Source organism: Podarcis cretensis, assembly GCF_951804945.1.
Source record: "Podarcis cretensis genome assembly, chromosome: Z".
In the NCBI taxonomy this organism is placed as follows: Eukaryota; Metazoa; Chordata; class Lepidosauria; order Squamata; family Lacertidae; genus Podarcis; species Podarcis cretensis.
Genome location: NC_137184.1, coordinates 14,505,145 through 14,621,290, shown reverse-complemented (window position 1 = coordinate 14,621,290; position 116,146 = coordinate 14,505,145). Strand labels below are relative to the sequence as shown.

At 44.3% G+C, this 116,146-nt stretch overlaps 2 protein-coding genes and 2 long non-coding RNA genes across 12 annotated transcripts; 2 read left to right on the top strand and 2 right to left on the bottom strand.

Annotated features, from left to right (window-relative positions):
* Positions 1–1,428: 1,428 nt before the first annotated feature.
* AK8 (adenylate kinase 8) lies at positions 1,429–101,223 on the bottom strand. 5 transcript variants are annotated; one of them, XM_079961371.1, is made up of 14 exons: positions 98,761–98,923; positions 95,373–95,457; positions 80,342–80,391; positions 78,859–78,972; positions 69,255–69,323; positions 57,669–57,750; positions 55,916–55,987; positions 54,930–55,130; positions 53,646–53,777; positions 51,859–51,948; positions 30,769–30,910; positions 4,381–4,461; positions 2,987–3,265; positions 1,429–1,584 (listed from the first exon to the last, which is right to left on the bottom strand). In XM_079961371.1, exons 1-13 carry the CDS (start codon positions 98,842–98,844, stop codon positions 3,010–3,012), a joined length of 1,458 nt encoding a protein of 485 aa, XP_079817497.1. In that variant the 5' UTR covers positions 98,845–98,923; the 3' UTR covers positions 1,429–1,584; positions 2,987–3,009. The 5 variants fall into 5 exon arrangements, with proteins under 5 accessions (XP_079817497.1, XP_079817498.1, XP_079817499.1 ...); XM_079961372.1 differs by lacking the exons at positions 1,429–1,584; positions 98,761–98,923 and adding an exon at positions 100,972–101,223 and having other exon boundaries at positions 2,873–3,265; XM_079961373.1 differs by lacking the exons at positions 1,429–1,584; positions 98,761–98,923 and adding an exon at positions 101,001–101,223 and having other exon boundaries at positions 2,873–3,265.
* LOC307207562 lies at positions 37,906–39,409 on the top strand. Its single transcript, XR_013834722.1, has 3 exons — positions 37,906–38,028; positions 38,835–39,108; positions 39,198–39,409. It is a non-coding gene; the product is annotated as an uncharacterized lncRNA (long non-coding RNA).
* Positions 101,224–101,320: 97 nt separating the features above from the next.
* On the top strand, positions 101,321–115,684 carry SPACA9 (sperm acrosome associated 9). 5 transcript variants are annotated; one of them, XM_079961475.1, is made up of 4 exons: positions 101,321–101,449; positions 105,272–105,427; positions 110,752–110,954; positions 114,173–115,684. In XM_079961475.1, the coding sequence occupies exons 2-4, from the start codon at positions 105,284–105,286 to the stop codon at positions 114,564–114,566; spliced, it is 741 nt and encodes a 246-aa protein (XP_079817601.1). In that variant the 5' UTR covers positions 101,321–101,449; positions 105,272–105,283; the 3' UTR covers positions 114,567–115,684. The 5 variants fall into 5 exon arrangements, with proteins under 5 accessions (XP_079817601.1, XP_079817603.1, XP_079817604.1 ...); XM_079961477.1 differs by having other exon boundaries at positions 101,431–101,570; XM_079961478.1 differs by lacking the exon at positions 101,321–101,449 and adding an exon at positions 101,541–101,680.
* LOC307207554 lies at positions 104,284–108,682 on the bottom strand. Its single transcript, XR_013834714.1, has 3 exons — positions 107,908–108,682; positions 106,444–106,592; positions 104,284–105,267 (listed from the first exon to the last, which is right to left on the bottom strand). It is a non-coding gene; the product is annotated as an uncharacterized lncRNA (long non-coding RNA).
* Positions 115,685–116,146: the final 462 nt, after the last annotated feature.

The window sequence follows — 116,146 nt, the reverse complement described above, 5'->3', positions numbered from 1 at the left end:
AGGGCCTGGGGTTGGACAGGAGGCAGCTGCTGAGGTAAGCAGCCACGCATCCCACCGGTAAGGGGAAACCCGTCAGAAATACCCCAGGGTCGAGCCACTGCAGCCCTTTCACAGGTGCCTGCTGACGTCATGCTGCTGAGCTCCAGCAATCCAAAGGTTGCCCTTGGTCTGATGTCACAGCCAGAAGCAAGAGGTGAGCAGGGGCTAGTGGGCCACAGGGATTGCTAGGTGACACCCCCCACATCTACACCCGTTGGGCTGGGGAGGACAAGGAAAGAAGACCTTGACTACTGCTGATCTGGAGCCTGGCCTCCTTGCCAGAGATTGCAACCACGTCCACAGCAAAATGGCAAAGGGGGAGCCAGGTGGCAGTGGCTGGAGCTGCAGTCGAAAGCCCATGCACAGAGGCATGGCAATGGGCTGAAGCCAGAGTAACCAGCCTGGGAGGGTAAGAATGTAAAGCAGCATATTGAGCTTTGTCAGATCTGCTTCCTGTGAGGTTGGGGGCAAAGATGGTCCTTCAGGAAACATGAAGAGGACTTTGAGTCATTGAGGCCTGAGCTGGAAGCACATATAAGAAAGAGCCGGGGGCTATAATAGGAGGTAGGGAACCTCAGGCCCAGGGGTCAGATGTGGTCCTCCAGACCACACCCACTGTCCCCTTCACTGACCCTACTTCTCCCCCCTGAATGCTTTTGCCTGGCTGGGGTGTATCCTTGAATTCTACTAATGCTTCTTTCCTGCATGGATGGAGCACAGAGAGGGGTGTGTGTAGAAACTGGCCTACTGGACATAGTGTAAAATCCACATTTGCCTCTGACTCTGCCCACCACTAGCACATGGTGCTCAGCAAGTTGCCCTGAAGGGAGTGTGGCCCTCGGGCTGAAAAAGACAGCCAACCGTGGACTATAGAGAAAGATGGACCTATTGGGGGCCTTTTAGTGCAGACGCTGCCTGGGCCTGCATGGTTCAATTCATGCTCTCCATTCCTTTGGTCAGAAGCGATGTGGCAGTGTGTAGATAAATTCCTTAGGTCATTGGCTAAGGAGAGGCGACCTGCTGGAAAGAAAAGGGGACTTCTAGCTCAAACAGACAGTTCATGGGTTCTCTGGAGTCCCACTCAAACACCTGCTGACTCAGCAGGATCCTGGCCCCCTCCACCAAAGACGACGCCTGGTGTCACCAAAAGGGCACAACTGGAGTCCATCAGCCATCTGCTATGAGATGCACAGACCCTTCCCCCAAATATGTCTGGCTCTGAGACAGGATTATGGCCCCATTGTTTGTTTCCATTATTATTTATCATTTCCTTTATAAAAGGCTTTTATGTTCTGTTTTCCTCCTTCCCCCAACATTTCAATGGCACCTTTTAATTTTTTTTCTTCCAGCGCACGTCGGCCAACATCACACAATAAGGAGGCTGGAACGTAAGTTCAGAGAGCTTTTAATAGTCTGTTCTACAATCTTCTGACCCAAGAACACATCAGGCAAAATTTGGGAGGAATTAGATTTACAGCTTGCCTTGAACAATCATCCATATAGGAAAGGACAGGATGGGGTGGGGGAGAGGTTTTTCTTCTGTCGCTGAACCATGGGAATTAGCAGGACACAAAAATCCAAAAAAAGAAAAGAGAAAAATCCTGTTTGGTTGATAATCAAGAATGTTACCACCCCCTTAATTTCTCTTGGGAAAACAAAACATCAAATTTACAGGAGGAGGTGGGGGTTTCTAGTCCAACTGGATGCTCTCAGGTCTAACTCTCAACATACTAGCAGTCTGCCGCCGCCTATTTTAGGTCAGGTTTGAGGAACCTGCAGCATTCCAGATGTTATGCACCCAACTCCAACAACATCTGGAGGGTCACACGTCCCCCATTCCTGATCTAAGGAGCAGCATTCCCTAGTGCATGCAGAGAGGGGAGGAATGTCTCTATTTAGAAGAGGCATTCCATGTGAGAGACAATGCCTCTTCTTAGATCAAAGTGGGACTCCCAACTCCTATCAGCCTCAGCCAGCAGGGCAATGGTTGGGATGGAGAGCTACAGATTCCCCACCCTCTTGTAAGAAGCAGGGCTGTTTGCAGCAACACTTAAATCTAGATCAGGAAGGTGCCTTATCTCTAGCCCTGAGATTGGTGACCTGAGTAGGTGGAGCCAAAAGACCCTGCCAAAGGCAGGAGGAAGCACTCACAGTTCTGCTATATATACCAGGCCCAGGGGATCCTGAAAGTTTATGATACCCAAGTCAGTGGTGAGGAAACTGGCCCTCCAGATATTGTTTGACTCCAACTCCCATCAGCCCCACACCAGCAGCCTGACCAATCTGGAGGGCCCCAAGTTCCCCGCTCTTATTATAAGGAATCCATTGAGGGCTTTGTAGGCTGTGGGGAACTGGTGTTTCCTGGCCCCGTTGAGTGTCTGCAACCTCCTGGGTGGAGGGGGTGGGGTAGCTTAAAGCAAAGGTTAGTGCAGGATTGATGTAAAACATGTAATTAAAATTTTGAAATAAGGAACAGTTAAGGATGGTAATTATATATATATAATGCATGGGATATATACACATATATATCCCTTTTGTGGAGATATATATGCAGGGTGTGGGTGGGTGTAAAATGTAGGGGATACGCACACACACACACATATGGATATATATATCTATCCCCTTTTGTGGATCCATATATATATATATATATATATATGGATCCACAAAAGGGGATAGATAGATAGATAGATAGATAGACAGACAGACAGACAGACAGACAGACAGACAGATGGATATAGATATAAAGATAGATAGATATTTCCCCCCTGCATCTTCTTGTATATATATATGGATCCACAAAAGGGGGGAGGGAAGTCCAATGGGATATGTGTACTGTTTTGTTTTTCTTTTTAATTGTTGTTTGCAAAATTTGAAAATATTTTTAAAAATTATTTTTAAAAAGTAAAGGAAAACAACGTAAAACAAAGCCAAGCCAAGCACTTGCCTAATCATTTTCAAGAAGACACTTCAAGCCATTTGTAGTGGGAAGCCTAGGGTGGTGGGTCGGGGATTGACAATGTAGCTTTCGATGTACTCAAATACTGTCTGAGGGGCTTGGTCGCCATTGATGAAAATGGCATCTTCGAATACAGTCTCCAAGCCTTCGGCGATCCTCAAGTAAGCGTCCACTTTGAGTTTCACAGCCTCTTCCAAGTCCCTCGGATGTATCAGGAGGCGTTCACTGGCTTCCTTGGAGGCTGCCGGTTGGTACAGTGTGTGGTACCTGGAAATGGGGCAGAACAGTAAAAAGCTCAGAGACGAAGCCCTACCCTACCTTTTTAAGAGTATTCTGGTGACAGCAGGAATGGGGAACCTGTGGCCTTCCAGCCCCTGTAGCCACAACAGCCAATGGTCCAGGGATGAAGGGAGTTGAAGTACAACAACATCTGGAAGGCCACGGAGTCCATCACACCTGTTTTAATAAACAGCATTCCCTACTGCATGTAATACATGAAAGGATGCTTCTCTTTAGAAGAGCAGTCTCTCATTTGAGAGAGGAGAGTGCCTCTTCTTCGATCAGCAACTGTGTAGCCCTCCATATATTGTGGGACTCCCAACAGCTCCAGCCAGCATGGCCAATGGTCAGGGGATGCTGGGAGTTGGAGTCCAGCAACATCTGGAGAGTCACAGGTCCCCCAATGCTGACATAACAATATATAGCCATAATTCAGAAAAAATACTCTTTAAAAACACAGGAAAATTGTTGGCAAAAGTGCTCACAATTAAACCAACCAAAGCTGGGGAGGCTTGGCCTACAGTTTTCTGGCCCCTGAACAAAGATTTTTTTGTTTTTAAATGGCAAGTCTTGGATTCAAATTTACAGTCTAACCCCAAAGGTAAATTCCCTTTCTCTTGCTTGTCTGGATGGAGGACAGAGCAGTGTGTGTGAGCGTGTGATGAAACCAGCTTACTGTGTAAATGCGAAAACTGACACTGGTTGATCTGCCCACATTTGCCTCTGGCTCTTCCCATCACTGGCATGCAGCCCTTGCAAGGTTGTCTAGAAGGGAAGGCAGATTTTCAGCTTAAGAAGGGTGACCCACCCCTGGAGTAAATGCAAATGCAGACACGGTTACTGTCATTCCAATGGAAAATCATCTCGCCCTAGTGGCGAAGGCTGTGACTAGGTGCATATGCCTGCTCAGTCTGCTGTCCAGGTGAGGCTGTCTGTTGAGAAGGGTAACTCAGGGCTGTCTTTAAATTGCATTTGGACCAGACATCCCTTCAAAAAGTGAACTGTATTCTGCAAAACAAAAACAACCCCCCCCCCCCTAGATTTGGATAAATTTTCCAAAGCAGGGAAACTATCCCCAGCACACTTGCATTGGTGCTACTAACCTTTCTCCAGTGACTGGGTCAAGCATACGGTAACACAGGCGCTCCAGAATGGACTCAGGTGTGATGTGCAGGAAAAACACCCTATGAAGAGAGTGGAGAGGGGGAAATGTTCAGTTAATGCCACTAGCAATAGCACACTGACTGTTTTTTGAGAACAGCTGAATTCTTCCTATACGGTAGGCCCGCAACTTATTCCAGGGATCAAGCCTAACGCCAAAATCACGTATAGTCAAAACTCATTGGGTTCTGTGGCAGGTGGGACTGCCAAAGTCATTTGCACCCGTTTCTGCCCCCTTTTTGATTTTTAATAGGGTTTTGTTGTTGTTGTTGTTGTTTGCCATGCACACAAATTAAATGCACCCAAGTTGCGGGCTTGCTGTATCCTAAATAATAATGATCTTTGATTAACAATACAAGAAGCTGCCTCAGTCCAAAGCCAGGGTCTGTTCCCGTCACCTGCCTGTACTTGGTCCTCTAACCTGCAGAAGCCTTTTGGATGCTGCGGTCCCTCTCAATCAGCCTCCAAGTTAAGAGAGAGGATTTCTCTTCCATCAAAGGGACCCTTGTGGTGCTATCTGGCTGGAATGTTCCCAGCAGCACCAAAGTTCTGTGTCTAGGTGCCATTTTAATTTCCCACATTGCCCTCATTGGAGCATCATTAAAATGGTGGCCTTCAAGGCAAACTGGAGTGTCACAGCTTTGAAAAAGGTGAATTCCATGCTAAGGATCATTAGGAAAGGAACTGAAACTAAGAGTTAAACTGGGGAACTTGCTCCCACAGGAGGCAGTTATGGCCACCAACTTGGACGGCTTTAAAAGAGGATCAGGCAGGTTAATTGAGGAAAGGGCTATCAATGTCTACTAGCCACGATGGCTGTGTGCTACCTCCACTCTCAGAGGCAGTGATGTCTCTGAATGCCAGCTGCTGGAGATCACAAGTGCTTGCTGGCTTCCCATTCGGGCATCTGTTCAGCCCCTGTGAGAACAGGACGATGGACTAGATGGGATCATTGGCCTGATGCAAAAGGGCTGCTCTTATGTTGGGCTATTATCCTTCTTTAGGCATTACCAGTAAGCCCTCATGGAGCCCAGGTAGCTCAGTCCATTTGAACCTGGGGTTTCAAATGCAGGAGACCTCTCCACAGAGGATGTGCCAGAGTTCCTTCCTGTGCTGGCTCTTTCCCTAGATTTTGTTTCTGAGCATGTCTTAAAGTCTAATCTACACAGAGGGATGAGCTGGAAGAAATCTGGCCTGTATCATTGCCAGTTGAGGGAGATACGGTACACATTTCTAAATGCACCCCAATATTAAAAAACGCCCTGCCACACATAAATATTGTTTATTTATTTAAAATGAGCACAACGAAGGCCATGATTGAACTTTTGTCCTTGATCTCCTAGTTTTCTCTTTGCATGGTGTGTAAGCGAAAAAACTGAGAGGAGCATTTGAATCTGGAACTGCCCCACCCGCAGGCTGAAGAGGGGCAATCTGTTCCACCACTCATTCATCATGTATATCATTTTGACCCTTGGGAGAAAAGCACCAAGACTTACACTCCTGGGCTATCCCAACTGACTGTGTGTGCTCCTATTTTCAGATGCTCCCCTGAGCCCAAAGCCCCCCCCCCCCCCCCGTGTGTAGTAGGCCAGCACTTGAGGGAGATGACTATGTTAACCCTCTCTCACTTCTTTACTATACGAAGGGGAATTTTTTTATGCTCATTCATTACTACAGCCACCACTTTCCAACCCTGAAGTATGAAGTGCATCCCAGGATTTCTCATGCCTCAAACTTCATAATGCAGGAAATATCTTTACCGAAAGGATATTGGAAGAGGTAACTTGGAAGAGGGGGAAATCTCCTGTTTATTATTTAGCTTTCTGTCTTTCTCCTGTTCCCTAATCCACTCCAAATTCTTTGTAGAAATGAACTTTTATTTTATTCTGGGCGGTGGGGAATAGGATATTTTGCTGGCTTTCCTCAGAATGCAATTTCTCCCTGCGGCTGGCTTCAAGGCTATACTGCTTAGTTTTTATATTTCATTTCAATTCATTTGGGAGGGGTGCATGCACATGCCTCTCAGACCGGTTAGTGTAAGCTTTAGACATTCACCAAAGGGAACATTTTATCCTTACTGGGGAGAATCAGATCAGATGAAAGCCGGAGGGTTCTATCACCGTGGCATGCACGTAGCAAGATTATTTGGCTCCTTTGTAGAACTTAAAGTTATGAAAATCATCTCGCTGGCTCTTCAAATGTTTACAGATAATGACTTCCACTTGCATTGAGTTAAAAAAAACACACACAAAAAAAACACACACCTCAGCCCAGCATTAAAAATAAAAAAAGCAGAAGATCTCAATGATTCCAAAGACAGGAGGAGAATATAACAGTTTTCAACAGTCTTTTATCCTTTACACTCCAAACATTTTGTTTCTGCTTTGTTTCTGTTGCCCAACAACCGTCTAGAATTGTGATTGTCACAACGGGTAACTAGTGATAAAGTGTATTGAGATGAATATTCTAGCAGAAGGCAGGGAAAGGCACACGCGAGGGGGGGGGGCAACAATGTCTGCTTATACAGTCCTGATAATTGATACGGCTCCCCCTATTATTTTCCAAAATAAACAAAACAAAACAAAAAAAGAAGGAAAGGATTATAACCTGCCATATCAAGGAGCCTTGTCGCTACTCATAGTCACTAAGTTGAGAAAAAGAGAAATGTAGCAGGAAACTGAGAAGGAAAAGCCAAAGACCCACCCCTCGTAAGAAGCTGCCAGGAAGATGAACAGTGGAAGAGCCTTGTCGGAAATACACATTTTGTGTGTGGAGAAAGTGTGTCTTATTATTCAGTCTGGTGTCAGCAATAAAGACAAGCAGAGGGAAGGGGGGGGATGTTGTAGGGAGTCAGGTGGGTAATTCCTGACTCAGACGTGTTCATTGCCTAAATCAGCCATAGGGGAACGTTTGGCCTTCCGGGTTTTGCTGAACAACAGCTTCCATCAGCCCCAGGAAGCATGGCCAATGGCCTGAGATCATGGGCGCTGTAGTCTAGTAACTCCTGGAGGGTCAATGGAACAAGCAAGGGACAAGCCATCACCAAGCCCCTACTACAGGCTTCCTCAAACTCGGCGCTCCAGATGCTTTGAGACTACAATTCCCATCATCCCTGACCACTGGTCCTGCTAGCTAGGGATCATGGTAGTTGTAGGCCAAAAAGATCTGGAGGGCTGAGGTTGAGGAAGCCTGCCCTACTATATCCTGGCATCACCCAGCAGTTGAAGGAGGCCATTTAAATGTGTCTGTGGGAGAGGGGTTATTGGTTTGTTCACTTTTGTTTTCGTTTTATTATATGTTTCGGGCTTTCATTTTGTGTTTTTATGTTGTGAACTACCCTGTGATCTTTGGATGAGGCGCAGTATACAAATTTAATAAACAAACAAACAAACACATTCTGAAGAGGATTACAAGGCATCTTTCCATGCTGCCAGAACTGCACAGCCCATCCTATTTATTGGTCTCCAGGGATAATCAGTTTGGTTTCCTGAGCAGAAGATTCGGAGCTAGAGAACAGAGGATAGCTCCAGCCCCACTATTAGGAAGAGCAGCAGGTGCTTGCGGGGGGGGGGGGGGAGCATACGGATGTAAGCAGGCAGCAATTTCCATCCAGTCCTCCGTTCATCACAATCAGCACTGTTTCCATTCTGCTAGGGTTCAGCTTCCACTAAACCTACATTATTACTCCCACTGTCTGCTAAAAATTAATTACAAAGAGTTGTATCCAACTAAGTTTTGCTCTACCACTGAACTATAGCCCTTCCCCAATTGTTTTAGCTTTTATAGATTACATTAGTATTTTTACTGTTTAAAATTTTTGAACCAGCCCCAGCGGGCATGGTTAATAAGTGCCCTATAAATGCCCTCCCTCCAAAAAATGTATAGTGTTCTTTCTACGTGTGTAGAGCAGGTATCCGCATAGATATCAGGAGTGGATGCAATCAGACTGGGATGCTTAATGTTGATTTGGGCCCTGGGGTGGACAATGGAAATCTGTTGGATGTGGACCAGATGGAACGGGAACATTCTTGTGGGCACAAGTTGGAACTCCTGGGTGCTAAACTATGGAACTCATTTCAACAGGAAGTGAGTTGGTGACGGCCACCAACTTGGATGGCTTTAGAAGAGGACTGGACAAATTCATGGAGGAAGATAATGGCTACGAGTCATTCTGGCTAAACTGCCTCCAGTTGGAGGCAGTAATGCTTCTGAATACTAGGAGGGGAGATAGCTGTTATTCTTGGGTCCTGGGAGAACAGGATGTTGGACTAGATGGACCACTGGCCTCATCCAGCAAGGCTCTTCTCATGTTTTTAGTGGTGGTTGTTGCCCATTGGACCTTGTAGGGCAGAAGGCAGTGAGTGACCCTGCCAGTAGACAGAGACAGAGCCAATGACAGGTGAGGCTGGAAGCAATCAGAGGTGGGGCCAACTCATTCTAGTTCTGTCCCCATCCTACTCCCTGATGAGTTCTACAAGGGCAGCACTGAAACCATGGAGGAAGAAGCTGGCTGGCAGAGCCAACCCCTAAAGAGAAAAAGCAGGCAGGTGGGGTAGAGGGGCACAGGCAGGCTGTGGTTGGTGGGGCAGTGCCCCTATATGCCCTAATGGACCAGCCTCCTCTGATTAAAAGCTACTTTTAAACTTCTGCTTTTATTGTGAGACAGCAACTTTCAAAAATAGAAGGCCATTCATCTTGTTCTCAATTTGCTAAAATAGCCTATACATCTTCCCCTTGGTAAGCAGGGACCAGCTGCCTGCTTTCCATTCTGCATGCTCTGCACTGGGGGGCGGGGGCCACTGGCTGATCCTTGCTTAAAATGGGAGCATAACTGATAATGCCACAACTTCCCCCAGCTGTGCCTAAACCTGAGAAGGAGAGGGAGAGAGATTACTGCTGTTAACTATTCAATTGCCAAATGTTCCAGGCCTGCCTTGCCATGGCCCCAGAACAATATATATCCACAGAGAGGAAAGAGGTGGTGAAATCCAGTCTTCCTTCTTAGCCGTGTAAGGCTGTCATCTAGGGCAGGTGCAGGGAATCTTTGGTGTTCCAGATGTTGCTAGACTACAATCCCCATCAGCCTTAGCCAGGAAGGCCTGGGATGATGACAACAGTTCAGGAATATCTGGAGGGCCAAGGGCTTCCTCCCCCTTGATCTACGGTGACACTGCAGAGTGAATAGCTTAAGAGGTTCCCACAGACACACTTCCTGCTCTGCCTTGCCCCTTCTGCTTCTAATTAGGAAGGAAGGATTTGATGCAGTTCACGTTCAAATCCACACTTTGTGATACAATACATAAACTGTAACACAGCCCTCCTTCAAAATTCACACCTCCAAATTTTGCAATGCAGTCCTCTCTAGCCAAGTGATGTATACAAAAATGCAAGGAGAATCTGCTTCAGCTTTTAAACTAACCACAGTTCTCAATGGGAACTTGGTAACTGTGGTTACAGCCAAACTACAGTTTAGTGTTACAAGGCTCTCCTCTTTGCTGAGTCTGATGACTGGCAAACTGAAGAAGGGGGAAAGAGCCTATTCAGAACATCACAGTCTGCCCAACTGATTCACAGCTTTTTGTACTTCAAAGCGGAAAAACTGACATGGCCTTCATGCAGGAGAAGTCTCTCTCTCATCTTACCAAATCCTGAACATATACAACTTTGTTCTGATAATATTATATAGGGGATCAATCAGCTTCAGGGCAAACATGTCCAGTCTAATCCTCCTCCCCACCCCGTTCCGGTCACCAAATCTGCTAGGAATCAGGAATATCTGGTTGTAGCCAATGAGCAAACCCACTGAAATTACCAGATCTAAGTTAACCATATCCACTAATTTGATAAGTCTGCTCTGCATAAAGCACTGAATACAACCCATCATCCACTGAGGGGGTGTTATATAAGCATACGGGGGGAGGGGAAGCACAGGCAATGCAAACATTTTAAAGGCTTTTCAAGATGTCCATAAAGTTTCTATAGAGAAATTGCTCATAATGCCCCACTTTTAAAAAAAGAAAGAGGCTAGGAACTGGTGGTATCAGCAACTGCTCCTGAAATGACATCACATCTCTTCATGCAAACACACACACACACACACCACCTCTCTCATTTTTATTCTCTGCCTCCTCCTCCCTCTCGTTTGTTATTCCATCATTGTCAGATTCCCCCCAGAGTTTGCTCCAATGGCACTTCACAGATCAGGAATAAAGATGGCAGCAGCAGGGAGCTCCTTCGGTGGACAACTGAGCTGGCCCCATTTCCCCTAATTGTGAGCTTAATCGCAGCTCGTCTCGGCAAGGAGGGAGCTTCTGTGGCTTGGAAGGGAGCAGAGAAGACAGAGCCTTTTGCTGTTGGAGCCACAGGCATAATCAGGATCCCGTACAATGCCGGGAAAGAACTTTTGTGATGCTGCAAATGATTCTGAACACATACAGGGAAGGGATGTACCTCATCTCAATATCTCCAGGTAGAGCTGGGAGACTCCTTGCCTAAAACCCTGGAGAGCTGCTTCCAGTAAGTGTAGACAGCACTGAGATAGAAGGACCAAATCTCTGGCTCACTATGGCAGCTTCTTATGTTCCCCTTGGGCTGCCCAGCAGACTTTCTACTCTGCAGTTGGGGCTGCTACTGAATTGTCAGCTGGCTTGCTTGCTTCCCTACCTGCCTGGCTCTCGGTTGGCAGCCCCAACAGACGCCTTCCAAGCCTACCATGCTGTCTGAAGAGGCCTGACTGCTTAAGTTTGGTCAAGGACAAATATGATGACATCACACAAGGGCCAGTAGACAACCTCTCATTGCTACAGCCATAAGGTGAGAGAAAAGCAGGTCAAGACAACCGAACAGCATCAGAACGCAGATGTTTGTTTTGGCTACATCACCTGTGCCAATTTTCTACATTAACATCAAAATAAGATGATAATTGGCACAGCTGAAATGCAAGCTGAGAAGTCCCAGGTTCAGGTGTCATCTCGGCCACAACCTCATCCACTGGCCTTGGTAAGCCACTGCTTTGGCCCATCACTTTCCTGGGCCATCAGCCATGCTTAGTGAGAGCTGATGTGAGTTGTAATTCAGCAGCATTCAGATAGCAACGCCCCCCCCCTGCTTTAAATACCTGAAAAATGCTATTTAAATTGCCAAGTATTAGCATAAAGAAATAGCGTGTTTTAACACTGTCTGTGTCCACAAAGCAAAGTTAATCCCTTTGGCCAAACGATAGTGGCAGAAACTTTTCCAGGGGCAAGATCTATGCCCTTGAATAGTCTTAATTTTTTGAAGAAGAAAAGGAAACACATTGCAAATGCAAAAGAGGGAGGGGGGGAGGAAAAGAGCCGATGATGTGTCACTTTACACACGTGTCAAGAGTAACCAATTTCCTAATAGGGAATAAATTTCCCCCATTTAAATACTGTCAAACAGAACCTCTCCAGCCTAATAGGGTTCGCTTCTGGGGAAAACGCAAAATAAATCGGATTAAATATTTATATTTCATAGTATTAATTAAGAGGCAGGAGGGAGGGAAAGAGTGGGGAGGAAAGCAGTCCATCAAGAGAACCCCAATATGTTCAGCGCGTCCCCAGGAAGCCAGAGAAAAGGAAATTTCACAATCAAGTGTGTAAGTGTTCCAAAAAAGGGTGCTGAATATTTTATGAATATTTGTCATAAGACAGAAATAATAACCACCGTGCAGAGCTATTAGAATTAATATTTATGCTGCCCACCATGAAATATTCATGGGGACAGAGAAACGGGGGGGGGGGGGAGACGGGCGCCCGTTAAGACAAGAAATAATTTACATTGGGTTCGGTTTACCCGCCGGCTTGATGTTTAAAGACGGGTTGACAAGGCTCCGTATGAATCCGTCAGTCACTTCCAGCCAGTGGGTGGGGTGAAGAAGGGAGGGATGGCAGAAGCAAAAGTGGGGAGTGGTGCCAGGGGGAGAAAGGGTCCAGGCTGCTGACAGCTCACAGATTGAGTTTCTGACAGCCCTTTAAAAAAAAAGGGAAAAAAGACCCTAAACGGCCCCCCCCTTCTTCCATTGCCGGAGGCGGTCGGTATTTTGCCACACCGTACATCGGGCGCTCTCCCCTTCCATCTGCTGAAATTAACGAATTAATGAGTGCGATCCATTTTACAGTGGGGCCCCAGGAATGTTTACTGGTGATTAAATTATAATGCAGGAGGAGCTGTATAATTCATGAACCAATTAAAGGAAGTGTTAGTTGATTTGATGGGAAGCGCAAATACAAAAAGCATTTAACTAATAGGGAACCGCGGGCCGCCCACCCGCCTCAGCTCTCTCGGATTACGCGGCTAATTGCTCTGCTTTATAGGGCTGTCACAGATAGCCATGCATATTTCATTGTTCTCAAAGACTTCAATTGTTTGCATGCGTGTCTCTACTGTAAGATGCAGAAGCCCGGCCAAATTTCGGTGTAGTTAAGGCACTCCCCCGCTTCAAAGGCCAAAGTGGAGGATGTGGGGGTGAACCAGGTAGAGAGGAGCGGGTGCCCGATGCTTGGGGGGGGGGGGAGAGAAACTTAAGGCCACCGAATTGAATGTCACTCAGCAATTACGTGATTAAAAAAGTGTGGCGTACACACACAGCCATCTTTTCCGTTGTGGCCTTTTCTAGATGCTTGTTTGCAAGGCTCTCTCTCCAAATTTATTACTGTGTTTGCTAAATGCTCCCATTTCCTCCACCCCTTTTTAAAAAAATAAATAACAGAGATTGGGCGGCGAGGGGCACGGGGAAAGGTATGAAAAACTGGGGATTCAAATCACTCCAGAAAGCACAGCCTTCTGTGGCTTACACTGATGGCCACCAACTTAGATGGGTTTGAAAGAGGATTAGCCAAATACTTGGAGGAGGAGAGGGCTATCGGGGGCTATTAGTCACAATGGCTGTGCTCTGCCCCTGCAGTTGGGGGCAGCATTTCTTCTGAATACCTGTTGTTGCAAACAACAGAAGGGGAGACTGTTCTTGTGCTTGAATCCTGCTTGTGGGTTTCCCACAGGTATCTGGTTGGCCACTGTGAGAACAGGATACTGGACTAGATGGTCCACTGGCCTGAACCAGCAGTCTCTTCTTAGGTTCTTTGGGCTCCTGGCCAAAATGACCAGCCAGATTGGGTGGTGAGTACTAGCTGCCCATTGAGGCAGAGGCCTAATGCCCCACTTGTACAGTAATAATTGTACTGGCCTTGAAACCTGGAAAGCGTTGGAAATTAGGTAAATAAATATTAAATAGATTATCCCCTGGCATCTTAGATTGGGAGAAACAATACAATGTGATAATCATTTCATATTTTAAATTAACAGCATTCTTTGGGGGTTTAAGACTGAGACTAGGAAGAGGGTAAGGCTATTGATGGCTACTGCTCATTCTAACTATACACTGCCTCTGGTCCTGCTTGGCTGCTATGAGAACAGGCTACAGGAGTAGGTGGCCTGATCCAGCAGGCCCTTCTTATCTTTTCATGTCTGATGTCTTGGGCCAATGCTTGAGCTAATAGCTCTGCAAAGTGGACATGCAGTGGACTGGCAAAGGAATTGCTATATTGGCTGGTTTAGGAGGCATGTTTCTCACTCACGCCTCTTTGTACTGACAGGGCACTTGGCAAAACGAGTCTGCCATCTTGGCTCAAGCTGACCAGCCACAGCCCCTAGAAGCTTAAGAGAATGAAAAGAATGTCGCTTTTCACACAAAATGTTGTGGTGTGAAAAACAGCCAAGAAGATTTGAGCTGAATGATAAAATGATGAGTGGAATTTTAGTACTGCTCTCCTGAGAGGCAATGACGAGATGCATCAGGAGTTTATGCTCTCGGAAGAAACCTATGCATTTCTTCTATAACTTCTGGATTTTGCTCTCCTCTAATAGAGCTGGCCCCAATGCCTGCTGGTTTGAATTTAAAGCAAAAACTACTTGATATTTTTGTGGGGTAGGAATTTCTCTGGGGGCAGGGGCAATAGGTTGTGCAAAGAGTCCTTCTTTTGATGACACTGGAAAGTACCACCATTTTCTCCTGACGTGCTATTTAGTGATACTCCAATTTCAGTGGGGGGGGAGGTACAGTTGGAGGGTCTGACTTCCATCTGGGATGCAGACCTAGATGTTTAGTCTCTGCTCCTTGTTCTAGCCTTCTCACTCCTCTAGAAGGTACTGTTAGCATATCCACTGAGCAATCTGGTTTGGTGCTGCTGTTGCTAAATGCCAGATCAATCCATAATAAGACCATGCTTATCCATAACTTGATCATGGATGAACAGGCTGATTTAGTCTGCATTAGTGTGACTTAGATCAGTGTTTCCCAACCTTGTGCCTCCAGCTGTTTTTGGACTACAATTCCCATAATCCCTTGCCACTGGTCTTGCTAGTCAGGGATGATGGGAGTTGTTGTTCAAAAACAGCTGAAGGCACAAGGTTGGGAAACACTGACTTAGATAAGTGAACTGGGTTGTCTTGCTTTATGCAGCTGTGTCCACCTGGGTACTCAGTACAGCACTAGGCTAGGCTAGAATTGGGGGGGGGGACTTGGAGGGAGGTGTGCTATTGTCCATCAAAGCACTACCCCCTTGACCAGAAAGCATCTTGATCTTGGGACACGGTTGGAGGATCTGCACTTGGAAGCCAAGCCATAGAGAGAGATTGGGGATGCTGCTGGTTTACTGACCATCCTGTTGCCCAGAAGCATCCCTGAGAATCCCTGGCCAAAGTGGCCTCTAGGGTATTGTTGGAGGACCCCAGGATGATAGTCCCGGGTGACTCCAATATCCATGTGGAGGCTACCACTGGGTAAGCTCGGGACTTCATGCCCTCCATGACAACCAGGGGTCTCTCTCAAATGGTTCAGCACATCAGGCACTGCACACTCTTGATATAGTCTTTGCCCCTGTACAAAGGGGTATAGGATGTTAGTCAGCCAAAGGCCTGGTTGAAAAGGAATGTTTGCACCTGACACCTAAAGGTATATTATGAAGGCTCTATCTGATTCTCCCTGGGGAGAGCAATCCACAAATGGGAAACCGCTGCAGAAAAGGCCCGTTCTCGTGTTGCCACTCTCTGGATTTCTCTTGGAGGAAGCACACCAAGAAGGGCTTCAGATGATGAACACAGGGCCCAAGTTGGTTCATGTGGGGAGAGGTGGTTCTTGTGGTCCTGAACCATTTAAGGCTTTATAGGTCAAAACCAGCACTTTGAATTGGGGATGGAAACTAATCAACCACTGCAGTCAGACCTATAAGTTACCAGAGCATAGGCAACACTAGTTAGGCTACTCCTGTCCAGATAGGGGGAAGCTGGGCCACCAGATGACATATTGAGGATGCAATGGAGGCAGCAAAGTATGCCTCTTTTACTGCCTTCATTGCCACTAGGTAGGCTCGATGATGAGCTCTCACCAGTGTTCACTTGCATTTGATCAGATCTTTCCTCCATTCACATTCGAGTCTGATCCATTTGGATGATCCATTCAGATGTTCCAGAGGTCAGCTAGGGATTTGACAGGAGTGTCAGTCATATCAGCCAGAAAATCTCCCAAAGCGATCTGGAAATCCATTGGATCCATCAGCCTCCAAGGACGGGCCATCCATTCTGCAGAGAGGGAAAGGTGCTGAAAGCCTAAATGTCAACAGGAAGTGATCTGACCTTGACAAGCTGAGAAAACAAGGTCCAGAGTGTGGCCTGGCACAGTTTTGGGCCACTGACATGTTGGGATAGTCCCATGCTTATCTTCGCAGCCATGAAGTCCTGAGGCACCCTAGAGCCAGTCACCTCAGTATGGATGTTGACGATCACCCAGAACCAACAGTCTGGGAGGCCTCAACACCACCTCTGAGACCAGCTCTGTCAGCTCAGACAGGGAGACAGCTGAGCAGCAAGGCAGGTGGTAAAGCAGCAGAATCCCTAATCTGTCCATGTTTCCCAATACCAGGAACATACACTCTAGTTCCCTCTAACTGGACAGAGATCCTGGAAAGAGAGATGAAATCAGCAAGTCCCCCTTCCCACCCTTCAAATCTGCTCTGCTGCTGTACTGAGTGCCAGGTGGTGGGCACAGCTGGCTCCACCCTGCTCACCTACCCAGGCCTCAGTGATGCAGAACAGATTGGCCTCCTCATTCACAATCAGATCATGGATGAGGGAGGTCTTACTCCAAGCCCACCTGGCATTCAACAACAGCAGCCACAGAGCCAAGTGCTGGCTGATAAGATAAACCCAATTCCCCAGATTGGAGGAGGGGGTAAAAGGTAAAGGTACCCCTTCCCGTACGGGCCAGTCTTGACAGACTCTGGGGTTGTGCGCCCATCTCACTCAAGAGGCCAGGGGCCAGTGCTGTCCGGAGACACTTCCGGGTCACGTGGCCAGCGTGACATCGCTGCTCTGGCGAGCCAGAGCCGCACACGGAAACGCCGTTTACCTTCCCGCTAGTAAGCGGTCCCTATTTATCTACTTGCACCCGGAGGTGCTTTCGAACTGCTAGGTTGGCAGGCGCTGGGACCGAGCAGCGGGAGCGCACCCCGCCGCAGGGATTCGAACCGCCGACCTTTCGATCGGCAAGCCCTAGGCGCTGAGGCTTTTAACCCACAGCGCCACCTGCGTCCCAGAGGAGGGGGTAGAACATGGCAAAGTCACTGGCTGCCTGTGCTGTGTGTCCCTTACCCAGCCTGCTCAAACCCCCGCCCCATATTATACCTCCCCCTGCTCTGAACCACAGTGACTGGGACGGAGGAGCTGCTCTCCCCAGCTCCTCTCTTCCCATGCACATCCCACAAAAAATAATAATTTAAAAACATACAAGATAGAAACGGTTAAAAACAATTTAAAACAATTTAGACAACTGGGGCAATAATAACAAAATCGAAACCAGCTAAACAATACCCTAACCCAAATGTCCTGATTGCTGACAATCTTAGTCTCCCTTTGGAACGGTGCAATATAGAACAGCACAATGAAGCAGGAGGCTGACATTATCATTCCTGGGCATCTCCCCCCATTCCACATTTGCAAAAAATCAATATTTTAGTGTGACAGAGCCTACACTTTGGAACTCCTGCCTATTGTGTCTCTGCTGTACCTTTTTTAGCACCTGCTAAAAACATTTATGTTTAGACAAGTCTACCCAGGTTTGGGTTTTTTTTACAATCAAGTGGTATATACATTTCATTAAGTAAAATAAAATACATATCCCTACTCCCACCCCTCTTCGTATATCAAATGAACCATCCCATCCCATCAGGGTGCAGGATGCAACCTAACATGTGGCATGAATATGTCACTGGACAGCAGTTAAAGCTTCCTATCAATTGGATTCGACTTTGTGATGACATAACTGAGAGCATGTGAGAGCCCCTGACAGCGGCAATTTAAACAGCTGCAAGCGTGCGTGCATGTGTGCATTTATCCAAGGAGAGCCAAAAAAATTATATATATATATATATATAACATTGCAAGAGAACAAATAAATAAATAAGACACTGTTCTAGAGAGATTGCACTCTTCGTAAATACTCGAAACTCTCTGCAAATGCTGAAAACCATGCACATGTATTATCTCTGTAGTTCTTCAAAGACCTTTCATATAAAATATCTCCTATTTGCTTGTAATATTTCCATTTCCTTCTGGACTGTGGACATACCAAGCATCTGCAGCATGTGACTTCCTCCAAAGAATCCTGGGATCTGTAGTCTGTTAAGAGTACTGGGAACTGTAGCTCTATGTGTGGGGTAAACTACAGTTCCCAGGATTCCTTGGGAGAAGTAGTGTGCTTTTTAGTTGTACTTTACATGTATGCCATGTATACAGCTCAAACATTTCTGAATGGCTGTGTTTTCAAATGAGCTCATTTGGCATTCAAATGACAAAACTGGACCAAGTTGTCTCTCTTTGCCCATTGAACAGGGGCATTATCAAGAGACCCTCCAAGAGGTTACTAGAGGTTTATCCCCCCCCCTTTTGAGATGAATTTTTCATCTTGAAAGGTCAAACTTCCAGCTCCTTTGATTCCAGCTAGCTGCATTTCTCTGCTCTCAGCTTCATGGTTCCCAAGACACAATCAAGATGGGGAGGAAGCAAGGCATTTTGGCGACCAAGTCAGAAAATCCAAATGGCACTTAAATAATTTACAGAATTATCAGGGGGCACCACCAGACGGCTGGAACTAACATCACTGAAATGACCAGGGGCTTCTTTCAAAAGAATTGCAGTGCTCCTGAACAGGTCTCATTCACTTCGGTGGATGTGTGTGTGTGTGCAGGAGATGGTATCCACTGGGTTTTCCACTGAATGGTATCAAGGGGTGTAAGAAAGCATTGGTTTCTATTCTTCCTTGTATTCGTCACCTGCAGCCCTGTTTCCATTCTGATGCAGAAAGCCACATCAACTGTCTGTCTGCTCTGGTGAGATTACATAATTTATGCAATTAATTGTGTAAACTTCACTGCTATTACTTTATCTCACCCTATTGATTTAAATGCAAAAGAAACACAAGGAAAATGGGGTGTGTAATTAACATTGATATCCCACCTTTCCCCCAAGGAACTCAAGGTGGAGTACACAGTTCTTCCCCTCCTTTATTCCTCAAAACAACCCTGTGAGATTAGCCTAAGAGACTGTAACTGGCCCAAGATCACCTTGTGCACCTTGTGTGTTGAGCTGGGGATTTGAACACTGGTCTCCCAGGTTCTAGCCCAATGCTCTAACCACTGAACCACACTGGCTCTCATTGTAGCTAGCAGCCACTGATAGTGAATTTGTCTGATCCCCTTTTGAAGCCGCCTAAATTGGTGGCCATCGACACCTCTTGCAGGTGCAAATTTTGTCATTTAGTTGTGTGAAGAAGTGCTTATAGTGGAAGAGAGAAGGAGAAGGAGAAGGAGAAGGAGAGAGCAAGAGGGGGAGAAAATACTGATTTTCCCACTGGTCCATTAGCCTACTTTACTGTTCTGGTTTGGCAGTATCTGTTCTATTGCATCTCTCTAGCCGCTGTCTCTCACCGGACCCTCCCACACAGTCAACCTCACTGGCTGCTTGCCGACGATGGACTGTGAGGAGTGTTATTTCCACCCAAACACATCCAATATGTCTCATTTCTGAACTGAAACCTTTTTGTCTTTTCATCGCCATCTTTCAGGACGCTCCTCTAGTGCCAAAGGGTTGCACTTCTGGTAACAGTTGCTTGTGTATTGTGCAGGCTTGGGACACTCAGGAGAAAAAGAGGCTCGTCATCCTGGTGCAGTCTCTAGTGCAGTACAAGATGTGAAGCTAGGAGGCTTTGATGGAACTTGGGGTTTGCCAACTGTCCTTGGTTTGGGGAAGAAAGCCAGAAAAACTGTCCAAGAAGAAGCTTTTTTTGGTGCCAGGCACGTGTCTTGCAATCTTTATATGGCTGAGTGAAGACTGAAACCTGTTTGCTGGGTCAGCACTTGGGGGTGGGGCAGATCTCCATCCCAATTTGGGCAGGGATCTGGGTCATCATCATCAGCCCCTCATAGGGATAGGAGCCTTAGAATGGGAGTGAGGTTACGTGCCAGTGGTGGGTAAAAGTGAGTAGAGCAATTCATGTGAATTTTACCTTTTTACAGAAAGCTACATTCCAAGCATGAAAACATCCAAGCTTCTCCTTCTTCATCTTTCATCCAGGAAAGTGAGAGGTATTGCTCACATGCTGTGTGGCCTGGGGAGAGTCGCAGGGACTCCTAGAGGGCTGTATTTAGTTCCCAGGCCTGAGGTTCCTTATGCCAAGAATATTTCAGCCCCTCTCTACCCCCCAAGACTGCATGGCCAGAAGCCTTTAATACAGTGCTGGGGGAGGAATGTCTGAGAATTGCATCAGAAACAGAAATGGGAGTGAAAATTCCTACAATTTGCACATTCATACAAGGTCAGGAACAGAAATCAGGCAAGTGAGTATGAGTGGTATTGGCTATTTGTTTTTAGTCTGCAAATGATAGGTAGACAATCATGCTGCTTACTGTATTGTTTTTGACGTTTCCTTTCCATTGAAATACATGGAAGTTCATTATGTAACTCGTTAAGTTACAACCACAGCGTGCATTGGGGACAAATAACATCAGTTAAAGTGGAGGCTAAAGTAGAGCAGAACAAAAACAGCACTGGTTGGTGCAAAGTCAAGATAGGATGGTAAATGCTGTCTCCTTACATCGCTATGTACATATGCACGATGGCCAATTCACGCTCCTCATCATTGTACATGCCTAATTACATCTCTAGATAAAAAGGCCCTCGGTGGAGATACACCATACATTTAAAGTACACCCTCTCTACTCAAGAATCCCAGGAAGTGTAGTTTACCTCCCATGGAGCTACAATTCCCAACACTCTTAGCAAACTACAGTTCCCAGAAGTAAGGGGTGCTTTAAGTGTAAAGCGTGTTTGCAGCCTTTATTTTGCAAAACATCATTAACAATACCTAATTCAAGTCTGGTCAGATTTTAATTTTCATGGGTCATTGAATTGCCCAGATCAAAAACCAAGAGCAAAAGTTATCTGAAAGCTAACATCCCTCCATTTTGATGGGTCCAAACACAGGCAGTACAGCGGCATTAGGAAAAAGCTCTGCAACTCATTGCCTTGGTTGTATATATATTAAAAAACAAACAACCTTTTTCTCAATCCTCCTATCACTACAGCAACATATATATAACCCATCAAGATTAGTACCCTGAGACTCCCACTCATCTGATTTCCTCTGATCTGCTTATTACTCAACAACTAAATGTTTCACAAAGCCATTTCCCAGAGAAATATTTATGGCTCCCCAATGTTTATTGAACCCTCCATCATGATCAAGGTTTTATGAGCACTCTGTACACAACTCTGAATTAAAAAACATAATTCTTGCTCCATCAAACCTCAGCTTGATGTGGCATTTCTCTCCCTTTATACAAGTCAGCTTCAGAACCCCTTACAGGAGAATTTGTTCGTAGACAAGGAATATTTCTCAGCCAGAGATGGTGGCTGTGAGGCGCTCTAGTAGCATAAACACAATGCGATACAGCGAGAGCCAAGCCTGAAATTGATTTTCTTGGAGGATAAGGTTATTGATGGCTACTGTGCTCTGCCTCCACAGCTGGAGGGAGGAATGCTTCTGAGAACCAGCTACCCAAAACTCCAGGAGGGGAAAAAGCTCTTCTGCTCAGGTGCTGCTTGAGGGTTTCCCACAGGCGTCTGGTTGGACACTGTGAGAATAGGATACTGTTTGACAGTCTATTGGTCTGATCCAGAAGGGTTCTTCTTATCTTATGATTTTTCTGCTTCTGGTACAGAGGTTAAAGCAGCCTTCATCAACATGGAGCCCTCCGGATGTTTTGGACTAGAACTCTCATCAGCCCCAGCTAAATGGTTGGCTACAGCCCAACTATTATTATTATAGCCTTGTAACTGAAATATAAAAGTTGGGTTCTGGTAGTTGGTCACCCCTCCTCCTCTTTGCTATGTCCTCCAAGGGGCAACACTGAGACTAAGGAGAAGGAGGAAGCTGCTGGGCAGTGCCACCCCCTGGGCTGGTTGTAAGAAGGCAAGCAAGTGGGGTCCAGCTGAGTGCAGACTGAGGTTAGTGGGGCAGTGCCCCCCCCACTCCAGTGTGCAAGCCTCCACTGCTGGAGCTGGACTGCAAAATAATGTTGGTGGTGGTGTGTGTGTACTGTAGTGTGTGTGTGTATCTTCCTATATACATAAAAGTGTAAGGCTGTTGTCATTATGTGGTTTGCATAGCCATGAACAATAGGCAGGCAGGTGAGGAAACAGCATGGGTGGCAGGTGGTCCAAGCAAGAACCCCTCTTTTAACTGTCCCCCCATTAAACTTTCTGAAGTGCCTCCCGCACCTTTTGAAAGGGGTTGGGACAAATTGTGAGGGAGTAGGGGAAGTGTAAAGGGAGGGGGTTGGCAAGGTGTAAAGGGAGGAGGGGTTGGGAAGGGGTGGAGGAAGGGAGTGGAAAAAAGCTCGGAAGGTAAGTGGGGTTGGAAGTGGAGTGAACAGAGGTGGCAGCCCCATGGGCAGGGGAGAGAAGTGGGGGAGAGGGAGAGAACGTGTGGGTAAAACGTTGCTCTTTCCTGGCTCATTCTTAGGGATTTCAGAGATCCCTGTATCCAAGTCCTATTGCTCTTGCAACATCTGTGATGACTATATTGCTTGTGGCACAGTGTCTCGCTCTCCCCCCTCCCCCCCTCTATCTGACCCCCACTATAGATCTCAACGGTTGTTTTACCTTGTCAATGTTTTGTCTATATTTGCTTTAACCCAGATGCCCCCGCTTTGCTGGCAGCTGTGGGACTTGGTCCCCTCTCTCCTATCAACAATAATTAGGCCTTGTAAGACTAATGGAAGAAATCGTGTCTAATTACCTTGCTGAAGACCCAATTATACTATTAACATTCACAGGCTAGAAGCTAATGATGAGGAGAGCCTTTCATTTGCATAGCATTAAGTTAATTGAGCTGGAAGCTATAGGGCAAAGAGTAGTGGGGGGGGGCAGGGAGTGATGCTGGCAAGGTAGAATTACAGAATGGATAAGGATGTCCAGACCGGGACAATTAATCTGACAGTTTTATTAATTAACGGCTATCTGACTACCTAGAAGGAATAGCATTTGGCAGCCTTTGTGTGTGTGGGCGGGGGGGACAGCTCACCTCCTTCTTCCTACCCAATGTTAAGAGCCTGCCCTACTGCTGATTATGTATTATGGTGCAATTTGTGGATAGTAACAGCGCTGTCTCTTTGAAAAAGACTAGTCTGCAAACTTTGAAGCATACAGGGAACAGCCATGGAGGCAGAAGCTCCCAGGTTCACTCCTCAGCATCTCCTATTCAGAATCATGAGAACTGAAGTCTTATTTTATTTTCAGATTAAAGATTAAAGACTCAAAGATATAGCACATGTTCTGAATGCAGAAGGTCTCAGCTTCAATCCCCAACTGACCTGCTGTCAGCAAGTGTATTGAGTTTGACAGCGCAAGGGCCTAACTCTGCATAAGACAGTTTCCTATGTTCCTAATTTTACAACACTTGCATACAGCCAGAGAAAGGATTCCTAGTTCACAACTCGAGTAGCTGCCTTATCCAGGCAAAGTCCCATCTGTTCTAAAAGAACTTCCCCAAGTTAAGGTTCCCACTTAGCCAACAGAATCTGGCTTTCTGCTTTTATTCCCAAAGTTCCTGGGAGCTGGCCAGGTTCAAAGGTAATTTACATTTTTGAGGTAGCTGCTTCAAAAGTTAATTGCCCCACAGCTCTCAAAAGGCAGATAGCAAACCTAGTAACAGACTTCCTTAAACTAAGTTTTAACCCTTCAAGAAGCAAGAACGACCTTTCCACATTTACTCAGAATAATAATATTCATCAGTTCCCCTCCCCGCCCTCCAGCACAAGCACAAACAGTGGAAATAAATAGTCAAATGTCAACAGCTTAGAAATAACAGGACAGCTTCATTTCCCTCTCATATATTTCTTTTTCCTCTCTCATTTACAATGTGCCGCTGTCCTACAACGTGTGAAAAAGACCCTGACCTTCCCAGTCTGAGTTTTAAACCCCCAAAGGATGCTGTTAATTTAAAATATGAAATTATTATCACATTATATTGTTTCTCTCAATCTAAGGTGCCAGGGAATAATATATTTAATATTTCTTTACCCAATTTCCAATGCTTTCCAGGTTTCAATTTCCACATCCTGCAAGGCCGGTAAAAGTGTTGTACAAGTGGGGCATTAGGCCTCTGCCTCAATGGGCAGCTGGCCCTCACCACCCAATCTGGCTGATCATTTTGGCTGGCAGCCCAGAGCACATAAGAAGAGACTGATAGATCAGGTCATTGGTCCTTCTAGTTTAGCATCCTGTTCTCACAGCAGCCAACCAGATGCCTGTGGGAAACCCACAAGCAGGATTGGAGCACAAGAGCACCCCCCTCCTGTGGATTCCAACAACAGGTACTCAGAAGCAATGCTGCCTCAAACTGCAGCAGCAGAGACGAGCCATCATGGCTAATAGCCCTTGATAGCCCTCCTTTCCTCCTCTTCTTCCTCCTCCTCTTCCTCCTCCATGAACTTGTCTAATCCTATTTTAAAGCAATCTAGGTTGTTGACCATCACTGCCTCCTGCAGGAGGGAGTTCCACAGTTTGCACTGCATGAATAAGTCCCTCCTTTTTTCTGCCCTGAACATTCAACTTCCCTGGATATCCACAAGTTCTAGTGTTACAAGGGAAAGAAAAACTGTTATCCACCTACTTTCTCCAGGCCATGCTGGTTATAAAATTCTATTGTGTCACTTCTTACGTTTTATCTAAACTAAAAACTCCTAAACACTGCAACTTTCACAGGGGGTCACTTGATCCTCTCGATCATTTTCGTTGTCCTTTTCTGAACCGCAATATTGGATAATGCTCTGACCTTCAGAAGCAGCTTTCTTGGGGCTCAAGGGGCTGTAATGGGAAGCCCCCTGCCCTCCCCATAAACACTCGGTGCCTGTCCAGGAGGAACACTACAAATAGTCCTTTGGATCTTAGCCTTTCACATTATTGCTAAAGATGAAAACAGAGTTGTAAATTGCAAGGCAACCACGGGGTCCATGTCCCAGTCACTGAATTGTCCTGGGCTTGCTTGATGATTACTGTAGCAGTGGCAGCAGAAACACCTCCTGCCAGAACCTCCCTATGCTGCTACTGATTTGGTGGGCAGAAAACATCAGCTCTCAGGCATGATGAGCAAAAAGATCCAACAACTGAGAATAATCCTGGCAGCTAGTTTTGGAGAGTGTCTAGTCCCCCACTGTCACTCCAGCAAGACCAGCAGAAGATCTGGGGAGATGATTTGATCCACTGTGCCCTCCCGCCCCCAAGAAAACCACCATTTCCCCTGAGAGTTTGAAAAACTGGGCATCTTTTGACTTCTGGGGAGAAGGAATGGCAGATGACTGTCTCTCTGTTAGCTCTCTGCCGACAGAAGATAATTATGTGGTGGTTGATGACAGTCAGACAGATGGTCTGACTATTATAAACCACTCTAGAGATAAGAGTGATCCAGGTAGATAGAACCTCAAACGCTTTGATCAAGGTCATTTTTTGGAGTCTGCACCTGGGAGCTTGGATGGGGGCTAGAACGAGCTGGCAAGCTGAGGAGTCAACATCATGCCCAAATGCCACGTAACAAGCCTTTGTGGGTATGAAGACCCACATCCTCTCTTTCTTAAATAAAAGAAAAACTGTAAAGTGGAGAGATTTCTTTGATATTGGTGAAAAATTACAATCAGAAAACATTTCTTCTTGTTTCATTTCTTTCTTTTTCAGTAGTAGACAAGAGAGGGAGCCCTTTCTGTGGCTATTCTCATATTGTGGGATTCTCTCCCAAAAGAGGTCAGTCAGACTGGCTCCCTCTTTGCTTTCCTTCTGCTGGCAGGCAAAGATCTACCTGTTGAGACCAGCCTTTGGAAGAAACTAAGGTGCAGGTGATGCTGATCACTGGATTTGAATGGCTGGCTCTAAATGTATTCACATGTATTTTAACTATTGTTATTAACTACGGTAGTTTCTTTTTATTACTTTGTATTTTATAAGGTTGTTTTTTAAATATTGGATGCAGCCTTGAATCCCATCTGGAGAGAAAGGCAGGATAATTAATAATAATAATAATAATAATAATAATAATAATGGAAGATTATGGAATGCCTTCCCTAATGAGGTGTGCATGTGTCCATTATTAGTAACTTTTCAGGAAGAATGTGAAAACATTCCCATTTAGCTAGGGATTGAGTGGCTGAAGAATACTGGTCCTGGAAACCATGAGGTCATAGGATGGAAGAACGTTTTTAACTGAAATTGCTTTTACAATGTTTTTTTAAAAAACGCCAACTGCTTTTAGATGCTTTTGATTGCAACTGTTTTTAGAATGTTTAAATCTGTTTTATAATTTATTTCATTTTCATCTTTAAAAATTGTATCTCCATTAACTGCCCTACAATCCTTGAGGAGGAAGGTCAGGTTACAAACTCAGTAAATTATAAAATTAATGATTTCTCATCTTCTTTTCTTCATTGTGGTGCCATTTTGCAAAGCAAGCGTACAGCATGGGATAAGAGCCCAGTGTTTTAAATTTATTCAAGTGTTGATTAATCCAGCCATCAAAAATAATCTCTCTCTCTCTCTTTCTCTTTCTCTTTCACATACACACGAGCACTTTTGACTCTGGACTCCAAAAACTTCCCTCATTAACTTGTTGGGATCTTAATTAAGTCACGTACCTTCATCTCTCCACTTTTTTTTATTATTTCGATTGGCCACGGAAAGCAGCAGGTAAATGTTAAGAGGAGGAAAGAACAGAAGATTTGAAGTTAGGTGATCTTTAACCAAAATCTTTCTTCCAACTGAAACGGGAGCATCCGCAGAATACATATTCAGCTATAAGTATTCCTGCCCACGTCTGGCAAACTCACGGATAATGGCACCATGTGAAGGTCACTGGGGTTCTATTAGCTCAATTAATAGAGGAGTAAGATAGGGCTAATACCTAGCTCTTCAAACGGCTAAAGAATAGAGCTGGTAGTAATAGAGTTATTAACCTCTCTCAGCCATTGAATTTTGCTGCTGGTTCAAACTCCATCTCCTAGTTCAGGCCTCCATTAATAGGCTGTTTATTATCCCTAATCCAACCTGAAAATCAGATGCTGGAAGATGAAGGCCTAAATAATGACCAAAAGAAAAAATGCAGGGAGAATCATCCAAATTCCCACTCTTCCCTCACCACTTAAAATTTGTTCTTAAAATTTAAAACACTCATCCTATATCTGGTTTTGGGAAAGTGGAACATATTACCAACAAAGCAGAAATGCTGGGGGTTAGGGGAGTGATCCAATTAGAGAGACCCACCAGAATTGGAATTGGGCCTGGAGCCTTTTGCCAGCCCATTTGGGCACTTGCTGAGTGCCCCCAAGAGCTTGGAAGGGTCCCTCACTGGCTGCACTGCCATTCTCCACTGGTCCCTCTCATGCTTTTTAGTGGCAGTGCCGCTTTTCTATATGAGCCAAATTCATCTCCTATCCAAGCATAGGTGCCATCAGCCCCCTCAATATTTGTAGCAGGGGACGAAGCCCCAGCAATGTTGAGGGGATGGACGAGGCCTCCTTCCAATGATGTGCGCCTCATCCTGACAATGCATGTGCTGCGTGGCATGCCCTGCCGCCATCACCCCCTACCTACGAATGTGGCTCAGACTGCCCCAAACTGATGCCACCACCTGCCCACCCAGCACCTTCCCTCTGCTGGCTCTCTGCCACCATCACAGCAACTAGACCAAGGTCTCCACTGCCACTTTGAAGCGTCCACTGAAGCCAGCTCCAGCTGCAGACATGCTTCCAAAAACCAGGTCACACTTCCAGAAGTATGTCTGCAGCTGCACACATTACCTGGCCAGAGTACTGAACTTTGGAAATTTTGAGAAGTGTGAATCCCGAAGGATAGCTCTGTATCGGTTCAAGTTTCATTTTGGGAAGTGAGAATTTGGTAAGACCGCCTTTAAATGCAAACTGAATCATATTCCTCCTCCAGTACCATTCAGTGGAATAGTACTTCCTTATAGGGATGCTCCATTTTGTTATTATGCTTGATAGACTGGTCCTCTAGGTGTCTATATAATCGTTGTTATAAACCCTTGGGGCAGGAGGCCATCACCAGGTATTGCAGTGAATTCCATAATTTAAAAATTACATTGCTGTGTGAAGAAGTACTTCCCTGATTGTCTGTCAGTACAGCCAACTCCTGTTTTGCGCATGTTCAAAAACGGGTGACAATATATGCGCGAGCTGTTTTCGGACCAGAAGGAGGATGTGAGAAGGGCATAACAGGGCATAACGGGGGCAAGGGAGGGCTTATGCATGCTCCATCGAGGTGCAAAATGACCTGGAATGTAACCCTCGTGCAAAATGTGGGTTGCCTGCATGTCCTTTGTGAGCCTGCCGCTGTTCATCTTGCTTTGGGGGCCAACGCTGATTTAAACAAAATTTAATACCTTCTCTGTTGGCAGTGTGAAATACATTATTTCCTTCTTTGCTTAAAGGGCAGATCTCAGGGTGCTGTTCTTGAGGTTGCAAGAGATCTCTCTTTTTTATTATTACATATTAAGGAACTTTATAGTCCAATTTGCTCCTTGTAGTTTGGGGGGTGGGGGTGTTCCTCCCCACCCTCTCAAATAACTTGATTTTTCATTCTTCCCTGCCATCAATTACTGAGTTTCTTTCCTCTACTCTTCCATAAGACGGGAGAGCCAAGAGACTGATACTGCTCAAAGGTATATAATTCAGTATTATTTGCACCAGGTTTATGAGATGGAAGTCAGATAAAACATCGTAGTTGAACACTAAACCATTTATTACTTCTAAGAAACAGACTCACAAGTTTATGTTCCAACAATAATTCTGCCTTTTGATCAACCAGAGAGGTCTACTCGGAGTTCCCAGCACAGAGTAACGGACCTTTCCACCAATAACTTTGTTTACTGATGTGACGGGGTTTTAATAATAAAACTTGATATATATGTAAATTTATTTTAATCTAATTTCATCAACCTGAGCCCACCTAAAAATGAGGAGGCAGAAGGGGAGATGCAATTGGTTCAGGCTGTGATTTATACCTTTCCACTTCCATTCCCAGATTGATTTCCAAGCACTAATTCTATCTAGGTTTCCCGCAGCCCCTCCCCTGCTGAATTCACACTCCATTGCAGACAGTGTGTTTTATAACCTGTGCCAGAAGCAACTGATTTACAGCCCAGCTTCCACCAGGCCGCTAGCTGTGCTTCCACCGATTGTTTCTCTCTCGCCCAGTGCTTGTCAACAGCTTTGCGTGTGTATGTGGAAGGCATCAGTCTCAGAATCAAATCAGTTTCTCCGTCACCTAATAAAACACATACACCCCTCCCATCATACTCAGTTAGGAATTTCCACACTCATTCAGAAGTGCAGGGACCTTTTGTGGGAGTCGTAGCCACACCCCTTTCTAAGATTATACAACCTTCTGAGATGATGCAATAATCTTATAACTGCACAACAATAATTGCAGATGCATTGCAACAACAAATGCAGGTTTCCATGTGCTGCTTTTCAGCCAGATCTGCTATTTTCTGCGAACGTACATAGCCAAATGATTTGGTGTGCTCAGCTTATTTTCTACCAGAGTGGCTTAAGATCTGTTTCCCTTGAAGTTCTAGTCTATGTAACAGAACTTGCACTCCATTCTCTGGAAACTTAAGCCCTTTGTATTTTCAGTACTCTTAAATGCTTAGTTTTGGAGCTCACAGTGGCTAATGGGGTGGCTCTAGGATGCTAGAGGCAGGCATCATGCTCTGGAAATAGTAACAGGCCTTTGAAATCCCTGCCCCCACTGACCCCACAGCATTACACCACTGCATTCACATCAATAATCCCTACCTGTGGCAAAAGGTGCCCCCTACAACTAGAGGCACATCCAGACTGCTGTAATTTAAGGGTCTAGATGTCCCATTTCTGCACATGCAAGGCTTATTCTCCTGAGGCTTCACAGGTCTATACACGAATGACAGCTTGGAGAATGGCCTGGGTGCCTTTTTCAGTCTACACTCCTTCATGGGCAAGCTCCCAGGGGCCACATGTCAGTGGTTGGTGGGGCCACAGGTGAAAGCAGACAGATGAACAGTTGCCGCTCATACATCCTGTACCATGGTTGACATTCCAGCCAATCAGAATCCAGAGGTTTCCACCCCACCAGCACCACCCCACATCTCCATTCTCCACACAGGTAAGCGAGAGCTATGGTCACAGTTCAGAGACAGAGCAATGCTGGGGAGGAGCATGGCCTGTGGAGGGCCATGGCTTATGGAGGGTTGTCATGGGCAGGGAAGAAGTGTGGGGATAACAGAGGGTATTCACATAGAGATTTGGGGGCAGGGCAGGAGGGAAGATTCAGGACAAGAAGTAGTGATGGTCAACAACCTAGGTGTATTTAGAAGAGGATTGGACCATGGAGGAGACAGCTAATGATGGCTACGCTCTGCCTCCACTGTCAGAGGCATTATGTCTCTGAATACCAGCTGCTGGAAACCACAGGACAGGTTGCATGTGTGCTCAGGTCCTGCTTACAGGTTCCCTACAGGCATCTGGTTGGCCACTGTAAGAAACAGGATGGTGGACTAGATGGGTCACTGGCCTGAACCAGCAGGCTCTTCTTATGTTCTTATGGGAGCACAAATACCCACCACTGCCTCAGGGCAGGCTGTGAAGGAAAGATCACTGCTCTGCCTCTGAGTTACTCACACACAGAAGGTCCCTGAAGAAAAGTTTCTTTGTTACCTGTTTGGATTAATATTTGCACGCTGCATCAGCTTTGCCTGGTCCTCATCCCGAGGGAATCCATGGAGCACCCAGCCTCGGATGTGGCAGTCCAGCCTGTTCAAACGCTCTGACAGCATCTTTACAACAATGTTGTCTGCAACTGGATGGAAAGATTTGGGGAGAACATGCTGGAAATTGACATCATGGAAATGAAAGCACAGGAGAGTTAATTAAGGGTCCTAGCTAAGCACCTTATGTTGATAAAAGAGAAGCTGAATTAGGTGGGATCCTTCCCCGGACCGATGAAAGCAAAGAAGAGACCAATGTTCTAACTAAAGCCCTTGCTTTGGAGTTACTAGAATTTGCTTGAGCCTTACCTGGCTAGATATCAGAGGAGGTAATGAATTTATACACAAGCTAAGTGAGCTACAGTTTAGGGGCTTGAATTGTGAGAAGCCTATAAACACAAATAAATGGCTAAATATCAAGTTTTATATACAGTGGTACCTCGGGTTAAGTACTTAATTTGTTCTGGAGGTCCGTACTTAAGCTGAAACTGTTCTTAACCTGAAGCACCACTTTAGCTAATGGGGCCTCCTGCTGCTGCCGCACTGCTGCCACACGATTTCTGTTCTCATCCTGAAGCAAAGTTCTTAACCTGAAGCACTATTTCTGGGTTAGCGGAGTCTGTAACCTGAAGCGTATGTAACCTGAAGCATATGTAACCCAAGGTACGACTGTAGCTGGTTAAAAAATAAAGGAAATGGGAAAACAGACCCTAAAGCAGTCATTAGTGTTCTGATATTACAAAAATATTCTTAGTGGTTATATTCTTGTCATACTGTGTTTATAAACCTGTGCAGAAATACCTGTACCAAATTTTCATCAGGCCAGGTGTCCATAATGTGTCAAACCATACTAGTGCCAGGTGAGGGCTGGGTCAGTCCTCAACATATCTTAATCTGTCCCTGACCAGAGCCTGGAAATAGCTTGCTATTTTGGAATCATCATCATCATCAGTGGAGCAAACTGCCAGGCTAGCATTTATTTTTTATCCCCACACTGTACAAGGGGACAAGGAACTGAACCCAGAAGACTAGGCTTGCGTTGGTGACTGGAATGAGATCTGAACTTTCCTGGGGTGAGAGTCAAACCCGGGGGGAAAACTCACACTCTTGGACACAATGCTTCACCAGCACTCAGGATCATGTGATAAGATGGCAGGTGACTAGATGCTTTTTAATGATAGTCTCCTTACTTGTGGAAACAAGGTCTCCTTTTAGCATTAAGGTCCTGCTTGAAGGCTTCCCATCAGTCAATAGAATTCATTTTCTTATGTTAGTTTCACTAATATACATATTTGTTCATGCACACATTCCCCAAATATATTCATTTTCGTGCACATTACTTGGTCAGAGAATTGTAAAAATTCAGAGAAGTGTACGTTTTGAAGAACAGTCGTGTTTTGGAAAGTGCAGATTCATAGGTGCAATTTAAATGTGAACCAAATCAAATTTCTTCTTCCCACCCACTCTCCCCCTTGCCCTGCCGTCCACAAAATAAATAAATACTAGCCTAGCTTAAAACGCTGTTATAAGGCTTGCTAAAGAAATGAGATAGTACCCCAAATAAAACAGAAACATAAAAACCCCAGAATCCACTTTCAGAGGGGAACAAATCTTTTGAGAATTTGGAGAACTGCACTACTTAGAACAGCTGCATTAAAGAAAACATCTTAGCAGGTTTTCAAAAGGCCAGGATGAAGAAGAGATGAAATCTACATCACTTCTATTTCCCTGTGATTAAAACAAATGAGGAGGCAGTAATGTATGGTAGATCTTCTCACATGGGGCTTCCTTGAGGTTGTCGGGAAAATTGGCTAGTCTCTGTAATTGCCATTAGGGTAAGACTAAAAAGCTAGCCCTAGATCTCTCAGCCTCAAGTGTACCACTAGCTAGCAAAGTTGAGTTCACAATCCTTCTGATGAAGTCATCAATCCGCCTGCTTTAAGGGGATTATGATGCATGAGAATTTCAAACCATCAGTTCTCTTTCATCCTAAATGTGTGCGAGTCTTCAGCCTCTGTCTTGGAGCTAGAGGGGTTGTGTGTGTAAGGGAATCTCTACAGACAGAGGTTTTTGGTCTTTGGAGACGTCCAAAGGTAGATTTCTAGTGGAAAGGGCCCAATGGCTGGCAATGTTTGGTTAAAAAAATAAAAAGAGAGTATTCATCAGGGGTGATCTTAAAGGAGTTTGTGCACAGGAGATGAGCCAAACTGAAGAATAGGATCCTGGCTTGTAGGAATCCCCAAAATGCTTGATTCTTACCATGCAAAGAAGCTGCCCAATCAGCTCACTTGTGGTGAAAGCAAGCCAATTGGGATTGGCTGCAGCTCCCAGGGAGCATGAAGCCAGCACCTGTAGTGCAGCCAATCCCAGCAGGCTTGCTCTCCCCACCAATCAGCTGATTGGCAGTGACTGTAAACCTTCCGACTAGATGTCATGTCTCCACCTGCCCCTCACCTGATGCCACATATGATGTCACGTGTGGGGCAGGTGGGCATGGGTTTTGGGAAAATGGCCTCGGCCACACTGGGATCTCTGCAAGTCCTAATGAGGCCTGCAGTCTGGAGATTCCCTACTCCTGGGTTATTGGACTAGGACCCAGAAGACCAGGGTTCAAATTCCCCACTCAGCTATGAAGTCACTTCCTCTAACCTACCCAACAGGGTTGTTGTGCGGATAAAATAGGGAGGGAACAGAAGCATGTATGCCATACTTTGAGCTCCCTGAAGGAAAGGTGGAATATAAATCAATGTAGTAACAACAATAATTTCTGAAGAATACCACTTAAGCTCTTGCCAAATTCTCTTTACTCTATAAGCCAGCTACCTAGATCTATTATCTCTGTATGCTCCTTCTATTAATTAACTAATCAATTCCTTTCTCTTTTTCTTCCTCAAACAGAGCACCTAGTGGCTAATAATAAGGATGAAATAGGACGCTAAAAAAGAAAGTTAAAATAGAACCCACTGTAAACAAGAAGCATAAAATACTTGGATAAACAAATAGGGCTACCTGTCAAGTTGCGAATGCCCTGCAGAAATGGGAGGGATCTCAGCTGTGTGACCTGAACAAATATAAAGTGGCAACAAAATTGGCCAGAAAAAAACCAACCTCCCAGAGCAGCTTGTTTTGTCCTGGTGCCCTCCAGATGTTCAAGACTATGTAAGATCAGAAAGAAGAGCCTGGCTGCTGGATCAGGTCCCACAGGCCCACATAGTCCAGCATTCATTTCTCACAGCAGCCAAGCAAGTGCCCATTATGGGAAGTCGAAAGGTAGAACCTGAGCACAACAGTGTTCTCCCTTCTTGGGATTGCCAGCATCTGAGAGGCATACTGCTTCCAGCAATTGAGGGAGATCATACTAGTCATTGTAGCCAGTAGCCACTGATAGCTTAATCCTCCATTAATTTGTCTAATCCACTTAAAAAGTCATCCACATTGGTGGTCATCACTACATCTTGAAAATGGATGGGGGGGGGATATTAATCCCCACAATAAACCTGTGAGGTAGGTTAGGCTGAGAGGTAGTAACTGGCCCAAGGTCAGCCAATGGGTTTCATGGCTGAGTGGCATATTTGAACCCTAGTCTCCTCTGGGTCCCTGTCTGTTGCTTTAACCATTACACCCCACTGGATTTACCCTAATATATTTTCCTGCATAAGAAGGAGAAAGCAAAGAAGCAACCTGACATTTCTTGACCTACACTCTAAACCCATAAATCCTTGATAATCCAAGAACCATACAACAATGTTTTTGGGATGCAAAAGTTCTAAAATTCACATGCATTCATATGTGAAGCTTTCCTAACCCAATATCTTTGCCTCCTTTAGAAAAAAAAATGAAAAGGTTTCTGACATATATTGACCTACACTCTAAACCTATAAATCCTTAATATCCAAGAGACACATAACTACGTTCTTGGGGTGGAGGTCCAGGGAGCTCTCCATTCTAAGCAGGTGAAAGTTAGAAGCTTCTTTGATAGTGCTGTCCACTTACCCTTTTCCCTCCTCTTAGATATTTTCTCCCTCCTTCCCCCATTAGGTCTAAAGCCTTCCAACATTAATTCAGATGCCTGAGGGTTGATCTCAGGGTTTGACAGTTAACATCTTGCCCTGAATACCAGCTACCGCCAACGGCTACTTTCCCTGGATCGGCCTGTCATCCCTAAATTCAGCAAAGTGTGAGAGCAGAATACCTTATTATTCCACAAAGGTCAAATTGGTTTAATATTATTTGAGTCCTCCAGGGAAATCCCCAGTTTTCCTGCTGACCATGAAGTTCGCAGGAGTTATTTCTTTTTGTTAACAAATGGTTTCAGGAAGGGATAGTCTATTGGTTACAGTATGTGGCCAGCCAAGAGCGACAAAACTAGACAAGACCTGGGTTCCGACCTTTGCTGAAGCAACACCTGTTACCCCTGGGAGCTATCCTAGGTCCTGAATAACCTGGTTCTGACCTGTTGCATAGAAATCTTTCTGCTACCAGGTAAGCATGATGGTGATGTTGCAAGTTCCTAGATACCAGTTGCTGGAAACCTCAGGAAGGGAGAGTGCTTTTGCACTTGGGTCCTGCTTGGGGGCTTCCCCTTGGGGCATTTGGTTGGTCACTGTGAGAACAGGATGCTGGACTAGATGGGCCATTGGCCTGATCCAGAAAGCTATTCATAGGTTTTTAGATAACTGCTGCTGTCTTCCAAGTCTAGCACCCTCAGACTTTGCCCAGCACCCTGTAAACACTTGGCCTAATCTAAAGTAGGCACAGCATGGGAGCAGACAATTGGATACCTCTCCATTGCTGCACCACATGAGATTCAGCTTTTGGAATAATGATACAGACGCTCACTAAGCAAAACTTATTAACAGCCTGAATATCACATTTGGCAGAAGCTATTACTGGCTAGTGGTCCACAAACTGGTGAGTGTGCAATTTCCCATTGGCTCTCATGACCCAGACTCTGGTGGCCATTCAGGAGTATGCTCATTCTAAGGCTCTCTGCTAGAGGAAGCATAAGCCCAGCCCTCTTGGATCAGTCCAAGTATATCTGATTAGGACTGGGAGAGAGACCCCTGTCTGAAACCCAGGACAGCTACTGCCAGTCAGGATAGACAATACTGAGCATATGGATCCATGGCTTGACTCAGTATAAGGCAGCTTCCAATGTTCCCAGTGAGCTTCCTAAGCTCAGGTCTCCATTTCAACCATTCAATCCATTTCAACACAATGGGGATCTTCAGAGAAAAGGCTTATAGGGTCTTCTTAGGGAGGCCAGCCTCATACTTGCAGAAGCCTTGAGGCAGACCACTGGTCTTCCTAATTTTATAACCCTAATGTGCAACAGGAGACTGAGTTACTCTTTCTGTCTATCTTTCTCTCTTTTCTCTCTTCCTCCATTGCCCTCCTCTTAAAAATAAATAAATGAACATATATATATATATATATATATATATGCCAGTGGTGATGTTGCTTGTGCAATGCAGGGCTCATTTATGGGCCCTGACACACCAGTGGATATCAAATGGCCAAACTCTGTTCTTGTTATGAGTCTTTGGGCTGGAACATTCCATGGAAGCCAACGATCTGGGAAGATTGGCTCAGGAGGATATGCAGTGTCACGCCCCAACAGCTTCTTGCAGCAGAGCCAGAATCAGACAAGGCCTCCTCAGAGAAGGAAGATCCCATTGCTGGTTCTTAGCACATAAGGGGCTCAAAGAGGAGACAGTGGAAACTGAAAACCCCTCTGAACTTACTATCCAGGAAGATGCCCCACTCAGGGATGTGACAAATCCAGGGAATCCAACGTGCTAACTGGTGTGTCCCCTTCCAGCTGTAGAAACTGTAACGTCACTGCCAGGAGCAAAAATGGTGGCACAGCACCAATTTAATGGTAGCATGAGGCCATCCTTCTAGTCCTGCTTCAGAGGAAGCCAGAATGAAACCTACTCTTGAGTACAGCTGTTGTGATGCACCAGGAAAGAATGAGGCACCAGGGGCAGCTATAAAGCCTCCTGGTTGGTGCCTAGCCATTGCAACACATCAATTAGCTTAGCTGCCTATCGTTGGACAGTTGGGCCAATCTCCATTCTTGTGGTTAGGAGGAAAATCTAAGTCAGGGGAGGTCAACATGGCATAGACTACTACTCCCATATAGTCCCTGACCATTAGCCATGCTGGTTGGAGCCAACGGGAGTTGAGATCCATGTGGGCACCACAATTTAAGCCACACAGCTGTGGTGGTGGGAACAGGCAGTTATAGTCAGTTTGGGAGCTAGGGCTGAAAAATAGAGTTGCATGGCACATCTGTCCACAGATAGATGAATAGGGGCCCTCTTGGCTTTCCAGAATGTGCATGAGATCACCACGGAAGTGTGTGTGTGTGTGTGTGTGTGAGAGAGAGAGAGAGAGAGAGAGATGGAAAATTTACTGAAGTTATTAGACCTTGACTTCCAGGGGAGGAACATGGTGGACTGAACATCTTCTGTCAGCAGGCTGCAAAGGAGACAACTCCTAGGGGCCAGTGGGGCATTCCCATTCATATGGTGTATGGACTGTGTCATGTGATCAGTTATGTGGGAAGGGGCTTGCCTGGGCCCCAACAATATTTTGTTCACGTTGGCACATCTGGCAGGTTTCCAACAGAAATAACTACATGGTGATTAATGATACCCATGACATAAATCTTGGCTATCAAATTCACTCTACAGAAAAGTGTGAACAGGGAAATAACCTCTGACACTCTGAAAAAGCCATTTTCTAAACTGAGAGACTGAGAAGCTGTCAGCTCCTGGGAACCCAGATGGGGGTGAGTGACTTAAAGCGCAGGAATAAACATTGTACCCAAAAGCCATGTAGCAGCCCTGAAGGGCATAGGGTCTGCAGAAGCCTCCATTTCTCTAATTATCTTTGAGAAGTTTATAATTTACCACTGAGGACTCAGCTACATTCATAAAGATAAAATGCTTTATATGTTTTATAACACTGTGACACCACATGACGCTATGGAGTCCCATCTTTTGCCAACAAGATTTCCCTGCATGAAGTTTACAACAGGTTTAACTGAATCACCTTTTTGGTGTGTCTAGATCCTGCCTGAGAGAGGTTTCTCTGTCTGCCAGTTGAAATTTACAACTGTTGTATGAGCTACTTTCTGGCATTAAGAAAAATTTATCATTAAAGGGCTGAAGCCAGAACAAAAAGCATGCTCCGTTTGAACCAAGTAAGTTTTAAACGATCAAGGGAGTTTTGAATGCTAATAATTTTTATTTTCTTTAAATCTGTTTTCTCAGTGAAAGTGTTGCCTTGAAATCAAAACTAATGTTGCTACTTCTTTTTTCCTTTGTAGAAATGTGGTTTGATAGCAGATAATGTTACATAGATCTTAAGGTGGATTGAAGACAGGAGACTGTGAAGATCTTAAAGTGGAGACTGAATTGTTAATATCAAGAACATTCAGTATGGCAGATAAATTGTTGGACATTCCATTGGCTGTTGGTGTCGTTCAGCAATTGTTTGATGAGTAAATAAGAGTGATTAGAGCTGAGATTGATGAAATGGTGAATGAAAGCAGACCAGAGAACTAGGTCCGAATTAAGAAACGCATAATAAGTAAAGAACTATGGAATAATTAATATACTGTATAATCACAGCAGAAAGAATCTTGTATGGACTAAGACAGAAAAGACTTATTATTGTTTAATATGTTGAAGTTACTGGAGATAAAGTTGATATCTTTGATTAGAGAAAAATTATTACTGACATTTATTATTAATAATTAGAGAACCCCTTTTGAACTTTTTGTGGAAAAAACCAAAATGAATTAATCTATTTGGATTGGAAGATTGGGAAAATATTGTCTAACAGAAAGTAGATCAGTTGGGTGTCATTCTAGAGTGAATATTTTGAATAATTTATTTTTATGTAACTGATGGAAAATTAGAAGTCCTTTTTATTTTTGTTCTTCTCTTTTTTCCTCTTTTTAAGTTTTCCTTTGGTGTTTTCTTTTCTCTGTTTGTTTTTATTTAGATTAGCTTCTTTTACCCTACTGTATTATGAAAAAGCTTTAACTGACCAAACTGCAGGTTGGAATGGGCCCTTCTTCCTTTAGGCCAATTGAATAAAGTTGTGTCAAATTGAGACCATACTATTTCAAAAGACCAAGGAGACAACCACCTATGTGATGGATAAACAATCTAAAACTATGTTGATGCAAGAAGCAAAAAACAGAGAACAATAGAGAAAACTTGAAGAGGCATATATCTAAAGATGGATGTGAGATGCTTCAAAAGGAAGAAGAAAAGTATGTGTGAAACTAATGCCATTGCATCTCTTCCTTACAAGGGAAATTGTGAGCAATTTTTTAAAAAGTTGAACCTTATTTTAAACCAGGTTATTGAGGAGCCCGCAATAGAGTTGCTTTGGGGATGGAGGGCAGTTGTGATCCAGCGATCCATCATCGCCATTTCCATTCCAAGAGACCATCTGGTCAGGAAGGGTCTGTTTTTGCATTCAGGCAAGAGCAGCTCACAGACCCAAGTCCGGATCATCCTTGCGCCTGAAATAATCTCTTGGTGAAGCATTCCTTTCCTCTTCCTCCTCAGCTTCTAAGTGTGGGGATTTTATCTTGCATGAATAAAGATGATAAACTTGCACCTCTTTTAGTCTGCAAGGTTTTTCTTCTCTCCCCTCCCCCACTTCCTGCCCCCGTGTCCAGCTGCCTTTTATTCTCCACTTTCTGTCTCTTCACGTGTGGGTGTTTCTTTTTTCTTGTCTGAAGATTTTTCTAGATTCCCACTTTGAAGATGACATCTAAGGCTGCATCTGGTCTAAAGTCTGCATTATGAGAATTCATGTAAACTCCAGTTTCCATTAGAAATTGAGGTCCAGGCCCTTCAAAGTGTGGCTAACATAATAAGTACAGGAGGCATCTAAGACAATCATTATTTCCTTAACACCACCGCTGTTTTTACAGCTTTTGAGTCCTGCCGATGGAGGCTCTGGTTATGTAGCTTGCTAGTTTGCCTATGATGTACTAATAAACAGAACAGTGGTGATCAGAGGCAAACCTCTTGGCGAAGTGAGTTTGTTTATTAAGCAGCGCCACCTGCGGGTGATACATGGTTGCTGCAACATGGAGCCGTGCTCGCCAAAGGAAGAAAGGTGCATTTTTTGGTTGCAAAGCTGAATTTTACAGAATAGAATAGATGCCTCTACCCAAGACAGGGTGTGAGGGGATAGAGAGAGTGTGTGTGTTGAGTAGACAACAGTTACAGCTGCTACATCAGAGCTATGGCTACCCAGCATTGCAGCACGTAGTTAAACTAAGGCACTTGCTCTTTCAGGAGGCAGTAATGGCCACGAACTTTAAGAGAGGATTGGACAAATTCATGGAGAAGGTTATCAGTGTTGACTAGCCACAATGTCAATACAAGCAGAGGCACTGATGCTTCTTGAAACCAGTTGCTGGAAACCGCACAGGGAGAGAGTGTTCTTGCTTGCTGGTTTCTCCCTGGCTGGGCACTGTGAGGCAGGATGCTGGTATGTTCTTAAGTATGTTTTTAAATATCAGCTTCAGTGCTGAGCCGGCCTTAATCTGGGAAAGGTGGGACCCAGGTGGGCCACAGGCTCCCTGCCCCGACATTAACTGATAAAATATTGCAGTGGGTGGTAGTGTGTCCATTTGTTGCCCTATTCAGGGTTACTGCTGAGACTGCTCTCGGCTAGTGGCCTTCATAGGTAATGTTCTGATGGGGGAAGAGAGGGGCAATGAGTATTTCCCACCATGTAAAGACACACTTGGGCCTTCCCTACAAGGGGCCCTTCTGGCCTGAACACCCTTTATTCACACAATCCCACCCAATGAGAGCCAGTGTGGTATGGTGGTTACAGTGCTAAACTAGGACCTGAGAGACCAGGGTTCAAATCCCTGCCTTGGGTCAATCACTCATTCTCAGCCTAACCTACCTCACATGGGTGTTGTGAGGATAAAATGGGTAAGAGAACTATGTAAGCCACCTTAAGCTTCTTGGAGGAAAGATGGGATAGAAATTAAATACAAAATAAAATAAAATAATTGTCACAAGAGCATTTGGTTCATAGTAACAACTCTTAGCATTCAGACCAGTTGTTCCCCTAAGTGGACAGTACCGCTTTGCTTGTAGGGCTGTGGGATTACATAGGTAAAGGTAAAGGGAGCCCTGACCTTAGGTCCAGTCGTGGCCGACTCTAGGGTTGCAGCGCTCATCTCACTTTATTGGCCAAGGGAGCCAGCGTACAGCTTCCAGGTCATGTGGCCAGCAGGACTAAGCCGCTTCTGGCGAACCAGAGCAGCGCATGGAAACGCCATTTACCTTCCCACCAGACCGGTACCTATTTATCTACTTGCACTTTGACGTGCTTTCGAACTGCTAGGTGGGCAGGAGCAGGGACTGAGCAATGGGAGCTCACCCCGTTGCGGGGATTCGAAGCGCCAACCTTCTGATCAGCAAGTCCTAGGCTCTGTGGTTTAACCCACAGCGCCACCCGCATCCCTGTGGGATTACATAGGGGGTACTAAAAGGCAAGATAGTGTGCTAGAGGTGCAAATGACTATCAGACATTGAAAAGCTGGCATTACTGGATGAAGTTCATCAGTTTTGTTGTATTAATTAAACCAAACACTTTAAATTGAATTTTTAATAAATGTGCAATTAATTGTTACTGGTTTGAATTATATTGTGTTATTATTGTCCTTAGCGAGCTGTGCAAATCACTGTTTTTGAATAATGCTTTCTATAGGATAGGGTAAGGGAACACATGTTTTAGACAATGCTTTAATTACCCTTGCAACAGCCTAGTTAAGACAAGCTAGTACTGTATTGGAGAGAGAGAGAGAGAGAGAGAGAGAGAGAGAGAGAGAAGCAGATACAGAGACAGAGACAGAAATAAAGACAGAAAGAAGGGAAGATCCCTTGGCAGATGCTTTATTTGTTCCTCTAACCCTCAGTTTTTGTCACCAGGGTTGGAGGACGGACATAGCCCCATGAAGAAAAGTCTGTAGTAATTCCCTAGTGCAAAATGTCAGATTTGAGAATGGCAAATAGCAGGTGGGGGCAAGGAATTACTTCTATAGCACTGCTAAACAGCCAATGGAGCTAAAGGTGGAGCATCCTATCCATTTCAGGTTCTGATCATCCCAACTTACGTTAGCTCACCACTTTTCCAGTTCTGTTCCAAAAATTTTTTGTAGAAAGCCCTTACGAGACTTTGCTAGCCAGCCTTTTAAGGCACATTTCTATTATTGTTGTTGTTGTTGTCTTTATCATTATCATTATCGTCGTCATCATCATCATCATCATCATCATCATCTTACCTGCCCTCCCAGAGGAGCCCAAGGAACCACACACATTAATAATAACACCCTTGGGAAGACACAAGATTTACCCACCCGGGAAGAATGGCAGATGAAGTTGATGGACTATATGGAACTGGCGGAAATGACTGGCAGAATCCGAGACCAGGGAGAAGAGTCGGTGGAAGAAGACTGGAAAAAGTTTAAAGATTATCTACGGAAATATTGTAAAATTAATGAATGTTAGAAAAAAGGTGGAATGAAGCTATATGGCTTTGGCAGAAATGTTAGAAGGAACTTGGTGTGGATAGATTGTTAATGCATTAAAAGGGAAAAAACTAGGTTACAATATGTTAGAATTAACTTTAAGATAGAAAATAGATGAAGATGGAAAGGACTTGCTGAAATAGTTAATTGAAGTGGAATACAAAAAGGGAAGCGTTGAGGAAGTCAATGAAACAAGTGTATGAAAGTTAAGATTTGAAAATATTGGAAGTGTTTTTAATTGTTTTTGTTTTGTTAATTTAATGTTTTATGTAGTGTTTTTGTTTTTGTTTCTATCTTTGTATGTTCAATTTTTCTTTTTTCTTTTTGTAATTTCCAAAATCTTAATAAATATTATATAAATAATAATAATAATAATAATAATAATAATAATAATAATAACACCTTTGAAAACATTTTAGTAAAGGTAAAGGGACCCCTGACCATTAGGTCCAGTCGCAGATGACTCTGGGGTTGCAGCGCTCATCTCGCTTTATTGGCTGAGGGAGCCAGCATACAGCTTCTGGGCCATGTGGCCAGTATGACTAAGCCGCTTCTGGCCAACCAGAGTAGCGCACAGAAACGCCATTTACCTTCCCGCCGGAGCGGTACCTATTTATCTACTTGCATTTTGACGTGCTTTCAAACTGCTAGGTTGGCAGGAGCAGGGACCGAGCAACAGGACCTCACCCCGTCACGGGGATTCAAACCGCCAACCTTCTGATCGGCAAGTCCTAGGCTCTGTGGTTTAACCCACAGCGCCACCCGTGTCCCTGAAAACATTCTAAAACCAACTAAAAACAACCACATTCTCTCAACCAGTGATTTCAGAGTTTCCAAGAAGCTTCCTCATAAAAAGCAGAGCATTCCACAAACAGGGAACCAACAGAGGAGACCCTGCCATGGGTCTAAGACCACTGGGCAGTGCCCCCCACAAGGCCTCAACAAAAGAAAGCGGAGTATGAGATGATTGACATATATATGATTTTGCAATGATTTCCCCTAATATAATGCACTCTTGTATTTCCTTTTCATGAATTATATGCATTTTTCAGGTACACTTTCCCCTAATATATACATTTTGCTACAGGATAACTCCATCGCAAAATTACCCCCCGTCACCAGGAGACTCGAAGAGGGCCGGTCAACGGGTGGATAAATAGAACTTTAGGAGAAGAGGAAATTAATCTGATTTTTCGTTCCTGTTTGGACTTGTGTGTATAGAAAGAAAAATGAAAGAAAAATGTAGAGGGATTTTCCATCCTCCCCCACCCCCCAATAATAAAAAAGAGAAAGTAGCTCTCTGCAGGGCCCCTACAGCTTGTGAAAAATTAAAGTCGACGGATTCAAACTGTCCTATTTCCACATCAAACGAGGAGAGGCACTGTGCGCTTCCCAACTTATCTTCAAACGCCCAGCACCCTCGAAAGTTTCTTGAAAAAAAGAGAAAAAGAGCGAGAGGGAGAGAGAGAGACAGGAAAAGGAAAGAGTCTCCAGCTCCCCCAAGTGCTGTGCCCGTTACCGTAGCCGCTGTCTCTCTCTCTCCTAATTATACCCCTGTGAGTTTATTAATCAACTTGTAAATTATTTAGAGAGCCATGCGTGCGCGTCTTCAGCTAGTACAAACACACGTGTGAGAAGAGGCGCTTGGAAAAAAACCAGCGGAGGGTCCCCCAAAGGATGCTCCGGCAATGTTGCAGGCTGCTTGCAGGATGGCTGGCTGGTGTGTGTGTGTGTGTTTGAAAAAATAAGAAATAAAACCGAGCTTATCTCCTCAGATAGAAAGATTTACCTAGCCTTTCAACTGAGAAATTATTTGCAAGTTACGGATAGCAAACGATCCCCTACCACCCCCCAACGCTCCTTCATAAGAAGAGAAAGAAGGCTCTATTGTCAATTTTTTAAGCTGCCACTTTAGAGATAAGAATGTTAATTTCACTGTCAAAAATAAATAAATATGCGGGTGGGGAAGAAAAGCTGTAATCTTGGGGCCACCATGACATCCAAACTTGCAAAAACGAAAAGAGAGAATAAAGTAAATCATTGGGGAGTGAGGAGGGGGGCGGAAACATCCCAGTTTATTCATTTTTTCTACAAGAAAAGTTAATGTTGTTATAGTAAAGACTGGGGTTTTTTTTGTTAGTAATAGCAGAAATTAGGAGATTCCCAAATCCCCCTTCTTCTACTCCTCCCTGTTCTCCCTCCGCCCAGCCAATGAAGCAAGAAGAGAAAGCCACTGGGATGGATTCAAATATTACTATTTTATAAATGGAGAGTAGCAGAGGTGGGGAAGACACCAACACAGAGGGCTTGTGTCTAGCTCAATGGGGCTTGAAACAAAAATTGGCGGGAGACCTTATCTTTCTTTTTGTTGCTTTTGTTTTGTTTTGTCTATTACTTTTGTATACCACCCTTTCTCATCTCTCTTGTCAGACTAAAAGTTGTTCTGACCATAAGTGAATAGCACCAATCAAGAGCATGCCAAGGCCCCAGCCTGTCCACAAGCTCCAGTGATGGGGAGCGACTGGAGAAAAGAGGGTGAATAGACCCCGGTTCTGAATAGACATCAGGCTGGGAAACCTCACAATTAGTGAGGCAAACTCTGGCCCTCCAGGCCTTCTCTGGCCTTTGGGAGCCTCCTTTATGCCCCCGTTCCCCCAGCCTACACCCCCTCCCCAGCCCCACTTTGCACCTTCCTTGGATGCATTTGTCTGACTGGGGTGTGTCCTTGGAACTCTGCTCTTGTCTCTTGCTTTCCTGGAAGGGGGCAGTGAGAGGCATGATAGTGTAGCAACTAACCTCTCTTGCAAAGGTAAAATCTAACATTTGTTGCTCTGTCTACTTTTGCTTCTGGCTCTGCTCGCCACTTGCATATGGCCCCTGAAAAGCTGGCTAAAGGGGAGTGCAGCCTTCAGGCTGAGAAAGATTTACCTACACCTGGGGGAGCAACCTGGAGGAGCCTGTGATCTTAACAATAAGAAAAAAAGGTGTGGGGGAAATTCTTAAGAGTGGATGAGGAGAGACAGAAGAAGGGGCACTGAAGTTAGGAGTACTACAGTCTTTGACTAATATAACTTTTTAAAAAAGAAAAAAGTTCACCAAGTAGCCTAACTCTCTTTCATTTCCCCCAAGGTCTTCTGCAAAGCCACTAATGAATTCTTGTTAGTGTTTACTCATGCAAATTCATGCTTTGTTATCCTGAGGAGGAGTGGATTAGCAAAATGATCAGACTTATTATTTGTCTTGCAGCATAAATATTGGCTAGAATGCATCCCTTCATACTGCTAAGATATGCCCCACTTAAGCCATAAAGCCACACAGATGCAAAAAATATCAAAACAAACTTGGAGAAAAACAACTCTGGGATACTTATTGGTCATGTGGACAGAAGATAAAGCTCCAATGGGTGTCCTTAGGATTTGTTATGACCACATTACAGTAAAAAGGTAAAGGTAAAGGTACCCCTGCCCGTACGGGCCAGTCTTGACAGACTCTGGGGTTGGTGCGCCCATCTCACTCAAGAGGCCGGGGGCCAGCGCTGTCCGGAGACACTTCCGGGTCACGTGGCCAGCGTGACAAAGCTGCATCTGGCGAGCCAGCGCAGCACACGGAAACGCCGTTTACCTTCCCGCCAGTAAGCGGTCCCTATTTATCTACTTGCACCCGGAGGTGCTTTCGAACTGCTAGGTTGGCAGGCGCTGGGACCGAGCAGCGGGAGCGCACCCCGCCGCGGGGATTCGAACCGCCGACCTTCCGATCGGCAAGCCCTAGGCGCTGAGGCTTTTACCCACAGCGCCACCCGCGTCCCCTCCACATTACAGTATCTTTGCCTAATAGAGAACCCTAACATTTAAACCAAGGGAATTGGCCAGGATCCAAAGGACTATTTAAAATATCATCTCTCCCCACACACCTGGCCATTTACCCAACTAATCACTGCGCTCTGCAGGTGAGGGCCTCTGCAGATGTACCAACTTATCAGGAGGTCTTTTGGGCTTTTAGTGTTATGGCACCTACTCTTTGGAATGTCCTCCCTTTAAATATCAGGTCTCTGTTGTCTTTTCAGCACCTCTTGAATACATGTCTCTTTCAACAAGCATTTCAAAGTTGAGATCTTTCCCAGTCTTCATCTGCATTGGAATTGTTTTTCAGATGTTTTGATTGTTTTATTACTTGTGTATTTGCTGCCTTGGGCTCATAGATGATGAGGAGGAAGAGGAGGATCTACCCAGACATCCTCTGGATAAGAGATGCTGAGAATTAGCAGGGAAAGTCTATTGCCTTAAGCTCTTGCATGTGTGCTTCCCTTTAGGATGGGGCAAGGTAGGTCACTGTGTCAGTGGGACACAATAGTGGGTCACAGTAATGACCTTTGAGGAGCACAGTTTTATGGAGATTTTGTTATATCTTATATATTTCTGATAATATTTTACTTTTATTTTAAATTCTGAAGAATTTTATCATTTTTGAAGTAACTGATACATTGGAATTGTTTCACAAATTGAAAATATTTATGGAAAACACACAGTGGAAAAAGAGGATGTCCAGGAAAGTGAGAGTACCATCAACTCTGTAAAAGAAGATGGTACTGTGCCTGACTTGAATTACAGTGACCCTGCTAACTGGTCTAACTATTGTAGTGATAATTTGTGACATCTTATAATACAACATGAACCACAGCAGGTTGTATCACATGATTTCCCCAAAGAGTAAAAGAAAAAAGAATAAATTCTCTCCTTTACACTACAAGAGAAAAATAGCAAATGGTGAAGAAGTATCAATTGAGGTTGATATATTCAGCCTCAAAATATGGTGTGTGTAAGTTGTTCGGCAAAAATATCGTTACTTTCTTGGGCTCCATGATCACTGCAGATGGTGACAGCAGCCACGAAATTAAAAGACGCCTGCTTCTTGAGAGAAAAGCAATGACAAACCTAGACAGCATCTTAAAAAGCAGAGACATCACCTTGCCAACAAAGGTCCGTATAGTTAAAGCTATGGTTTTCCCAGTAGTGATGTATGGAAGTGAGAGCTGGACCATAAAGAAGGCCGATCGCCGAAGAATTGATGCTTTTGAATTATGGTGCTGGAGGAGACTCTTGAGAGTCCCATGGACTGCAAGAAGATCAAACCTCTCCATTATGAAGGAAATCAGCCCTGAGTGCTCACTGGAAGGACAGATTGTGAAGCTGAGGCTCCAGTACTTTGGCCACCTCATGAGAAGAGAAGACTCCCTGGAGAAGACCCTGATGTTGGGAAAGATGGAGGGCACAAGGAGAAGGGGGCGACAGAGGACGAGATGGTTGGATACTGTTTTCGAGGTTACCAGCATGAGTCTGACCGAGCTGCGGGGGGCAGTGGAGGACAGGAGTGCCTGGCGTTCTCTGGTCCATGGGGTCACGAAGAGTCGGACACGACTAAACGACTAAACAACAACAACAACAACCTCTACAAGAAACAGATTCAAAAGACTGGAAGAACATTGAAGCAATTCTGTCTTCACATGAGAGGAATACTGACCATTTAGAAAACTATCAGACCTGGAAATAACTTGAATTGTACTTATCTAAAGGAAAAACATTGGTGATATTAACATGAAGAAAATTAGACAAGAAGAACATTATTGAGGGCAAATCTTGGAACACTTGATTGCTTTGGTCAGAGTTCTTGGCATACAAAATGTGGCATTCCATGGTACAACTAAAAAGTTGTATGGTGCTAGTTGCACAGTGGAAATATTTTGAAGTTTGTAGAATATCTAGCCCTTTTTGATCCCATCATGAATGAACATTTGCACAGAGTTAAAGATCAAGAAACAATGGTTCACTACCTAGGAAAAGATGTCCAAAATGAGCTTATACAGCTTCTAGCAGGTACTATAAAGCCGGGCGGGGGGGAGCACATGAAAACGCAGCCCAATACTATTCAATTATTTTGGACTGCAAACCTGATGTTAGTCATATTGTACAAATGACAATGATTGTATGTTTTGTTGATGTAATCAAACCATCAGATAATGAGATATCTGAGCCCGAGGTTATAAGAAGAGAACATTTCTCAGGATTTGTTCCACTAAAGGAGACTACAGGTGCCTTTATGGCAGAAACTCTTTTGGACAGCTTGAGCAAATGGGATTACCAAGTAAGAATCCGTATTGTCAATGTGCAGCAATGCGAAAGGCAAAGAAAATGGCACACAAAAGAGAGTCCTGGACATAAACCCATGTGCCTTTTTTGTGCCCTGCAATGCACACTCTTTAAACTTGGTTGTCAGTGATGCCACTGTTGTCTGAAAGCAATTAAGTTTCTTCAGTTTAGATCAACAGATCTATAATTATTTCTATGCATCGACTCAGTGTTGACAAATTCTAACTAGCCATGTATCAGACTTAGGCATAACTGTTAATCTGCTAAGCAAAAGAAGATGGGAAAGTCAGATTGATGCTTTGAAACCACTGAGATATAATCTTAGAAGTATATATGATGCTTTAATAGAGATCTTTGATGACACAAGCCTAAAAGGTTTATCTGGAAATGCTTCCCGAATTGAAGCTAAGGCCCTTGCTGATGCAATTTGTAAGTTCAGGTTTGTGCTGTGAACTTACAGCAATATCTCAAAGACTTCCAAAGTCGATACCACCACAAGGAGTACTTCTCTTCATACTACAACAAAAACACCTGGATAATGTGCCTAATGGTTCTGTTGCTCTAAGGATCCTTCTCACACTTCCAGTTTCTCAAAGCTCAAACTTATAAAAACTTACACATAATGTTGCAAAAGAGATTAGTTGGCTTCGCAACTATATTAACTGGACTTGCCCAAGCATCAGCTCTTGACCAGAAGGAATTGGTGACAAAATTTGAACTCAAAGTGAGATTTTGATGTGCCTGAAATTGAAACTTTTAAGAGATTCAGTTTTAACCGTAATTCACAAGATTATTCAAAACGATTTGAATGCTAAAACACTTTCTTTTGTTTTTGAGAAAGATAATAAAAGATTGTTGTACTACTTATTCCTGCAATTTTAAACAAATTTAGCAGTTTCAAATTTTGTGCTTTCCCTTTTTTTCTAGAAGAATCTGTTTTTGAAAATCGAAGTTAGAAATTTGGGGTGTGTGCATGTGTGCACATTGTTAGCCTTGTCAGGGGTGCAAAATAGCCTGGCACTGGCACTGGGGAACAGGGACGCTAGACAAGATAGCCCTTGCATCCTGATCTAGCAAGGACATAAGAAGAGCCTGACTGCCGTATCATGCCAAAGGAGGACCCATTCAGCCAAATAGCTTGTTCTCACAGCAGCCAAACCGATGCCCCAATGAGAAGCCAGAAAGCAGGACCTGAGTGTGACAGCAACATTCTCCACTCGTGATTCCCAGCAATGGTTATTCAGGGGCCATGCTGTCTCCAACAGTGAAGGGAGAATAGGAGAATACATGTGGTTTAAATTTATGGTATGTATGCAGCCACACATGCAGCAAACACAAGCCTTGCTCCTTACCCTTGTGTGATTCAGCCACCACTGATGGATAATACCAGAGTGAGGGGAAATGCCACTCTGTGTGCACAGCTCACAGGCATTGCAGCCCCCTCCATGGCCCCCGACAGTAGGCAAAACTCTCCCTTGTGTATATCCTAGCTTTCGTATATTGATGAGCATTTTATTAGATGTTGATGGTATTACTGTTACAATGGTACCTCTAGTTATGAACTTAATTCGTTCCGGAGGTCCGTTCTTAACCTGAAACTATTCTTAACTAGAGGTGTGCTTTTGCTAATGGGGCCTCTTGCTGCTGCCGCTGTGCCGCCAGCGCACGATTTCCATTCTCATCCCAGGCAAAGTTCTCAACTCGAGGTAACTCTTCCAGGTTAGCGGAGTTTGTAACCTGAAGTGTTTGTAACCTGAGGTACCACTGTACTATTATTACTACCATCACCAGTGGGCATTTCAAGAAAAGGTAGCTAGGAGGAGTGTTGTTCACAGCTCCAGCCAGCTAGCAATGACACTTTTCAGCAAACTCTATTCCATTTGCTCTCCAGTTTTCTTGCCCCTCACCTGATTGATAATCAGCCAACATTCTATGTTTGCTGAGCATGCTCAGTTCTCATTGGCTGTTTCAAATTCCCCCTTCTCTTAGGGTCCCCAGACACCCCAAAAATTGGTTATTTGTTTACCTCTGAAAACTTTGGGATTCCTTTGAGAGAACAGAGTTCCCTATTATGGATGGACAAATCAGTCCATTTCACTTTCTCTCAGATTCTCATTGTTCCAATCTTAAGTTTGGTGCTCCACATATCCATATCAGTTTGCAATATTTTTTAAAAAATATTTTCCCTCATGAAAACTCAACAGCATTTTAGTGCTAATCTCTCCTAATATACACATTTTAAGTATAATTTTGACTAATCTTACTGCATAATAAAATTGTAAGGTGTTATCACTCTGTTTTCATTAGCTGCTTTCTAGGGTTCTAAAGGCAGGAGTGGAGTGGGGTGGCTCTGAGAAAACAGTGTGACAAATGAGCAGGGGAGGGAGAGGGCAGGCTAATATGGGAGTTTTAGTCCTCTGGTGATGGGTGGGAGGCAAAGAGAAGGAATTGGGAAGGGTTGATAGGGGAGCAAAGTGGACATCTGTGGGGACAATGGTAGCAGGGCTGGCAAATGAAGCAAGCAGGGGCACAACTCCTAGTATACATATATTTTTGCAAAGCGTTTTCCTGAAATATAACTACCGTAATTTTTTGTACATCATTTTTACAAGTACTGTCATGGATGCTTTTATCTAGCAAGAGCATTTTTGCGCACACAACTTGACTACAGAACCAGACAGTAAAATTTAGGGGTACAGTGGTGCCCCGCAAGATGAATGCCTCACAAGACGGAAAACTCGCTAGACGAAAGAGTTTTCCGTTTTGGAGGTGCTTCGCAAAACAAATTTCCTATGGGCTTGGCTTGCTTCGCAAGACGAAAATGTCTTGCGAGTTCCTGCGGGTTTTTTCCCCTTCCCCCCCCCCCTTTTTCTAAGCCGCTAAGCCACTTATCCGCTAAGCTGATAAGCTGTTAAAAGCCGCTAAAAGCCGCTAAAAGCCGCTAAACTGCTAATAGCGCTAATCCGCTAAGCCGTCAATGGGCTTGCTTCGCAAGACGAAAAAACCGCTAGACGAAGAGAATCGCAGAACGGATTCTTTTTGTCTTGCGAGGCACCACCGTACAAGGGTTTCAGAGGACAGCTGGGTTTCAGTTAGCACATTATTTCAGAAAGGGTAAACTAAGTAAGTTCGCAAACAGAACCAAATTTCTTCCCCTGCCTTACGAGATGCACCCTCAGCTCCAATCATGCCACAAAGATGCCCCCCTCCAAACCCCAAGATTATGCATCTGTCGTCCGTCCCCCCCAACTTCCCCGCCTCCCCACAGATTTGTAAGCACTGCATGGGAAGTGCAGAAATGTGACCTTACCTGGCCAACCACTGTCAAAATACGGCTTAATGAGTTCTCCAAGTTTTGTCTCGTCGGCTACAGCTTCCTTTAGCAATTGCCCGCAGCAAACTGAGAGGAACGAGGAACAAAAAAGACATAAGGTTAATTTTTAAAAAGGAAGTAAGAAAGCAAAAGTAGAGGGGAGGGGAAAGGTGGATTGTGGGGAGGGCAGAGAGAGAAAGAAATGGCAAAGAAGCTGCATATTGGAAAAAGGTCACTGAATAAAATAAAAGACATGGGGGCTTGAGCTAGTTTCTCCATCTCACCTCTCTCTCTCTCTCTCTCTCTCTCTCTCTCTCACACACACACACACACACACCTCTTTTTGCCTTAGCCAAACAAAAGCTGGAAAAAATATAGGATAATAAAGAATACATTTGGCTGGGAACATTTTTATTTTAAAAGAAAAATATACTAATCAAAATATAGAATGGAAAACAGCAAGTCAAGGGAGAGTCTATGGGTTTCTGACTGGTTATAAACTTATAATTACTGGAGGAGGAAGTTACAGCTTCCAAATTTTTCTGCTGGAGGTGTTGAGGAGCTCCTGGCTTCCTCATGTGGAAAGCTGACCCAAAGGGCTGTCGGCTGCCAGTGTCAGAATGCTAGTAGCTGGAAAGGATTCAAGAGGTCCCTCTAATTCAGCGCCCCAAGAGCAAACAAATAGGAAGAATGTAAGGAGTGCACAGTGGCTGGATTAGGCCTAAGGGCCATCTGGTCCAGTTCTCACAGTGCTTGATGGCTGCCCAATTATGGGACAGGAGCACAACAGCAGCACTCTTCCCACTTGTGCTTCCCAACAGCTGTTATTCATAGCAACTGGCGTCCCAGCAGCTGGTACAGAACTTTGATAGTGCCTTTTACTCATCTGGATGGAGGATAGAGGAGTGTAGGAGAGTGTGTGAAACTAGCCTACTATACAGGTGGTGGCCACTTTAGGCACGTCCAATTTATGCATGATCACTAACGGGAGGGTCCTTCTCAACTCAGAAAGTGCAGAATGGGAGCAGGTCAAGGTGGGGTGGACCCAAGGCAGGGGGGGGTGCTTATACACACACTGTTGGTGCGTACAGGGGCCAGGAGCGGAACCCCCATGTTGCCACCTGTACAACGGTAACATTTTATTCATTGCTCCACCCTCTTCTGCCTCTGTTCCCATTCACGACTGGGAGGTGCCCACCAGGAGGTTGCCCAAAGCAATGCCTTGCCATGACCATTGCGAGTGCCATCAGTGGGGGAGGAGCGTGTCACACGCCGTGCCACTCACTCTCATGCTCCTTGGGGAGTGGGACTCATGCACTCTGGCCAGCCCCAAGGGGCGGCAGCAGCAGCCCAGCCCCATTGGGGTTTTGTTTATGCTGCAGCTCCCCATGCGGCTGAGCGTTTCTGGGAGATAAAAAAAATGTGCCGGTACTACGTACCGGTAAGTAATAGCAGGAAAAAAGCATTGCCCAGAAGGGAATGCAGCCTTCAGGCTGCTAAACATTCCTCACCTTTTCTCTAAGGATATAAACATGGAAATTTTAAATGTGTGTGTGTGTGTGTATATATATATATATATATATATATATATATATATATATAAACGTACATATGTCAGTGCTGTCTTGTTAAAGTTACATGTTTCTATTGCCTAGTGGCCTTTTATCAGGGGATTTTTGCTTTCGATCTGGAGTGGTTTGGAGAAATATTACATCCTCAGCAATGGACAGAGAAAGAAACAGCCTGAGATCAACTGAGGATTTAAGAAAGAGAAGGTAACAAACCATTGATGATGCCATATTTCCGAGAAAGTAACGATGCTTGCATGCTTTTCCCAGAGCCTGGCGGTCCACAAAGGAGAATCCGGGGTGAAAACGGGGCGAGTGTTCGAGGAGGAGCTTGGACATGGGTAAAGACTGACAAACAATAGAAGTGGTGGAAAATTAGGATATTCAAAGGGTTTCCAAAGGTAAGCACAGAGGAATAGCTGTGGGTAGCACTGCCCCCCCTTCTGAAATCTGCTTGTTTTGCTTTGCCTAACAGTAGGACCCTTGCACCTTGCAGGTTAGGGAGACTTGCTGTTGGTTTCATGCCGGGGAGTGGGGCTACCCAAATATTAGAACCAACCCTACTCACAGCGGAGGGAAACAGTCCATTTGCACATAATTTATTCCCAAATAAATATCAGCTAACCAGAGACAGCTCTAAGCTGTTCTTCCCAGCCCAGCATATCTGCAGCAGAAACATAACAGGCCAAGCAGCCTGCTTACAAATGATGCTTAATTTGCAGTAAATAACCAAGTTAATTAGGAGTAATGATCCCCCAGACAGTCTCCACATCTAATTATTCTTTTTAAAAAATCTGGCTGCTTGATGCATCAACTGGAAGAAAAAGATGGGGGGAAATGATCTGGAGAGGATTTTTTTTCCATTCCAATTTTCAATTTATTTCACTGCATTATTAATTAATAATAATTAATATTCAGCTTGCATACATATATTTACAATTCAAGGCATGAATTGTTTATGAACGATGATGTGAACTTTTAAATGTAATTAAGTAATTTAGAGGTAATTAATTTTGTAAATTCCAGATATAAACCTCCAACTTGTTTACCTCAAAGTGTGGCGCTCGTGATTAGAAGGAAAGGCCCTTTTTCCAAATGAAAATATTAGCTGGGTGATAAAAACAGGCCACTGAAAGACTGTTGGGAAAGGGGACAATTAAAAAGCAAAAGAGAAAGAAGAAGAAATGTGCTTCGTGGCTGTCAATTTCTCAATTTTCCCTACGGAGAGCTCAAATGAAAGGAATCATTTATATACAAAGTCATGATAGCAAACCAAAGAAATGAGGGTACATCACAAATATGTTTGTGTTGAGATGAGGGTTTGTTTCACGAATTGTTCCACTCCAAAACAGGGCTTTTAGGCTATTTCATCTTAGGAGATCTGGGGAGCGGAATTTTCAAAGTGGGAAAGAAATTATGCTCAGTCTCTGAAAAAGATGGACCTGAAACAGACCCTGTTGACAAAACCACATAATCAAACAGCTGTCCATCTCTTCCTACCCTGTGCAAAAACATCTGCGCATGGCTGGTCAGCGTTGATCAACTTCATGCAACTCCCAAAGGACTGAAGAATCCCAGGGTAGTCTTGATGGTATTTCAATATCCGCCTTGCGGTCTCCACTTCAGATATGCCATGCGGCACCTTCAGGCGCTGCTGTATGTAGTCCTCAGTTGGCCAATCAAAAGTTGTATGGTACACCTCTGGAAATGGGTTTGCAGAAAAGATTCACTTGAACAGAGACTGGGCTGCATCCGCGCCATACATTCAAAGCATAATTAAAAGCATATGACTTCTTTCTCCCTGTCTAATGAAGCATCCTGGAACTGTAATTAATCCCCTCATCGGTAACTTGGAACAGGCTCATAAATGTGGCTGCCCCTGTTCTGTTGAGACACTGGTGGAGAAAGAGGAGTGCGGGGGGAGCAAATCGCCCCTAGCAGCGCGATCCTGGCAGGGTGCCATTGTGGCTGTCCCCCCATGCTGGGTGCCTCACCCCCAGGACGTGTCCACGCCCCCAGGATGACACATCATGCCCCCCCAGGACACGTGCCAGCCCTGCCCCCGTCTGCTCTCCGCCCCGCCCCCGGTGCCAGAGCATGAAGCTCCGCCACTGTGTTGAGATACAACAGGCACCCACAGTCTGCACTTTCCAGAAACAAATTAAGACATTTTTGTTCCATGAGCTTTCCTAGCTGGATGAAAAGGATCTTTTATCAGAAGTGTCCACTCCCTAGCGTTTTAGTCTTGTTTCAAATGTATTTGCTGTTTTGGTGCTTTTAACTGTTAATTATCTTTTGTGTAAATTGGCTTGAAACAGTGGTTTAGGAGATGATTAATAAATATGTGATGATGGTGGTGATGATGATATCCTAATCTACTGTATCCCCTGAGCTAAAGATTCCATGGCCTCCGCCACCTTTATCCTGCCATTCTCAGCCACCACTTCCCCATTTCTGTTAGCAAGAAAACAAAAACAACGCCACACCTCCAGTAGAAACATCCACTCTTTTCCCAAGATTCCTCTCAATCAGCACAATATCTGGAGCGAAAAGCACCACTAGGAAGGAAGAAAGGAAAAAGAATTGCAAATACAACTGAAGTTAATTTGGCTTTCTGGAAGCCTGATTAAAACAACAACAACAACAACAACAATTAGAAGTATGCATTCCAGATGTGCAGAGAGGACTTTAAAACATATGGTTCTGTATATGTGTGTGTTCCTTTTTCTCCAGGTATCAGGGAAGTTCCTAGATCTGGTGCCAACCTGGTGCCCTCTAGATGTTTTGGACTATAGCTGCTATTAGCCCCATGAAGGCTGGCAGATTGTGAAAGGCTATGCTGGACTTACAATCACACTAATTTGCATGAGGCAAATTCCTCCAGGGAATTATCTCACACAACCCTTATTGCAAGGTTGGGGAACCTCCAGCCTGCAGGTCGAACCTGGCCCACCAGGCTGTTTTTCTGAAACCACACTCATCTGACTCACACCTGATGCCATATGTGAATAGGAATATAAGGTGGGTGGAGATGCAGCTGCTGAAAACAGGATTGGAGCTGGTTTGCAGGGAGTTCAACCCAGTTTTGTGCACTATGTTCCCCCATCCCAGCAGGGCAATTTTGACATGTGAGTGGGACACCACAACTGTCAGTCACCTAGTGTCAATATGACATCAGATGATTGACACGTAAGTAGTCAAAGTTGGCCAAAATTCCCTGGTCTTAATTTCAGTGGCACGGGGGCAGAGAAGTGGCACTGTGCCAGGAGAAGAGGAACCTCTCCTTCCAGCTGTTCTGGTTCTCCATCAGAATCAGAACTCAAAGTATCACCATGTTTGGAAGTTTTTATATTTATGAAGTCAGCATAGAGTCTCAAAATTGGTCTACAGGTTTCAAATTGTTAAGGCACAGCAGAGACCTACAATGCATGACTAGGTTGAAGCAGAATTTAACAGCCCCTCCCATGTGCTTTCCTTTTGAAGGTCTCTATCTCTCAAGCTCTGCCCCCCCCCCAGGTCAGACTTCTCCTGAGGCCCCAAATTCTCACCCCCAATTTACAAAGATCCTCCCCCAGGTCAGCCTCCTCCAACTTTCCTCCTCATCATCATAATCTGACCACTCTCTCCAAGATGCCTCCATAGGACTCATGATACCAGCTCTGGGCTGTGTTGGGGCACAAAGTTGGGGGTCATGAAAGTTGCCTGAGGCTTAGTAGACCTGGGCAGTGGTTTAGCCACCACTGCTCAACACAGTAATGGAATCCATGGAAATGCAGTGGCTCCTCCCACCCACACGAGTGATTATTCTGATTTGGGCAGTGAAAGTTTTTCCTGGCTCTGACTCCTGGCTTGATTCTCTATCTGCGACTCCTGGATTGGCTCCAAAATGAGGCCTGTACAGCTCGCACTGATGTTGACCCCTTTATAGTATTGGGCATTAGGAAATGCCCAGCTTCGCCAGACATGGGTGCTCTTTTGCCCCATGATATTCACTATACCACTATACTACTTTCTCTACCTCATTTCTGTCAATGAGGCTTACAAGTTTAAAACACTAAAGAAATAAATTATGTATCCTGTAAAGAAGCCCTGGGGCAAGGGGGTAGGGCATTCTGTTGTGTTTGACCTGATGTTCTCTTTGCCTCTTTCTCATTCTCTTTCTCTTTCTCAAATGGAAGAGAGAAATTAGAAAGTCAGAAAGAATTTGTAAAAACACAATGGAACTAAACATGTTCTTACCAACGTGCTTGGGAATGATGCCCATTGCCAGCAGCTCCCGGGCAAGTTCTCGACTTTGGGGAATAGCCTCCATAATCCAGCCCTGGTGAAATAAGACATATAACAGCTGATCATTGAAATGAAGCACATATTGGGTCGCGCTGCTGGGGAGTGATGGAAGTCTCTGGTTTGTGACTGCTGAATAGGGATGCGGGAGATACTTGATTCAGTTCATACTTCATCTGCACCTCCTGAAATAATACACCAACCAAAACAGAACCATCCTTCTCATAATTTTGCAGTGAATGTTTCCAGCAAACTGGTGTGTAAAAAATGCATTATGTCCATGAAAATAACATACCGAGATGCATTCTCTTAGGAGAAATAGCTTTGCAGAAATGCAGTATATTGAGGAAAAATGCATACAAAAATGTGCATGTTTGGAGAAACTTGCATTAAAATGCTGCTGAATTTTCATGAGACCTTCTTTAAAAATTGCAGACCAATATACTTATTTTATTTATTGCATAAAACTTATGCACCTCGTAAAAGGCAGGGGGGGGGATACCTCAAAGTGGTTTACAGCCCAATGTGGAGAACCAAAGACTGAAAAAGAGAAACAGAGAGAAACAAAAATAACATCCTCATCCACCCCTAGTTTCAAGCCTCTGAGCAACTTTTCCCAGTACAATGGGAAGAATGCTTGTTTTATAGGAACACAGATAGAGATAGAGATATAAAGATAGAGACAGATACCCTTGCAACTCTTAAACCATTTTTATCTGCACATAAGTCTTTATTGAAATATTTAAAAAAAATGGGAAGAGAAGGAGAAGTCTAGGTATTTTTGAAATATTCAGGAGGATATGAACTCATGCAGCCAACTTTTTAAAAGTGAAACCAAGCTTAAGAGGACAAAGGGGGAAAGATATGTGCATGTCCACCCCCCAAATTATACAGGAAAATGTGCTGTAATGGAAGCCTCCAAACCCCCAGAGCTAACGAAGCAGGCAAGCTAAAGAGATCTATATATGAAAAGGGCTGTTTGCTCCCTAAAGTCCTTGTTATAACCAGCTAAGTGCTGGACTGAAGATCTTTTTTATAATTATGTAAAACAAGACGAAACAAAAAACAAAAAAAAGGAAAAAAACACAAATACTTATGAATCTGTACTGGTCTGACTGAGGCTGAAAGGAGATGTAGTCCAAAACATCTGGAGGGCACCTGGTTGGCAAAAGCTGGTTTGCGCAATACAATGGTACCTCAGGTTAAGAACTTAATTCATTCTGGAGGTCCATTCTTAACCTGAAGCTGTTCTTAACCTGAGGTACCACTTTAGCTAATGGGGCCTCCCGCTGCTGCTGTGGCGTACTGCACAATTTCTGTTCTCATCCTGAAGCAAAGTTCTTAACCTGAGGTACTATTTCTGTGTTAGCGGAGTCTGTAACCTGAAGCATCTGTAACCTGAAGCATCTGTAACCCGAGGTACCATTGTACCCGACTGGAAGCCAAACTGAACCTGAGCCAAATACTGCACCTCCCTGAATCGGAAACCAACTGGAATCACTATTTGAAAGCCAACCAAATCAATCTTGAATTGCTAATTGAATGTGGACGAAGACACAACTTGGGTGTGGAGAGGAAAGAATGGTTAGCATTTCAAAATAAATCGTAACAACTCACTGACTAGAAGAATGGTGTCTCTCAAAGAGAACCAAATCAGTCCTGGAGGTTTGCAGGCTTACTGAATGCTTGCTTACTGAACCTTTACAGTGGTACCTCTGGATATGAACGGGTTCCCTTCGGGAGCCCCGTTCGCATCCTGAAGTAAATGTAACACGCGACTGCGTGTCTGCGCATGTCCAGGTCACGTCTCGCTGCTTCCGTGCATGCACGTGACGTCATTTTGAGCGTCTGCGCATGCATGAGTGGCAAAACCGGGAAGTAACGCATTCCGTTACTTGCGGGTCGCCGCAGAGCGCAACCCAAAAATATTCATCCCGAAGCTACTTCAACCCGAGGTATGACCGTACTAGCTTGAGGGAGGACAATTCCAAATTGTAGCTGAGCACAAATCTAAGCTGAACTAAATCCTTCAGTGGCTTGACGCCTGACTAAGTTGCACCAGTGTCAGGTGGAGCTGGGCAGCTGTGGGGCCCATGTGCTGGCAGAGCCCACTGGGGCTCCTCATAGTTGGTAGGGTGGTCAGTCATACATTTCCAAAAAAAGAGGATACGCATCACGAAAAGGACAAAAGAGGGGTTCAATTGACATAACATTTTAATTTATATGTATCAATGCACTTTTAGAAATAATGTTTTAAATAGAAACACAATACTTCAAGCTGCAGTGGGGGCACACACCAGCTGACTTGTGTGCCTACTAACCAAGTAAGCCCAACTGCTGATAAGCTCCTATGTGCCATTTTTATGGCTCCTTGACCAGACTTGGGGACTGGATAACTCTCAAACAGAGGTCATCTTCAGAGGATCAGCTCTTCACAGCAATAGATGGTCCTCTGTAAACTAGAACATGTGGCTACAATAGTGGTGGGTGCCACAAGTAGTGCGTGCCCCCATGCTTACAGGTGACAACACCACCACTTACCTGGGTCACTAACACACATGCAGCCTTACCTGGTGGTGCTAATATGCTTCTTACTAGAAAGAGCCTCAATTTTTAATTTCCTATAATTCAGGAGTCAGCAGCACAGTGCCCACAGGCACCAGTATCTCCATCAATACCTCCTATGGTGACTGCAAAAGATCTCTTGGGGGAAAATCCAAACTGTGTTTGAATGAGTGTATGCTGCTAAAAGGCAATGCTACAGAAAAGGAGTAGTGATGAACATCTGTGGGACTGCTGGGGGGGGGCGCACCAGTGGCTATATACCAAGGACCCACTTATGCCTGACAAGCCAGTCCCATTCAACTCCCAGAAACACAGCTCGCTTCCATAGCAACACTGAGCAGTGGGGAGGATGGCATTTAAGACTGCTAAATCTGGCCAAAATTTTCCCTCTGCTTGGTGACTTGACCCTGTTGTTGCATTACTACCAGGAAATCTTCAGAGGAAGATGGGAGAAAATTGTGTGTAGGTGCACATGTACCATGCAATATATATTTAATATTGCATTAAGCCATTGATAATTACCAGTTCCTGCCTTAACTTGAATCTGTAATCAATAGGGGACCCCAAAAGCTGCAGAACTGTTCAAGGAAAACATATCCCGTGAGGAAGAAACCAAAATATTCTAATTACTGGAAAACACAACTGTCTGCTGGCAACTCCCTAATTAGCCCAGTTTTACTAACATGCTATGCCACAGATTTCTTCAGGAAATGGGAAAACAGTCTTGAGGCAAGGGTATCTTGGAAACTGTCCTCTGTCACCACTGCACCTCCCAGCATCGTGTCTGCAACCAAACAGCACTTACATTAAGGAAGTCCTAGTATCTGAAAGAGGTAGGGGAGAAGAATGGTCCATATCCTATATGGCTTACAGGCGCTGGTGACTGTTGCCCATTGGAATTGGCAGGGCAGAAGGCAGGGAGGTCAAAGAGCAGGTTTAGCCACAGCAAAGGATAGATGAAGCCAAAGCCAATGACAAGCAGAACCAGCTAGATGAGGGAAAATAGTATCAAGCAATCTAAAATGGCTGTTTATAAGACTGCATAGATGAATCACAGTTCAGTGATGGAGCACATTCTCTGTAAGTAGGGATGGATGGATGTTTCCAGTCTGCATCCATTTCCTTGTGTGATAATTTGTAAAAGTTCTCTCCCACTTCCACATTGATATGTGTTTTTTAAAAAAATCTGTGTGAAGATTTCATGTTTAAATACATATCTTTTACTGCACTTTCTCACAGAATACAAATTTATAAACCTACTTCATTGGGGGGGGGGAATTAATCAGGGAATCAAACCATTAATTTTGTTTTATTTTTTGGTTCAGCCACAACTGAAGGTGTCCCAGTTTGGTTCTGGTTCAAGATAATAAAGGTTCAGCCTGTGCAATCAAATTGGTTCAGCTCCAGTTCACTTGAGATTATCTTTGTAGTGTTTGATTTCAACTGTACAAGCACAAGCACACAAGCATCTGTAGTAGTTTAAGAAATAAATCAAAGTAATTTTAAGGAAGGAGGAAATGATTTAGTAAATAAACACTGAACTATTACTGTGATTAATTGACTTTAAGGTTTTCAATTGAGTTTTTCTTCCTCTGTCATAATACTAGAACTTGTGGATATTCAATGGAGTGGAATGGTGGAAGATTCAGGACAGACAATAGAAAGTACTTCTTCACACAGTGCATAATTAAACTTTTTAATTTATTATTAATTTAACTCCATAGTTGGAGGCAGTAAATGTTTCTGAATACCAGTTACTAGAAACTACAGGAGAGGAGAGTGCTGTTGTGTTCAGGCATTGCTTGTAGGCTTCACATTAGGGCATCTGGTTAGCCACTATGAGAACAAGATTCTGGACTGTGTCATTGGCCTGATCCAGCAGAATCATAGAATCATAGAGTTGGAAGGGACATTGAGGGTCATCTAGTCCAACCCCGTGCCATGCAAGAATCTCTTCTTACATTCTAATTCACTCCCACAATAGGTAGTGATGGACAAAAACCTGGATGGCTTTAAAAGATGAGTAGACAAATTCATGGAGAAGGCTATCAATAGCTAGCCATGATGACTATGTTCTACCTCCATTGTCAGAAGCAGTATGGGAATCACAAGTAGGAAGAGTGCTGTTGTGCTCAGGTCCTGCTTGCGGGCTTCCCATAATGGGCATCCAGTTGGCTACCATGAGGACAGGATGTTGGACTAGACTGGTCTGATCCAGCAGGGCTCTTACATTCTTATTTGTGATGGCATCAATGTAGGATTTTAGGGTGAATGTCCCCAGCCTCATCCAACAGAACATGAGGGCTCCCAGATCCATCAGGGCTGGCTGACCACATTTTGAAATCAGCAAAGTAATGTACCTTAGCACAGGAATGGGGAACCCGTAGCTCTCTAGTTATTGTTGAACTCCAACTCCCTCCCAACAGTCCCAAGTCAGCATGGCTAATACTCACCAAAAGACCATTCAATTCAGAATTGGAGACCAAAGTTGGAGATTGCAAAAATTCTCCGTGGCTGAGGTCACCGATTTTTGCCCACTAAGTTCCATGCAAACAAACACACATTTGCTACCCCACAAGTAGAAACACACCACCCCTGAGATAACATATGAAGCTGGTTCCTACATCCCAGTCTATAAAGTTTGTGATTTCACAGTTCAAGGCTCTAAGCAAAGCAACAACAAATGAAATGAAATAACTAAATAATAATAATCCAAGAAGGTAGCTCAACAAACAAGTTGCTTGTAATTAAGGCGCCATGCTAATACATTATAAATAAGCCCTCTCTAAAACAGTTAGATATATGGGTCATTCTCCACCTCAGCCCCCCCCCCCAAGGTTTCCCAGTTCCAAGGCCCCAGCCAATCCCTAATTAGAATACATTATCCGTCGGCTTGACACTTCAGTGAAATGTCTAGCCTGCCGCCGAGGTGCAGCTCCGCTCGGCACAGGGTTTATTGATATTCCGCTGCATTTCCTTCGCCATGCCCCCAGTGGCTCAGTTCTGTTTTATCACACATCAAAAGGGCCGTATGCTCAGGGTGCCCCCCCCCCTTGCACATGGCTCAGAGCCGGAGGTCTGGAACAGCTGCAAGTAGGATGGTATCACAGAAGGGACAAGCTCCAAACAGATGTCAACGATAAAAAGGGGGGGAGGATAAGAAGACAACAGTGGGGGGGGGAGAGGGGGAAGGATTGTGGCTTGGGAGCCAAGGATGAAGGAACAGCACAGAGTCCATCGAGGCAAGTCAGGCTTTGTGCAAATGCTGGTCGTTCCTGCCCTCCTGACTGCCATTAAAGGCTAATTAGTACCTTCACAAGCTAAGGATTTGTTTCTTTGTGAAGCAATTGGGAGGGAGAGAATGCTTCCCCACACAGGCAAATAATCCCCAGACGCTTGAATAAACGGAATAAAAGATCCTTCACACTTGGTCCCACATGTCTGTCTGCCTCTCCCATTTGATCTACTTTGAAACAGGGCACCATGCACATACCCCAGTCATTTAAGAGCTCATCCATACAGTGGTTTAATGTGAATGGTAAGCTTCCTGTGCCTCCATTAATTTTTCCATTGTACACATGGTGTTCTCCTCCAAGTCAGTGTCTTCCCCACACTTTCCCCACCCTCAATCTGGATTTCCCCCCATCCCAATCCCTCTGCAAAAAAGGAGATAGCATGAGAAAACCATAAGAACAGCTCTGCTGGATCAGGCCAATGGTCCATCCAGTCCATCATCCCGTTCTCACAGTGGCCAACCAGATGCCCCAATGGAAAGTCCACAGGCAAGATATGCACAATGGCGTGTGGCAGAATAAACTTGCATGTTGTTGGGAGCAGGAAACAGCTGGGGGGTGGCGCATGTGTGTATAGGGCAGACCCAAGACATTCTGGTGCTGGAGATGAAGGAAAAAATAGTGCCACTCACTCATCCTACATGCAGAATCAAACCAAATTGTCAGCTGACTCCACTTCAACCTGACAACAGCTTGGTCACCACCACTACACCTCAGCTAAGCAGGGTAGCTTAGGGAAAGCAGCATGGGGGTGGGCTTCTACCACACACACATACACCACGCTTTGTTTCTTTGGGGCAGCTACCTCACCTCCGAGTTACTGCATTTGTTCAATTTCACAATTTCTGGGTGACTGAGTTCATCGTTTTGGAAAGTTTGGGATACAATTTCTTTTCTTTTTTTCTCAAATGAAGGAAAAGATAAGAATTGTAGGAAAACATGCTTTTTATATACTGTATGTAATTGTTTTATACTTTTTATTGTATGGTAAAATCAACTGGAGATGCTTCATGGGAAAAGATTTCTAACTGGAATGTAATTAAGGGTACTGGGAATTGTAGCTCTGTGAAGAGGATCTCCTAACAATTCTCAGCATCCTTTAACAAATTAAAGTTCCCAATATTTTTTCTGTTAAATTGATATAAGAGTTCTTTGAAATGCATAGTGTGAACATGACCTATTTATTTCCTCACAGCATAGTTTTGAGCAGGCCATAACTACGCTGGTGGACTAGGCAAGGTTTTGTGTGAAGGTCTTCAAATGATTCCTCACCAGGGCTTCTTTAGTTCCTATAAATTAACTCTGCTACCACACTAAACCAGCACAGCTGTCGCTTCAAGGAACAGACAATGGGGCTGCAAGGACCTTATGCGAACCTCATAAGGCACAGCAGCCCCAGTTCCCATTCCCACACATAGCTTGCTCCAGAACATAATGCCTGCCTTAAGTTTTCTCGGTTTGCTAAGACCACCACCACTCCCTGCATGATCCCTCAGCACCCTAACTGCATTTGGATTTGCAGAACAAGCCCTACGGGGTCCCGGAAGAGCCATTGATCAATAAAACCGTGTTCCTTGGAGGATACAAGCGACATCTATAAACCTGAGAGTGTCAAAACAACGGCACACAAAATCCGGCATTCCTACCATCGGCAGGATGAAAGCTGGGCAATTAATGCCAGCTGAATGACACCACCAGGAGAAATAAAACAAACAGCTGGTAGTACAGTGGGCTGGTGGCCCACTCCTGGCAATCTATTAACATTTTTTTCCAGGATAATATACTGACTTGTGTTATGAACCACAGCAGCATAAATCTGGCTCAAGAAGCAAGCTGACGGCCTCTGCAAGATTCAAATATTTTGGGGTGGGGTGGGGGGAGGTTTTCTATTCCAGAAAGCCACAAGCTCCAGATGTAGCGTGTTTTCTCTTCAAGGTGGACATTTAAAAAGTGCTATCAAAAAAGTTTTGCACTTATAAGGCACTAATCACCAAGATGATTCCTGTGTGTATGCGCTACAGCTGTTGTCCAAGGACAGGGGTGGTAGCATGAGCTGAGGTCACAAGCACCACACTAGATATTGACGAGGGCTGAGGCCTGGCTGAGCAAGATACCCATGATTGTAAGAACATTAGAAGAGCCCTGCTTGATCAGGCCAAAGGTTAATTGAATCCAGCATTCTGTTCTTACGCTGGTCAACCAAATGTCCATTATGGGATGCCTGCATTATGGGATGCCTGCCTGAATGCAACAGCAACTCTCCCCACTTCCCAGCAACTGTTATTCAGAGGCAGACTGCCTCTGGTAAGAGACAGCCTTATCCTCCATTAATTTGTCCTCCCTTAAAGCCATTCAAGCTGGTGGCCATCGCTACAATAAGAAGAACAAGTCAATTGTTTTTGTTCATAGTTCCTGAAGAAGTATTTTGCCCTGAATTGTGTTGAGCTGCAAAAAAGAGCTTTGCGTCAGTGAGCACTGCAGCGTATTGTCCTTTCAGTTTTGTACCCATGTATTAGAATGTAAAGTCGTAAACTATAGTCACAGGTTCCCAAGCAAACCATGGTTTAGAGGAGTCTATCTCCTTTTGCTTGCCATCTGATTGGCCCACCCATCTCTGAGTGTGGTGGCTTCTAGGAATCTGGATCAATTGTCAATTCAGACATTTGCCAACCCATTTTTTTTAATTCTGCTCTGCCAGTGTATCACAAAGCAACCCTCCTTTTATTAATCTTAACATTATGTCAAACCATCATTAAGCTTCCTGAACCATGGTTTGGCATGATGTCTGGATGAAGCCTCAGAGGTCTAATTCCTGTGTGCATTAATACACATTTATGCAAATACAAGAAAACCACACTAGATATTTGGCTCTGTGGGATAAATATCTATCTATTCATCATCAGTGAAGGGGTGGGGTGGGGAGAAGGATAAATAAACAGATAAATTACTGAAGCAGCTCAGCTTTAAAGAGCTCTAAGAGAAATCAGGCAGACCCAAATAATTCAAGCGCAAGTCATTTGCAATGCAAAAGTTTAATTCTACTTTGCAAATTCAAAATGAGCAGATAAATTATGGATTAAGGTGCACGGTATTTTGTACGGGCAAACTGACAACCACTTTCCAGTCATTTAGATTTCCCTTCAAATCTCTCACCTCCCTTTTCCTCGAACAATTCAAAAGAACTGATGCAATTTTCTTGTAGTTGATAGAAAGGGAGGGACAGAGAGAGAGAGAGAGTGTATAAAATGGCACCCTAAAAATGTAATGATTGGCCATTTTAAAACAGAAAGCAGATAAGAAAAAGGCTTTTAAAAGTTAATGAGCTAAAAAGAATTAGCTTTCTTATATCTTTGATGCAACCTATTACAAAATGAAAAGCTGTAAATGAAGTAAAAATAAAAGTCAGTGTGGTGTAGTGGTTAGAGTACCAGATAATGATCAGGGAGACTCAGGGCAAAATTCAACAAAATTCCTGAGCTAGCCCAAGGGTTAGGGGTCACCCAACAGGTTTTCCCCCCTTTCTTCCCCCTCACCGTGCACTTTGCCATGCCAAAATCTGCTCAGGAGGGTTGAGGGAACCCTCAGGACAGATTTAGGTGGTGTGGGAGGGAGAGAATGTTCTGTTGTGCAAGGATTAAGGTTGGTCACTGTGGCTGGTTTACTATGAGAACAGGGTGCTGGACTAGATGGGCCTTTCATCTGATCTAGCAGGCTCTTCTAATATTCCCCCCCCCCCCTTTTACTGTTTTTCAAAGTTTCAACACATACATGTTCTACACATTTTCTTCCATCCATTCCCTTTAGACCCACCCCCCCACCCCCATGGCTTTCTATTTTCCTTTTTTTTATGCTGCATATCGCCAAAGAAATTGCCACCCATTATTCTATTCTTTATCCTCTTCTAATATTCTTATCCTTCCAATATTTTTATTCATCCTGCAACTCTCTCTTTCCATCCGTTTTCCATCCATTTACAAGAGGCAGTGGTGACCACCAATGTGTGTGGCTTTAAAAGAGGAAAGATTCATGGAAGATAAGGCTATCAATGGCTACTGGTCATGATGGCTAGGTTAATCTCCACAGTCAGTGGGAGTATGTCTATGAATGCCAGTTGCTGGGAATCACAAGTAGAGAGAGCTGCTGTTGTGCTCAAGTCCTGCTTGCAAATTTCCCTTTAAGGCATCTGGTTGGCCACTGTGAGAACAGGATGCTGGACTAGAGGGGCCACTGGCCTCAGCCAGCAGTGCTGATGTTCCTGAAATACGAGGGAATTGTGACAGACACAAGGATATGCCGACTGCCCATCTAGTCAGTAGCCTCTTCCTATTTCCTTTCATGAGGGCTGCTGGGACTCAAGGACAGTCAAAGAGGTCTCAGGTGAGTGGGGTAAGGCTGAGGGAAAGAGGAACAGCCTCTTATTTTAATTGTTCCAAAATTGGTAGGTATGCTGGTAAATGGCTACTACCTTTTGCAAGGTGATGCCTTCATGTTTTAGATTCTCTTTGTAATAATCACCTCTTAGAGGGACAGAGAGAGGGAAAGTCATGGCAGGAACTAATTATAAACATCCTGATTGGTCTCCCCCCAAATTCTTATTTATTTTCCTTTTCTTGGCACAAATCCCATCTCCTTGATTAACATACCTTTAGTTAAATATGCATTATGGTATTTATAAACATCTTTATTAATTCATACCATGTTACATAAATATACCTTCAAAGATACTGGTGTTGATTTAAATAGGGCTCCTTGAGCAAAGGGAGACAGCAGCCCCTACCAGGAGGCAAAGCAAGGTGGCCATCTCCTGCGGCAGTGGATCTGAAGTGCCTCTAAAAGGTGTGTGTGTCCAGAGACACACAGATCTGACCAGTGAAGCCAGTACAGCTAGGAATGTTCTACCTCCATCGCTGGAGGCAGTATGCCCCTGAAGACCAGTTACTGGGAATCCGAAGCAGGAAGAGTGCTACCATGATACATCTTGTTGGCCCCTGTGAGAACAGGATGCTGGACTAGATGGGCCTTTGGTCTGATCCAGAAGGCTCTTCTTATGCTTTCCCTCCACTGTCAGAGGAAGTATGCCTCTGAATATCAGTTGCTGAGAATCACAAGTAGTGTCATGCCCAGCCTAGACCTGATGCTAGACATTGAGTCCTTCAAGGAAGGACCAGGCACCCCACAGATCAAGGACCAGATATGGAGGTACCAAATAGTCTTGCAAGTTTAAATTTTTAATTGCACTGATATTTTTGTTTTTTACAATCAAGCAGTGCATAAATTTTATGAAATTTGCTGAAGAGGAAGAGCAGGATATGAAATTAAAAATAAATAAATAAACAACACTATAATGAATGCACAATTTTTGGGGGGAAAGATCCAGGAAATGGTTGGTTTGTTTGCTTGTTTGCTTCTTAATGTTGCCTGTTTGTAACAGGTTTGCCCACTCAGGACTCTGCCAGTCGCCTGCGGCAGTCAACAGAACTACATGGCTGCTCCCCCTTTGGTCGTCTTGGTAGCCAGACAATTAACATATGTGTACCTTCAGCTTCCCCATTTATGCTGTTAATCATACTCCAAATTCCCTGCAACAACCTTGGGGAATCAATCCCATCCACAGCACAAACTCCCACATCACCTATCCCACCACACCCCATGAACAATCTCACCCAGCAAGAGCCACACTTACGCTGTGAATACAGTCCTCAATCTGCAAACGTTCCACAATCAGTTCAGCCCACAGAGCGTCAGGGATTTTCTAAAAAAAATAAAGAAAAAGATACAGTGAGTTTAATATCCACAAAGCAGTTCAAAGAGAATTACTACACTTTCTGTGTTTGAATACCCCCCTTTAAAAAAAAACAAAAAAAACAGCTGGAGGGATCAAACCCTTTGCAAGAAAATGACACACAAAAGAAAAACAGAAAGCTTCCACCACTCCAGCCAGTGAAAGAAACACATTGTCAGCTAACCAGTAGAACTGAAATGTACAGTTGGTGGGGTTAACTGGTTTTTTAAAAAACACTCTTGACTAATCAGGCAACATTTTTATATAAAATGCACACACATTATTCTAAATTTAAGTATTTTCAAAAACTGCAGGTGGGAAGCCCCATCATAAAAGAGGCAATCTCCCTAGCCTCTAGCACAATAGGGAACACCTACTCTAAAGTGGCACACAATTTTAAGCACTGCCTTGTGGAAGGGTGTGGCTCACTGGCACAGCATCTGCTTTTTTGGGTGCAGAAGGTCCCGGGTTTAATTCCTGGCATCTCCAGGAAAAGACTCCCTGTCTGAAACACTGGAGAGTTTCTGTCAGTCAGTGTAGACAGTACTGAGCTAGATGGACCAATGGACTAAAGCAGCTTCCTATGTCCATTACAGCTTGGTTTGTTTTTTAACTGGAGATGCTGGCAACTCCAGGTGCTAGGGACTGAACTTGAGATCTTCTGCATGCAAAGCACATTTCTATGGCCTTTCCCCAGGTATGGAGTGTACATTTTCCAGGCCTGGATGTCCCCCTGAAGTGAGCTTTTGGAACTGGAGCTGGAGATCTGAGCTGGAAGCTAAAGTCTGTTATATCAGAGTCCTCCTCAGAAGACCAGGCAAGAACAGAAGGCCATGCTCCTTGTACGCCTGCCAAACCAGGCAAATCGCCAATGACAGGCAGATCCAACTAAGGCTACACTCCTACCATATATTTAAAGCACTATGATACTTTAAACAGTTGAAGCTTCCCCCAAAGAATTCTGGGAGTGCTTTGGGGTGCTGAGGATTGTGAGAAGACCCCTTAATCCTCTCTCAGAGTGACCAATAATTCCTAGAGTTCTCTGGGCAGAGGAATTGCTTGTCAAGCCATTGGGAAATGCAGCTTTAAGAGGGAAAACAAGGGTGACACCCAACATCTCTCTGCACCCTTAACAAACTCCAGCTTCCAGAATTTTTTGAGGGGAAGCTATGATTGTAGAAAGCGACACCAGATAGCTTTAAATGCATGGTGAGAATGTGGTCTAATTCCAGTTTGCCCCCATCCTCTTTCCTGCTTAGTTCAATAAGGGGAACACAGAGGTTGAGGAGGAGGAAGCTGACAGCTTAGGCCCCTACTCCATGACTGGTTTTAAGAAAACAAGTGCCACAATTAAAGGAGGCTATCAACAAATTATTGTTATTTTTTATTCAACAGAAAATACATAATAAGAACAAAAACAAAGATAGCCCAGTAATATCCCCTTCCACAACATGTTTTAAAAGGGCATGTAAAAAGGCAGGGGTCAGCAGACTTTTTCAGCAGGGGGGCCGGTCCACTGTCCCTCAGACCTTGAGGGGGGCCAGACTATATTTTTTTTGGGGGGGGTGAACGAATTCCTATGCCCCATAAATAACCCAGAGATGCATTTTAAATAAAAGGACACATTCTACTCATGTAAAAACAAGCTGATTCCTGGACTGTCCAGGGGCTGGATTTAGAAGGCGATTGGGCCAGATCCAGCCCCCAGGCATTAGTTTGCCTATCCATGTCAAAAGGCCTTGTTATAGAGGAAAGTTTTCACCCGGCAGGCACCTAAAGGTGTATAATGAAGGCGTCAGCTGAGCCTCCCTGAGGAGAGCATTCCACTGCAGAAAAGACCCATACTCATGTTGCCACCTTCCGGACCTTGTGGAAGAGACACACGAAGAAGGGCCTGAGAAGAATGTGTGCAGCGGAGAGCAACCAAGATGATTAACAGTCTGGAAACAAAGCCTTATGAGGAACGGTTGAGGAAGTTGGGTATGTTTAGCCTGGAAAGAGGAGACTGAGAGGAGATATGGTAGCTATTTTCAAATACCTAAAAGGCTGTCGTGTGAATTATGGGGCAAACTTGTTTTCTCCTGTTCTGGAGGGTAGGACCTGAACCAATGGCTTCAAGTTACAAGAAAGGAGATTTCAATGCATCATTAAGAAGAACTTTCTGATGGTAAGAGCTGTTCAACAGTGGAACAGTCTCCCTTGGAAGGTGGTGGACTCTGTTTCATTGGAGATTGTTAAACAGAGGTTGGATGTCCACCTGTCATGGATGCTTTAGCTGAGATTCCTGCATTGTAGGGGGTTGAACTAGATGACCCTCAGAGTTCCTTCCAACTCTACAATTCTATTATTCTATTATTCTAACGGCAAATTGATGACAGACAGGCAAGGGAGCAACAAAATGACCCACTTAGGTCTTTTCTCAAACATCTCCTGAGCTCCATCCCACTCAAAAGCAGGTGCATTCACGCACACACAGGTGAGGGGGAAAGAAGAGCAAAAGGAAATAAAACGTGTTCCTTGCAAGTCTGCGGGTCCCGCAGGGAGATGCGTCAAAGCCTCATGCAGCCTCTCGCGGCTGGAGCTGGGACTGGAAGCTTTGAGGCTGTCATTTTACAAAGGTGCCTCATGCTGCTCTCAGAAACAGCTAGACTCCCACTTCCCTCTTTGATGTGTCATTTCAAGAGAGGCTAGTGGGCTGCCAGGGGGTCCACCTGGCTAAGGCTTGAGGAGCCAATTTAAACTGGAGTCCTCTACGGGTTCCTTTAGCAGCCTTGCAATCTGAACAATCTGCAGAACACCTCTGTTGACCAGAGTTTGGGGGGTGGGAATAGTCAAGGGGGCATTTAGAGACAATGCAAAGGGGCTGCTGAGCAAAGCCGCTCTTTCAAACTGCAAAGGCCCAGATCCAGCTTTGGCTTCTAAGTGCTTTTTGTTCTGACTCAAGTTCTGCATACCACCACTGAGCTGCAACCCTCCATCAAAGTCAGGAGCACTGCAAGCGACCTTATACCACATCAAACTCCTGGTCAAACTCTCCCAATATTGTCAGCACTGACTAGCAGCAGCTCAGGAGGCTTCATTCAAGAGACATTCCCAGCTGTACCTGGAGGCAACAGGGATTAAACCTGGGACATTCTGCCTGCAGTGCAGGCGCTCTGCCATTGAGCTACAGCCCTTTCCTGCTATATATCACCTCAGTAACAAAGGAAGTTGTCTTATAGAATGCCAGACCACTGTGGTCTACCTCAGTACTGTCTACACTGACTGGCAGCCACTCTTCAGGGTTTTGGACAGAGCTCCCCCCTAGAAATGCCAAGGATCAAACCTGAAAATTTCTACATGCAAAGAATGTGCTCTGCCACAGAGCCACCGTACTTCGTCCTCAGCAACACAGGGTCTGATACAGGTGCTTGGCATAGACTCCATTTTCCTCCATTTTCCATTTATACAGCCAGCCCCAGACTTTTGGTCCTGCAAGATGGAAGGCCCCTTTTCAGTCAGCTCCTGCCGTCTCCCCCTCCCATATGGTTAGCATCTTTGAGCCCTCTTGCCACTTAAACCTATTTGGCTCCTTCCTCTTCTAACAGTGGCAGGGTGATAAGCGGTGGCCAGGAGCTGGCCAGGCAAAAATCACTCAACGAACTTTCAGCTAAAATATTTGCAGATTCTCCAATGATGGACAAAAGAAGAATCCTCTCCTGTACCCATCATGATATAAGTTTATAAAATTATGCATGGCATGGAGAAAGTGCATAGAGAAGAAAATATCTCCCTCTCTCATAACGCTAGAACTCGTGGACATCAAATGAAGCTGAATGTTGGAAGATTTTTTTTAAAAAATAATATTTATTAACATTTTAAAGACTACAAAAGAAAGGGGAAAAAAGAGTTAAACAAAACAATACAATACAATACAAAAATAAAAACACCACACAACGCCAACCCCAAAACATTAAATTAACAAAACCAAACAAACACAATTTAAAACACATCTAATAAGTTCAATATCTTAACTTTCATTTACTTGTTTCAACGACCTCCTCACACCTCCCTTTTTGTATTCCACTTTAATTAACTGTTTCAGCAATTCCTTTCCATCTTCCTCTGTTTTCTGTCCTGTAATTTACCTTAACATATTCTAACCTTATTTTTCCCTTTAATATATAATTGTCTTAACATATTTTAACCTTATTTTCCCTTTAATACTCTAATAATCTATTTGTACTTAATTCCTTGTAACATTTCTACTAAAGCCATATAGCTCCTTTCCAACATTTTTCTAACACTCTTTAATTTTACAATATTTTTATAAATAGTCTTTAAACTTTTTCCAATCTTCTTCCACTGACTCTTCTCCCTGGTCCCGGATTCTGCCAGTCATATCCGCCAATTCCCTATAGTCCATCAACCCAGTGATCTTCTGTCCGATGCTCTTAACTCTTTTCCAAGTCCCTTCTGCGAGTCTTCTTCATATTTATACATGAACTTTACTTTGTCTTCCACTGATCTTATTTTCCTTTTCCTTCCTTTGAGGCTAAAGAGTAGATCTTGGGGAAACTCCCACCTAAAAATGATTTTATTCCTTCTCGACAGGGCAACCAAATCTCCGTAGTTAAATCTAAGATCCAAAAGGTATTTCAGGATATCTTTCAAAATTTCCACTCTTGACTGTTGTTCTTCTAAGTTCCTCTGGTAGTTCCAACAGTCTCTTATTTTGTTCTTCTCTTTTTCCCCTCCTCTTCCAAGTCCGAGAGCCCTCACAGTTTTAATCTCTTTTTGACCCAAGTCCCGGTCCCAAAAGTCATCAAATTCCTGTGTGAGGAAATCTATCAAACTTTCCTTCTCCAGTTCAGGTAGGGCTCTGATCCTCGAAATCTGATTTTCTTTAAATTCAATCATAGCAGGCATCAACTTATGGTCATCAAATTGCATCTGTAAGGCTGGGACTCTCTCTCTCTCCAATTGTGTTGCTTTAGGTTCAACGGCAATAACTTTCTCCCTAGCCTTCTCCACAGTTTGCCATGTCAAAATAGATTCCTGTGTCAGTTTCTGAATAGTTTCTATATTGGTGCTCACTTTTTGTCCCAAATTGTCAATTTTGGTAGTTACCACATCCACCTTTTTATGAAGTTGTTCCAGTGAGTCACTTATCTTACATAATACAACCACTAAGGCCTCTTCTGTCAACATTCTTAACCGATTCAAGGTCCCCAGAATCTCACAGGTTTTTATCTTGCAGCTGGAAATTCCCCCAGCTCAACTCTTGTGACAGTTTCAAAGGCTTCCTCTAGAGGACAGTTTCAAAGGCTTCCTCTAGAGGGAAACAGTTTCTATTTGTATTAGTCCTTTTAAACTCAATTCAAACAATAAAGTTAGTTTCAATTTTCTGTTACTTTTACTCCTTTTTAAACGCAGACGGAGACAATGGAAACAATGTATTCCTCTTAGTTAAACTAACTGTCAGTGAACGTTCTAATCACGGTCAGTCTTGTTGGCAGCCCGTTTCCAGGATTAGAGCGATGGTATATTAACTCTGTTCGCTCTCTCCTGCAGGTATACTCAGTCCAAAACTTTCCCCCCTCTTCTCCTGCCACCAAGGGGGGTTTAGTATTTTTTACTGATGAAAATTTAGTCCCTTACAATAGGCTTTCCGAGACTTCAGCTTGCATCCTCATTGCTTCAATCTATTTACAAAAGGGGAAGGTGGACTTCCTGTTTTAGACCTCCCCATTTTGGCACCAAATTAAGACGTTTAAAAATCCAATTCTCCGCTCTACTCACAGGTAGTTGCTTTAAGATCAAATTGTCCACAGGAAAAAGTCAGCGCTCTCCAGCAACAGCTATGCGGCTTCGCTCCGTGGAAGAAGCAGTCAATTTGAAGCACCGCGCCGCTCACCCCACGTCGTTCCGGATCCCCGAAACCGGGTTTCCCCGCGAGTAGGGGAGGCGCAAAAGGTGCCAGCCGAATCCCACGTTCACAGGCTTCACCCGCCTGTGATTTCTAGTGGGTCTCTGCCTTCGCCGTGGCGGCCAGACCCATATTTCCACGAGGCAAATTCCTCCCGATCAAAGGAATTCAGCCATTACCGGAGGCGCTAACCTGGAAGTCCTGAATGTTGGAAGATTCAGGACAGATAAAAGACAGTACTTCCTCATGCAGCACATAAACTATGGAACTCACTCCCAAAAGAGGCAGGGATGTAGGACCGGTCCACCCATGAGGTCAGAAGGGGCAACTGCTTCAGGCAGCACGATTCCTAGGGGCAGCAGATTCTGATGTCAATCTTTCTTTCCTGTCCTCCCCCCACCCATTGTTCCTGATGTTGATCTTCATTCACCCCACCTTCCCCGGCAAGGAGGGCCTCCCGCCCTATTTTGAGGTTTGCTTCAGGTGCCAAAATCTATTGGGCCAGCCCTGCATTGATGGTCACCAAGTGGATGGCTTTAAAACCGGGTGAGAAAAATCCATGAAGGAGAGGACTATTGATGGCCACTAACCAAGATGGCTATGCTTTGCCTCCACAGTTGGAGGCAGTAATGCTTCTGAACTGAAAACCACAGGAGGGGAGAGTGCTCTTGTGCTAGAATCCTAATTGCTGGTTTACTACAGGAACACAATGCTGAACTAAATGGGCTCCACTTCCTGAGGACCTCTTTGCCTTCTGCTCCACCAGTCTCAGTGGTCCCTATCCACCATGGTTACTCTCTGGCTCCTGAGGCTAACCTTGCATTAAAAAAAAAGAGAATACACTTGTTTTCTTTTTAACCAAAAACATCTTCCTATGCAAACACCCTGCCAACTCGAAAGAGCATGTAAAGCACTGCACTGATTTCACCACTTCCCTCTCTTTCTTCCCCTCCCCATACAGCCCGATTCCTTGCCAGATCTCCTTGACTTTCATGTCCCACCCCATAATAATCAAGGAAACCCTACAGGGCCCCCTTGAAAGTGCTGCTGATTAGCCTGAAGTATGCTAATAATGAGAGTAATTAAACCAAAGGGGATTTTTGTGCGTGAGGCTGTGTTCCTTTCTATTTTTCTCCCTCCAAATCAATGGTGGGGGTTTTTCTTGCACAACTGAATAAAAATAATCTTTGACAAAATGAACAAAGTTTAGGATTTATTTCCACATTTGTTTTATGAATGCAGTTTTATTGTTGGTTTTATTCTGTTCACTGCCAGGGCATTCACAGTACATAAATGTTTGCAAATGTATATCTATATTTTCAAAAGATGCTCATTTGCTATGTGTTTGGACACCTCTGAAGATATCATAACCAATTATGCATGGTGGTTCCTGAGATCAAAGAGCAGACTTTTGTCTATGTCTGAATACAACTGGATTCCATTTTGAATCAAGATGGCGGACTGAATCTTTCAAAACTGCACTGATTTTAACCTCAGATTCAAAACTGTATTGATTCTTTGCTATCTTAGAATCCCTGGGAAAAATGCCAGGTACACTGCTAGGGAATATATAAAACCAAGTTCGCCTCTTTTAAATTATAGAAAGGAAGGAAGGGGAAAAGAGTGGGTCTGTAGCAAGGCTTCTGCTAGTGCAGCAGGGGAGCTGTCTAACTGAAGTGTGAGAAGTGGAGAAAAAGACTAGGAGAGACAGAAGAGGAAGAGTTGCACAAGCAACAGTCAGACTTTATTCCTGGTCCTGCTCTTCCTGGAGCATCCGTAGGACCCTAATCAGTGAACATGGGCTCACTATTCCTCCCCAAGGCCAGAGATCACAGATGGATGTCATCATGCTGTGTATCTTTTAATCTGTGTAACTTTCAGTTCCAGGAATGATTGTAGAATGTGGTGTGTCAGAAGAGGGAGAGAGAAGAGAGAGAATATAAACAATTAGGGTCTGATCCCTGGACTCTACAATAGGAGTGAGACACCTCAGGCTCTCCAGGCTTCAGAATTCCCCTCAAGCGGCAACCCTCACTGGCCTTGCTTTGCACCTTCCTTGAGTGTTCCTGCTTGGTTGGATCTTTAAACTCTGATAATGTGGCCTGCTTGTCTGGATGGAGAACGCAGAGGGGCAAGCGTGAATGTGTGTGTAGAAACTAGCCTATTGTATGAAGGTGAAATTTACATCCCTTGCTCTGCCCACTTATGCCTCTGGCCCTGCCTATCAGGTGGCCTTGCCCATGGCTGAAAAGGGTTTCCCATGCCCTATTCTACAGGCTCAAGGCTACTGATTTTGGACTGTGTCTTCCCAGGACCACCCTCCTTGGCACTGACTCTGCAGGAGACCAAACCAGGTGAGGCATCTTTCAGAGGAGAAGATCTTTGGAGTGCTTGTCAGGGTCTGCTCTGTTCACTTCATTTCTAAATATGCTAGGAACTGACAACAGGGTCTTCCTCTAAGAAGAGGGACGCGGGTGGCGCTGTGGGTTAAACCACAGAGCCTAGGACTTGCCGATCAGAAGGTCGGCGGTTCGAATCCCGGCGACGGAGTGAGCTCCCGTTGCTCGGTCCCTGCTCCTGCCAACCTAGCAGTTCAAAAGCACGTCAAAGTGCAAGTAGATAAATAGGTACCGCTCCGGCGAGAAGGCAAAGGGCGTTTCCGTGCGCTGCTCTGGTTCGCCAGAAGCGGCTTAGTCATGCCAGCCACATGCCGGAAGCTGTACGCCGGCTCCCTCGGCCAATAAAGCGAGATGAGTGCCGCAACCCCAGAGTCGGCCATGACTGGACCTAATGGTCAGGGGTCCCTTTACCTTTACCTAAGAAAAAGGTCCCCACCTGGTTGCAGGATGGTCCAAACAGGTGGGTGGGGAGATAAGTAGGATACTCTCCCTACCCTAACCTCCCCCATCCTTAAAAAAGAAAGTTGTGAATAGAGATGTAAGAAGGCACCAATTTTTGTCCCATCCTGCTTTCATCAGAACCAGTGCTGTTTCCGAGCTGTTTACACTAAAACTCAGGTTATTCATCTGTTTTGGGCCGAAACTAATGCTATTATGTACTGTAATTAATTTCAGTGGAAAGGAAATGTCAAAAATGGTGCACAAAATGGCACAGACTGAAAAAACCAACAATAGTGAATACTGCTCATATTTGCTTGTGTGATTTCTGTTCCTGACCTTGGTCAAGCATGCAAAGTGTCATGATTTCTGCTCCCATTTCCAAAAGAATTCTCCAACATCGCAGCTATGGACTGCATTACATTCAGACACACTGTGCTCATGAATTTCTATCCACCTGGAGGAGTTTTTAATACCTTGTTTTTAGTAACAACTATGGCATAGGGTAGATTGTGAATTCAGAAAAGTTCAATATTTATTCTCAGCTGAGGATGGCAAAGCTCCCTTTGCTATTTCATCCCTAGAATGGAGGGAACCCACTGCCATAAATTCACAAGTCTGTTCTGAAATCACCACAGATACAAAACAAGGTGCGATAATTGGATCGCTCGTTTGTGTCTGCAGAAAAATAAAACGGCAAATGCCACAACTTATCTTTCCCTTCCATGCAGAGATAGCATCGTTACCTCTGCCCACGCACCTGTTTTGTGTCTTGATACTCCTGTACTTTGTCTGTGAGGTTTGACCACGCACTGGTTAACAGAGTCTCCGGAGAAATCCGTGCAGTTCCCAGTTGTTTACAAAGCCACATTGCCTGGAGGGAAAAGCAGGTGTTTGGGGTGGGGGAGAGAGAAGGAATAAGAGAGAGCTGTATCTTCCCAAAGGAAATGAAAGTGAATTTGAAGAAAATTTAAAAACAAATAACACCAGCATTTTCACAGTTTTTCCATCGGAGTGTGCAAAATTCGTAACGCTTAAGTGGAAAGTAGAAAAAGAAAGCACCATCTGTAACAGGAGAGGGGGGAACAGCAAATATGTTATCTGTCACTTTTAAAAGGAATATAGTGACCATTTTGAAATTCAGCACAATGGAGTTCTGGAACGTTTTCATTTACGATGTCACTTTAAAACCTGTGCTCCTTCTGCCCCCTCCCTCTGGAAGAGTCCAATGCCTGGTTTTCTCAAAGACTGCTAGGGAATGAAAAAATAAGCAGCAAAACCTATACACACACAGGGAATCTTACTTAACCTGTTTCCTTCGGATGAAGGGTAATTAATCAATAAAGAAATTTATTGAAATTAAAATTAATCTGTAAAGAGTTTAAAGGATTCAGCCTTAGGCAGAGTAGGAGAGAGCAATGATTTAGTGCAAGGACAAGCCTATGTTAATCATACTACTTTATGTTTATGAAGGGCTTGACTTTGCAATCCTATACCTAGACAGGTGGGTAGAGGACCGCAGCTTCAAAGTTTTCCAACACTTTCCCATACATTGCACAACCCCGCTGTGAGGTAGAACAGAATAGCTGCAAAGATGTGGGCTGAAGAGAGTCTGAAAGTATACAGTGGCTTCTTGTCTAAGGCTACTTTTGAGAATCTGGAAGAGACGAAAGGTTTGAACTGGGAGTTTCCTGACTCTTGGGGCCAACTACCCTATCACAGGCACTCAAGGAACTTTGGAAAGACTGATTTATACCAATGGTTACTAAAAATGTCAAGGCATAGGCCAAGATGTCTGCATTTTCATGGAATCATCACAGGTGGTCTGAAGGACCATAATAATATAAGGCAAGCATGTTGGAGCAGGCCAGTGGCCCATCTAGTCCAGCATCCTGTTCTCACAGTGGCTAGCCAGTTGCCCCAATGGGAAGCCAGCAAGCAGGAACTGAGCACAGCAACTCTACCCACTTGTGATTCCCAGCAACTGCTGTTCAGAGGCATACTTCCTCTGATAGTGCAGGGTAGAACATAGCAATCATAGCTTATCCTCCATTTGTATAATTTAAAAGCCATCCAAGTTGGTGGCCATCACCCACATCTCATGGGAGTAAATTCCTATATTGGAGCTTTTTGTCCAGGTCCAGAAAAATGCTAAGTATTAATATAGACTTTAATAAAGACAATGAGTCCTACATCTGCTATCCATTAAGAACATTTCCACGCTTGCACAAAAATCCACTTACAATAGTTGTTTTCCCAGAAGCAGGAGGTCCAAGTATACAGATCTTTGGAACTGTAGATGAAATAAAAAACACATGAATGTCACAACATTGTAGCTGTTAAGAATCCTTGTAATTTCCCGAAGATAACTGCAATATCCATTGCCATTCCAGTTCCTTTTATTAGCATATGTTTAAATGTTGGAACTGCTGGGATGCACTGTAGGCTTATTCCCCTTCCTAGACTGTCCTTTTTATGTGCTAGACTGATACCCAATTCCTCTTCCATCTTCTCCATGCCTCCCTGGTGAGAGGACACCTTTTTGATTCTCTCACCATCCAAGATGCAAGATCATGCATTCTCCACCTTAGATAGAACTAAGACCTTTCCAATCAATCATGCATTTTGTTCAATGAACATAGCTTTCCTCCCACCCAAACTCAAAGAGTCTCAGTGTGATTATATACATAGAATCATAAAATTAGAAAGGACCCCAATAGCATCTATTCCAAACCTTGCAAAGGAAAAATCACAGCTAAATAATCCCTGACGCATTGCCATCCAACTTCTGTTTAAAAACCTCCAGTGAACAAGAGTCCACAACCTTCCCAGGTGGTCCATTTCACTATCAAACAGCTCCTACCACCAGAATTTTCCCCCTAATCTTTAGTCAGAATTTCTTTTCTTATAATTTTGGTAATCAAAAGTAAAGTAGGCTCCTCCAGCAGGGATTGACTCGAAATGCCAACAATTCACCCCCTTAGCATGAAGACCTCAAGTTTGGACTAGTGGTCAGCTAGTAATTGTGGGGAAGGAATGCCACTATTTTACATAGGATAGGCAACATGGTGCCCCTCCAGATGCTGCTAGACCTAGTTCCAATCAGCTCCAACCTACGTACCCAATGGCCGGGAACAATGAGAGTTATAGTCCAATAGTATCTCAATGTGGTAAACAAGAGATCGTATTAAGAAAAGCAAGCTTTGGTCACTGTTCTGAGGAGATAGGCTACAATCTCAAGCAGAGTGGGGAGGACCTAATGGCCCTGGGTAAAAGACAGGTTCAGCTGCTATTCCAAAACATATATGGGACCTCCCCACTACTTCAGGAGACCTGTTGAGTGCACTCGGGTTGCCTGTGTGTCCCTGGGTGCTGGTTCTGACTTTTCTGGCTTTCAAAGCCCTGAACACCTGGGACACCTTCTGAAAAAAGCACCCGCTTAGAATTTAAGATCCAGATCAAGAGTCCTCTACATGCTCCAAATTCAGGGGGCAGAGATTGGATCAGTCATGTTGCCTGCATTATGGAGTGACTGCCCCCACTTCCAATACTTTTAAACAGTAGTTGATCATGGCTGTTTTGATGACAGTGGGCCCACCACTTCCGCAAGGGTTCGGTTTTAGGAGTCCACGCACAGAGGCAGGAACCCCTGGAACTGCCTCCCACCCCTGCAAGATGGAGAGCAGCTTACCAGGGTCTGGAAAGGTTGTGGGAGAGTCCTGAAAGCTTCCCAGGGCATTTGTAAAAGCTTCCCAAAGCCCTGTGCCTCATTTACCTAGCTTTGGGAAGGTGCCGCAAGGACCCTGGAATGCTAGTGCCAGAGTCCTCCTGCAAAACCTAGTGGGGGCACAGTGCAGGGAAAATAAATAAATGGAGAGCAGAGATGGACCTGGCTCTCCATTTATTTATATATTCCCCACCCCAGCCTGACATAAGGTTATGATCATATAAGTAAAGCAAGCACAATTTGAGGGCTTGCGGTATTGCTTTTTGTCCTGTGCTCTTATTAGTTTTATGCTCTTACATGGTTTTTAATCGGGACACTATTTGCTTAACAAGAGTGTGGACTATGGATTTATTTATCTTTTAATTAAAGCCATGATTGATTTTTGTTAAAGTTACCTTGCTTGGTGTATTAAGGCATATCATTTCTTTTTTAAAAAAATAAGTCAAAAAATTAATGGCTGCAACTAGTTCCCAAGGTAGAAAAAATAAAAAGGAATGTGTAACAGTGTTGTAAGAGGAAGCTGGCCTTCCAAGGCCTCATCCTGGCCAGTCCTGGCTCGACCAACAAAGATCTGGAGTTGAGGGGCAGGGTGTGTGTGCGCTGGGGAGTGCGTGTGTGCAATGTACTCTCTGTGTCAAGAGAACAGACCTACCACACCCCTCCTAGATGTGTGTGACGTCTGAGCAGCACCACGGCAGGTATTTTGCTAGTTTAGAAAGAAGATGGTTTTCATTTCACTTTCCCCTCACGTCTCCTTGACCCAGAGACTAGCTACCTCCTGGGCAGAGCTGGGGAAGATGAGACACGAGGTGCGTTTCCCAGGTTCCTTCTGGAGCAAGATGGCAAAAACTCCCCCCCCCCCTTCAGCCGCTAGAGAGAGAAAAAACAAGTTACTCCATGTGTGTTTTCACCCTCCTCAGTCCTTTTGTCTCGCTGCTCACTCGCTCTCCCCCTGGACAGCATTAATATCAGATTCCTCCCTGCTCTTTTCTTGTTCATTCCTCGAGTCCATGGTTGTCCGTGGCACAACCTTCTTTTGGTTTCAGAGCAAGATTAAAGGCAAGGGGAGCTGAAGAAGAAGAAAGGGATGGCGCGCCAGCCGCCTTCCCCCTCGGCACATATGTCCCCGCATCTTCTTCGTTACGCGGACGTGTGCGGGGTTTTAATGTGCCCTTCCATCTCGAGCACCATTGCAGGCTTTTAATGATTAAAATATGGGAGAGAGGAGGCCCAGGTGCTGGGAAACGGCAATCAAGTTGAGGTGGATTACCAGAAAGGATGGTCTAGCAAAAGCAGGGGGAGGTGGACATAAAGGGGAAACAAAGGGTTGAGAGTGTAGGGGCCAGGAAGCCTTGGGGAAGTTCTTGGCTGAGATTAAGGCTGTGTACACACTAGGCCTTTAAAGCACATTTGAAACGCATTCTTTCCCCTCAAAGAATTCTGGGCACCTTAGTATGTTAAGATTTGCTGGGGATTGTAACTCTGCGAAGGGTAAGCTACAGTGCCCAGAAATCTTTGAGGGAAATAACACACTTTAAATATCTAGTGCAGGCATAGGCAAACTCAGCCCTCCAGCTGTTTTGTGACTACAACTCCCATCATTCCTGACCACTGGTCCTGTTAGCTAGGGATGATGGGAGTTGTAGTCCCAAAACATCTGGAGGGCCGAGTTTGCCTATGCCTGAGTTAGTGTGTACATGCCCATTTTCAGGAGGTGTATTATGGGGTGTCAGCGGCCTCTGGATCAGAGCTGCTAGGAATTGCAAGTCAGGAGAATGGTCTCTGTGCTCAGACCCTACTTGTGGGTTTCTCACTGGGGCATCTTACCTGCCACTCTGAGAACAAGATGCTGAACTAGATGGGCCTTTGGTGTGATCCAGCAGGCTTGCCTAATGTTCTTATGGTATTTCAGCCCACCTGTGACGATTCTTTGAAAACACAGATATCTTGGGGTACAACTCAACTGGCTGAGTAACTATTGGTATGTCAGTCTTTTCAAAATTCCCTGAGTGCAAGAGACAGGGCTTGGTTATGGAAAGACAAAGACCTTTTTTGTTTCCACACACCCTTTTAAACTTCACTCTTTTAATATCTCCTTTGATGCTTTGTTTTAATGCAGCCTTCCCCAACCTGGTATATTCGACAAGTATACTGGCAAGGCAGCTATGGCAATGGCTCACCTCTCCAAAACAGTATGGGAAAATGTGGTGCTAACGACCAATGCCATGATGTGCTGCATCACACTGCTTTATGGAAGTGAGTCGTGGGCAACTTACACCCGACAGACGCAAAGCCTCAATGCCTTCCATGAGTGCTGTGTTAGGAAGATTTTGGGCATTGCATGGCAGGACAAAGTCTCAAATGAAGATGTGCTCTCCCAAGCCCACATTCTCAGCGTGTTTGCACTCCTGTCTCAGTGACATCTACGTTGGCTTGGTCATGTCTACAGAATGGAAGATGGCGGGATCCCCAAGGACGTGCTCTACGGGGAGCTGGCTTCAGGCACCAGGCCTGTTAGCAGACCAACTCTATGCTACAAAGATGACATGAAGACTGGCAACATCACCCCCTCCATTTGGGAATCCTTTGCAGATGACCACAATGCCTGGAGACAGTAAGGTTGCGTATCCATAGCAGTGACTAAAGGAGGAATGACCACTGGGAGGAGTGCAGAAAGAAGAAATGCCATGGTGCACCTGCATCAGCACAGCCAGATGCCATCATCTGCCCCAGCTGCAGCAAAACATGTCTCTTCCATTTCGGTCTCTACCACCACAGCAGGAGCTGTAACCCTCCAATGGTTTGACTTCACCCTCAAAGGCACATTATTCCATTGCCTCCTGAGACAAACAGATGCCAACCAAGCAACCAGCCAAACTATCTATCAATATGACATGTTAAAGTTACGTGCCTGGGTAAGCTTGTTGGAACAAAAAAGGTTTCGGTACCACAGGAAACAATACAGTGAAGGTGTATTGATATTAGGTAATAACATAAATGGGCAGGAAGTTCCAAAGTGTAGGTGCTCTTACACTAAAGGACCAATTTATTGCAAGTGCAGAACAAGCATTATATGGCAGGTATAAAACAGACAGAAAATAACAACCTTAAATACTTTTTTTAAAATCCTGCTTGCTTTGGAGATTTTGTTTGCAACTGAATCTTAATTAGATCCACAAGCAAATATATCCTTTGAACCTCACTCTGTTGCCCTCTGTTCCTGAAATCCTTCAGCTTTGTTTAAAATCTGAAATTTGGACACCTGCCATTTTTACGATGCCCTTTGAGGTTGTGATCTGTTGCCCCTTTGCCCCCACCCACACACCCACTGCCATGTTATATACAAGCACTGTGATGGCTAGTCTCCCAGTGCATTTTCTTGGAAGCCTGCTCCCTTCTACCCCTCACATCTTTTCCAAAGGTACCTGTGGAGATAATTTCAGTCAGAGATTCCAGCCGGCCAAAATAAAAAATGACAAGCCTCGCTGGATCTTGCTATCCAAAAGGGAGCGATGCTCTCTGATCTTGGCAAGAGAGCCGAGGGAAAGAGAGAAGTGTATTCCCCACCCCAACGTCCACCCCAAAGCTTTGCAACCGCTTTCCAGTATGGAGTTGAGCAGTGGAAAATTTTAAATCATGCATGAACCCCCCAAATTACAAATTCATCTTTACAAAGTTCTTTGAATTGGGAGGTTTAAAGGAAGGGCTCTTACTGGCTCTTGTAAGAGCACCAAGAAAAGGCTATACGTTATCAGGAAAAGAATGCTTTAAAAGGCTACATCAAGCTGTTTTTGTCACCTAATTTCTTTCAAAAAAAATAATGTGATTAAAACCTGTGTGGCTTTTTTCTCCTCCATCCCCCTTTAAAAAAAAATATCTTAACACCTTGAAACTCCAGCCTGGTAAGTGAGGAATTATTTATAAACAGAGCCACTGAAATGTGCTGTGGTGCCAACACTAATCAACTTCTTCAACCCGCTTCAAAGCAATATATATATATATATATATATATATATATATATATATATATATTATCACGAACCTTTCTATCTACAGATCCTTTTGAGGTTTAAGTAAGGAGCACGATTTAAAATTCACAAGAAAACCCTGAGGTACTGAAGCTTTAATACACAGCTTTTTGGACAAACGTTTGATAGGAGGGGGGAGAAAAAGGAAACGTACCATTATACACACCGTATCACGCTTTAATATTGCCCAGGGCTACTGTAAATGCTCACTTTGTACTAAATCTGCTTTTCCTTCTGCATAGGAGCTGGCAGAAGACGTGCCAATGCAGAAATGTGCCGATTTACTCATCTGCACATCTGGTGCTCAGACCCTAAACGTACCACACGGGTGGCAGAGTGTTTCTAGGGCAACTTTGTAATGGACTGTTTAACCCTTCTGGTCTGCACACCGATCCCTTTATACAGTCAACAGTCCACCATTCAACAGAGAGTTATGCCAGCTGAATCCCACTGATTTTTGTGTACTTAACTCCTTCTTGGATTAGGGCTATGGCATTACCACCACCCCTACCCCCCAAGCAGCAGCTAAAATGCCAAAGTTATCCATTTCCAAGATGGAAATTCTAACACAGAAGGCTGTCAAGGATTTGGCTTCCAAAATTTTTGTTATCTAACAAAGTGCAATCCATGTTCAGTTATCCAACCACTACCTGATTCTGCTTCTCTGCACTTCATTCATTTTTCTGATATTAAGATTCAGCTTTATTAATCATCATCATCATCATCATCATCATCATCTTTATTTCTGTTCACTGCTAATTTACATTCAGATTAGTGCTACAGTTTCTGCAGTGTTTCCTGGGTCCAATTCAAACTCCTAGTATTAATCTTTAAAGTAGCCTTAGGGGTCAGTTTACCTGCAAGTGAGTTCCTATGCAAACTCTAAAATGTACCTTCTGAATGCCGCTGCCAAATGTAGTGAGGTGGATGACTACTAAAGAAGGACAGGGATTGAATGAAGGATGAAGGAGTGCGGGAGAAATGTGATTTGGATCACATTTAAAGATGTACTTGCTTAATTCTCACTTTCTGAAAAAACTCATACAACCTTCCAAGTTTACATTTCTCCTAATTTTTACAGTGCAGTTCTCAAGCCCAGTCGCATGCCAAAAAATGTACATGCCCTGGTAAAGTGTGCACAAAAAGCATACATCTGTGGAAGTCATATATGCATTCTGTTAGGGGAAATTGCTTTGCAATCATGTATATATTGGTGGACTTTGCATACAAAAAGGTTAATATTAGGAGAAATGTGCACAAAACACAGATGAATTTCCACAAAGAGTTTTAAAAAAGAACACCACAAACTGATGTGGAACTGTAACTAGCTGAACCTAAAAACAGAAAACTGAAAAACTGAGAGAAGCTACAATTTTCAGATTTGCCCAACCCTGCCTGAATGTAGAATACCATCCCTATAAGGGCTTCCTAACACTAACTGCACTCTTTCCGGTACAAGACCAAGACTCTTTTATTCTCCCAGGCTTTAAAAAAACTTTCAGCGTTTCTTAATTCTTTCACCCCACCCTAATTTCAGACTAATATATTTTATATTGTTTTAATTCTGTAATAGGTTGCTTACCTTTTAACAATTATATGTTTTTAGCGTTCTGCGAATTTTTAAAAATAAATAAATAAATAAATTGTAAGCCACCTTGAGTCCTGGTTCTGTGGGGGGGAGGCAGAATACTAATAAATAATAATTAGTCATAATAACTCTTATTGGGCCTACAAGTAAAATCTGAGGCTATGTGCTTCAACACTGCCCTCCTTCTTCCGCATACACAAAAGGAATTCACCAACATAAAAACAAAACAAAAAAACCTCTGCCGCACCAAATTCAGGTACCTAGGGGTTCAAATAACTAGAAACCTCAACAAACTACAGTCATACCTCGGGTTGAATGTGCTTCAGGTTGAGCACTTTCCGGTTGTGCTCCATGGCAACCCAGAAGTAATGGAGAGCATTACTTCCAGGTTTCGCAGCTCGCGCATGCACAGATGCTCAAAATGACGTCACGCGCATGTGCGGAAGCGGCAAAACATGACATGCGCAGACGCATCTTACGTTCTGTTCAGGATGCAAACGGGGCTCCGGAACGGATCCCGTTCGCATCCCGAGGTACCACTGTATACCTCCACAATTATAAGCCCCTGTTCACGCTGCCTCACACTTTGGAACTCCCTGCTGCCTGACATAACTACTCTTTTTGTTGCCTGCTAAAATATTTTTGCTTAGAGAAGCCTACCCAGACATGTTTATGTATGTTTAACCTGTTTTTTAGTTTATAAGAGATTTTATTTATTATTCTGGTCTACACAGGAGAAGTGTAGCTCGCAGAGTGCAGGGCTGAAGACTCACTCTGATTGGCTGCAGGTCCAGCTAGCCAGAAGGTGGGTGGAGACAGAACTTTGTGACTGGAAAAAGAATAGCAGTTGAGAGTCTGGGGTCCTGGCGTTTCAGCTGGATAGTATAGCCCATGGGTAGGCAAACTAAGGACTGGGGGCCAGATCCAACCCAATTGCCTTCTAAATCCAGTCTGTGGATGGTCCAGGAATCAGCATGTTTTTACGTGAGTAGAATGTGCCCTTTTATTTAAAATGCATCTCTGGGTTATTTGTGGGGCATAGGAATTCGTTCACTCCCCCCCACAAATAGTCCACCCCTCCCCCCAAGGTCTGAGGGACAGTGGACCAGCCCCTGCTGAAAAAGTTTGCTGACCCATGCTATAGCCTCTGAACTGTGTGCAGTTTGCCCTGAGAATAGTATCTACAGCCAGAGAAGGAAGTCTCTGAGCTGGGTGTTAGATTAAAATAAAGTGGCTGGTGTGTTTTAAGAGTATATAGACTAGTGAGAACCAGGAAGCTCAATTTAAAAAAAGGAGAAGTGGAGTTGTGAGGAAACACTCTACTTGGGTCTCAACTTCAGTAAACAGGGGAAAGACCTTCTGAAGAGAGGAGTAATCCCAAACCAGTTAGGAGGGGAGTGTGTGCTGATCCCCTGGGCTAGTATACCAAAAGAGGAGCCTCAGGGATGAGATTTGTAAAAGGTTGGAAAAACTGACAGAAAGTGTCAAATTTTTAGAACCCTAGTTTTATGACCTAAACTGAAACAGCGCTGCAATTAGTTTAATGAACCAAAGCATAGCTGTCAACTTTTCCTTTTTCTTGCGAGGAATCCTATGCGGAATAAGGGAATTTCCCTTTAAAAAAGGGAAACGTTGACAGCTATGAACCAAAGTGAAAATAGTCTGTGCATTTACCATCTTGTTTAGAAGCCTGTGACATCCACTGTGATACCAATCGATCATTCGATAATAGATAAGATACCGGTAACTGTTTCTTGAAATAATTCTGCCCCCTGATACATCTTCTCTTTTACCTGTTTTGCTGTAAAATAAAATCTTTTACCTTTTTAACTTCCCTAAGTCTCCAAATGCCATTTTCTTTAAAAATCAAAAATACCAGTAGGAAGAGGGGACACGTATCCTATGTTTTATTGCTGATTTTATTTCTTTAATGTTTAAATAGTTGTTTTTACTAATGGTTTTACAGTGGTGCCTTGCAAGACGAAAAAAATCCGATCCGCGAGTCTAGCAGTTTTTTCGTCTTGCGAAGCAAGCCCATTGATGGCTTAGCGGATTAGCGCTATTAGCAGTTTAGCGGCTTTTAGCGGCTTTTTTTTTTCATACATGATTTTTATTGTTTTTAAATCATAACAAACGAAAAATAAAACAATTTACATCTTATTATCACAGATTCCTTTCTTTGAGACTTCCTTCAACTTCCCCTCGAATCATCCATACCCTTGTTTAACAAATTCACACAAATCCTAGTTTATATTGACATTATTTTCTCTTTCCTTTTCTATTTCTCTTTAGACAATATTCCAACCTTTTAGCGGCTTATCGGATAAGCGGATAAGCAGCTTAGCGGCTTAGAAAAGGGGGGGGGGAAACCCCGCAGGAACTCGCAAGGCATTTTCGTCTTGCGAAGCAAGCCCATAGGAAATTCGTTTTGCGAAGCACCTCCAAAACGGAAAACTCTTTCGTCTAGCGAGTTTTCCCTCTTGCGAGGCATTCGTCTTGCGGGGCACCACTGTATTGTTTTGTTATTTGTAAGCTGCTTTGAGGGTTTTTTAACAGCAATGTATATAGTTAAGAAATAAAAATAAATTTTGATTGGTTTGTATCCAACTAAATTCACTCAGAGAGGGCCCACTGAAATTAACAGACCCAAGTTAGTTATACCCATTCATTTTAATGGGTCTACTCAGAGGAAGACACTGGATACAACCTCATCGTCCTTGGGTTTTTCTGAGTGATTGTTCAGCTGCAACTGAAGCTGGACGACATTGAGGAGTTCGAAGGCGCCCGCAAGGAACTTGAGAGTCTTAGGAAGCGCAAGGAGGTGGACGTGGTGGGAGCCAGGGATGGTGAAGGTACGCTGGGACTCAGCACTGATCATAAGAGCCAGGAGCAGATGATACATGACCAGATTAGTTACAAACCCCAGCCCAAACCAAACAACCGTTCATCTCAGTTTGGGAAGTTTGAGTTCTAGAGCCCAAAGGGTGGACAGTGGCAGTGCCTGGTACCTGTGAGCTTTGGAAGAAAGCAGGAATTTGTTTCAAGAGCCCGACAGGCTCTGTTTAGAAATAGCAGAAGAAACTAAGCTTCTCTCCTCTGGGTTTTAAATGCAATTCCTCATTCAAGCAGAGCAAGTCTTGCTTTCCCTACAAATATGGGATTTCTGCCTTACTTTATGGTTTCTTTTGTGCAACCTTGCTAGGCTGCTGTGCTTAAAGAATATTTGTTTTTAACTTTGCATGCTTCATTATATAAACATAGATGGACATTCTAAGCTACTGTACTTAATAAAAGATTTTTTATTTTTTAAAAAAAGTTTCTCAAGGCCTCTTGTCGTTTGGAGCTATCAATTACCAGCACCTTTGTGTATAACGTTGTCGCGCCCACCCCTAGCCTGACGCCACACTACTTAAAGGAGTACTTTAGAACCAATTATTAATTAAAAGCTTTTCTGCCTTCACACCTGGGAAAAATACAATCTCTTTTTCTTTTCCTTCCACATCTCTGTTTGAATTTTTCTCTGGGGCAAAAGCTGCCTTAGAAGGAGAGATCATGAAAATTCATAGCTTTCCTGATGACTTTAATAGTTTCTCCCTCTCTTCAGTCAGTACCTTCTTCTGTGATCAAGAAATTTGTTTTAAACACACACACATTTACACACAAAGAAACCAAGATTGCTAGAGATTCCTCCTCTGTTATTCTTTCATTTTTTCTCAACAGCTCTTTTTAGCATTGCTCCTTCCATTATTTAATAAGAATATTCTGAACTTGAGCAGACAGCAGTGCTTCATTTAAACCAAAGACAATCTCTTTTACTAGAAACTCAAAATCAAGAGCTTTTTGCTTTGTTTTCAAATCCCACTCTGAAAAATAAAAGGAACAAACTGTAGCTTGGTCATTTAGGATGTTCAGCTCAAGAATTTAAAAAGACAGGGCCAGATTCAGCTAACTGGCTCCACTAACAAGAGCCCCTACAATAACTTTAGCTAGCACAGTGGGGCTTTCCTCCATCCCTGAACACACCCCTATGCCCCAAATTGGCTCAGGGGGGTTGGGAGACACTCCAGAACAGTGCACAGGGGAGGAGAGGGAAGATCATTCTAGCAGACAAGCAGGATGTTGGAGCAATCTCCTTAGCACTATGTTGAATTCCCCCCCAAAAAAGCTGCCTTATACTGCATCACTCACTGGTCTACGTAGTGCAACATCATCTAAACTGACTAACAGTGGATCCCCAGGGTTTCAAACACAAGACATTTGTGGAATGCTCTCCCCAGAGAGGCTTGCATTGCATGAGCAGGAAACCGCCCCCTCCCCTGCGCCTTCCAAAATCTTCTCTGATCACTCCCCTAACCATCCAGAGCAGATTGGAGGAGTGAAAGGGATCACATTTCACCAGCAGCATTGGAAGCCCTGGTGGCACCTGTGGCAGGTGCATGCACACCCCACTACACCATGGGAGCGGGGCATGCCATGGGGTGGGCTGGGGGCCAGAGCGATTATGCCCTAAATCAAAATAGCCATCATTATCATCAGTTGAATCATGCCCTTGCTTCAGCAGCCAAAAGGTTTACATGAAAACTTTTCTATGGTGTACTTAAAAACAAAACGAAAAAAACCTCTCTTAAACAGATCAGAATGGGCACAAGCTACATTCAGAAACAGCTCCTGGATGCAATTTTTTTTTCTCCCCTCGCTCACCAACCCCAAATATTTAGCTTCAAATTCATCTTGATATGAATCTCAACCCTAAACCATAAAGAGCCCCAGACGTCTCTAGTGACAGAGATTTTATTGATGTGACACAACAGAACGTCTGGTGTGTGTGTGTGTGTGTGTGTGTGTGTGTGTTTTAAAAAAGCAACAACCCAGAGTAAACCGTTACAGAAACATCAAAGCGACATGACACCATTCTCGCCTTGACAGCTCATGTGGAATGAAAAATTAGAGTGCCGTTGTGCATAGCCAAATCTAATCCGCCTAAGGGTGAACAGTTTGTAAATCAAATAATTTTGATTGAGGGTACACGGCTCTTCATTGTGGCAGGAACGCAGGCTGTTCGATTCGTCAGCCTACCTTACACACAAACACACACTCATGTTAAGAAGCCCACTTGCAGCTTCCCCAACTGCGAAGCTGTTGAGCTGCGGAAGTCATTAGCTGTGGCAAGTAAGTAAGTAATTTAAAAATAAAAATAAATGGCAGGCAAAAGCTGCCAGAGCTGAGAAGCCAAATTTTCACTTGACAAAAGGAGTAATTAGCAAGCTTAATGACATCAGGAAGTTATCAGACGGAGGCACAGAGAGTATAAATAATGGATACACAAGAACTCCTGCCATTCCCAGGAAAGGCATCTTGATGGGGTTTTTTAAAAAAGGGATCTGTTAATACGCTTTTCTCTTTGGCTTTCCACAGGAAAAGAAACTTGAAGCATCTTACAAACCCTAGAAATTAGCACATGGTGGGCTACGGGTTGGAACATAAGGAGGCAGTGATTTCTGTCCTGTCCTGTACTTGCCACAATCAACACTGTTTACATTCTGCTACAGTTTGGCTCCTGCTAAATCCTGTTTGTCTCACTATACTATGTCTGAAACTAACACAATTATTTACATAATTAATTTCTATGCATTTCAGTGGAAAGGAAACATAAAAATAATGCAGCAAATCACATTTTTGCAGACTCAAAAAAGAAAAAAAGAAAAAAGACCATAGTGAATTCCGCTCATATTCACTGGCAATGATTTCTGCAGCTAACATCAGACAAACATGTACACTGTGTACAAGGCTAGCCTTGTTTTCAAAGTTGCCATTTCAGGTTTCAGGACAGGGGAGCTATGAGATTACAATAGTGGGACACAATTTCCAGCAAGGATCAAATAACTTGTCTTAGAGATATATAGATAGATACATATATATTCAAGTTCAAAACTGATGGCTATTTTATGAGTATTTAATGTGGGGTTTCTTAATATCTAGGTCAGGGTTTCCAGAACTTAGGTCACAAATTGTTTTTGGACTACTACTCCCATCACCCCAAGCTAGCAGGCTCAGTGGTTAGGGATGATGGGAACTATACAGTGATGCCTCGCAAGACGAAAAGAATCCGTTCCGCGAGTCTCTTCGTCTAGCGGTTTTTTCGTCTTGCGAAGCAAGCCCATTGACAGCTTAGCGGATTAGCGCTATTAGTGGTTTAGCAGCTTTTAGCGGCTTAGCGGATAAGCGGCTTAGCGGCTTAGAAAGAGGGGGGGAGGGGGAAAAACCCGCAGGAACTTGCAAGACATTTTCGTCTTGCGAAGCAAGCCCATAGGAAATTCGTTTTGCGAAGCACCTCCAAAACGGAAAACTCTTTTGTCTAGTGAGTTTTCCGTCTTGCAAGGCATTCGTCTTGCGGGACACCACTGTAATCCAAAAACAGCTGGAGACCCAAGTTTGGGAAACCCTGATCTAGGAAGGCTTTTCAATCAGGTTGAATGGGGTGCTGCCCCACCAACCCCTCAGCCAGCCCCCACCTGCCTGCCTTCTTACTCACAACCAATCCAGGGAGTGGTGGCCCTGGCTGTCAGCTTTCTCCTCTTCCCAGGTTTCAGTGTAGCCATTGTAGAACTCAGCAGGGAGGAGGATGGGGACAAAACTGTAATTAGTTACCCTCCCCCATTGGCTCTAACGCCACCTGCTGCCTTGGACTCCCTGCCTTCTGCCCTTTCAGTCAAAATAGGCATCAGCCACCACCATACCTAGGTGCTCCTGGAAAATAATTATTAGGTCTGAAAGGCATAGCCCTCTTGGTATGCCATCCCTAATCAATTTCATCTCAATCGTGCAGATGATGGTTAGGTCCTACTTGTGTGCTTCCCACTAACACCTGGTTGACAGGATGTGGGACTAAATGAACCATTGGCTTGATCCAGCAGGCTCACATTATGTTGTGTTGTGTTGTGTTGGTGTTATGTGTTAGTTATGTTACTTATGGTTTCCATGCAAAGTGGCAGGGGCGTAGGAAGGGGGGGTGCGGGGGGGTGCGGGGGGGGTGGTCCACCCTGGGTGTCATCCTTGAGGGGGGTGACAAAATGGCATACCTCAGGGGGTGGCACTTATTGTGGGGCCTGGCCTGCAGCGCGCCCGAGCCAAGTGTCTCTCCTGGGAGTGACGCGGTGGCTCGGGGCCCCATGCTGCCTGAAATGGCAGTGTGAGGCTTGCATCTGCCAGGTGGACTCCATGGGCAGCTTGCCACACCGCCCCCCTGGGCAGATTGCCCCGGAGCCCCCATGCACAGATTGCCGCGGCACCTCCATGCGCAGATCGCCCTGCCCCCACCACTCCGGGTGTCAGGGCAGTTAGCTACGCCCCTGCAAAGTGGCACTGTTGGGTACTGATTAGGGCTGGTCAGCCAAAACTCTACATGAAGCAACCCCTTGAAACTAAGCCATCACTTTCCCTTTCATCACTGAAATATGGCCTTACCAGCAGATCCCATCACCCTGGGGCTGAGCCAAGCATAGAGGAAGTGGGGAACTAAAAGCTGAGATAGGCGCCCCTGTTTTTTTTGGTTTCCCACTTGTGCATCTATGCTTTGCTCAGTCATGGGGTGATGGGATCTGCTGGAAGGGCCATACTGGAGGAAGAGAAATGGGGGGGGGGAGACTGCTTGCACTTTGGGAGCAGGCCAGAATATATAGTTGGTGGCTGATCAGCTGTCTTGATGTCCTGCGTCCTAGAGAAACTGATCAAACGTTCTGGTGGCTGCCATAAAGGGAGAAAATGTGTAGGAAGAGGGTAGGCAATAAAACAAAAAAAAAAAAAATGGTGGGAAAGACAGGCTTGAGGTCAATAACTTGTAGGGCAGGAGCTGCCTCTCATAGGCTGGATTCAGCTCAGGAGCTGCTAGTTGCCCAATTCCCCAACTAAAATGATTTATTCCCTTTACTCACCATCATAGTTGTCTTGTTTTAATTGTTTTATCAGGAAGTCTAAAGGCTCTTCCGGTTTATGGATAAGCAAACCTTGAAGCATTTCCTTTAAAAACAAAATTAAAAGAAATATTATTACAGTGGTACCTCGGGTTAAGTACTTACTTCATTCCGGAGGTCCGTTCTTAACCTGAAACTGTTCTTAACCTGAAGCACCACTTTAGCTAATGGGGCCTCCTGCTGCCGCCGTGCTGCCGGAGCACAATTTCTGTTCTCATCCTGAAGCAAAGTTCTTAACCCGAGGTATTGTTTCTGGGTTAGTGGAGTCTGTAACCTGAAGCGTCTGTAACCTGAAGTGTATGTAACCTGAAGTACCACTGTACTACTATTATTATTACTGTTACTGTCTGCATACACTCCATACATTTGAAGTGCATGACTTCCCCTGCCCAGGAATTTTTGGAACTGAAGTTTGTTAAAGGTGCTGGGATTTGTAGCTCTGTGAGGGATAAATTGCAGTTTCCAGGATTCTTGGAGGGAGGTGTGTGCTTAAATGCTAATGGTGAGTATGCAGTCATTATTACTACTGGTATTTATTAGACATTAAACATTTCTTACACAAAAGTATCCAAGTAACTTTCGGAGTTTAAACATAAAACATATTATAAGATTAAAACATTCCTTTAAAAAGGAACACATATAAGTCACAAGAGAACCTACTCCTCCAAACAGCTGTGGTATATAGAAAATCCATCTCTCTCTCCAGGCTCTCTGTCCAGTTGAGCAGAGATCTAGATTGTTTGTTCCTGGCAGTGGGCCATCAGGGCAGATTAGGTCCTGGGTTACCACCCACCTCACTATCCAGCAGTCTCCCTGCATGAACTGACAAAGGTGGTCTCAAAAGCAGTGTTGACAGGGCTGTTTTTTCAGCTGGAACTGAATGGTACACAACGTTACCATTATAAGAGAGCAAGGGGGGCATTCGTGGTTAGTTCCGGCACCTCTTTTTCTATGACTGATGACTCCCAATCTTTTGGCTCTAGAAGACTTCAACATTCTTGCCCAAGGCTATTAAATTGGGGGTGGAGGTTCAGGGCTTCAGGTCTGCTGTTCCAATATGTCAATTGGCCCATCCACACTCTGGATCTGGTTTTCTTGACTGGGCATGAAAAGGGTGGATTGGATTTACATAGTAAGTGCCTGCCCCTTATTCATTCTCATCACCAAGGCTATACCTGCAACTGTGGCTGATAGCCAGCAGAGGCCACTGTGGCCTTGCCAAATTAGCCACAACTCTGCAGGTCACCCTGCTGCTCCCTCTGCTCGGATTCAGTTGCCTGAAGAAGGAAGGAACAAGAGGGGGAACAGTAGGATTGTCATATTTCAAACAGTGAAAATCCAGACGGAAAAGCTGTTGAGCTTTTTTTGGCAAATTTGTTGGCAAAGACAGCACTGCAAGCATATAATCTAATGTCATTATCCTTCGGTTTAAGGCTGCATTCTCTCCACATTCACCCACAGTCACTTTAATGTCCCTCTCTTGGAAGTTGCTTACAATTTCAAAACAAAATGAAGAGAGTAAGGCAGTTGGGTGGGGAGCTGCTTTTTTATGGCATTTTATTTTTCTACTATTAAAACCACCAGGTTGCCAATAAAATCAGGATCATTGGTTATCATCCCCAGAGATCTAGCCTGTAAACTTTGAAAGGAAGAGAGAATAAATGGGGAACTTCTGGCCTTCCAGATGTTACTGGACTCTCTCCCACCATTCCTTACTATCAGCCATGCTGGTTGGGGCTGATGGGAGTTGGAGTGCAATAATGTATGGAGGGTCGACAGTTTCTCTGCCCTGATCTAATAATAATAATAATTTATTATTTATACTCCGCCTATCTGGCTGAGTTTCCCAAGCCACTCGTGAGGGAATGACTCTTCTAAATGAAGGGCTTCTTCCATCTATTGTGTGCTACTTCTTCAATCAGGAATGGGGACCCGTAGCCTTCCAAATATTGTCAGACTACAACTCCTATCATCCCTGAGCATCAGCCATATTGAGTGGGATTGATGGGAGCTGGAGCAAAATCTAGAGGGCTACAGGTTTCCCAGCACTGGATTATAACAGCCTTGATGCTCCAGTTCATTATCCTTTCTCCTTATTGTGGCTGGGAGCCACAAGTTAACAATAGATCACATGCTTCTGCTTTATATATAGGCAGCAATCATTTTAGGCATGTCCAAATGATGAGTGATTACCAACATGTGAGTCCTTTTGGACCTGGAAGAGGAAAGAACAGTGGCAGGGTGGTGCTGTGGTCTAAACCACTGAGCCTCTTGGGCTTGCTGATCGGAAGGTTGGCGGTTCAAATCTCCACAATGGGGTGAGCTCCCGTTGCTCTGTCCCAGCTCCTGCCAACCTAGCAGTTTGAAAGCATGCCAGTGCAAGTAAATAAATAGGTATCGCTGCGGCGGGAAGGTAAATGGTGTTTCTGTGCACTCTGGCACTCATCACGGTCCTCTGTGGTTTAGTCATGCTGGCCACATGACCCAGAAAACTGTCTGTAGTGGTTTAGTCATGCTGGCCACATGACCCAGAAAACTGTCTGTGGACAAACACCAGCTCCCTCGGCCTGAAAGCAAGATGAGCGTCGCAACCCCACAGTCGCCTTTGATTAGACTTAACTGTCCAGGAGTACTTTACCTTTACCTTTTTATGTGCACTCCACTGATGTGTGTTGGGGCTGGAAATGGAACCACTGTGTGAAATAGCCATTGCCTGTACAATTATTTATTATTATACGTTGAATACTATGATGAATTATATTTCTCTAACTTTTTTGTATTTTATGGATATTATAGGCAGATCCACACAATATATTTAAAACTTATTTCTCCCCTCCCAAAGAATCCTGGAAAGTGTAGTTTATTAAGGGTAGCTGGACCTGTAGCTCTGTGAAGAGAAAACTACACTTCCCAAGATCCTTATAACAATCACATCACCACCTTCAGGCTTATAATACTTTTTCAATAAAATAAAAATGAAAGAGCAAATTACCAGCGCTCACTCTGACCTAAAAATGCAGGGTGGACAAATAGCCTATGCTAATCTAGCTACTGCATTTCCCCAGAGCAGGAATGGGGGAAATGAAATACAACTCCCATCATCCCTCACCATTACCAATACCAGCTGGGGCTGATGGTAGCTGGAGTCCAACACTAGGTGGCACGTCCCCCCACCTTTGCCCTAGAGCATGCTGGGAACTGTAGTCTAATAGGCTCCCTCTCCCTCGGTGGTTGCCGGGAATTCTCGAACTCTCACATATCCCGTCCCACTCTGACAACTCCCTTGTAAGTTTTATATTCTGCGGGCCATTTATTCCCTTCAAGTCGCCTGCGCCAAGCATCCCCTCACCTGCATAATTTGGTGGAGGCGGTGTTTCTCCGCGTAGAGCCCCATCTGCGGAGGGATATGTATAGGTCTCTTAGTGGCGTCCATGGCTGCCCTAGCAACAGCTCGTCGCTAAAGGAAGAACGTCACTAGAGAGTGACGAAACCCATGGCCGCCAGATTTGGCGTCACCCCCTCATAGATCTAGGCTTGCTAGTTCGTGCAAAGGCAGTGTATGTCATCAGATAGCGACGAAGCTATCTTCTCCATCACACTCCCTGCACCTTTAAAGGGACAGTAACGGCTAACTGGTTGCAGGACTGAGATAGTTTCTAAATCGGGCCATTTACCTCATCGTGTGAAAAGGACTACACATCACATTTCAGCTACTCATTGAGACGCATAAATATAGATAGATAGATAGGTAGATAGATAGATAGATAGATAGATATAGATATACGTATGTATGTAATATGTATCGTTCTGCTAGGGTAACTAAAGCATCACTAACAAAGAAAAAATGCGCGCACACAAAAAACAGGGAAAAGGGAAGGGCACATATCTGCATATGTTAATTCATTAGTATAAATGCAAATTTAGAAATAAATACTATATCATAGAATTGTATAGTTGGAAGGGATCCTGAGGATCATTCTAGTTCAATCCGCTGCAGTGCAGGAATGTGCAGCTGCCCTATTCAGGGATTGAACCTGGTGTTAACACCACTATGCTCTAACCAACTGTTGGTTAGAGGTTATAGTTATGGTTATGGAAGAAGAAATATCTCAAAGTAATAAGACAGACCATGTTGAGGTGACTTTGTGCCTGCTGGGTGTGGTGTCTAAGTACTCCCTTTTGTTTGTGAGTAACTTCAAAGCCACTTTTGTTCGTACGGATACCCATAAATGTTTTTATTAGGTAGCCTCAGTGGCTAGAACTGCTTTATACCAACTGCAGCTGGTTCAACAGCTACAGCCATTCCTGGACCACGAAAGCCTTGCCACAGTTGTTCATGCATTGGAGACTGGATTACTGTAATGTACTCTGTGGCGCTTCTCTCATACTTGCCCCAGAAGTTGCAGTTGGTACAGAATGCTGCAGCATGATTGCTGACAGAGCAGCACTAGTTGCTGACTTCCTACCAGGCCAAGGTGTTACTAATAGTATATAAAATCCTTACCTTGGGACCACATGTGCCCACTCAACTGCTTTGGCACTACTTCAGATGCCACATAATACCTATACCACATTTGTAAGAACTCGATTGTTTAGAGTGGCAGCACCTACACTTTGGGACCCCCTGCCTATAGATATCAAGTAGGCACCTTCACTGTACTCTTTTTGGCAATTGCTAAAAACATTCTTGTTTAGACAAGTCTACCCAGGTGCTTTAAAAGTTGAGGTAATTTTACTTTGTTTTAGTATTTTAACTTTCCTATTTTAAGAAATATGGTTCTGATTTTTTCTTGATTTTACTGTTTTAACTTTTGTAAACTGCTTTGAGGTTTTTTACAATCAAGCAGTGTTAAAACTTTATGAAATAAATAAAGTAAGAATAAATAATACCTTTATTTTTGGCTGGGCACTCGTTTCCCCCTCCCCCCATCCCGACTGATCCATGGTGGACAGAAGATTCAGCAGGTACTTCTGACCCCCATTTTATACTCACAGCCATCCTTTGAGGCAGGTCAGGCTGAGAGATTTTGATCAAGGTCATAAATGAGTTTTGTGATAGAATGGGTCTCTGATCCTGGCAAGCCCCATCAGTACTATACATTTAAAGCAGTATCAAAGGTGGAATTGATGTCCAGGAGAGACGAAGGGTGGCACTTTGCCTTTAAAAAGCTCAATAAATTTTTAGGGGGGTTCCTTAAAAAAAGCTCAACAACCTTTGGGATGTCCTGGCTTTTTACTTTTTGAAATATGGCAACCCTAATTATACTACTTTAAACAGCTATGGTTTCTCCCTCTCCTGACTGTTCAACCATTATGGAAATTGAACAAATCTTTATTCTGCATTAATTATTAATTATTATACACTTTAGGAGAGGAGCCCCACCTCCCAAAGCAGTCTAATGATTACAAGAATGTTCCATGGCCACAAAAAGATGGGGAACGTGGAGGGAGAAAAAAGCATGGAATATCCAGGAAAAACGGATGGCTGGCTGGCTGGCTCCCAGCGCACGAACCCTTTCGCTATCACTTTTTGTAATTTTGTACTGTAATTTCACTTTACCTTCCTGCAACAGACTAAAGAAAGCTCACATGGTGAGCGGGTCGGGGAAGAAGAGGTTACCGGTCGCTTGTCCCCACAGGTAGACTACGTCTGAGCGTGGAGGCTCCACTGGGAGCGCGGCGCTTCGTCCAAATCCTATCTCCTCGCACTCAAAAATATCTCCAGAAAAAGCAGCCGACCCCCTCCTCTCCCAACTGTAGGTAGGTCGGGTGGGACTGGGACAGGGTAGGGTGGCCCTGGACAGGGAGGCGTGCCGGCTGCGTCAGCAAAGCCTCCCGCAGCCACGTGCACACGCGTACACACACCCCGGTTGCCCGGGGTGATGCGTGTAACAATTGCTCCGGCCGCTTGCCTCCAGCAAGGAGCCGGCGAGTGCCAACAACAGCCAGCGCCCGCGGCGGAGGCGGCTTCGGGACATGCACAATCGGGGAAAGGAGCGGAGGGAGGAGGAAGCCTGAAGCTGCAGTCGGAGAGACAAGTTAATGACATTCCTGTCTCCGACCTACCTCACAGGGTTCTTGGGAAGGCTGCGGAGTTGACGCGCGCGCTTTGCGCTGAGAACATTCTAAAACGGCGTTTGAACGGGAAAGGGGCCGGAGGTCAGTGTCAGAGCGGCGTCGTGGCAGACAGAAGGTCTCAGGTTCAACCACCAGCATCTCCCCTGCCGGGCTGATGGGAGTTGCAGTCCAAAACATCTGGAGGGCACCAGGTTAGGGAAGCCTGATCTAAGGCACACAGACACACAGACCCATCTCTCTGGGAAGAACTGCAAAGCCCAGAAGGGCACCCCACTGGTGTAACTCAGTTTATTCAGTTGGTCTCCAGTTCTCAAACTTGTGTGCCAGAAGAGAACTGTAAATCGAAACAGGTTAAACAACAAAAGGTTCCTGGGAATCCTGGGAATAACGAAAAGGCTCTCCGGTATGTTGCTGCTCTGGACTGACATTCAGTCTGCGTCTGCTAGGGCTAGGTAACTCTGTTCGGTCCCTGAACCAGGTATATCTCTCTCATTCAATACCTCCTGGTGCAGGAACAAAGCAGATTTGCTTGCTCTAAGAGATGGGTGTCTATTGTGTCTGGGCTGACCAAATCAGGGGCAGGAGATGTTCGAAACAGCAACTTATTATTTTTTGTTTTACTGTTTAGTTTTAACTTTTATTGTCATTTTTCATAACAGAAGGGTTGCAGGCATAAGCAAATGCAAAATGCAGCAAAAACGATGGTAAAAATAATTAAGGATACTGAAGAACGGGAGGGGGGAACAACATAGTGTGCAATGCAGCATAGAACAACTATTGCATGTAGAAGAGTCAATTTAGTGCTCAATAAATTTAGTTCTCTGCATGTTTACCTGTAAAACAGGAAGTTCAGTGGGCTGTGCCAGTCAAGTTTACATAAGAGAATAAACATCCCACACTGAATAGAAGTGATCTATTTTAGATGCACCATTAAAGACTCTGTTGTGTGTCCGAATTTCTAACAGTACAATGTCCCATACCTTTCCTAGACACTCCTCTCAGGAAGGAGGTAAGTGGATGAGACTGGCTAATTCTTATACAAACCATTCTGGGCATCAGTTTCTGACCTGCCTATGTTTGAAGGAGTTGATATGCAACCCTAGCCCTTGTGCCAAGGTTATATTCCCTACATCCCCCCATCCTGAAGAATAGGAAGTTTTTCTTGCCCTGTGTCACCAGATACCTACCTACACACATGCACACGCCCTCTCCACCTTCCACTTGGAGAGGGCCAATGAAACCTGGAGACTCCGGGTCAGACCCAAAGACCTGGCAAACCTAAACCCCAGACCAATCTAGATAGGGAGCCACAGTACATTCTATAAATGTCCGTGTCCCCCAATCTCAGCTTAGAAATGTGCATGATCCTCCATGCTAGAAAAGCCACCACCACTTCTAGAATCCTGTCTCCCCCAATAGGTGCAAGCAAGCAAAGGTTAACATCAGCTGCAGGAGCCCCTCATTCCAACGTCTATCAAGCTAGCCTTTGCGTTTAATGACCAGGAGGAAATCTGAAGTCACTTGGGCCACTGTTTTATGCTAGCCAAGAGGAGGCTTCTGTCCCCTCGGTCTTTTTATGGCATCACAGTTGATGCATTGCCGCATTATGTTTACAATCGACTCACTAGGGTTTATGGCACCTGATTGTCAGTCAGTCTTTCCTGGACTGGAGGTCTGTTTCTGCTGTATCATTACAACCATATTGACTTACTGTTTGGGGATCAGGGGCTGCAGAGTTAGATTGTGATATATCTTTCCCACTCTCCCTTTAAACACACACACACACACACACACACATATCTTGCAACTGGGCTCTTCTATGGCAAGATAGCTTCGGGTGGCCGCAAATGGATAAGCACCAATAATCGAACCACCTGGGAAGTTGTTAGTGTTAAGATCAAGCTTCTCCATCAAATGAGAAGATGGGTGGGATATGAAGCAAACATATATTTAGAAGATTGCAATCTGCTGACTGTATATTCAGAAGTTACGGAAAGTAACCTGGCATGTGGGGGAAAGGGGAAAAAACTTATTCCACACTCTTTATCATTTTGGTCACACTCTAGCATGACCAACAGACAAAACTCAGGATGGGGCTGTTTGTTATCCTTATTTGTTGTTATACTTCCACCCCACTTTTCCTCCAAGAAGTTCAGCAGTGTACACAGTTATCCCCCTTTTATCCTCACAACAACCCTGCAAGGTAGCCTAATAATTTTATTTTATTTATTTTATTTTTTTGTATGCCACCCATCTGCCTGGGGTGCCCCAGCCACTCTAGGTGACTTCCAGAAAAATATAAAAACACAATAAATATTAAATACTTCCCCATACAGAGCTGCCTTTAGATGTCTTCTAAAAGTAATGTAGTTGTTTATCTCTTTAACATTTGATGGGAGGGCATTCCACAGGGTGGGCGCTACTACCAAGAAGGTCCTCTGCCTGGTTTCCTGTAACTTTGCTTCTCACAGTGAGGGAACCGCCAGAAGGCCCTCGGTGCTGGACCTCAGTGTCTGGGCTGAACAATGGGGGTGGAGACACTCCTTCAGGCATAATGGGCCAAGGCCGTTTAGGGCTTTAAAGGTCAGCACCAACACTTTAAATTGTGCTTGGAAATGTACTGACTCCATTTTGGAAACCTATTTTGTAACTAAGTATTATTACCTGCATACCACTTTGAAGTATTTGCTGCCTGCACTGAAATGTAAGTAAACCATATTGTTTTTACTAAAACATGTGGTTCAGTCTTAACAATGGGGACAGAGAGGGAAGAAAGCTCAGCAAATCAAAAATAAAGAGGGATAATAGGTGTAATTGTCAAATCCTTATCTTCCAGTAAGCTGCAAAAGCACATAAGTATTTTTACTCTGCTAAAAGGGCTTCATAGCCTGTTTACTTTCTTCCACACACATGGGACAAGGGGTTTAAATTTTAATTTATGGATTTAATCCTCAATCCATCCCCATCAGGGCTACTGTGGGAATTAAATGAGATGGGGAAATATCATGCATGCTATCTTGAGTTCCTTTTGTGGGGAGGGGGGAATATAGGCTATAATAATTCAATGAACAAATAGGTAATAAAAAGTACTAGGTCTAATTCCATTCAGATAGTGCAAGAGGACAATGCAGGTGTCAACATTTATGCAGGTAATTATGAAAGGAAATAGCGATCACAACTACCGGTATAAGGCATGTACTGGCTTTATAAAAGCCTGTTTGTTTGTTTGTTTGTTTGTTTCGTTTCTATACCACTTTATATTTTGAAGAAAAATCTCAAAGCGGTTTACAGAATATTAAAACATCAATAAAACAATCTGAGGAAAGTAAAATTTAGAGTATACAGTCAAAGCAACATAATTAACAGAAAACTAAAATATCTTGAAGATTTCAAAATAAAACTACAAAGGAGGTCAACTACAGAATACATATTTAACACAAACAAAGTTGACAAAAAAAATCTTAAACATTTCAAAATAAAGCATTGCTAAGGAAAGTCAAATATAAAATGCACATTTAAAACAGCATAATTAACAAGAGAATAAAATATTATAAGCATGACACGGCTGTTAGGCATGCACAAAAAGATGGGGCAAAAGAAATAGTTGTTGTCAGGCATAGCGATGTCACTCTGGTCTCACAGGAGCCTCTTTAGTAGAGCTGGTGAGTCTGGGCCCTACCCGCTAAGCCAGATGGAAAGGGCCTTGTAGGGAGAGGCCCTTTACGACTCACAGCTGGGCGAAGAGATTAAACAAATGTCTCCTTGTTTCTTCCAAATCCTAGGAGCAGGGGAAAATGAATGAAATCAAGGAGAGCCTGCGGAATATCGAACAGACTTACAAGATCTTCCAGCAACAGCAGTTCACCTTCATTACTGCACTGGAACACACCCGAGAGAATGCCCATGACAAAATCAAGCCTGTGTCAAGCATCGGACAGGTATGGAGAGATCCCAGAACTAGGGGATGAGGGAGAAATCCAGTTCAGGCCATAGCTCAGAGGTAAAGCATCTGCTTTGGTTACAGAAGGTCTCAGGTTCAAACCGCCATGGCATCTCCAGGTAGGGCTGGGAGAGATTCCTCCCTGAAACCTTGGAGAGTCGTTGCCAGTCAGTATAGACAGTGATGTACCAAGGGCCTGACTCTGTGTAAGGCAGCTTCCTAGGTTTCTCTGTTTTTACAGGTGACTCTACTTAATGCATACTTTCCAGTGCAATTTTAGAAAACCAAAATGCAGCCTCCCTTCGAAATCTGTGCTTCTCTGAATTGTGTGATGCAGGTCCAAAAATGTGCCAAGAAATTATGAACATAGGTAACTAGGGTGAAGAGTGCATAAATGTACATTATATAAATGAAAAGTGCATGCAAAATGCATCACTTTAGGGGAAATTCATATATTTAGACAAAATTGCATATATATTAGGATAAATTTGCACTAAAATGCTTATGAATTTTCATGAGGACTTAAAAATAATAATCGCAAACTGATGGTGAGAATTGAAACCAATATACTGAAATGGACAGATTCGCCCATCCTAGTTTTTTTTCTCTTCCCCCTGATTTCCCCTCCCCCTATTAATCTTTATTAAATTTTAAAACACATAAAAATTAAAAATTACACCTGTCTAAACAAAAAAACCAATAAATCAAGACTTCCATAGTGTATACCATTTCTAAAACATATCCATTATGGATGTTTGAGTGCAAAATAAATTACAAGGTTTTAACATAAAGATTCAAACATTATTTGCTTTTTTAGTTAATCATGTAAGAAGGAAAGGAGAGCCTATGTCAACCAAACCTTCCTATATATCTTACTGGATTGGGGGGGGGGGGGAGGACTTATACAAACACAAAATAAAGACCTGAACCAATTGACCCAAATTACAAAATAGGAGATTTAAACTAAACATTAGGAAGAACTTTCTGATGGTAAGGGTTGTGGAAAAGACTCACTTGGGAGCTGGTGGATTCTCCTTCCTTGGAGGTTTTTAAGCAAAGGCTGGATGGCCATCTGTCATGGATACTTTAGTTGAGATTCCTGCATTGCAGGGCACTGGACTAGATGAAACTTGGGGCTCCTTTCCAACTCTACAATTCTGATTCTAGGAACAAACATAGTATGCTAACTAAAACAAAACATAGACTTGGTGTCTACTCACAAACTCTAGCATTACAATCATGGGTAGGGAAACAAAGGCCCCGGTGCCGGATCTGGGCCAATCGCCTTCTAAATCGGCCCTGCGGATGGTCTGGGAACCAGCCTATTTTTATGTGAGTAGTATGTGCCCTTTTATTTAAAATGCATCTCTGGGTTATTTGTGGGGCATAGAAATTTGTTCATTTATTATTATTTTTTTAAATATAGTCCGGCCTCCCACAAGGTCTGAGGGACAGTGGACCAGCCCCCTACTGAAAAAGTTTGCTGACCCCTGATTACAATGAAAGCAAGAGGGGTGGAAACAGTTTCACATCTTCACAGTGAAAATTATAAACCCTATGTGCTGTTTTCTTCTCAACAACCATAGTTTTCAAACCAGCAACCAACAGTAGTGTTTGAGAACTGTATCCAGCAACATAGATTTTGGGTTCACCTATCCTTGAGTGCAATTAATAAATCCTTTGGCCCATTGAAAGAAATGCGGTTAATCCATCATAACCATCTCTTTTTCATAGATGATTGAGGACATACTGTACTGTCCTGTGCTGCTCCTTGGTAAATCTGGAATCCATAATGTATTATAGCAACAGCTTTTTCCCATCTCTCTCTCTCTCTCTCTCTCTCTCTCTCTCTCTCTCTGACACACACACCACTTTCCCTCACCCCACAGTGTGCGTCCCCATGGTGTAACTATAACTTTGGAAACCGCCTATTAAAAATAATGGCTATGTGTCAAAAGTGGAATGATGAATGAAGACCCTGCCTCTCCCTCCTTGGGGGACACACAGATTCTTTCTGAGTTGTACTAACGTGGAAAAATGTGTCAGCTCTTAAGTGATCAGTCTTGGAATATTTCTCTTTTAAAAATAAATAAATAAAACGACCTCATTTTTCACACTTCCAGTTCGCAATAACATTTAGACCTGGGGAAGGGGAGTCACATAATAAGCATTCCACATGAAGAACATGCTTTTTTAAAAGCAGGCTGATCTCTTGCTAGTCATTTCAAAGTTATCCCTTTCCCAAGGGAAGCCTTTACAATGTTTACAGAGTAGTCTTTTAAAAAAAGAGAGGAAAGTGCTACGGAGCCCTTTATTCTCTTTGTGATAATCTGCTTATTTACAAATGTACAGTTAAGGCAGAAGTGCAGAAACAAGCAGACAGGAGGTACCAAGCAACAGCATATTGTTCCCTCCACCCCAACCGAATCCAAATATTTGTTTCTTTCTGGGTCGCCATGTATATTTGTCCCCTCCTACCTGCTCAAATCCATTTTTTCTTCGCCTTCTAATGCTCCATGTATACTCATACTCTAGATGTCCAGAACTTTGAAAGGTAATTTTTTGAAAAGCAAGCAGTTCTTGTTCAGGTGTGGCATGTCCAAACAGAACTAATTTCTGTTCATCTTCATCCCTCTGCAAAACAAGCAAACTCAGTTCAAGTTCATCCAAATGATCTTCGGCAGAAAGAAGAAAAAACGATATTCAGAATGTTGCAAGCTGATCTGCCAAAGTATTAAATATACTTAAGACTAAGAAAAAAATTAAAACACACACATACAGTGGAATGTGAACGGCTTATTTCCCTCCAAAATTATTATATTTTTAAGTTAAAGGCTGAATGAGTCTAAGAAGTTAAAAACACATGGTCCGTCTAGCTCCCCACAGACTGGCAGCAGCCCTCCAGGGTTTCAGACAGTCAGCCTCTCCCAGCCCTACCTGGAGATGCTGGGGACTGAACCTGTGCTCTGCTGCTTCAAGTCATTTGCAGCAGAGGCTGAAATAAACAGGGATATTAGAAGCTGCCTTTTCACTGCATTATATTTTTGGTCCATCTCGTAGTAGTATTGCCTACAATGATTGGCAGTGGCTCTCTAGGGTTCCCAGCCCTACCTGGAGATGCTAGAGATTGAACCCAGGACTTTCTGCATGCAAAGCAGGTGAGCCACAACCCTTCCCCACAGGACACCAGATGGCAGACGACTGGCCTAACGTGTAATACATATGTACTTAAGTCACAGGTAGCCAGTGGCGCCATCCAAATGTTATTGACTACATTCCTATCAGCCCCACCCACCCACCCCAGCCAGTGTGGTCAGTGATCAGGGAGCTAGCCCTGAACGTGGATGATGGGAATTGTAGTCCAACATCATCTGGGGACCCAAGGTTGGGGAAAGTCTGCCTTAAAGTGCTGCTTCTCTCTGTCCTTTAACCTCCCCACTTGTAAGTTGGGCCACACACAAACACACTCACAGGCCTACTAAGCCGGGCTGTCGTAATAAGGTTCCCCAAGATAAATAAGGTACTTCAGACAAGCACTTTGTAGTAGTAGTAAAGCACAGGTGTGAGGAATCAGCTAAAGATTCTTTAACAACCAGGAATGGTCAAAGGTTCAAGCATCTGCCTTCCACCTTTTGGGAAGGAACAGGCATCCTCAGAGACCCTACAGCAAGTAACATGCACAGTTATTTTGATCTATTCCTTCCATTAGGGAATGTACGTGGCAACAGCTCTCCATCTTGGCGGTGTGGCCGAGCTCAAAATCTGGTGGGGCCACTTAAAAAGGAAGGAGGAGGGGAGTTCACTCAGACCTGCCTGGGCAACCTTGGCCCTTTTCCGCTGAGTCTGTCATCCCGGGACTCAATTAAGCAGAGCCACTGCGAGTGGCTTCTGTTGCGCAGTGAGCTTGCCTGTCCACTAACGGCTGACCCGAGACTGCCAAGCAGCCAATTGAGGATACAGATTTGCAGCAGGTGACCAGCCTGAACCGGATTAAAGCCAGCAACCTCTGCACCCCATTATCTTTTCCCTGCAACAACCCCCACCCCCACCCCCATCCCACCCTGTTTGCATTCTCTTGCGTGGAAAAGGCAAAGTAACAAAAAAAATATAAGCACAGGAGGTGACAGTATTTGTCTCCAAATGATTGTCAGGACTAGAAAATAACTCCTTTTTGCAGGTTCAGTGTCCTAGTTCCTGGTAGTTGTCCTGGATTTAGGTAGAACTGTATAACTCTATTTTATTGTTTTTTTGAGGATCATTTTATCCAAGGCACCTAGATTATTTTGCTTGTTTAAAAGCATTTATATACAGCTTAGGAAAATAGGAAGCTGACTTATACTGAATCAGACCTATTGGCCCATCTAGCTCAGTACTGCCTACACTGACTGGCAGCAGCTCTCTGGGGTTTCAGGCAGGAATCTCTCCCAGACCTACCTAGAGAAGCTATTGAGGATTGAACCAGGGGCTTTCTGCATGGCAAAGCAGATGCTCTGTCACTGAGCTACAGTCCTTCCCCAAAGCTTAATTGTTCAAAAATCTCTAAGCAATGCATACACTAATATAGATATATCATTCAAACTAAAACTAAAACCAGAAAAACTGCAAGCTTCTTTGGAGAGATGAAGGATCTCTGGCTGCAGCCATCATGCATACAGTGGAAGAGAAGGCTGGGTTAAGCCCCATCCAAACAAGGAAGGAGATGAATCACACAAACTTTGGCTGTGTGTTCCAGGAAAGTTTTCCAAAGCCCATTAGGACAGGGGTATGGAACTCAGGCCTGGAGGCCAGGTGTGCCCCCCCCCAGGCCATTCTATCTGCCCCTTGGACACCCCCCTCCCAGAGCATGCTCCCCGATAGCCCTGCTTTGCATCCTCCTTGAATGCTTTCGCCTGGCCATAAAAGCATCCTTTTACTCTGAACCTAAGCCTCTTGCCTACCTAACCTCACGCTCAATTAAGACTACATAGAACCTTTATTCTCAATAATGATGGAACTCACAGGTGGAGAATACCTTTCTTCTCTATATATCTTTATTATTTGTAAAGGGAATATTTGTATAAGTGAAAACTTTACTATCCCTTTGGAGTTGCGCTGTGTCTTTGTACTTTTGTCCTTGGAGGCTGTGATGATTTATGGTTTTACACTTTTGACTTTGTTTTCTTTCCATTTTATTAACTTTGCACTTGTTTTTTCTGTTAACATTTTTTTTTAAAAAAAGAGCTGCTGATTCTGAAATTCATATAGACTTCCACCATGTTAGCTCAAACCCTGCCCTTGCCAGCTGGTATAACTCGCCATCCTTCCCCCTTGTGTGTCCGGCAGGTGCAGACCTACACGGACCATTACTGCAACAACTCCACTGACAAACGTATCCTGCTCCTGTTCCTCAGCATCTGCAGCGACTTGAACAAACTTTGCCAACGGCTGGAATCCCTACACCCTGGTAACAGTGTCACCAATGCCCTCTTGGACAAGTGCAAAACGTTGGTGAGCCACAGCAATGACCTCAGTGGGATCAGAGCCAAGTAGGTATTTATTTGTAGAGCATGGGCTGGCTGGGGCTGGTGGGGACTGTCACCCAAAACATCTGGAGGGAGCCAAGTTGGCTAATGCCATCATAGCAACATAGGAAACTGCCATATGTCTTGTCCTTCATCTGAAAACAAAGCAACATTCCAGTCTTCATTATTCTGAACAGCAGCATAAAAAGCTGCTATAAACCAAGTCAGACCCACTGATCCATCTAGCTCAGTATTGTATACACTGGCAGGCAGTGGCACCCCACAATTTTGGGCAGGAAACATTCTCAGCCCTAGCTAGAGATGGCAAAGACTGAACCTATGGCCTTCTGTATGAAAAGCTGGTGCTCTACTACTGAGCTGTAAGTGCTCCTGATGAACACATGAAACTGCTTTATACAGAGCCAGACCTTGGTCCATCTAGCTCAGTATTGTCTACACTGATGCACAGAGGTTCCTCAGGTTTCAGATAAGAGTATATCCCAGCCTTCCTGGAGATGTCGGGAATTGTACCTGGGATCATCTGCATGCAAAGCAAGATGTTCTGTCACCGAGTTGTGGCATTTCCCCTGAAAGCCAGGATTCCAGTCCTGATGGTTCTGAATTAAAGGATGATTTAAATAGGCATGTAGGGAGCTGCTTTCTGCTGAATCTCCATCTAGCTCAGAATTGTCTACACCAGAGCTTTCCAAACTTTTCAGGTTGGTGACAAACCTTTTAGACAAGCATCATTTCACAACACAGTAATTCAGTTTTGCTAGCAAACCAGAGGTTAAACTAACCCCTTTCCAGCCCCAGGAGGAGGGCGAGGAGTATTCACATGACACACTTACACACTGCAGCCGACACACAGTTTGGAAAGCTCTGGTCTACACTGACTAGCAGCGCCTCTCCAGGGTTTCAGAAGGGATGCCTCCCCCAGCCCTAGCTGGAAATGTCAGTGGGGCTTGAACCCGGGACTTCCTGTATGCAGAACAGATGCTTTACCATTGAACTACAGCCCTTCCCCCATAATAATAATAATAATAATAATAATAATAATAATAATTTATTATTTATATCCCGCCCATCTGGCTGGGCCTTCCCAGCCACTCTGGGCGGCTTCCATAAAAACCAAAACCAAATATAACATAATTAAATAAGATTCCAGTGCTCCTGGTTCTAAATAAAAGGATCATGTATATAAGAAGTTGTCTGCTGAGTCAGATCATTGTTCCATATAGCTCAGTCTGCACTGATTGGCTGAAGCTCTTCAGCTTTTCACTCAGAGATCTCTCCTGCCTCTACCTGGAGACACCAGGAATTAAACCTGTGAACTTCTGCCCATAACTGCACTACAGCCCTTCCCCATTATATAAAAACATAGGAAGCTGCCTTACATTGAGTCAGACCATTGGGGTTCATCTAGCTCAGTACTGTCTACAACAGCATCTTTTAACCTTGGGTCCCAGATGATGTTTGACTAAAACTCCCATCATCCCTGACCATTGGTCATGCTAGCTAAGAATGATGAGAGATATAGTCCAACAACAACGGGGAACCCAAGGTTGAGAAAGGCTGCTCTATACTGACTGGCAGTGGCTGTGTAGTGTTCCATATAGGCAGCTCTCCCAGAACTACCTGAAGAGCTTCACTCATAGATTTAACTTTTTGAGACACATGGGGGAAGAGGTGTATCACACAGAAGGGGCTTGGCTTTCCCCTACTCCAACCTGTTGTCAATCCAAGGAGGAAGGCCTACAAATAGTTGAAGGGGGGTATTGTTCTGTAACCGCCACAGTAGAATAGTGGAAAATTTAAAAGTGCAGGATCCCCTTTTGAGATTATGAAATTATCCTGTAAAATTATATAATAATGATGATGATGATGATGATGCAGGATGCATTCCAACAGTCGCAGATTTCCATGTTTTCTGTGCATGAACACAGCCAAATGATTTTGAGTGCTTCAGTATCTTATTTTGGAGTGACTTAAGTTGTGTTTTTATTGACAATCCATTGTACATAACAGAACTAGTACATCCTTCTCTTAAAACTGAGGAACCTTTTCCCAGTGTTCCTAAATGCTCAACTTTTAGGACAACTCCTTGGTGTCCTTCCAGTGCATCTTATCCAGAGGGACTCTAGGAGACCATCCTCAGTAGCTGACTCACCTCCTTTCACTCTGATTGGCCTCCAATCAGCAGCACAAAGAGGCTTTTTATCAGTGCCAGAAAAGTTCCCCTTTTATGCCGATTGGATAGCTCTAGAATGCTGAAGACAAGAACTGTTGCAGAAATAGTAATGGGTTTCAGGGCCACTCATGACCAGGGCTGATGAAGGTGGAGGGGAAGCCAGTACAAGAGGGTCAGAAGGTGACCCAGGGCCTGACTATATTGCATATATTTTTGTCTTGGTTGTATCATTATTTATCCATTGTTTCTGACATCCATTGAAAAACCGCTTGCAAACTTATGCTTGTGAACCAAGCATTCCCATTTATTTCTGACTCTGTATGAACATTAGCTTCTGTGCATTGACAGTAGGACAACAAAGCCTCATCTTATTATGCACAGTCACCTCTGTATGTTTTCATAAGCGAATTCTGTGTGAATACAACAAAGTTGTCGCGTGATGCACATCATGTTGCCTTACATGTACAAGTTCAACATTTAAAGTATTTGGTTAATTCAGCTGAGATCACGTGGGTGCTTCTATTACTGATATTAGCTGTTGGGACCTTAATGTTCTCAGCTGGCACATGAATATTATACAGTGGTACCTCAGGTTGAGTACTTAATTCGTTCCGGAGGTCCGTTCTTAACCTGAAACTGTTCTTAACCTGAAGCACCACTTTAGCTAATGGGGCCTCCTGCTGCCGCCGCGCCGCCGGAGCACAATTTCTGTTCTCATCCTGAAGCAAAGTTCTTAACCCGAGGTACTATTTCTGGGTTAGCAGAGTCTGTAACCTGAAGGGTATGTAACCTGAAGCGTATGTAACCCGGGGTACCACTGTATTTATTATTAGCACACACATGAGATCACACTCATTATTATTTTTATATCCCTTGTAAAGATTTTTAGCCACTCTGCCCTTGCTGCAGGCTGTGCAAAAAAAAAAAAACACCACCAGGGCCCAAATCTTCTCTCAGTGGCCCTGCCCACGACCCCAAACCACTGAACTGCCATTGACTGTACCAATGCCTTTTGGCCTTCTCCTCCCCGCCACCCCCAAATGTCCAACAGGTACCCTCACGATGTTGTGAACCACCTCAGCTGCGATGAAGCCCGGAACCATTACGGCGGTGTGGTGAGCCTCATCCCCATCGTCCTCGACAGCATGAAGGAGTGGGTGGCTCACACTGAGAAGCTCCCGCGGAACATGTTACACAGTGTGAGTGCCCGGAAGGCCGCCGTCTACAACCAGGCAGAGCTCCCCATTCGCCGTGTGGGCGACCGCGACCACTTAGGCCGGCCCGCTTTCACCACCGAGGGCACTCAGACCTACATTAGCTTGACAGAAAAGGCCAGGGAGAGGGAGGACAGGAGGGTTAAGCTAAAGCAACTAGGTGGCCTAGGCAGGGCCATCCGGAAGTTTCTCGACGGGCCCTGGAGACCGCCTGGCAAACACGCATTTTAAAAAAAGAGAGAGAGAGTAAAGACCAAAAAAAGAAAAAGAAAGCAGCCTGCTCGCTTAGCATCCGGCGATTAAAACAGTCTCCCTATATTTGCTTCAGTTATGCCCTTTCCTGAGGGGGAAAGAAAGAGATACATCTGCTTTGGTAGCGACAAGCATGATCTATCTTATCCCTTTCTTGGAGCAGGTCACCCTCAGATGAAGATACTTTAGCCTCAGCAGTGTTCGAGTAATCCCAGGTTTAGAGCAGACCAGGCCTATAGAATTAATGGCCTACTGTGGTGAAATTAGGCCACCACCAAATACTGGTGTGGTGTCCGCCAGGCACTTAATGATACCTCAAGTTGTGGGAAGGCAGGGGAAGGGTTAGTGGGTCACCATATCAGAGCACAGGGTTTTGATTCACCTTGACAGCTGCCCCTCTTCTGCACTTCTTATAGGCTTGAGTGTTACATGTCTGCCCAGTGTGAACCTCTGGCCAAATCATAACTCTAACATGGGTTACTTATTTAGCTGGGGAAAGAGGTGGTAAAACAACCAGAGAAAGGAGGATCCATCCACACAGACATTTTTGAGAGGGTGGAAATACCCTTAAAAACAAACAAAAAACTTAGAGCTCACTACTACCTGGAACCAGTTAAACCAGGATACACTGAGTTTCTGGAAGCACTGAATTTGGTTGAGTAAAGCTTTTTGACATACAGAAGGAAAAGCACAGGGCAGGAGAGGAGTATTTTTGTACTTAAGTAAGATTCCAGGTCACCTCAGGAGACTTGGACCACTTTTCAAGGCAGAATTGCACTTTAAAAAAAAAATTTAAGCACCTCTGGAAAAATGAGGGCTTGACTTCTCACAGAAACATAAAAAAAGAGGGGGAAAACACATTTCCAGCATGCCAGGCCCTCTCTCCCTCTTGCAAACTCACACCAACTTCTGCCAGGGGTGGGGTAGGGAATATCCATTGTTTTCAAGAAATGGAGCATTTTAACATTAGATCTTGTCAGTACAACTCAACTCCTTTTGTCTGATTGTTTTTTTTTCCCCTCCTCGCAGGATCCTTAGCTCCTGTTTTTTTGCCTCTTGCCGGAAGATGCTTCTGAATAAAGCTGTTTCCCCTGCAAGTGCAGCTCGTTGCTAGAATTATAGAGGTGTTTTCGTGATCAAATTACTAAAGGAAAATTATGCTGAGCCCGGGGATGGGGGTGGTAGAGAAGGGACAGGCAAACTTGAACCCCAGACCCAGGACTACCCTCACCCTCATTTTAAACCTATAAATCTACAACATGATACCCCCACATCTAATTACTATGACTTTTTTCTTCATCTCCCCAAGGTACACGCAGGAAATCTAGGCCCGAATCCAGTTCCTAGATTCTTCCCAGACACCCTCCCTCTACTACTTTTTGACTGTCCCATTTGGAGATTCCAGACAGGCAAAGGAATTTCATCACACAGTGCATCATTAAACTGTGGAACTCCTTTCCACATGAGGCAGTGATGGCCACCAATTTTGATGGCTTAAAAAAAAAAGATTAGATGAGATCATGGAGAGAACAAGGCTATCATGACTACTAGATATGTAC

What these genes read in the sequence shown, in the direction of transcription:
- AK8 (XM_079961371.1), bottom strand. Translation starts at nt 98,844, where the DNA reads ATGGACGCCACTAAGAGACCTATACATATCCCTCCGCAGATGGGGCTC. An exon ending in AAAACAAGACAACTATGATG is followed by an intron (nt 80,392 to 95,372) that starts GTGAGTAAAGGG and finishes TTTCATCTACAG; the next exon opens with TTCCAAAGATCTGTATACTT. An exon ending in CGCAGATGTTTTTGCACAGG is followed by an intron (nt 53,778 to 54,929) that starts GTAGGAAGAGAT and finishes ATTGTTTGTCAG; the next exon opens with TCTTTACCCATGTCCAAGCT.
- SPACA9 (XM_079961475.1), top strand. Translation starts at nt 105,284, where the DNA reads ATGAATGAAATCAAGGAGAGCCTGCGGAATATCGAACAGACTTACAAG. An exon ending in CTGTGTCAAGCATCGGACAG is followed by an intron (nt 105,428 to 110,751) that starts GTATGGAGAGAT and finishes TGTGTCCGGCAG; the next exon opens with GTGCAGACCTACACGGACCA. An exon ending in CTCAGTGGGATCAGAGCCAA is followed by an intron (nt 110,955 to 114,172) that starts GTAGGTATTTAT and finishes AATGTCCAACAG; the next exon opens with GTACCCTCACGATGTTGTGA.